General features: G+C 34.5%; 12 protein-coding genes across 20 annotated transcripts in view; 4 read left to right on the top strand and 8 right to left on the bottom strand.

Moving 5' to 3' along the window:
- Positions 1 to 2,166: 2,166 nt before the first annotated feature.
- On the bottom strand, positions 2,167 to 6,544 carry LOC107877415 (indole-3-acetate O-methyltransferase 1). Its single transcript, XM_016724065.2, has 4 exons — positions 6,316 to 6,544; positions 4,093 to 4,512; positions 3,480 to 3,755; positions 2,167 to 2,747 (listed from the first exon to the last, which is right to left on the bottom strand). The coding sequence occupies exons 1-4, from the start codon at positions 6,508 to 6,510 to the stop codon at positions 2,394 to 2,396; spliced, it is 1,245 nt and encodes a 414-aa protein (XP_016579551.2). The 5' UTR covers positions 6,511 to 6,544; the 3' UTR covers positions 2,167 to 2,393.
- A 13,786-nt stretch (positions 6,545 to 20,330) lies between these two features.
- LOC107878760 lies at positions 20,331 to 29,609 on the bottom strand. 3 transcript variants are annotated; one of them, XM_016725873.2, is made up of 7 exons: positions 29,453 to 29,609; positions 28,740 to 29,162; positions 26,132 to 26,501; positions 24,260 to 25,659; positions 23,350 to 23,463; positions 21,275 to 21,429; positions 20,331 to 20,826 (listed from the first exon to the last, which is right to left on the bottom strand). In XM_016725873.2, the coding sequence occupies exons 2-7, from the start codon at positions 29,133 to 29,135 to the stop codon at positions 20,772 to 20,774; spliced, it is 2,490 nt and encodes an 829-aa protein (XP_016581359.2). In that variant the 5' UTR covers positions 29,136 to 29,162; positions 29,453 to 29,609; the 3' UTR covers positions 20,331 to 20,771. The 3 variants fall into 3 exon arrangements, 2 of the variants coding, with proteins under 2 accessions (XP_016581359.2, XP_016581358.2); XM_016725872.2 differs by lacking the exon at positions 29,453 to 29,609 and having other exon boundaries at positions 28,740 to 29,341; XR_001676946.2 differs by lacking the exons at positions 20,331 to 20,826; positions 29,453 to 29,609 and adding an exon at positions 24,041 to 24,132 and having other exon boundaries at positions 21,403 to 21,429; positions 28,740 to 29,341.
- A 1,235-nt stretch (positions 29,610 to 30,844) lies between these two features.
- LOC107878761 (putative BPI/LBP family protein At1g04970) lies at positions 30,845 to 38,367 on the bottom strand. Its single transcript, XM_016725875.2, has 6 exons — positions 37,742 to 38,367; positions 35,123 to 35,262; positions 34,101 to 34,467; positions 33,582 to 33,830; positions 32,379 to 32,504; positions 30,845 to 31,324 (listed from the first exon to the last, which is right to left on the bottom strand). Exons 1-6 carry the CDS (start codon positions 38,162 to 38,164, stop codon positions 31,142 to 31,144), a joined length of 1,488 nt encoding a protein of 495 aa, XP_016581361.2. The 5' UTR covers positions 38,165 to 38,367; the 3' UTR covers positions 30,845 to 31,141.
- Positions 38,368 to 40,982: 2,615 nt separating this feature from the next.
- On the bottom strand, positions 40,983 to 50,802 carry LOC107878763 (serine/threonine-protein phosphatase PP-X isozyme 2). The gene is made up of 8 exons (XM_016725877.2): positions 50,333 to 50,802; positions 46,168 to 46,320; positions 45,158 to 45,220; positions 44,997 to 45,082; positions 43,811 to 43,886; positions 43,466 to 43,734; positions 43,255 to 43,333; positions 40,983 to 41,497 (listed from the first exon to the last, which is right to left on the bottom strand). The coding sequence occupies exons 1-8, from the start codon at positions 50,471 to 50,473 to the stop codon at positions 41,447 to 41,449; spliced, it is 918 nt and encodes a 305-aa protein (XP_016581363.1). The 5' UTR covers positions 50,474 to 50,802; the 3' UTR covers positions 40,983 to 41,446.
- A 1,865-nt stretch (positions 50,803 to 52,667) lies between these two features.
- LOC107878764 (syntaxin-51) lies at positions 52,668 to 58,542 on the top strand. 2 transcript variants are annotated; one of them, XM_016725879.2, is made up of 6 exons: positions 52,668 to 52,933; positions 54,752 to 54,972; positions 55,864 to 56,069; positions 56,494 to 56,594; positions 56,712 to 56,756; positions 58,069 to 58,542. In XM_016725879.2, exons 2-6 carry the CDS (start codon positions 54,755 to 54,757, stop codon positions 58,198 to 58,200), a joined length of 702 nt encoding a protein of 233 aa, XP_016581365.2. In that variant the 5' UTR covers positions 52,668 to 52,933; positions 54,752 to 54,754; the 3' UTR covers positions 58,201 to 58,542. The 2 variants fall into 2 exon arrangements, with proteins under 2 accessions (XP_016581365.2, XP_016581364.2); XM_016725878.2 differs by lacking the exon at positions 52,668 to 52,933 and having other exon boundaries at positions 54,734 to 54,972.
- Positions 58,543 to 58,677: 135 nt separating this feature from the next.
- Positions 58,678 to 64,784, top strand: LOC107878762 (transcription initiation factor TFIID subunit 6). Its single transcript, XM_016725876.2, has 12 exons — positions 58,678 to 59,231; positions 60,378 to 60,464; positions 61,187 to 61,288; positions 61,376 to 61,484; positions 61,785 to 61,888; positions 61,975 to 62,112; positions 62,197 to 62,292; positions 62,751 to 62,875; positions 63,111 to 63,243; positions 63,431 to 63,556; positions 63,711 to 63,822; positions 64,280 to 64,784. Exons 1-12 carry the CDS (start codon positions 59,106 to 59,108, stop codon positions 64,660 to 64,662), a joined length of 1,641 nt encoding a protein of 546 aa, XP_016581362.2. The 5' UTR covers positions 58,678 to 59,105; the 3' UTR covers positions 64,663 to 64,784.
- Positions 64,785 to 64,943: 159 nt separating this feature from the next.
- On the bottom strand, positions 64,944 to 70,181 carry LOC107878765 (cell division protein FtsZ homolog 1, chloroplastic). Its single transcript, XM_016725880.2, has 6 exons — positions 69,793 to 70,181; positions 67,411 to 67,510; positions 66,854 to 67,083; positions 66,080 to 66,247; positions 65,581 to 65,814; positions 64,944 to 65,447 (listed from the first exon to the last, which is right to left on the bottom strand). The coding sequence occupies exons 1-6, from the start codon at positions 70,045 to 70,047 to the stop codon at positions 65,181 to 65,183; spliced, it is 1,254 nt and encodes a 417-aa protein (XP_016581366.2). The 5' UTR covers positions 70,048 to 70,181; the 3' UTR covers positions 64,944 to 65,180.
- Positions 70,182 to 74,395: 4,214 nt separating this feature from the next.
- On the bottom strand, positions 74,396 to 75,623 carry LOC107877416 (probable long-chain-alcohol O-fatty-acyltransferase 3). The gene has a single exon (XM_016724066.2). It carries the CDS (start codon positions 75,518 to 75,520, stop codon positions 74,474 to 74,476), a length of 1,047 nt encoding a protein of 348 aa, XP_016579552.2. The 5' UTR covers positions 75,521 to 75,623; the 3' UTR covers positions 74,396 to 74,473.
- A 200-nt stretch (positions 75,624 to 75,823) lies between these two features.
- Positions 75,824 to 78,121, bottom strand: LOC107878767 (probable long-chain-alcohol O-fatty-acyltransferase 5). Its single transcript, XM_016725885.2, has one exon. It carries the CDS (start codon positions 77,538 to 77,540, stop codon positions 76,485 to 76,487), a length of 1,056 nt encoding a protein of 351 aa, XP_016581371.2. The 5' UTR covers positions 77,541 to 78,121; the 3' UTR covers positions 75,824 to 76,484.
- A 150-nt stretch (positions 78,122 to 78,271) lies between these two features.
- Positions 78,272 to 86,967, bottom strand: LOC107878766 (fimbrin-1). Of its 3 annotated transcripts, none has more exons than XM_016725882.2 (15): positions 86,747 to 86,967; positions 85,443 to 85,536; positions 85,154 to 85,324; positions 84,480 to 84,718; positions 84,207 to 84,378; positions 84,082 to 84,120; positions 83,827 to 83,895; positions 83,605 to 83,721; positions 82,539 to 82,750; positions 81,767 to 81,922; positions 81,417 to 81,616; positions 80,554 to 80,711; positions 80,370 to 80,466; positions 79,875 to 79,966; positions 78,272 to 79,331 (listed from the first exon to the last, which is right to left on the bottom strand). In XM_016725882.2, exons 2-15 carry the CDS (start codon positions 85,524 to 85,526, stop codon positions 78,612 to 78,614), a joined length of 2,526 nt encoding a protein of 841 aa, XP_016581368.1. In that variant the 5' UTR covers positions 85,527 to 85,536; positions 86,747 to 86,967; the 3' UTR covers positions 78,272 to 78,611. The 3 variants fall into 3 exon arrangements, with proteins under 3 accessions (XP_016581368.1, XP_016581369.1, XP_016581370.1); XM_016725883.2 differs by having other exon boundaries at positions 85,443 to 85,554; positions 86,747 to 86,900; XM_016725884.2 differs by having other exon boundaries at positions 85,443 to 85,551; positions 86,747 to 86,895.
- A 14,250-nt stretch (positions 86,968 to 101,217) lies between these two features.
- LOC107878768 overlaps positions 101,218 to 103,004 on the top strand; it is a 6,606-nt gene continuing 4,819 nt past the window's right edge. The window contains exon 1 of one of the 4 annotated variants that reach the window (XR_007042597.1): positions 101,218 to 101,645. Coding sequence is in view for 1 of the 4 variants with exons in the window: in XM_047393354.1 (XP_047249310.1) it covers positions 102,121 to 102,403 (283 nt within the window). In the remaining 3 variants the exon portion in view is untranslated. The other 3 variants (XR_007042595.1, XR_007042596.1, XM_047393354.1) reach the window with 3 other exon arrangements.
- The window catches only part of LOC124885313 (probable isocitrate dehydrogenase [NADP], mitochondrial), a gene marked incomplete in the record, with an annotated part of 4,284 nt that continues 3,947 nt past the window's right edge, over positions 102,668 to 103,004 (top strand). The window contains 1 exon segment of the mRNA XM_047393353.1: positions 102,668 to 103,004.

The following is a 103,004-nucleotide window of genomic DNA, read 5'->3' on the forward strand; positions in this document are numbered from 1 at the left end:
ATTTCCACCGAAAGGTTCGAATGAACCTCGGGCTCCAAGTTAGCTCCGCCCCTGATGTCACCCAACAGTACAATATTCATCATTAAACATTATTTATATTTGATTAATCTTTGTTCTTCTAGGAAAATTGATACAGACTCTATAAATACAAACTCCTTTAATTTTTTTAGTTTGGTAGCATCCAAAACGTAGTCATAAAGGCTTTGAGAATTTTGTTTAGGGGGAGAATTTGTGAGACACAAGTGTTACGGTATCAATTGTGAGAGCCTTTTTTTATTCTGAGTGAATTGTTTGAGGTTGTCTTTCTCGATATTTTATACTTTATTTTTATATAGTGGATTGCTATCTCCTTTTGTAGACGTAGGCAGTAATCAGAGGCGAAGTCAGTATTTTCACGAAGGGGTTTCAAAATTTGAAGAAAATTTAATCGAAGGGGGTTCGACATATATTATATATAATAAAATATAATTTTTGCGATGTATAAATAGTATAATTTTTCGTCAAAAGAGGTTCAGCGAACCACCGTCACAAAGAATGGCTCCGCCTTGGATCAGTTGACCAAACCATGTTAAATTGGTGTGTCTCTTTTTGTATATTTCTCATTTGTCTTCTTATTCACTATCTTTCGAATTTTGCTTTGTTAGCTTCCGCATGACATCTGGTTATTTCGATCCTAACACGTTGTTGATGTATTTTTACATCTCACAACTTATACAATTAACTTAAACCTTTTCATCTTCAACGCCAAAGCACTTTATCAATGGGCTATTGAAATGCAATTATCTCTTAGAATGAAAAGCTTTGTTATACTTAATTCCTTTATTTTGATTAATATTTATGTTAATTTCATCTTTTATTTGAGTAATTTTTTCTTCAATAAATTGCCTAAGGCATCCATACGTTGATTAATTAACTTCTCAAAAATTTCATAACGAGGTTTTATTTTTTCAATGAAAATACTATACAATAAATAGGAATTAGCGACAGCTAAATTATATTGCTAAACAACAAAATCCATTGCTAATCCAATTTAGTAAAAAATCATCACAAGATTTTATTAGCAATGAAGTTAGAATTTTGTAACTTTAACTCATGTTGAAATCATCATTTATTTATCATGCCTTACTGTAAATTAAATCATTCTCAAAGTAACAAACATTGTAGTGGGAGTTTTTTTCTTTTTTGGTTTCCACTCGATTTCCAGTGTCTGCATAGGAGTCTCAAATTAATCCGAATCGCGCGTTGCAGGGTACCGCTCTCAACAGGATTTTCTTCATATCCAAAGCTCAAACTCGAAATTAAACCTCTGATTAAGGATAAAGCAATCCCGCCCCATCACCACAATCCATATTGGTGTTGTAGTGGGAGTTGGGGAAGGTATTCATGTTTTTGATTTTGGATTTGTTAGGCAAAATGAAAGTATGGCCATGTTTTGTACTCTTATAAACCCTACAACTAATTAAAGCTAAGTGACCACTCTTGTTCATACCCAAATAGGAAATTATTTTGGTTCATAGACTATAAGTACTATATTGGTGTCTATCCTCTTATTGCACATGATGTTCACAAACTCCTATTTATCTCTCTCGATCTCAATTTATATGACACGGGTTAGATTTTGAGAGTCAAATCTTAATTTTGATTGTAAGTTAAGGAGATGGAATCAGAGGCGAAGTCAGAATTTCAGCTCAGGAGGTTCAATATTTGAAGAAAACCTAGTCGGGGGTTCAATACCTACTATAAATACATATAAAATAATTTTAATTATGTATAAATGATATATTTTTTCATCGAAAGAATGAACCCCTGCCAAAGGGTTGGCTTTGCGCATGGAATCTTTAAGTTTTCTGATATAAAATCTACATATTTAAAACCTACATAAAAAGAATATTATAAATCATAATAAAGGACAATCCAAAATATTTCAAAGATGTATAAAGAAAAGTAAGATAAAAAAAAAAGACTAGTTTAAATCTCGATATCTGAAAAATGTCATTTTTATCTAGAAACGTTTCCTCTTTTAATAGAAATTTTTGTTTCGAATTTTGAAAATAGAAAAATACTAAGGATTGTATTCGGACCTTTTCAATTATTCAAAGGCATATTTTGAAATTATTGAAAAAGGTATAAACCAATTTGATAATTTTGGTAGATGAGGAGCAAATATTTAACAAAATTAACAATGCAAGATTTTCATAGATCGAAAAATTAAATAAATTACAAATATCTAAGATTTGTTTAGATCACAAATTTAAACGTCTAATTTTTCGACCATATATTATCAATCAAACCAAACTACAAGTCAGTCTTAATTTCTCTAATAGAGACATAAACTTTCACTAGCCCCTTTGTCTCTCTTTTGAAAATTCTAATCAAACATTTTAATTTCATTTCTACAGAAGAGAAAGTGAAGCAACAATATGAAAAAATTGGAGATTCTGGAGAAGCTCTTTTGCATGACGCGTGGCACGATCCTCCACTCTGGTGAACAACTCATCGCTGAGCTGTTCACCAATGTGGGCATCCACGAGCACCCCGCTAACACTCCTGCAGCTATTAGCGAGTGCTCGTCCTATTTCAGCCGCGTCGTCCGGGTGGCTAACCACTAGGGGACTTCCTCCCCTAAAAACTTGAAGATTGTTAATTTTGAATGAGCCATTGGCTTCTACAACTTCTTTGAAATCTTGAATGCTTGGTGCATACACTGGGATGTTGAAATTGTCCCTTTTATCATTAGTAATTAGGCCCTGACATTCATACAACAAACAAATATTATTAGAGGTGACAAATGAACAGGTTAATTAGCGCGAGTCAAATCAATAAACGGATCATATAGTTCTATTCATTCAAATTTCGTTTGGGTCAAAATGAGTTGGATCAGGATGGATCAACATGCATGTCTAAATTACCTTGCATAGTAAATTTGTCAAGGTAATTTAGAGATGTTGAGCTAATTCAAGCTGAAAAGGTTCGTTATAAAAATAATAAATTACTAGATCTCCATCAAAAAGTTATTTTCTTCTCAAGCCTTAAAAAAAAAGTTTAGACTTCTGACTAAAAACGAAAAAATAACAACACACCCCATAACATGTGGATTAATGGCGGCTAGTGGTGTAATCACATGTAGTTTAGAGTGTGTACTAAAACTCTCGATATGCGTAGGGTTCGAGGAAGGGCCCATCACAAGGGTGTATTATACGCAGCCTTACCTTACATTTCTGCCAGAGACTGTTTTCAAGGCTTGAACTCATGACCTCCTGGTTCACACATTACAACAACTTTACCAGTTTTTTCAAAACTCTCCTTTGAACTTATACAAAGTATATAGATCAAAAATTATATTTCACGCATATAGTAAATCTTAAATACACTCCTAACGAAATTTCTGAATTCGCAACTGATGACGAGGACCAAAAGTTACATGTGGCATGGTGTTAGAATGGGAATCATGAGTAAAAATGATGTTTAATTTGAATTACCTCTTGGACAAGATCATCCCAAGCATCTTGAAAGTGGGTCCCAAAGAGCAGCCCTGCCCCACCTTGATCAGTAGGGTCCACAGAAGTCCTACCCAAACAAGCTAAGAACATAGAACCACCTCTCTTCATTTCTTTAGACCTTGATCCCAAGAAATAAGCCAAATCAGTTTGAAATTGTTTTCTGTATGCATTAGCTGTGCTCTCATTTGCTCCATGTATGTATATTTTCCCTTTGTTGTATGCTGTTGATCTCTTGTCCAGCACTATTTCTGGCACCTGTCTCCCACAAAATCACATAATATATGATTAATATTAGGATTATTTGCACACGAATTGTTATTAAACAATTAGGATTGAGTTAATATACACATGGATGAAGTTTGATATGGAACATAAATATTTATTAAAATTGTAGTAACAAATATATACTCATCGGAAACAGCATCTTTACTTCTTCGAAAATAGCGATATGAACTGCGTACATTTTTCCCTCCCAGACCTCACTTTGTGAGAATAAACTGGATCTGTTGTTGTTGTAACAAATATACTACTAAATATGAACTTGTAATTTTGATAATATAATAGGTTCGGCGTATACAACTTAAACTCATACCTGAGAGAGCCAATGCAGCGAAAACGCCGAGTAGAAAACATCAACGGATCTCGCCGGAAAAAGCCTCCGGTAAAACGAACCAGGAACGCCTGCGGCGAAATAATTCCGGTGACTATTAGAAGCCAGACATTCCTCCATACTTCCACAGCCATTATTCGCCAACGGCGGCAGCAATTGAAACAGTGTGTTGAAATCGTTCGACGGTAGATCGGAGAAAAACGCAGAAAATTCCGGCGGCTCTTGACCTTCAGCTTCGTAACGTTTGCTCATGTGTTCGACGATTACGTCGATGATGAAAATCGTGTTGCTGCCACATGAACAACCTAAATCGGCGATGACGAAAGGGATTTCAGGTGAGTTTAGTTGAACTTTATCGAGAGTATCTCTCAGTAAATGCAGCATTGATCTTGCATGTTGTGCCTGAAGTGAAAAATGACAATAACATAAGATTTAGTTTACGTAAAGGAAAATAAGCAGGAGTGGAACTACGTGGAGATATGAATTCAGAATTTAAAATTTGTGGATAAATATTATAACTAAAAGAATTTGAACTCACAACTAAGGCCTCGTTTGGCCATAAAAATCATAGGAGTTGAAGTTGTGAATTTGCTTTTTTTGCTACACTTAGACAGACGAATGGAATGGATCGGACAGAAGAGGAATGGAAAGCCAGGATCACTTGGTAAGCAAGCAGCACTAACTAGCTTGCAGTTTTTTCTCTCCTTTCTTTTTGATCAGAGATTTGAGATTCCGTAAGTAACTCAATGAGTGCTTTCTAAGAAGGGCTTGGAAAAAATGAAATAGGAACAACCGTGCTGATCGTAATTGATTAACTTTCATGCTAGTTCTTGCTCAGCATGAAAGTTCTATTAAGATTGGAGTTGGAGTTGTGCTTGTTAATGAATATAAATTAAAGTTATTTTTGAAATTTCATGAGAAAATTATGGGTGAAAAAAGTGAAAATTTTGAAATACAATTTCGGAATTATATTTGAAATTCTCATGGACAAACAAACACAACAGTTTTCACATTTTTCAGTAAAGTGAAATAATTTTTCGAAAAATAAAATAAAAAATTAATCATGGCCAAACAGCTACTAAACTTTTACAAACCCATCTATTCCACTAGACCATCAACACACTTTATTTATGGGTTTCAAATTTATAATTCTTATATATTTACTAGATTTCTCTGTATAAATATTAGTTCTGCACGAAAATTACTGGGTTTCGAGAACCTCCACCCGACACCCTGAATTCACCCCTGAAACTAGAATTCTAGCTATCTGTTCAAGAGAATTGTTGAAGTTTACTTTAATTACTGCACTAATTTTTTTTTAGTATAACAAGCTTCTAGTTTTAAGATAAACTTGAATTTAAAATTTCTATTAAATAGAGATTAGTTTGTTGAGATAATTTAGATTTTTGAATTATAGATCATGCAAATTTTTAATGGTATATTTGGCTATTTAAAGCCCTCTATAGAAGTTATTTCAATCCATTGACTGTCATTTAAACTTCTTTTTTACTGTTCCATCTTTCAAAAAAAAAAAATACAACAACAAAAATTCAGTAGCTTTTAAGTCAAAAATTTGTATTTGTGTAAAAATTTACTTAGTATATACAAATAATTTTAAACTTATTAGACTTATTTTTTTTAGAATCCACAACTCAAACAATGCCACGTGTCTATGTCAATTTTAAACCACTTTTGAATCTTGACCAGTTGTAGTGAAAATCTCAAAAACATAATCATTAATAATTATTTATTAATGACATTTGAAACCCTATTAGTATAGTAGTATTTGTTATGGTAAGTGACGGGGGGCGGAGCCACCTTTATTTAGGGTTCATCCGAACTCCCTTCGATAAAAAATTATACTGTTTAGATATGATTAAAATAATTTTATATATATATATAGTAGAGATTGAACCTCCTTCCGCTCGTTCATATATTCACTTTTTTAATTTTTGAACCTCTTAGTAGTAATCCTGCCTCCACCACTTATAGTGATATTTGTGAAAGTCTTCTCAACATAATATGTATGAGTTCGATTCTCATTATTCCTTTTTTTTTTCATTAGAAATGAAAATTCCTAAAAAAAAAATGAAAAGAAGATCTCGTGTTTTTTTCTTTTTCTAAATTTAGTTATACAAAATTAGGAAAAAATAAAAATACTTGAAAGTGGTAATTAAAGGCCAAAATAAATAAAATAAATTTTACCTGAGCTTGAGAATTATTGACATAGCTAGCTTCTCCTTTGCCACCCTTCATACTAAGCATTCTTTCAAGTTTCAAATTTGAAACAACAACATTGTTATCTTTGTTGTCTCCTAAAGGAGCCATATTTGTCTCTAATGTATGTTTTGTTTGTGAACAAAGAGAATTTATGGAATGTGTTGTGAATAAAAATGACATGAGATTGAGTGGGTATATATAGAGGTTGATGAGTTGTTGGGTTTGTGTTGTAATATTTTAGATACACAATAATGAAAGATTATGCCTTTTTATGCAATATTTTGAAACATAAAGGTTAAAGTATATAGATAAAATAATAAAATTAAAGGTGGTGAATTGAATTTGGATTGGAGTGGGTGGAGTGGGTGGGTGGGTGGGGTGAGGAGGTGGGTGAGTTGTTTTTCATTGACGCGAGCGTATATCGGAAATTAATCAGTCAATCTACCTTTAAGGTAGGGAAGTACGTACACTTTATCATTTCAAGATCCTATTTTATAGAATTATATCGAATTTGTTGTTGTGTTAAATCTTAAATTAATTGTTATGTGAACTTTTTGTGCCTGTGATTGTTAATCTTCACAAATTTAACGAATTATTACAAACTATAACAATATAATCATTATATTGATATATATGTATAATTTTGAAGTTATATTGTTAGTTCATATTTGAAGATAATAATATAATTTAAAGGTTAATTTAATCATTATATGTTTTTTATATAACTATAACATACCCCAGTGAAATTCCACAAGTGAGGTCTACCCAAATCTTCCCATTTCGAAAACCCTCGGCTCAAGCGCATGTTTTTTATATAACGGGGCCAAGAATTGTTAATTAGATATTAGGTGCTTAGTACGTAAAATATAAAAAATCTGAATTTATCAATAACTGAGGTACCAAAAGTATAATTTTTCCAAAAAAGGAAAATAATTTGGAGAAAAGATCACATGGAAACAAATATATAACTAACTATGTCCAAGATTGACGCCGGATTTACTTCTCTATATTCACGCTATAATCTTGTTCTTTGATTGAGTCAAAACTAAACTTTATATATATCCAAATAGAAAGAAAAAGAAAAAAGAAAAAAGATATGCTAAAAATTTAACTTTTAAATGTTCATTTATTACTTATTTATTGTCTTACAAATGTATGTGTCTTATTTTATATTAAAAAATAACAACATATAGAGTGGAATCTCAAAAATAGGATATAGAGAATGTAGAATACATCAGACTAACACTGTTTTGTATAAAGTAAAAGGTTGTTTCAAAATTTCAAAACCTTCTTTAATCTTTTTTTACCAAAATTTTTTAATTTTGTTCTTAAATTTCGTGATCAACCAAATTGTTGGAGTCCCACATTGGTGGGTTTTTGTCGTTGGTCTCCTATATGGTCTTGAGCAATCCTCCCCTCATGAGCTAGCTTTTGAGGTTGAGTTAGACCCAAAGTCCATTTCTTTATCATGGTATCACAGTCAGACCCACCCAATTCATTGTTTCCGATGTTGGGCCCCCCGTCTTATATTGTCCACGCTCCAGATGTTCAGTCCTGGACGTGCGGGGGGTGTTGAAGTCCCACATCGATGGGTTAAAGGGTCCTTGGTCTCCTTATATGGTCTTGAGCAATCCTCCCCTCGTGAGCTAGCTTTTGAGGTTGAGTTAGGCTTAATGTCCATTTCTTTATCAGGAAGGAACCATCGGGAAGATTCATCCTATATTATTTCTAGATAATTCCAGCAAATAGCAAAATCGTGGCTAGGGAACTATAATAGCGACCTACCCAATTTCTTGTAGAAATTTTCGCGATCAATGATTGGACCATGCAAATTAGAAATGCTTTTTCTTGGCTAAAGAAACAGATTACTCGATCTATTTCCGTATCGCTCATGATATATATCTTAACTTGGACACTCATTTCAAGTGCATATCCCATTTTTGCACAGCAAGGTTATGAAAATCCATGAGAAGCGACTGGGCGTATTGTATGTGCGAATTGCCATTTAGCTTGATTGCCTTTAAGATCAAGAATTTTCCTAATTGAAATGTACAAGAATAATTAATCACATGGATGGAGCCATCTCAGGCAAAGGGTGGTCCGTTGTATACCTTTAAAAATTATGTATATAGAGATTAAATGTTAGTTATTACGAGTGCATATTTTATTGTTGCACGTCCTTAATATAAATGAAAAGAATTTGTTTACATAATCAAATTCTTAGCTACGCCACTAATTAATCGGCTACTTGTAATTATATCCTTAATCGCATTAGGTATTACTACCACATTATCTTGATCATGATACAATATGCTAATAACAATTCTCAAATCAGATAGTTTCATTAAATATCATACTTAAGATAGTTTCATTAAATATCATACTTAAAATAGTTAAAACAAGAATAATATGTTTTTCAATAGAAAAATCTCAAAACCATAGAAAAATGGGAATAAAATCTCAAGATTATCTTTAGTAAGAATAAAAAATAATCCAATAATAACAAATGGAAATGTAGTGGCTAGCTAGTCTGTACGTGCATGGCAATAATTAAGGATAATTAATTACTTAAACTATAGTGAATACATGAGTGCAAGTATAATTAATATATTTAATTAGTTCCACGATCTCGTTAATCCCTCTATAATAGTAACCGTTTTATGGTCAACACTTAACAGAATGATTAGAGAAAAAATAAAAAAATAATAGGGATAATATCAATTTTAGACCCTTGAATATTGGTAAATTCTGCTTTTCGCCCTTATGAGTTATGATATATGATTTGCACATGATTTAACCTTTAATTAGTTAAAATGTGTGATTTTGATGTCTTTTGGTTAGGGCCGGAAATAAAATATCGAAAACCGAATTGCCGAATCGAACCAAAGATTTTGGTAATTGAAATTCGGTAATTCGGTATTTGGTATGGTATTTGAGAGTAAAATTTAGACATTTCGGTATTCGGGATTGAATTTGGTACAAGATATTAATACCGTTTGGTATTCGGTATTTACCGAATATTGAATATTATATATATATGTATATATATATGTGTGTGTGTGTCTAACCAACCCAATAGACAATAGTATTAGTCATCCCAAAGAATCTCTCGGACCTTAGTATATATTCGTAAAAAGCAACAAAAGGAATACTAATTAGGGTTTCTATTAAATATACTCTTTGAAGTTTAAACGTACATTTGCCATCTCCAACTTTAATATGGTATTACCAAAAAACGTACCAAACCGAAATTTAATTTACCGATTATCGAATTACCGAACCAATATTTATAAGTATGGTATGTGATATCTACGTTCAAATACCGATTATCAAATTAACGAATCCAAGCTTTGAAAATACCGAATCGAATACCGAACGTCCACTAGGTATGTTATATTTGAATTAGTTTAAATATGACGTAACAATGCTAATCTTGATATAACATATGGACACAATTATTTGGTGAATGGTTAATAATTAGTGATACATTTGTGAAGAACGAGTCCTAAATCGAAGAGAAAATAAAATGAAAAGAAAAATAGCTAAAGATTCAAAGAAAGATAATGAAAAGGCGAATAAAGGAAATAATTTATCGGCCATCGCTTTATTATATATAGTGAGCGATGGCGTTGAACATCAACTTAATTCATAAATAAAGGGATCAAAATGTACATTTCAATTAACTGAAAGTTAGATATTGTTAATCAGATAGTACAAGAATTAAAATTGAAATTTATAATAATCAGAGGATTAAAGTGCAATTAACCCAAAATAATAAAAAAAGAACAAACCTAACCCAAACAAATAGGAAGAAATTAAAAAAAAGGGCTTCTCTAAGCAACTACCAAAGTGCAAAGTATATATACTCAAAAACGACTATAGCCGTATTAATTAAAAAAAAGAAAAGAAAAAAAGTGGTATTTTTTTTAGGAAAAAAAAAATAATTGTATCAAACAATATATAGAACATGTGTCTGTTGTTAGTTGTGTAAGTTTATTGTTGCTTTAGAAAGGGGCAAATCATTGACTACTAATATTGATAATTAATTATAGGAGTAATATAATACTAATACTTCAACTATGTATGGACGACAAGAACCAATGATTCCTAAAAAATATCAACGAAAATAACAGTATAATTTCACGTGATAGGTCACCATTATAAAAATAAAGTGACTATTTTCGATGGATCGTCAACTTTAAAAAAATATTTTGACATATACAAAAGTTAAAATTATGATAAAATTATTGTACAAAAGAAAAATACTGACAATAGAATTTAAAAAAAAAAAAAAAAAAAAGCTAATCAAACGAAATAATAGTAGTTATACATTTAAAGAATAAAGTAATACTAAAATAATAATCATGATGTTGATAGTAATAGTAAGTAGAAATGAAAGCAGACAAGATGCTCTTAATGATTCCTAAAATTAAGACAAATTAATTATTGTATATACTTGCAGACCATTAACTTTTCATACACATAATAAACTATGGTTTAGTAACCAAGATGGGTTGTGGGATAGTAGTGGGACTGTTTCACCCTTAATTAGAGGTCTCGGATTCGAGTCTTAGATATGAAGAAAATCTTATTGGAAGCGCTATCCCTAGAATGGGTCTGCAACGCTCGATCCGAATTAGTCGGGGCTCCAATATAAACATCCGACACTGGATGGAAAAAAAAGAAGAAACTATGATTTGGTAGAACTCCAAATGAGATTCAACTCAAGCTTTGATTTCTTATATTATAATGTATGTGTTATTAATTTTTTCGTATCTAAAATGTATCTTTTGTGGTAAGAGTTAGTAGGGGTATCATAAAGTTATAGGTATAGGTTCATCGAATTTTGTAGAAAATTTATTAATTAGTAAGTTTAAATAATAGATTTTGAATCTTGTATAACAATAAATATATTTAATGTGATTTTATAGGTAAGTTCGAAGAGAATAGTTGTTTTCAATAAGATCTCAAAATAGATTTGAAAAATACAAAAGTAAATTAAATAAATTGAAATTGGATTTCGCCTCTTATCTTTTCTTAATTATGTAGATCGAATATATTGTCTATTTTCAGCAAAAATCGGGACGGTGCTGCGAGCACAACTACTTTCGTTGAAAAGAATGTATATTCGAGATTAAAATTATTTTATGTACATATAGTAAATGCTATCATGACTTATTTATATTTACTTTTTTATATTTTGTATCCTCTGAATAAAAATTCCGATTCTCCCTCGAATTTAGTGTAACTAATACTTATTCAGCTATTCATCAATAGTAAATTTAGCATTAGATCTCCATAAATCAAGCTTCATTTGTTCTATTAGGCTATTAGCACATGAATTAATAGGGTCTATGCATAGACTAATGGAAGTTAATTAGTGAAAATGACAATATTAAGATAAAAAATATATTCAAAATTTAAAATCATAAATTTTTACATCAATTTCACGTATACAATAATAACCGAATTTACAATCTAATATTTATAAATATTTAGTAGATTTCCTATATATATAATAAGATTCAGAGGAGGAGCTACTTTTTAGTTTTGAGTTCAGACAATAGAGTTATAAATTTTATATTTGTCTTAAGGAATTTATTTAACATATAATTATTGATTTAGAACCTAATAATTAAAAAAAAACACTAATTTACGGGCACATAATATAAACTTCAAATTCTAGTTCGATGGTTCCGCATCTAATTAGATCAAAAAAAAATTACTAAATTCACATTTATGTGAAAATTTATCTATGCAAGCAAATAATAGTGATCTCTCGCGCCTCAGAAAGATAAAATAAGTCTCCCTTTTAACTTTCTTTAATTTGAAAAAGAAAAAAAAAACAAGAGACATAAACCGTAAAAATAGCAAAAGCAAAGACAATTTTACATTTTTGACACCTTCATTTTTATTAGTCTTTATTGCTACCTTTTTCTTTTTTTTTTTTGTGGTGTTTAGGTTAAAAAAGATAACAATATAACTGTCTATATTATTTTTATTTTTTGGCTGGAGCATATATAGTATTATAGGCAATATAATTGATTACTGTACATGCATGCGAACTATATATGGTTTTTTTTTTTTTTTAAAAAAAAAGATTGTTATTGTATAGTGACGTGATCTTTATATCAATAAATTAGCAATTACAAAACTTAGGGGAGTATAATCTCGATCAGGGGCGGAGGAACCTTTTATCCAGGAGGTTTGTCCGAATCCTCTTCAATAAAAAATTATATTATTTATAAATGGGCAACAATATTCTTTTTGTATATATAGTAGATGTTAGAATCCCCTTCGACTAGTTCGTATGTTTATTTATGAACCCTTACAATGAAAATTCTGGCTCCGCCACCGATCTCGACCCTTTGTTCCGTTTGCAGCCAATGACTGCTCGCAAAAATATAAAGCATAGGCAAAACTATGAAATATTAGTTTAGTATCTCAACTGGATTAAGAATCAGTCTCCGGCAGAAATGTAAGATAAGGTTCCGTACAATAGACCCCTTGTGGTTGGGATCTTTCCCGAACCCGCGCATAGCGGGAGCTTTGATACACCGACCAACCCTTTGTATGAGATCATCAAGTTTTTAAGTTCGATGAGCATTGATGGGAGATTAGCAACTAATTTATCCTTTATTAAGCTTGTTACGTATCAAATTGTTTCACTAATTAGTACCTCTTCGGTTGATAATTGATCCTAGTTATATAATTATCATCGAATTAAGTTTCATATACTGACGTGAACCTATAATATTGCTACATTGCCAGGTTAAATTAACTGAAAATGATATGCACGCAGTGTAACACATTTAATATGATAATATGAAAATTATGTGGAAAGCATAAATTTATAAAACTTCCAAATTTTTTGTAACCTTCTATGTTAAAGGCAGGGACGGAACACTCACCGTTTTGGCCTGAATACGGTCTGTTCGCGCCGTTTGACCCGTTTAACCACCCAAACAGCCCCGCCAACCCATCAAGAGCCGATCCACAGCCCGTCTTAGGGCCGCCGATCAAATTTCGGCCCAAAACACGCCCGGACACACCCAGAAAAGCGTGGGCTAACACCCACCGATTTGGCCCGAAAATGGTCAGCTCGCGTTGTTTCGCTTGTTTGACCACCCAAATGACCCCGCGACCCCGTCAACCCTATTATGGGCCGATCCACAGCCTGCCTGGGGGATGTCGGTTGATTTTTTATCCGAAACACGCCCGGGTCACGGGAACACCCAGAAAACTGTGGGCTAACACCCACCGATTTGGCCCGAAAGTACTGGCCGTTGGTGTCGTTTCGCCCGTTTGACCACCCAAACGTCCCCTCCGGTCCACCTTAGGCCGATCCACAACGTTCCTAGGAGCCACCAATCAATTTTTGGCCCAAAACACGCTCATGCCCCGGCCACACCCAGAAAAACGTGGGCTAACACACACCGATTTGGCTCTAAAATGGCCCGTTATCGCCGTTTGACAACCCAAACGACCCCTCCGGCCCACCCTGAGCTGATCCACAGCCCGCCTGGGGGCCGCCGATAAATTTTCTGCGCAAAACACACTCGGGCCCCGAGCACACCCAGAAAACTGTGGGCTAACACTCACCAATTTGGCTTGAAAACGGCATGTTTGCGCTGTTTCGCTTGTTTGACCACTCAAATGGCCTTGCCGACCTACTATTGGTCGATCCACAGCCCGCCTGGGTCCGCCGATTAATTTTCGGCCCAAAACACGCCCGGGTCCCAACCACACCCAAAAAACCGTAGGCTAACACCCACTGATTTGGCCCAAAAACGACCCATTCATATTGTTTCACTCGTTTGACCAACCAAATAGCCTCGTCGACCCACCATGGGTCGATCCACAGCTCATCGGGCAATTTTTGGCCTAAAACACGCCCGAGCCCGAGGCACACCAAGAAAATCGTGGGCTAACACCCTTCGATTTGACCCGAAAATGGTCAGTTCGCACTATTTTGCCCATTTGACAACCCAAACGGTCCCGCCGTCTCACCCTGGGCCGATCCACAGCCCGCCTGGGGGTCGCCGATAAATTTTCTTCTCAAAATATGCCCGGGCCCCGAGCACACCCAAAAAACTGTGGGCTAACACTCATCAATTTGGCCTGAAAACGACATGTTTGCGCTGTTTCGCTTATTTGACCACTCAAATGGCCTTGCCGACCCACTATTGGTCGATCCACAGCCCGCCTGGGTCCCAGGCACACCCACAAAATCGTAGGCTAACACCTACTGATTTGGCCCAAAAATGACCCATTCGCATTGTTTCACTCGTTTGACCAGCCAAATAGCCTCGCCGACCCACCATGGGTCGATCCACAGCTCGCCAGACAATTTTTGGCCCAAAACACGCCCAAGCCCGGGGCACACCCAGAAAATCGTGGGCAAACACCCATCGATTTGACCCGAAAAAGGGTTCGCACTATTTCGCCCGTTTGACAACCCAAAAGGCCCAGCCAGCCCATCCTGGGCCGATCCACAGCCCGCTTGGGGGCCGCCAATAAATTTTCTACTCAAAACACGCCTGGGCCCCGAGCACACCCAGAAAACTGTGGGCTAACACTCACCAATTTGGCCCGAAAACGGCCTGTTTGCGCTGTTTTGCTTGTTTAACCACTCAAATGGCCTTGCCAACCCACCATTCGCTGATCCACAGCTCGTCTGGGGTTCGCCGATTAATTTTTGGCCCAAAACACGCCCGGGTCCTAGGCACACCCAAAAAACCGTGGGCTAACACCCACTGATTTGGCCCAAAAACGGCCCATTCGCATCGTTTCACTCGTTTGACCAACCAAATAGCCTCACCGACCCACCATGGGTCACTGCACATTCCACCGGGCAATTTTTGGCCCAAAACACACCCGAGCCCAGGGCACACCCAGAAAATCGTGGGCTAACACCCATTGATTTGACCCGAAAATGGTCTGTTCGCACTATTTCGCCCGTTTGACCACCCAAACGGTCCCACGGCCCACCATGGGCCGATCCACAACCTACGTGGGTGCCACCGGTTGATTTTCGGCCTAAAAAATGTCCGGGCCCAGGCCACACCCAGAAATCGTGGGCTAATACTCATTGATTTAACCCGAAAATGACCCGTTCATGCTGTTCGCCTGTTTGACAACCCAAACAGCTTTGTCGGGCCACCATGGATCGATCCATAACCCATCTAGGGGCTTCCGGTCGATTTTTGGCCCAAAACACGATTAGATCCTGGGCACACCCAGAAAATCATGGGCTAACACCCACCGATTTCGCCCGAAAATGGTCCTTTCACGTCGTTTCGCCCGTTTGACAATTCAAATGGCCCCGACGACCCACCGTAGGCCGATCCACAGTTCGCTTGGGGGGCTGTCGGTTGATTTTTGGCCCAAAACATGCCTAGTCCTCAGGCACACCCAGAAAACCTTGGACTATCACCCACCAATTTATGTTTTTAAACCTTTTATGACAGAAAATTACACTATCTATACATTAAATTTTTTTTTTTTTATATATGGTAGACGTCAAATCAGTTTCACCTAATTCGTATATTTTACTTCTTTATATTTTTAACCTCTTAATAAAAATTTCGTTGCTGGCACAACATTTGTCCTTTCTGCTGCAAAAGCAGGTCAAACAACAATAACGCCCCTTTTTTTAACATGACAATAATACTCCTTATTACTCTACACAATTATTGAACACACCATTACAGTTTTTTTTTTCTTGACTTTTTACAGTTGTAATAATTATGGTGAAGCTTTTTAATTTGACTGATCCATATCACTATTTCAAGTTGTATACTATATCTGATGGTACAATTTTTTTTAAGACAACAATACTATCATTTATTAATTAGTAGTTGCATTATATGTAAATCCATTTTTAAACAGTTAGAGATAACAACAATAACATCTCGAGTGAACTTTCATAAATGAGATTTAGTGTACGAGATCTTATACTACCTCATGAAAGTAGAAAAGTTGTTATGAAGAGGAAAATGCAGCAGTGAAGAGAACATGATAACTAATAAGAAACGTAATACAGAGCATTCAGAAAAGAAATAATAACAACAATAAAATACTGTGATAACTGAAACACAATAAACCAAATGGTAACATGCATGTATCATAACCTTCTTGACTTCTATCCTTATGATTCTGCGACCTCAATATATATCCTTCTATCTGAGTTTATATTTTTTAATTAAGCAGTCAAATATTTCTCATTCACACATGGTTTGAAGAAGGATCGCATATCGAGAAAGTGTAATACTTATAAAAGTAAAATTCACTGATATAAAAATAATCTTTTATATTGCTGGAAAAGGCATGAAAAATAATGTTAAGACATATGCATCCAGATTTCACTGTCAAGAAGAGGCAAAACAGTAGGGGTGGAAAAAGCTCTTATAACTGACAGAAAATAAAAACCAATATTATTATTGATGTTTGTAACTTTATACAGAAAAAAAATGACATATTCCTCAACTTTTACACCTCCCAATTCTCTTAACCTTTCCATATTATTGTCCTCCAATTATTACAAATTATGATTATAACATGGTTTGAGTCGAATATTTATGGAAAATAATTTATCTATACATAAAAATATGAGCAAGATTCAAATTTTACTTGTACAATTTCATCGAATATATTGCGTAATTATAAAACACTGTGTCTGCTCAATGCTCTCTAATCATCTAATCCAATTAATGGCCAAATCAGATAAAATAATTTGAAAAATATTTAATCATCTAATTCAATTCATTAGATATGGGTTGGATAATCAATCTTTTGAAAATGGATGATATATGAAGATTATTCATATTATTTATATATGCTCATTTATCTGCTTGTTATCTTTATGAATTACATTCTTGCTCACGAGTTTAAGCTTAATTATTTTGACTTTTAGCTTGTATTCTCATTATCTGACTATTCACGAAACCGTGGATAATATAAATGTCCATATATCCATTGATTATTTATTATTATTATTATCTATGTCAAATATATATATATATATATATATATATATATATATATATATATATGAAAGTAACAAATTTTTTGCATGCATATAAAATTTTACTATATTGTTAGATTGATTTATAACTAGAAACAATGATAGTGTCCCCATGCAACCTAATTTTGATGTCTAACTTTTGCAGCTAGCATAGATTTAATCATATTTGTATCTTCACGTTTAAACAGAACTATTACAATCTTTGTTCATCTTTCTTCTTCTTATCCAAAACAAAAATTAAAGAAACATTTTGGCTTTCCATGACTGACACCTTGTTTCAATTCAATGTATATATGACACCTTAGAGTAATATATAATAATTGCATTTTCAAGTTGAAGATAAAAGCAATGCATGGCTTCAACATAAAGATACAATATTTCCATATATATATATATATAGTCTTACGTCAACCTTTATAGGCTAGATTGTTTCTAATTGACCTTCGGCAACTCTCCACCTTTATCTTAACTTAGGATCGATATGTGAGCAAGATCACCTAGGCGAAATTCATTTTATAGAGGATAAAATATATGTAGTCTTGCATCTATATATCTTTATAGGATAGAGAGATTGTCTCCAATTGACTCTCGACAAAACTCTCCTCCTTAGCTTTATTTGAACTTAGGACCGATAACGTGAACAAGATCACCAGGGTGGAATTTATTTTATAGAGGATAAAATATATGTAGTCTTACGTCTACCTTTATAGGGTAGAGAGATTGTTTCTAATTGATCCTCGGCAACTCTCCTTCTTTATCTGGACTTAAGACCAATAAAGTGAGCAAGATAATCTGGGCGAAATTAATTTTATAGAGTATAAAATATACGTAGTCTTACGTTTACCTTTATAGGGTAGATAGATTATTTCCAATTGACCCTCGACAAAACTCTCCTCCTTTATTTGGATTTAGGATAGATATATTTGCATGGTCCAAGAAAAAGCACGTCTACTATTTTTTCACTTTCATGGCGTGTTGGAAACTTTGAAGAGTACTTTACAGTAATAATGGAAAACAAGTACTGTATTATTATTATTAGGTCACATAAAAGATAACTATAAATAGCGAAAGGCGGATTTCGAATTTTAAGAGATAGATATAATAATTCGTACGAACTCGATATTTTATTTCGAAAATGTCGAGATCAAGTGAATTCATTCATTGATTATCTACTATATTATTTCTTAAGAGGCGTGTAAATGTATTTTAAAAAAAAAAGAACAAGTAAAAGCGAACGAAACGGAGAAGTATAAGTCAAAAGAAAACTACTTTAATTTATTGAATCATTACTGCAAAGAGTAAACAGTACAGTAGGAATTGGGGAAGGTATTCATGGTTATGGTTTTGGATTTATCAGGCAAAATAAGAGGCATTGAAAATTCTTGTAGTCTTATATCCACTACAACTTTGTAATTAAAGTCACCACTAAAATTCTTGTTCTAGTCATATATAGATAGACCTCTATTGGTCTATATCATCTCATTGCACATGATGTTCACAAAAAGAAAAAAAAAATGACGTTACTTATAAATGAAGAATTTCAAGACTTTTTAGGTACTTTTATTAGCAGCCACTACTATATTGGGAGAACTTGGGATCTCCAACAGAAATTTGTGAGTCCCCATAGCATCATTATAATTGTGGTGATGCCATCCATGATGTGGCTAACTAATTTTTAATGAAATGTGTTGCGAATCATGAGGTTTCAGTTTTAAATTTAAGTGAAAATTATAAAATATTTGGTGATTTCTTTTTAATTATCTAAAGTTTGATGGATAAGTTAGCTATTGCTCTGTGAAATTAGTCGAAGGTGTGTAAATTGATGAGTAAAGCATCTAGTACCCTCCGGCCTCCTGAGCTATGACCAAATTTGCTATGACACACTTCAACTTCACGGGGATTCTATTACCCTCCTGAATTTAATTTTAGTATATTTTTGTCTTCCTTTTTAGTTGACGTGGCACCTTTTATCAACCTTTTTAGCTGACGTGGCATCTTTGATGTGAGCCATATTTTATGAAATAAAGGTGTCACATCAGCATAAAAGAGTGATAAAAATATGCTAAAATTGAGTTCAGGAGAAGAATTGGCCTCATGTGAAGTTGGAGTGTGTCGTAGCAACTTTGATCATAGTTCGAAGTTTACTAAATGTTTATCCATGACACCACAGTTATAGAAAAGTTGTGGTGATGACTTCAATGCAAGGCACAATCTTAATGCACATCCTCTTTTCTTTTCTATAATATCTTTTCACCTTTTAAGTCCAATTAAAATCTAATATATGAGTTATGATAAACGTGAATAGAGAACAAGATTCCAGTAAATGCGAAAACTTAGATTTTTTCTGCTACCCAAAAAGGAGACTGAAAAGTTTAACATTTGATGTTGTTAAAAGTCAATAGCATAGATCTCTGTGGTGGGTAAGGATGCAGCTCATTGGACCGCTCGTCGTGGGTTTGATAGGTAATAGTATCACACCCTTCTCAAAGAAACCACACATAATATTGTCAAGTCATATACCGCTCGTTGCTGGTTTGATAGGTAATAGTATCACACCCTTCTCAAAGAAACCACACATAATATCATATACCGCTCATCGCTGGTTTGATAGGTAATAGTATCACACCCTTCTCAAAGAAACTATACATAATACTCTCGAGTCATATACGGCTCCGTCTTGAAAGCAAGATCTCTTTCCTTCGACCAATGGGTTGTGCTTAAACTTACACTTTACACCAACAATATACTCAGTATAATCCCACAAGTGAAATTCGGAGAGGAGTAGTGCGTACACAACCTTACCCCTATCTTGGTGAATATAGTAACGAAAAGGCCATGTGGGAAACAATTAAGAATAGAACAAGTCACAGCAACAAATTTAAAAACTGAATTGTCATTGTATTATTTTAACCTTTGCGAAGGTCTATTGGTAGGTTGGTTAGCCTTTGCTTTGAAGTCCAAGGCTTTGGAAATAGAAAAAAGAGCATCAATTTCTGGGATATTTATTCAAACTGCAAATTAAGTAGCAGACATAATAGGCTTGTAGTTTTAAAAGTAACATGATCTTTAAACTTGAGCACAAAAAAAAAAAAAAAAAATACTATGAGGCAGCTTAGTCAAAATGCTAGCTACTTAATTAAGTTAAATATCTCGAGGACCAGCCGGCGCACAGTTCAAAACTCGATGGACAATGAGCCCACCACTCCATCTTCCATTTTTATACCAGGATTTTGTGAGCTCGAAACACGATGGAGAATGAGCCTGCTACTCTACCTTTACACTTCAATACTAAGATTTTGAAGTTGGCATGAAACTAGATGGATAATGAATCCGCGATTCTACCTTCTTCCACATAAAAACCAAGGATTTGCCTGGAATTTGAACAGTGGCAACATAGAGGAGTGACATCTGACCCTTAATCAACATATGATACATCACGGAATAGCCCTTTCGATTCATCATAAATCCATCTGCATTAAAAAAAGTTGACTAAATTCCTTATCAAGAAAAGAAAAAATAAAATAAAAAGGTCAGCGATGTCATCTGAAAAACTGGATCTCCGAGGCCACACCACACATTATAGGTTTTTCCACTGCATTTAAATAATTTCTACTGAAAAGATGATAAAAGAAGTAACACTTGAACTACAAAATCATGTTCCAGCATCTTAAGGGGATTTTTCTGCATCGTCACTAATCAGGCATTAAATGTTAATTCATAATGAACCAACACCAAGTGAAACCATGAAATAGCGTTAAATCCGTCCATGCCCCATTGAGACACTAAACAGCGTTCAGTTACTCATGTCAGATCAAAGTAAAAGCACAAAAAGGGAATCATCTACATCATGCACTATGCAATGAATTGTTCCATACCAACATTCAACAAGAGATGCACAAAGCAGATACATTGACATACTTGCATATGTAGAGAGGCTGTAATCCACCATTAGGCCTTGTTTCTAGGTGAGATCTCCTCTCTCTTTCTTCGTTAAACTTGCTCGGAGGAAGTACTTCACATGGACCTTGTATCTGGCCAGCCATTATCGTGCTACTACAATTAGACAAATAAACCTGTAGAAGAAGAAGCAGTTATGTAAAGAGAGTCTTATAGCATGCAGGTGGGTAAACAAATATGCAATTCATTCTCGAAAAGATCTTAAGGCTCCATCAACAAATTAACTGCAATCTCATGGAAGATCCTCTGCTTCAATCAAATAGCTGTTTCGAATAGTGTAACATGAAATATAGGAATAATTGTCTTTTTCCTTTCTAAGATGGAATGACAAACATAAAAGTAATCTTCTGTGTGATATTATAACTTTCTAACAAACATAAATTGTAACATTACCCTCAAAGAAGAATAAGATATATTCTCAATTTCAATATATACGACTCACGTTTTAAACCTCAATGATGCATTACTTGATACACATTCATAGCTATCAAGATATGAGATTCCTTTTACTAATCAAATTTTTAAACGTTGATGTGATATTTTCTCCCAAATAAGCTTAAGCGAAGTATCCAATCAAACATTGTCCTATTTAAATCAGTTAATTGAGGAATTGGGGTTTCCATTTCATGAGAAATTTATTTAATAATTCTATTCTTTTTCTTTTCAAGTTCTTTTGTAGACAATTGTATGATCAGGTGGGACTTCTATCATCCAAGTGTTACAAATTTGGAGACCGAAATGATAGTTCTAATCTATCCTTTTGCTTTATACAAAAACTAAAATTCAAACTAAAATTTTCGGGTCTGGAGCTCATGCAATAGAAACCCCAATTACTCAATTAAATACTTTAAATACTATCAAGCTTTATAAGTTTACCCCAAGTCCTTCATTAACTAACTCAAACACTATCAAGCAGCTAAGTTCGTAATGTATTATCAAAATAATCAATCCCCCAAAAAAGATTGAATCGCCTGTGGGCCACGTCCACCCCAATTGTGGTGAGAGTCAGAGACTGCTTTGGGGATTGACCTGTTGTTCATCTGAACCTCATATAGGATACTTCTTAGTAAACTTTTCTAGTGTGAATTCAATTCTCTTCTTCCTTTAATGAACTCTTGTAGTTGAATTGCTAATCAGTTAGCTCAAGATATATTTCTCTTGTGTTTACTAATTGCTTTTTCTATTTGAACCTATCATTTCTTTCTTATTCTAAATTTATCTTGGGTTGGTATATTTGGTAGTGTTAGCAAAGATTTCTTGTTTTTGTGTTAATCCTCATTCTTTCCTCCCTATCCTTTATGTTTATGTTCTTCATCTTAAGGATTGCTGGGTTTTCCATCAATGTGATTGAATTTCATGGGATTTCCCATGTAACTACCCGCCGTCCAAAGGCACCAATAGGGAGGCCAGACACAGCAAACTGACAAACTGGAGCACGGTGCAGATGGGTATAGATTCCCCACTGGAGGGGATATAAATGAGAGAACTTTTTGAGATGGAAGAAGGGAGAGACCTTAAGTAACACAAAAACAAATCTGCCTCTGCGATAGATAAATGGAAGTCTACAAAGTGTAGATAAAAGATTTTAACTCATCACATAGAACAAGAGTCAAAACATTCCTGAATCCTGGACAAAAATATCCACAAAAATTTTTTTTTTTATAGGTTAGGATCCACAAAATTATCTAAGGTCCAATTTGAAATTTCTACTTTATTTTATAAATTGAAACTTCTGCTATTTTATGAAGGTAAATGCAAAATTCACTCAAAGGAGAGCAACCCTTTTCAAGGGCCAAAATATTAGATATAAAAAGAGAAAGAAACCATTATAAATCCACTCACTTTCATAATTTGACCAAAAGAAGGAAACACCATATATGACCCAAAACAAAGAAAGTCCAAACAGATTGGCCTAAGCGCCTAGATCACCTACCTTTCTTCTTTTGAGCCATAAAAATGAAGCTGCACGTGTTCGTTTCTCTTATTACTTAAAAATAAGTTTAGTCGAAACGATAGCCTACAGCATATGTATTTACCTCATTGCTTTCCAAGCTACATGGACGGCCTACAGCATGTGGCAAGTCCCTTGAGAAGTAACACCGATTGACAGTAACCCATTTCATTCCTGTTTTTATATCCTCCCACATAGCCTGAAAAGAACAGGAAAAAGGTTTCTCCACGTGAACATCAAGGACACATATCAAAAGAGTATTTATATGCTAGCAAGACTACCAAAGACATGAATTTGGAAGCAAAAGCGGTCATAGACATCCACTTTTTTGCAAAGTGTAAACATTCACCCCCATTGCTCCTCTGAGAAAATAGTACTAAAAAAAAGAGTATAAAAACGTTGCTGGTCTAAAAAAAATTAACTTAGGAAAAGAAGATGACAAATTGGGACAACCAATGGTGTGCATGTATAAAAAGTGCTGTATCTTTTGGATAAGCATGTAGATGTATAAATTTACATCTGCTTAAGTGCACAGTGATAACTTGGAGACAAGAACAGGAAAATTTGCATTCACAAAGATAAATGTGCACATGCCTTCAAATCCCACAGGTAAAACATCATTGGTGAACCTAGTCCAAATACAATTTGGAGCAGTAACAACTCCAATAAATGCAAAGATGGAAACAATAATAAAGGGTAGGGTGCAATAAGTTTCCACTATCATGGGGGTTTTAGGAAGGGCCGGACCAAAGTGGGTCTATTGTACGCCACTTTACCTTGCATTACTGCAAGATGTTGTTTCCACGGCTTGATCAAGTGACCTTCCCCATCACATGTGGCAGTAACTCTAACCGTTGCACCAAGGCTCCTGTACTTGTATATTTGTTACTTGAGAAGGCCACAATATTGCAAATACAGTGACTTAGACAAGACTATGAATCAGACGACTTTCTTATGGCGAGATTGTTTAAAATATAATGAAATCAAATTCTTACCAGAAGCTTTGAAGGAATCAATCTCTCATCCTCAAAACGGATAACAGCATATTCTTGAACATTGTATATGAACCCATTGCAGCGACAGGATTGGTAATATTGCTTCTCATCCGCAACTTGAAGCACATTGCCAATCCAATCAACGCTATGAAAGTGATCTGATTTTGAGCTAACACATTCAGCATCACAATTTCTGGCAATAGGAGTTTCACCATGATTTGTCAGTCCGACACCTTGATTTTCTCTTTTACATTCATCACTTGAACTATTAGTCAAACCTGCTCCAGCACTAGATTGCTTAGAATCATTGACCATGGACAGACTAACAGGAAACTGCTGTGAAGGCATCTCTACACTATTCGCTACCTGTGCATGGCCATTGGCTTGCAGGGGATTGGCTTGCGAGTGATCAAATGAGATGAAAACTGTTTCGGATTTCGCAGGAGGCTGAGAGTTCACTTCAACTACCTTCTCTTCAAAAGACCTATCAATCATCGAGCGAGCAGGAGAGAAACCGTTATCATTGGAAGACACCGACAAATTATTTGAACATATTCCCGAAGTCAAATTACTTGCAGGAGAAACTTTACTCTCCACATTTCCCTTACCGGACACATTATCATTTCCTCCCATTCTTTGGTCATTTTCCATCTTCCGCCCAGACGGTAGTTGATTAAGGTTACTTTCCATGCCATTGGTAGTGGAATTCTGCAATGTGACATTTCGATTCCGCATTATCCTCGACTGTCCACCCTTCTCATCAGAACCAAAAGCTTTTCTATCCCCAGATGACTGAACTGCTGCTGCAATTGTAGGCATTTTAGAGGAATTGGTATTCCGCATTACACGACCATATTTAGGGGGCAGCGGCTTGCCATTGGTTATCAACAAGCACTTTCCACAATGCCATTCCCCACTAGGGCCACATTTTTTATTTGTTGTTTGGAGACATTTTAGGTGATAGCCTTTTTCACAAGCATCACACACAAGAACATTGTCAACCTCATTTATTGTTGACATGCACATTTGGCAAGTCAAAGCCTTATTGATGTAATCACGGGATTCTACAGTCGGCTCAGGCAGCAGGGGCTGTAAAAATTTCTGAACAATCTTGGCAATTTCAGAATGAGTATTGCTTATGCTCGGAGGAGCATGACTAAAGCTCGTGCCTCGTAAATGAGGGTATGTATTTGGTGAATTTCCAGATGTGCTCTGAGTAATAAATGGCCTAGATGTTGTTACTTGTGGTACCATAGTTGATCTGACATCAGCACGTCCCTCAACTTTAGTAGTTCCATGTGGTGTCACCTTGTTATCTGCCCCAAGTCTAGCTGCTGAAACTGATGCAGGTAGCACCGACCAAGTTGGAGTTTTGAGAGTTGAGTGGCTGCCAGTACTTGCTACAAATAAATAAGCTTCAGATGGTCAGAACAAAAAAATATTAAGAGCAAAATTCGAAGGAAAAAATTCGCGAATATAAAATTCCAAAGCCAACTTCCTTGATGGATGAGCAAACTAGGTCCATATATGTATTGCTGAAAATAAAAAGAGAGCAACTAGATGAATTAGAGTAGAATGAAAGATTACCGAAGCTACTTGCACAATGAGACTCAGGACAACTCCGAAACGATGCATGTGACCTAATAATCACCTAGAGACCCTTCCTTTCTTGTTTGAAGCTAAAAGATGTACTGGGCTAAGTGAAGAAATTGTACAACCTAGACAAGCTACCCTCCATATCTAAACTGAACGTCATTTAGACAAGTTCCCCCATTTTTCGGGCAAGTTGGTAAAGTTCCTCACATTAAGGGAATCACTTAACAAACAAAGATCCTGAAGCACCTTGGACAGTTTAGAGGAACACATATTTACCTTGTACTTGCAATGCATGGGAAGATCCACTTTGCCGTCCATCCATTTGAAAATGCTGTCTTCCAACTCTGGGAGGTGCTACTGAAGAAGAATCCCTTACAAGATTATCAGATAACACTCCACCAGTGATTACAGGCCTGACCTCACTGGTGGGTAGCTGATAAGGCAAAGATGCAGAACTTACTGGAGTCCCACGTCCCATAGGTGAAGCAGCTTGGAAGCTTCCTGAAGAATTTACTGCATGACTTGGTTGAGGAAACATTTTAATATGTGATGGATTATGTCTTTCAGTTGTTGTACCCATTGCAGTTTGAGACCGTTGAGATGAGTAGCTGGCGGAGGGTAGAGAAAATTCCTGCGTCTTGTCCATCTAAAAGAAGAAAGGGAAGGGATAAAAACGGATATTGGTTCAACATTTTAGATGCAACTCAACCGGCTAACTTGACTACAATTGATTATATTGAGACGCGGTGGACTCGCTTCTCATCAGATCCATTAACTCCTAGTCGACAACACTTTACAACCGAATAGCAACAAATTAACCAGAAAATTCAATTTTGTGATCTGCATGCACTTAATCTATCAACTACCCTTCAACACAAATGTTAAAGACCTCCCAAGCTTCTAATTAATCTTTTTCATAAGCAAAAATGAGCAATAGTTACCCTGAATGGCAATTCTACACTAATAGTTCCAAATAAAATTACAAGCTCCAAAGAAACCAAGATCCTAGTCCCAAAACAATTGGGCAGCCTAATTATCAACCCAACCCTCTAAAAGAAGTTCATATTAACAAACTATATCATGAAATCCAAAACAAGATGGACCTAATCTACTAATTCAACAAAAGAAGCATTCATCTACACATATACTTCCTACATTAAATTCTTTTAGACTCTCCCCCATTAGACAACCACCCTCAAACAATAAGTTGTATTCCGAACTCACACTTTATTTGGATGGTTGTTATATATCGTTTGATAATAATATATCGTACTGTATTGTGTTGTATTGCCCTATATTGTTTTAATGAATACTATGTCTTGGTAGATTTTGTATCAGTTTCCGTCGTTACATAATGTTACACATCAACGTTTGAAGGACAAACCTACAACACAAGGAGATTACAGGGTAGAGTTATTATAATAAGGAAGGGTAAGGATAAAAAAAGATTTATCACCAAACAATCAAAGATAAAATGAGAAGAAAAATAAGGTAACAGCACGATCACACCATACCGATCGTTACATAAAATGAGAGTTTTCGTCATTAGCTAAAGATGGATTTAACGATACAATCCAATAAAATTTAAGTAACAATCATAACAAATATTGTTTAAACTAACAACACAACAACATACCCAGTGTAAGTGGGGTCTAGGGAAGGTAGAGTGTACGCTAAACTTACCTCTACCCCAGAGGTGAGGTAGAGAAGTTGTTTCCGATAGAAAAAGACTTAAAGAAAGTACAATAGACAATAGATAGTGACAAGAACAAAGATAGTAGCGAACAGTACTACAACAAAAATAATACTACAATCAAACAACACAGAATAACGGATAGTAATAGAAATCGAGAAACAAGAAACTACAAGAGTAGTCCTATGACTACTAGTAAGGACAACAAGACAATGCACTCCTAAATATAATACAATAGGTAAGCAATCATCCAAACAAGCTATAAATGGCTAAAAATTGTATAGTAGCTCTACCATATCATACTTTTCTTGTAGGTTTATTCTTCAAACTATTGTTGTGCGACATTACGTAACTACACAAAATGATACAATCTATCCAAACGTTGTATTCATTAAAAGAATATAGTACAACACAATGCAATACAATATCACACATTATAAAACAATAAGTAACAACCATCCAAAAAGAGTGTTTAAGTAACAACCAATAAAAAATATTATATTTAAACTAACAATACAACACAATAGGTAAGAACCATCCAAACAATATGTAAAGAGTCCCACGTTAGAAAAGAGCTAGGCAATTGGTATTCTTGTATGGACTTAGCCAATCCTCCCCTCATGAGCTAGCTTTTGGGGTTGAGTTAGACCCAAGATCTATTTTTTACATGGTAGAGTCAGGCTCATCCCAATTCTTTGTTCGCCGATGTTGGGACCCCATATTATATTGTTCACACTCCAAACAACAAGGTCTAGGTGTGCAGGGGAGTGTTAAGAGTCCCACGTCAGAAAAGGGATAGGCAATAGATCTTCTTATATGGACTTGGGCAATCCTCCCCTCATGAGCTAGCTTTTGGGGTTGAATTAGGCCCAAGATCCATTCTTTACACAATATAATGACCTAACCTTGCTTATTATCTAATAATCTTATTTTATCATTTACCCAACCTTTTTATAATAGCTCTACCCCGTAATCTACTCTTCTTGTAGGTTTGTCCTTTTAAACATTAATGTGTGGCATTATGTAACCACAGAAAACGATACAAAATCTACCCACACACTTGCATCCACTAAAACAATACAGTTCAGTACAACACAACACAACATGATACAATACAATACTATATATTATGAAACTATATATAACAACCATCCAAAGAAAGTGTATAAATAGCAAATGAACCTTCCATACCTTTCTTTTAGTAGCCATTAGCTTCTCAGTAATAGACATTTTAGGAGGCTGCCAATCACCTCCTACAATACTCTTTTCCTTCACCTTATTAAGCCCAAGTTCCTCAATAACACCTCCAAATCCATCACATGGAAACACATCCTTCGGCGCAAACTTCATACACATCTCAGCCAATCTCTCTCTAGCTTCCTCCACCATCTCCTTCTCTACATCAGTTGGACTTCTCCCTCCTCTCATTTTCCCCATTGCAGACAATACAAGCAGCATCTCCGCAACTTCCACCACTCCTCCTTTCGCCTTCGTCTTCTTCGAAACCCGTAGCTCCAATCCCCCATCATCAACCGCCGGCAGTTTCCTCTTCTGTCCGGAAAGCGAATCGGATTCAACAACCACCATTGGATCACCGAAAATGACGCCGTATATCTGTGACATAGAGAGAAGTATGGAGCCATTGGAAAGAGGAGAGAAAGCTACAAACCCTAGAGAGAAATAAGATGTGGAAAGTATATATAATGGAGAAATTTGAAACAACAACAACATACAAGTTTATACAAATCACACAAGTGGAACGGGACGGGATGGGATGATAGAATGTATGCAAATCAAATAATATTAATAATGTAAAGATAAAAGGATTGTTTTGAATATTAATTAAATTAAAAATTAACATGCTACCATTAATTAAGATAATTTAAAAATTAAATATGGAGTACCTTATTGGCGGGTAATTGAGTATCCTATTAGGGGAATTATTATTTGTGTTTAAGAGTAAAGTATCAAAAACTTGAAGCAAACAGGCTTTTGTTTTTTTTGAGTTTTAGAGAGAGAGAAATGTAGTTATAGTTTAGAGAGAGAAGGTGAAAGAGGAGCCGGGTTTTTTTTCGACTAATAAGGACCGGTTTTTTATGGGCCCTAATCTCCGGTCCATTCTTTTCTTCTTTTTTACAACTATGCCCTTCTTTTTCTTTTTCAATAATAATTAAAAAAAGGTCATGGTAAAATTGAGGGTTTTTTTCCATAATTAATTATAATTCAAAATAGAGAGGTAATGTTGTGATTCTTGTTTTAAACATAAATTAAATGTCTAACCTGAAAATGTTCATGAATCGCTAGTTGAAATATTTTTTTGATAGAGTTGAAATATTTTTTTTGATAGAGTTGAGAAATAAAAAATATCATGCATGATTATTCCGTCACCATCTAATTTGCTACAAACGTTCATGACTCATAGAAAAACGACTTACAAGTCGCTAGTCCACCAGCAACTTCTAAATTGTTGGGCCAGGGGTGTTTTGTCTCATTTGATTTTTTTTTGCCAACATTCATTGTCTCATTTGGTATTTTTACTCCAAAAATTAACCCTTCCAGCTCCGGACTCACGACAAACTCCCCTCCACCCCCTTCCCATCCCACGATCAAAGAATGTCTATTTTTCGAACCATATAAGATAGTAATCTCCCCAGACCCCACTTGGTGGAAATTCACTGAGTTTATTGTTATTGCATATAAGATAGTAATCATGTATCATACGACTTTCACCCCTACACCAAAAGTTATCTTCCATATCAATTAAGGATATGAATGAGCCCAAAACATAATATAACAACATAGCCAGTGTTGTCTCATGAATAAAGTTCGAAGAAGATAGAACTTATGCAAATGTTACATCTACCAATGTGAAATAAAGAGGTCGTTCCTGATAAACCCTCAGCTCAAGGACCCCACATTATAATAGAGCTTAAAATTGACAACAACCAATCTCAAATTTCTTTGAAGCCTTGAAGTAATTGGTAAAGTTGATGTCATGTGACCAAAAAGTCACGGGTTCAAGCCTTGGAAACATCCTCTGACAGAAATGCAGAGATGCAAGGTAAGACTGCGTACAATACACCCTTGTGGTTGGACCCTTCCCCGGACACTGCACATAGCGGTAGCTTTAATGCACCGGCTGCCCTTTTAACCAATCTCAAATTTGTGCATCAATCTTAATTCATCTTTTATCTATTTTTACAATGATCAATTTTCACCTGAAAACTTCCACATAATTTTTGGAATATTCATGTTTTTCCATTGAAGAGCTATACAAGCATATGAAGGTCATGGTATAAAGAGAATCTACATGAATATAACAAGAGAGAAGGATTTACAATAGCTATATAAGCAACATGCATATAGCAAACACATTCTACACCTAGTTTACATTTTTGTCTATCAATGTGCAACTACATTTCAGTACAAGGTCTGGTACAGTGGGATTGAGGAACTAACAAATCCTTCCTAGCGCCGACTCTTCAAACATACGGATCCTCCAAAACCTATGCATTTTTTGAGTGTCTGACATGGGTGTAGCGGCATTTTTAGAGGGTCCAAACGACATAGGTCACAACCATACGATGTAGGAACTAACTTATACTTAATTGTTTGACAGCTGCAACGTCGCTGCAAATCTTAATCCATGAATCACTGCACAGGATTTTGGCATTTTGAAGCATGTAGCCGTGGAATGTGGGCAGCGGATATCCTCTAGCAAGTTTTATGTTTATGTATGGCAGGATCACGGTCCGCAGTGCAGTTGACATCAGTACCTGCAAGAGTTTTCAGAGTTCGGGTCAGTTTTATCATCACCTAAAGAAGGGAGGAACTGTGTTTTTTGTTGTCACAGAATCACATGGTAAAACAATCTCCAAAGCTGATATAAATCGTAATGGGATGAAATGAAATACGGAGATAGGCTGATGATTCAGCATGTACAGAGGCCACATGTTGCTCTTAGAATACGTACATGTCTTAACAAAATAGAAGGGAGAATACGAATTGACTCTGTATCCTCCTTCAATCATCCATAACTGGTAAACATACACATTGTTTTACTCACCTAAGTGTTTATCATGCTGACGCAGCAGCGCTTATGACAGTATGCACCCTTATTTTCATTCCACTAACCAGATACACAGCTAAAAAGCCTAGCGACTATTTGAGATAAATAAATGAATGAATAACAACATAACAACAAAAACAACATACAGTAAAATCCCACAAAGTGAGGTCTGCGGAAGGTAACGTGTACGCAGACCTTACCACCACCTCGGGGAGGTAGAGAGGCTGTTACCAAAGACCGAAATAACAACATAACAGAGGGGTCAAATTGATGCAACGTTTAAAGCAGTGCATATAGTACTATCCGTGACATCTGAGGTTGACATATGTCATGAATATAAAAAACAAAGAGTTACAGCAATAAGCAAGAAAGAGAGTTGTACAGAGCAAGCATCACTACTGATAGTTCGGGTCCACTACCAAGAAGAGTAAATGGCCATTTCTTAAATGCTTTTGTATCTTCGTACTATGATATTAAAAAAAACTTTTTAATGAACATCATGACCCAGAAAAGGTACCAGGTGACTCTATACTTATTCGTTTGGTTGGGAAACTTATCCCGGGATTAGCTATCCCGGGATAACTCGGGATTAGTTATCCCATCACTATGGTGTAAGGGGAAGGGGGGAACTAATTTTATCCCGGGATTATTTATCCCTTATACCTCACACCAAATGACCCATGTTTTAAGTGCATCAGAGTTGCATCCTCAACTAAACACACAGTGAACTGGAAAATAATATACATGAACTGAAGATATACCCGAACTAGATTCACATGAAAATTGCCAATTTTACTCCATTTCAAAGATAGATAAAATTCATCCAATCCAATGCTTCCTCCAAGACTATTTTTGGAAATCCATGGAGAAGCTGAACCACTGACTATCTGCAATCAAAAGGATGAGAAGTCATGTATAAGTCTTTGACAGAACTAGGACTTAAAAGAAGGCAACTGAGGTTCAATCCCTTCACGAAACATGTTAACTACGCAAGTGATTTAATCATTTAAGATCTGCGTTGACATCTTTTCCTGGTGCTTCTTCACGCGTTCCAAATTTATTCAAATGAAACTAAGAGATAACTTTATAATAACTGTTGTAGAATCAGCAAATTTAGTTGTCCTCTTTGTGGAGTTCTTCAACTACTAATACTGTTAGCACTCAAAAAGTAATGAGAAAAGGTCCAAAACTGTTGACGACAATCGTTTTTAGCATCTCCAAGAATAGTGAAATACCACCACCAACAACAACAACAACAAACCCAGTATATTCCCACATAGTGGGGATAGTGGGGTCTAGGGAGGGTAAAATGTATGCAGTCCATACCACTACCTCCGAAGAAGTAGAGAGGCTGTTTCCGATAGACCCCCAGCTCAAGACAAAGGACCATAGATAAAAGTCGCAAGCATCCAACATGATAAAAATACCAATCCAATTTTTTACAGGTAGCAACACAAACAAATTATTTTTTGCCTCTTTACAGCTGATCCATGACTAGTTTTCTCTTCTGTTGAATATGCAAAGTTCCAATTTTAATAAAGATACCGAACGGATTGTAAAGTAGGCCTCAGATATGTATTGCGCATTCTCAATACAGCCAATATCAAACACTGCATCATTTTCATGTCAAGGGTTATTAAGAACAAAGATAGATCCGAACGAATTTGACTTTGATTGATTAAGAGTTAAAACACAATAAATGAAGATATAGTTTTGATATAAACACATCCCTGTTATAAATAAAACTAAAATATTTGCACATGTTTCTTAATCAACCGACTTATTTTGTAAGAAGCTCATTTCACTTCTAATTTCAACCTTTAGTTTTAGTCTTGCAATTAAGCAAGGTTTCATCAGAGTGAGGTCCATTCCAGAAAGAGTGATAATGAATTACAAATAGCTAATAGCTGCAAGGAAATGGACAAATATTATGTAGGAAATGTTGATCCGTTTACGAAGCTTACCATTGAAAAGCATGCAACTGGTGTCACTTCACCTGAATTCAAAACATTAATCACGACATCTGCGTGAATCGTCAGATCAATCTGATCATCATCAATTTTCGGATGGGGTGGAGAATATATGGAAACATTCAGATTCATGTCATCATTTGGATATCGCCTGTAAAGTTGTGGGATAATAAACCTCCATCCAGCAGTGTTTAACAAGGACTGTTCAGGTATTTTGTCAACAATCCAGTGCATTTTATTGGCCTGAACAGATGGCAAATATTAGATACAAGTCGTGCAGTGTAATACCCCGAAATTCAACTTGCACAAGTCGAATTTGACGGGGGCTTAATGTTGAGAAAATCTGTTAAACTAATTTTCATAGAATATATTGGAACAAGGCATGTTAAATGATCAAATTCAGTCATAGAATAAATGTATCAATGTAAAGGCCAAGGGAATGATGCTAGAAAATAATCAATATTCTTCTAGTTCTGCATTGATTCACTTGGAAAGGGTAGCTGAAGGACTTACATCATAGTAAACAGATGATGCAGACGCTAAAACTTTTTCATGCAAGGAAATAGTAACCATGCTTGCCGGGTCCTTCAAAGGAATTGATGCTAATAAGTGTTCTAGAGATGCAAATAAGTGTGGGTAAGCAGGTGCTGCATGTGCTTCCTTGGCACTAATTAACCCATTAATTGAAAGAATAAGAGAAGAGTCTCGCAATTGTGGGTCGCCAACAAAGGTGACATTTAAAGCACCAATATTTCTTATTGGAATATCCTTTGGTAAGGACTGCAATAATGAATCGAGCTTCACAATTCCTTGTCTCAATTTCTTCGAAATAGCATTTTCTACAGCAGAAGTTAATCTACCTTCAAAAGCCTCAATCAACCTGAATGTAACAAAGAGAAATCACAATGATGCCAGTAAAAGTTATCGAGGAAGCAAACTCAGGGAACGTGATAAATTTTTCAAGTAAAATATCATAGCAGTCACATTGGATGGTGAGGATATCACATAGGCACGGGATAAATCTTGAACGAATACAACACCAAAACCAGAAGAGTAAATAAGAATATACACTAGTTTAAGGAATTTTTCATTTGAACTTTGAAAGATCTGTTCACCAACAGCTAATGACTCTGTATTCAGACGCCATTTACGTACAGCTCAGAAATTAGTGTTTTTTCCAAGAAGGAATATGCAGTGATAGATATGAAGAGTCTCAAACAAACAATGTTACAATGCAACCTAATGCCTTACAAAATACAGATTTTGAAGTATCTTAATATTTTTTTAATTAGGGAAATATATTGGTACGTTTTTGCCGCACGCTTGCAGAAAAGAACTGTTGCAAATTGAAATTAAAGTGACATTGAACGATCTCTTTCTTATGCTTTGACCATGGCACATCAAACTTGAAAAGATCACATTCATACAAGTATAATAGGGTTTCCACCATTCTTTAGCGGGCATGTGTGTGTGTTGAGAGAGTGCAACACTTGAGAGATAATTTTTCAAATAGAAACTATAGTTGAAAATGGTACCCTTGATATAGCCAGGATGCTCCACCATTCAACTTTATAAATATATCTTTCACTGAACATCCACAGTCCAGGGGAGTAAGCATAAGAGATCCTTGGTTATTCGTTAGATTGAAAGAAATTCCAACATCCATACCTTCAACCTATAGGAAAAGAAACATTTATGTATTTTCTGTAGCATTCACAAGCATTGAATAATGAAGAAAGTGGACGACCATAAATGACAAACAAAAATGAGAATGAATATGCCAGACTATCAAATTTAACTATGATGATACAAGGAGAAAAGATGCAAAGTAAAACTAGACATGGCAGTGTTGAGATTAAACAGGCAGGAAGTTAATGACTAATCGTGTTGCTACACTTACATAATGGTTGGTGTTTGTGAGGGGTCCTTTTAGTTGATTAAAGAATTTTATGTTAGTAAAAATCATAGATAACCTTCAGTCTTTAAGAATCCATAGTTTGTCTTAGAAAGACAAATTATTGAGTACTCTTAACAAATCGGTCCCAATAAAGTGAAATGGATATTGAAGAAACTATCCACAGTCGCAAAAGCTTGCACAGCATGCACTACCTATGACTGTGTTCCTCATGTGCCTACTACAAACAAGATAGAATTGCATTTATATAGTTCAAGGTTTGGCTTCTATAGAAGTCTCTTTTCTTGCAGCTCGAAAGTAATTGGATACTTATTCGTGCCACACCCAAACACATAAAATACTTTTATGTTTCTTTTTGAGCTTGCACACCTCGACTGGTTCCACAAGGTACCTGCTAACTCAACACAGATACCGAGTAACTTTGTCCACCAATGCTTGAACATATGGAAAAAATCACTTAGTGTTTTTTGCACATTACTTAGGCTGAGCTCTAGCTTCTAAAGTTACTGAACTTGTCATTCATTTATAACAGCTGCACCATAAAACATAAGCCAACAACATAACCCATGTAACCCCACAAAGTGGGATCTGGGTAGGAGAGAGTGTACATAGACCTCACCCCTACCACAGAGGTAGAGAGGTTGTTTCCACAGACCCTCGACTCAAGGAAAAATAGTCCAAAGTGGTCCCAAAAAAGAAGTAACACAAGTAAAAGAAACAACAATAATAACAAAAAAAACAGATAGTAGCAAAATCCAAACTCCAACAAAACAATACAATAATCAAGGTACGAGAAACAACTTGTAGTAACAGAAATCGAAGTACAAGAAACTACTAGAGCAACACTACGACTACTAATATAAACGAACTGCAGGACAACTACTACCTACTAATCTTCTACCCTAACCCGAATCCTACACGCACCCCTATCTAAATCCTAAGCTGGCTCAGACATCACGATTATCAAAAAAAACAAAAAATAAAGAATTAATGTAAATATATATAACCATAAAGACACCATTTTTAATCAATCGTAAGCTAATTACACCAACAATTTCACATAAATTTTCAAGAATTTATTGAATAGAAGCTACTCCATTATCCATAACAGGAACAGGAAGCCACCAATTGGAAAACTCATTTTCCTGATCTATAGTCATGTTAGCATAAGCACCGGAAACTCTACAATACCATTATCACCAGCTTTAACAGTAGCAGAAACTACATGAATTTTATTAATACTAATATTAGAAAGAACCATATTAACTGTACCAATAATAGAAATATGTATGGATTTTTTAATATTGGGTAAGTTACGTGGAACTAATGATGTTTCAGCCATTTGTACTAGAAATTCAAATTCTTCGAGCTAGAGAGAATTTTTGAGATTTACAAAGCTCTCCTCCAAATATCCCATAAATAAAGGTTGGTCGGATTTGGTGAAAGAAGGACTTTAGACTTCCGAAATAAGGGCAATGAAATTTTGTGGCTTTTTTTACTTTAATGACCCTTGAGGGGGTCAAGGGCTCAGCAACACTCCCAGGCCTTATCATAAAAAGAAATCAAAAAAGAAATACAAGGAGGGGGCCATAAACCTTACCTCCGATCCTATGGTGGTTCATAAGTTCGCTAGCCTACTAAGGCCGGTCAACTCATCCCCAATACCAGAAAGATAAACCTAGGACTATAGCATGCACCTAATTGTTTCACAAAATCAAGGCCTTTGTTTGATATATCTAGTGATATGTACCCTTATTCATTGGATTCAACAAAGGTAATACAACAAAACAATACGGTCATCGAGGAATAAGAAACAACATATAGTAACAGAAATCGAAGGAAAAAAAACTACTTGAGCAATACTACGACTACTAACCTTCTACCCTAATCCGTGTCCTCCACACACCCCTTTCTAAATCCTAAGATGACCCAGACACCACAATTATCAAAAAAAAAAAACTAAATAATCAAAGCTCATATATGACCATAAAGACAACTACTACCTATTAACCTTCTAACCTGATCCGTATCCTCCACACACCCCTATCTAAACCCTAAGCTGGCCCAGACACCACGATTATAAGAAAACAAAAAACTAAATAGTCAAAGCTCAAATATGACCATAAAGACACCATTTTTAATCAATACCAAGCTATTCATCAAGAATTTCTCAATTTTCAAGATTTCACCTTTATCTCAAAAAGAACAAAAAAAAAGAGATTCAAATTCAAGATTTTACCTGAATAGAAGCTACCCCACTATCCATAACAGGAACAGGAAGCCACCAATTGGAATACTCATATCCCCAATTCATAGTCATATTAGCATAAGCACCAGAGACACTAATAACAATACCAGTATCACCAGCTTTAACAGTAGAAGAAATTACATGAATTTTATTAATACTAAGATTTGAAATAAGAATATTAACTGTACCAATAAGAGCAATATGCTTTGATTTCTCAATTTTAGGTAAGTCAAGTGGAACTAATGAAGTTTCAGCCATTTGTACTAGAAATTGTTTGATAAAATCAAGGCCTTTATTTGATATATCAAATGAAATGTAGCCTTGTTCATTGGAATTAACATGTGTAGTTGAAAAATTAAGGAGTAGAGATAGAAAAAGGTAAAAAGAAACTGAGCCTGAGCCTGAGCCTGCCATGGACTATTTTTTTTTTTTTTTATTTTTTTTTGGGCAGACTCAGTAGATTTGATGAATTTTTGAGATAGGTTAGGGTAGAGGTGAAGATTATAGAGTGAATTTTGTGATTTTGAAGAAATGTTTTGGAATGTCAATGTCAACGTGGGAGATTATATATTTGGGTTTTTTTCTTTTCTTTTTTTTTAGGGGAATTTCGATTTAAAGCGATTGTTCAATTAAGTGAGGTTACGTTTTTAAAATTAGATGGAAGGATTAATTTTTTCTTTTTAGTTTTTTCGTTTCAATAACTTCTTTTAATTTGTCGAATAACTTTTGATAGTTGTTCGATAATTTTGTGAAGTTGTTCAATAACTATGAAAATTGTTCGATAACTGTCTTAAGTTGTTTGATAACTATCAAAATTGTTCGACAACTGAGCGAAGTTATTGAGATAACTAATGCAGTTGCAGTTGTTCAGGGCCTTAATTTTTGTAAAAGGGATAAGTTGTAGACCCACTTTTCCCTTTTTAGAATTGCAAACTCGGAGGGTTTTCTGCCTCATTTTTCTCTTTTTTTTTTTTTTTATGATTGGAAATTGAAAGTAAAAGGTTAGTTGTAGTAATTAATTGTGTTACCGCCAAAGCATGTGGTGCTCGATGAATTCGAGTCCTGGATATAGAAAAAGTATTTTTCTCAAATGATATCTTACGTGGTACGAATTCAGATTAGTCGGGATTCGAATTTTGAGTATGAAAAAATTCTTGGTAAATCGAATTTCAATACAGGTACCGGACATCGAATGGAACCAAACAAAAAAATTGTGTTTGTTTAGCTATGGAGTCGTATCTTTGGGAAAGTTTAGCATAAGGTAAGGTCTAATTATCAAATTCCATCTCCGTTTCATTTTAATTGGGATAATCGAACAATATCTTTAAAGAAAATATTTAGTAACAGTTTATTTTATTAAATTAATTTTATTAATTGTATTTTAAAAATATAAATTTGAGTGTTATATATTTTTTACACTATTGTGGTGAGACTCTTTCACGGGCACTATGCATAGCAGGCGGACTGCCTTTTAAATTTTATATGTACATTGGCTGTCCTTTACGCTTTATATAGTCACTTAATGAAATTAGGAAAGAGGGACGACTCTTTTTAATGACAAATATAGTGATACTTGAATAATTGTTGCTCCACCGTTTTAATTTGTTGGACCTATTTTAATTTGAATGGAGTCTAAAATAGTAACGAACTTTTGAATCTTGTATTCTTAAATTAAATATATATATCATAATATTTTTTAATCTGGTGGTTTTAGACATATAAAGAGACATTCGTTTTTACATGAATTGAAAAATTAAGTAGGTCAAACAATTTAAAATATTGAAAGTAATAGTTTTTGAAATTAACTTTGCATTACCGATACAATAAAAATTGGCTCTGTATATTTGAAAAGAAGGAATTGTAGTATTTCCTCCGTCCCAAATTTTCTAATTTGATTTCTCATTTTCCTTGCTTTTTTCATTAATCAATAAGAGACAATATTTTTTTTTCAAGTTTTACCCTTTGTATTAATTACTTTTTCTTCAAATTAAAATGTATACATCATTTGATAGGGGTACTATTGTAAACTAGCCATGTTATTAATTATTTTTCTTAATTAATGTATCATCTCAATTTGGGACGGATAATTTGATGGAGGAAGTGTATAATAAATTTCCTTAATCTGGAGCGAATTTCAGAAACTCTATTATGAATAACTTTTATTGCTACTTACGCACGATTAAGCTTGTCACGTTGCAAAGTAAGTGTAATATACTAATCTTTTAATGAATAATAAGTCTTAATAACTTGTAAGCTATATCCAATCAGTGGTGGAGCTACCTTTTGCTCCAGGTTATCTGAACCCCTTTCGACGGAAAATTATTTTGTTTTATACTATTTTTATATGGTAAAAATTATTTTTTATGCATATATAATAGATGTTGAACCGCCTTCGATTTGTTCGTATATTTACTTCTGAAGCCCTTTCAATGAAAATCCTATCCAATAGCTAGATTTAGAATTGGTTGTTAGAAATATAACCAACATTTATACTTTTTCTTATTTGTTTTTTTTTGAAACTTTTAACGTGTGAAACTCAAGAATTTTAACTCAGCTTTAGCTATAAAGGTTCAATTAAGCTCAGCAGCAGTTCCTGTTTTAACAACTGTTTGTTTTCGTAATCATAACTGTGAGTTAATAGTCTGCAAGGGAAGTAATCAGGTGTTTCATTTTAGGACAGTAATTGACAAAACTCTTTCGTGTATTAATGGCTACGTGTACGACTTCTTTTCAGTCTCTTACCTTTGTTTCATTTTCTAAGAATAGTATATTCCGAGCGTCAAGGACATAATACTACATAGAAAGAAGCGAAGGATGTTGGTGATGTGCAGTATTTCATTATGATAATCTTGTTTGTTTCTTGTTCCTACACTAAGACTTTTCTAGACTGTTTTTGTCTTAAGCCGGAGGCCTACTGAGAACAGCCTCTCTCTCACCACTCGGGTAGTGATTTGGACTGCGTACACTACCCGAGAGGTGTAGTGTATTCCGAGAGAGAAGATTCCTTGGCTTCTTACCGTTTGAATAGAAAAAAAATAATCTTTTCATATCTCTAATGTGTAAAAATAAAGATCTTGTCAAAAGATCGTAAAACAAAAACGAAAAAATGTTAAAAGTCAGAAAACTATTTCTTCCAATTCAAGCCAACATATCACCATTCTTCATCTAACCTACCTAATGGTGCACAGATACAGCCTGTGGAAATGGTAAAAGAAACTTGGCCTACAAACAATTTACACCAAATTGAACATTATAACCATACAAAATGTGCACGTTTTTATGCAACACAGCCCGAAATACATTTAATGCAACATCGAACCAAGAAAAATTTACTGTTGCACCAAAGTCCAGACGTAACAAGACGATGAAAATAGAGTCCTCGACTTCAGTTGTACAACTCCTTTACAGGAGAGTGAAGCTGCCTCATAATTTGCAACTCTCACTTCAATGTCCCATTCTATTACACACACCACCATTACAAGGAAAAAAAACAATATGGGATTTCAAAATCGGCTACATGTATTTAGATCCTCGGTAATCTTAGAAACCCCAACAATGGTACCATTCTTTCTGTAAACAAAGAAACCTTTCTACCAAAACGAATCATGCGAGAGCATCTCCTGTGTGCGCTCTTCACAACCATATTGTCAACAATATGGGTATATTGATGGCAAAAATTGAATCGTTTACGTGGTCCTACAGGAAGTAATCTGGTGGAGGCTTTTTAGCAGGTGCTCCTCTTGAATCCTGCATTGCACAAAAATTATACAAATGTAAAACTGTGGGGAAGAGTCTCACGCGGACATAATGGTATACAAGTAACAGAACGCCTGTCTCAGCCCATACTGGTAAAGAACAATGTATATATTAAAAAGTAGGTAAAGAACAACATATATTTTTCTCCACTGGCATGCCTATCACCAGATCATTAACTTCATTCTTCTTTTGATAAGAAAGAAAGACAACAACAACATCATACCCAATGTATTTCTACAAAATGGGGTCCGGGGAGGGTAAAGTGTACGCAGTCCATACCACTACCTCAGATGAAGTAGAGGTTGTTTCCGATAGACCCCCGACTCAGGCCAAATATTAGTATAACAAACAAAAAACATAAAAATAAACAACAAAATGGGATAACACACAGCTAGATAATAAAAGAAACAAGATATCTACAGAGTAATACTATAAACTATCTTATTCGAAATCACAAATATCATCGGAACACTAAGAACAAGAAACTACAAGCATAGAATCAAACAAAGCACTCCTCACTACTATTACGGACACACTCCTACCCAGTAGCCCTCTACCCTAATTCGCGTTCTCCACACCTTCCTATCAAGGGGAATGCCCTCCCTAAGCTGTAACCGCTCCATGTCATGCCTAATCACCTCCCTCCAATATTTCTTCAGCCTATCTCTACTCCGCCCAAAACCATCCATAGCCAGCCTCTCACCCTCACCCCCTATAGTGGAGCATCCGTGCATTTCCTCATCACGTGCCCATAACTTCGTTCTCTATCTATAACTTCATATAAATAGCCTTTTTCCTTAGGTTATAGGTTATAGGTTATATGCACAACTGAAGATCTTGCCAGAGATGATTTTCTGCAAACCCAGCGTATGTACTTGACTGAATCTTTTCTTTGATGAAAATGTATTTGGTTGAATCTTGAAGAAGTTGAAATGATTGTTCTCGCAGAAATTTTCGAGAAGTATCAGCTATTCATGCTTCAAGATTAATTATAGTGCTAAATGTGTCTGAAGACTTGAGGTGTTTAAGATTGAGGTTAAAATGCGTTCTACGGTGCTTACTTAAGGTGGATATGTCAACACTCGTAGCTATTTCATAGTTGAGATTTTGAGTAATGCAATCCCGGTATCCCACATTAACTGACTAAAACTTAAGTGGGCTCAGTGACATGGGTATTAAATAGGAAATGAAGTTTTCCATTTTCTGTGATAGGAAATAAAGTTTCTCATACATAAGAGACAGGTTGACAATGAAGTTAGGTTTTTGATGGTCTAAGCTATCTAAAGCTAGAACCTAAGGCCGACCCTATTGGGGAATTTGAACTTTCATTAATAATAAGAGTTGGTTCAATGTAACATTTTCGGTAATGTGATATTCAGAAGGTATTGCTAGAGGGTTAAAAAGGTCCTTTCATGAAATGGGGGACACATTTGTTGGACATCCTGGATGGACATTGGAATAGCGTGTCATGAGGTTTTCTGTGTTCTTCCAATAGTTCCAATTTCCTAATTAGTAGATTCTATTTAGTCAGTCGCAGTATTTCGATGCCCTGTACATTGCCACTTCTAGGTGCACTGCATTTTGTTGTGTTAATAAATGCCTCACTAATGAAAGAAATATATGGGATGAAAAGGTGTGTAATTTCTCTTTAACAATTGCAAGAGAAAATAGCATATTGGTAAATTAATAACATATTCCTCATTCACCAACATGACAAACTAGAAAGAAGTCGGTTTATATGTACATACCTGAGGAGCAGCTTCAAACACACGGAACTGCTTAGTAAGATTCTCGTCTAGCTCAAGAATCGCTGCAACATTACCACATCTGCAATGTATTGGAATGAACACATTATTTCACTCCAAAATACTTGAAACAAAGATACCTCTGATAAAAGAAAGAGGAAGATCGACAGTTAAGAAAGAACAAACCGCAAACTAATCCTGTAACTTAACCGACCTGTAACAGTAATTCGGAGCAGACCAGACTGTAACTATCTGATTATTGAACATCCATTTATATCCTTCCATTACCAACTGATGTGCACGGCATATGTAGTCTATGCTATTAGTATGGTTAAATGAAGTGACAACACTGCCACCAAAAAGGAAACCTGCACCACGAGGACTCAATCCCCATCCATCAACGATATCCTCTGGATCTGACCATAGTAGGTCACACATGGCACCCTCATGAGGAACTTCTTGCTTCCGATCAATAGTTCGAATCTGAGATAGACATGATGATGTCAATGCATTCTACATGTAAAAGTTCAAGCAATGGAGTCGGAGACTAGTTCCGAACCTGGTCTAATGTAGATATTGTAGGAGAGAGACCACCATGAACAGAGAATATCTTATTCTCAATGAGAGCAGATAAGCTGTATTATGATCAAAACAAGTAATACAAGTTTAGTGGGTTCAAGTCACCAAGGAAACAAAAGGCAGAGCTCTGAAGAGAAAAGAAGTTTAGTACTACCGATTGTAAATGTACCACAACTAGTTCACCCAGTTGCACATGGACACTGCTGGAACGAGAAAAGAGGACATGCAGGATACCAATATCAGAAGTTTCTCAAGTATGTCATGCAAGCGGAGGGGTCTCCGTGGCAGACAAGATGACGGAATCAAGGCTGAGATGGTTCGGGCATATGAAGAGGAAGTGTGAGAATGCGCCGGTAAGGAGGTATAAGAGGTTGGATGTAGCAGGAGTTAGGAGAGGTAGACATTGGCCAAAGAAGAACTGGGGAAGGTGATTAGACAGGACGTGGCAAGACTTCAGTTGACTGAGAACATGACCTTAGATAGGAAGGTATCAAGATCGAGGAGTAGGTAGGATTAGAAGGCAGCTGAGTGTTATTGCTCGTCGTTAGGGAGGGCTAGGAGGTTAGCCTCCTCTTCTCCTTCTAGTAGTATTATTTAGAAGGCAGCTGAGTGTTATTGCTCGTCGTTAGGGAGAGCTAGGAGGTTAACCTCCTCTTCTCCTCTTGAGCCGGAGGTCTATCGGAAACAGCCTCTCTACTTCTTCGGAGGTAGCGGTATGGACTGCGTACATTTTACCCTCCCCAGACCCCACCCCACTTTGTGGGAATACACTGGGTTTGTTGTTGTTGTTGTTGTATAGTTTCTTATCCGACAGTATGTATCACTATTTGTTGCTTCAGTTGTTTTGCATCTTGTTATTTTACTGTCTTATTTTCTTACAATCCCACATCATATACTTCTATTTTGAGCCGAGAGTCAACCAAAAACAGCCTCTTTACCCCATAAAGGTAGGGGTAAGGTCTACGTACATCCTACTGTACTCTTTCCAGACCCCACTTGTGGGATTACACTGGGTATGTTGTTGTTGACATGCAAGCGGACAGTGCAATGATGACACATAGGAACCATTTTGTGCCAAACTAGAGAGCAGTGGATCTAATATAAACGCATCAGACATATCAAGTTGATTCCCCAATTTTAGACGTCACTAGAATAAAGTAGCAAACCTTAAGTAGTCAAATATATCCGTGCAATATCTCCAAACATTTACTGAACCATACTTCCGTAGGCACTCATCATAGAATCCATATACCTGGAAATTTTGAAGAGAAAATAAGATTATAAAATAAATTATAAGCTGTAGAGGTAGAGAAAATGAAGGACCAACCTGTGTGATCTGGCGGCTCTCATGGTTACCTCTGATAAGAGTTATCCGATCTGGATATCTCACCTGATTATGCATTGACAATTATTTTCTTCTTTTGGATAATGACGCATCACCAATTAATTAGAAGGAAAAAGGCAACATACTGAGTAACAAACATGAATATGGAAATAAACTCTAGGATATGCAACTCAACAAAGAAAGGCACAAAGAATATTAGCACATTGTCGCAGAGTATTTTAACAAAAAATGGACGAGCCAGTTATTTTCCAAAGCAACAACAATTTAGGACAAAGCACAGACAAGTGGACATCTGCAACAAAAGGCAAAGATGAAGAAATGGGGGAACCATGCACAAAACCAACAAGCTAGGTAATGAACAACATGTGTCGGAGAAGGTACTGATGCAACTTTATTACAAATTCAAGAAGCAAGCTGACAGATCACATCTTCATGTGTCGGGGTTTCTTAAAGTTGATAACGATCTAACAAGTTGTAATGTCAATTTTTCCTTCAAAAAGCAACTGAGATATTTTTTGCTTACTGGTTGAAAAAATCAAAGGCAATATCGCTATATAGCTTATTCTCCTTGTGACCAAGAATTCAAAGGTCTCAATGTGGCGAAGATGTACAACAAAAGCAAGCACATTTAGTTACCCTAACGTGAAAGTTCAAATGAGTCCAATTCAACTATTTTGTATCCAACCAAAATAAATTCCACTTCTATTCCATTACAATTTAGAAAAAAACATGAAGCAAACACAGGCTGGAATGTTTAATCTCCGATTACACAGTCTACGCAGCAGTAGTGTACTGAGATGCTACTTGTTTCGGAACATATCTTTTATGGAGGAAACAAAAAACTTGAGGGCGTAGAAATATCTATATTACCAACTTTCAACAGTAATGCTATAGCATGTGGGTTCAAGAATAATGTCTAAACAATAAGACAAAAGTTGCAAGAATATGTATATCAACCTGATATCACGGGAAATGACAGAAACATAAAATACCTTAAGAGCTAGTAGAAGAAGAAATGTCTCAACGGAGTAAAATCCTCTATCAACAAAATCTCCGAGAAACAAGTAATTTGTCTTCGGACAATCACCTCCCACTTTGAATAGCTCTTTCATGTCATAAAATTGGCCATGGATATCACCACATATCTACAAGCACAAGAAAATAAGAGCTGAACCAGATTTCAAGCAATATCAGAACGTAGATAAGTGGAACTCGCCCAAAAAAATACCAAGCAGACATAGCACATAAGAATATCATCTGCAAATGATAAGGCCAAATAGCGAATTAAATGGATAAGAGTTTAGGCATAATCCGTTCCCTCCCGTAGCTTTTGCAATTTCACAAGTCCATATTACACATTTCAATATATCTTCCAAGAGACTCCACAATCTAATGCAATCTATTGGTGATTGTCATTCATCCGGAGAAAATTCTCTACACTCATATTATGCTTCTTTCTTTCTAGACATTCTGGACCCTCACCAAAATCATGAGCCTGCTAACTCCAACAGGTGTGATGTAATATTTTCAGCCATAAACCCAGGATGCACCCTAGTAACCAGCAACAACGATAACAACTAAGCCTCAAATCAGAGCCAATGATACTTTCTTAATTTTCAAGACCGTCTATGCACAAATGACCGTATTAATAAGTTTAGGCTATACTTCATCCCCCAAAAAAGTAGTGTTTAGACTATGAAACAACGAAACCTTCATAATTTTGTGTTAATGAAACGACTAAGAATATTCTATTAATATTCTATACAATACCTGTAACATATCTTGGTCAAGCTAACACAATCTTGGTCCTATTAATAAAAATCTTGATTTATCAAAAAGATAACATTTACACAACAATCCTAAAAACATAAAATGACTCTTAACTATCACCTTCAATATGATGAAGCAACTCATGTTTGCAAATCAAGATTGGAAAGCCAAGTCAAATACATCAAGAAAGTTGCTGTTGCCACAGCATTCATTTGATACTGTCACCAAATTTGTGAAGGTGAAATGAAACTGAATTCACATTACCCGGCCTGAAATAATATTGACTGGATCATGATGCCACCATGAATACAAGAGTCGTGGCTAAACTTGAAATATCATGCAGCCAGTTTAATCAAATCGCTGACAAAACAAATACGACTAATTGGACCATATCATTGCAATCCACAGTGCTAACTAGGCAATAATAACACGGGCTGCTTGGGCAATGACACGTTGTAGCATTGACTTGGCGAGATGGAGTCCTGGCTCTACAAGTTCAGCTGACATGGACTAATAATATCAGCCCTCAACAGATAGGTTTAACTGACGAGTGTCACCAATCCTAGATAATGGATGACACATGAGACGTGTGCTACAGATGCACCAATGAAATGAACTTTCTGTTTTCACATCTGATTGCACCCAAAATAGTTTTAAGGCTGAGATGGTCTTTGTTGTCTTCATCTCAATGACACAAACTCCTGATTTCATAGTTAGGTAGACTGAGGAAACACCAACGATAAATACAAAAACGATGTGATGTCAATGAAACAGTAACCTAAAAGAAGGTATGGTGCCAAAACAGTAATGACAAATAGACAGGAATATTAACACTGTGGAGAAAACTTCGGCCAACTGTGTAGCATGACGTAGGCAGAAGTTATATCCCTACCTCTTTTGAGGAATTTCTTTTTTAGGAAAAGAAGTTATATCTCTACTATAGAGATAATAATAGATGGTAGGTAGAATTCGTATTGAATCGAGAGCAGAACAACTTATAATGGAGCTCCTTATATAGAGTTTTGCCACTGAAAAATTAAGGTACCTTCCTAATAAACATGATTCCTTGTTATGACACATAACTAAAAATATATTATGCAATTAACCTTGACATATGAAATTAATCTAGATGTGTTCTAATATTTATTTGCATTGATTCTCTTAACTTTTTGAGTTTCGACGAATACAACAAATATGTCCAGCCCAAGAGGGACCTCTGACACATTTTATACCCCTCGACTCAAGCCTACCATGCCATAAGTTGAAGACTCTAGATTTCAGCAAGAATCATCAAATAAGCATGAGTTTAGAGGCATCTTAGACAGGAGAAGGGAAATAATGGATACAACCAAAAAAAAATGCATCTTCTGAGTAAAGAATACTTGTATATATCCCTTGTTTATTTGGATCTTATAATTCTTATACCAGAACTCCGATTATATTTAAATTAAGGCTCGCAAAACACCATTCATCTTGAGCAACTAGCACCATTGTCTTCGTGTTTGCCAGCATATTTTAACAACATTTAGTTAACCCAGTGGACATTGAGATTTACTAAACACATGCAAACTAAATTTGAGACAGTAACAAATAAATCTACATGAATACAACTTCCAATCAAACATAACCAGCAAAGCATCAAGGGAACATTCATACAATGAGCATCCAAATTTCCAAACTACTTTTCTTAATTCTTTGTAGTATTGCTGCTCGGAGAGACAAAAAGAACAACCAGAAGCCAAAATCCGGTATAAACAAGTGACAAATCTAATTAACAAGTTGTTTGTCAAGAAATCACTTTCACAACAGAATTGAGAAGTTCAAAAAAGGTGGAAAACCGCCCGATAAAAACCCTACCTCACTAACACTTAATCTAGACTGAATCCAGCAAAACAATTGAGAGCATAAATACATCAGTTCACCATTCGACAAGTAACTCACATTTCAGCTCAGTATTTGCGTTACAATGTATCAAACCAAGTCAAAATCCCGGTTCCTCCCTCCTATATCAGTCCAACCGTAGGGTTTTCGTTTGACTTACAGTGACAGGTGCGTTCTCTCTACATTTAACCTAGACCGAATCCAGCAAAACAATTTAGAAAATAACTACATCAACTCCCTCATTTGACAAGTAAACTCACACTTCACATTCAACATTTACGCTACATATACTCAAGCAAGTGAAAATCCCAGTTCATCCCTCCTGTATCACTCCAACTGTAGGGTTTTAATTCAACTTACAGTGACAAATGCATCGACTCTCTAGACTTAACCTAGACTAAATCCAGCTAAAGAAAAATAAGAGAACCAATACATCAATTCTCTCATTAGGCAAGTAAACTGACAGTTCAGCTCAGTATATTGAACCAAGTCAAAATCTATCTTCACCTCCTATATCACTCCAAGGTAGGATTTTGATTCGAGTTACAGTAACATGCACCTCAAAACTCAACACTTAACCTAGACTGAATCCACCAAAACAATTTAGAAAATAACTACATTAATTCTCTCATTTGACAAGTAAACTCACACTTAAGCTCAGTATACTGAACCAAGTCGAAATCCCGATTCCTCCCTCCTATTTCACACCAACAGTAGGGTTTTATACAGCGCGTCGACACTCTGCATTTAACCTAGACTGAATCCAGCAAAACAATTATGTGAATAAATACATCAATTCTCTCCTTTTACAAGTAAAACACAAACTTGAGCTGCAGTGCAGTGCACTAAAGCTCCTGCTATGCACGGGATCCGAGCAAGCCCCTAACCACAAGTACCACTATTCACGCTACAATATACTGAACCAAGTCAAAATTCCGATTCCTCCTTCGTATCACTCCAACTGTAGGGTTTTCATTCAACTTACAGTGACAAGCTTATCAACTATCAGCACTTAACCTAGACTGAATCCAACAAAACAATTAAGCAAATAAACATCAATCCCCTCATTTGACAATTAAACACACACTTTAGCTCAGTATATAAGAAACTCAGCCCGGTGCACCAGTGCACTAAAGCTCCTGCTATGCACAGGATCCGAGGAAATATCGAACCACAAGAGTCGGTATTTACATACTTGGCTACAAGATATTGAACCAAGTCAAAATCCCGATTCCTCCTTCCTATATAACTCCAACTGTAGGATTTTCATTCCACTTACAGTAACAGGCACGTCGACTATCAGCACTTAACCTAAACTGAATCCAGCAAAACAACTAAGAGAATAAACACATCATTTCCCTCATTTGACAAGTAAACACACGCTTCAGCTCAGTATACAAAAGCTCCTGCTATGCACAACGACCAGTATTTATGCTAAAATAAACTGAACGCCTCTCCTATATCACCTCCAACAGTAGGGTTTCAATTTTCAAATTCGGCACTTACAGTAACAGGCGCATCAACTCTCTGGACATTACTTTCTTCAACAAGGATTTCCATAGCTTTAAGACAAAGTGCCTTTACTTCCGATTCCTTTAACGGCTCACATCTCTTCAGCTGCTCAATTTGCTTGTCTAGGTCTGACATTTTTTCAACTTTCTCTCTTACCGACGGCGAGCGGGGAACGGCGAACGGCGAGCTCCGTTTAACCAAAATCTACTACTAGAAGTGCATGTGAATAGTAGTAGTAGCTGAAGAGAATTTGCTTTCTTCTCTACTGCTGCGCCGTCGTGTTTCCCGATTTTCGCTGTTGCCGACTTGCCGTTTTTCTCTACTTTTATGTTTTTATTTGTTTTTTTTTTCATTTTTATTTATTACATATTCGCCCCAATTTATATAACGCGAAGATTATGATTCAGAAAATTTTTGAGTTAATAATTTTTATATATTTAATGAATACAGACTTTAAATTAAAGAGATTGAGCTTATTTCAATATATAAATTATTCTTTAACTCATGATAAGGTCTGAAAATTATTATTTTTTCAGATGTCACTTATAAAATATATAGAATATACTATTTTTATTATTATTATTATTGTATTTGAAATTATAAATATTTTAATAATATTTCTTAAATTCTGTACCTAGTCGAATATGACTAAATAAAAATCCATCTTTTCCCCATTTTAAAATGAATGGTTTGAAAAATGGAGATCACATTGCTTTTGATTGAAAAAAATGAATGGTTGGAATAGGAAGAAAATAAAGTGGTTTATAATTTGAAAACAAGTGAAATGAGATATAGAAACATGTGTCTGTGTCTTGCTTTTTGTAATTTTGTTATTGTATTTTTCAATAACAGGGATGGGATAAAATAATTTAGTGTTTATAGTAGAGGAAAGAAAATCCTAAAATTTAGATAGGGGACATATTATTATAGAGTTTTTTGAGGACTTCTTTACTTTTCTTTAAAAAGGGAATTAATGAAATTTTGAAGCATTTCTAATTAAAAAATACATGACTTAAAACTTTGTGGTTCTATTTTTTTTTGAAATTTATGCATAGCAAAAATTTTTTATACACTAAATTTTATTTTTTTTTATGATTAAATATTATTAAACCTGGTAAATATAAATTTATGACAAACATCAATTTTTTTCATCCGAACATTACTTTACCACATGCACTGATGATGAGTACAACATGAGAGATAAGATTGGGAATGAGGATATTCTTGATAAGGTAAAAGCGGTCTCTGTGATGGATGAGACGACGGAAGCGAATTTAAGCGAGGCATGTGAAGAGAAGATAAGCATATGCCTTACCGGAAAAATGTGAGATGTTGGATCAAATGGATATAAGGAAAGGCAAGATTGGGTCGGAAAAGGAGTATTAGGGAGCAAAGTTAGGTCGGAAGAACAGTATTAGGGAAAAGTAAATTTCACCTTATCGAGGACATGACATTAGATAGGGTAGTATGAAAATTGCATAGCAAGGTAGAAGATTAATATGTAGTTAAGCACTATCTTATTTTTCGACAAAATTAAGCTTGTTGATAGTCTAGAGTATCTTATAAGTCATATTATTTGTCTTGTTCTCGCAGTTTCTTGCTTTAGATATATGTTTTATATGGTTTTTATTGTATCTCGATATCATCATACTATCTTGTTATGTTAAAGTACCGCTTTAAAGTTTCCAAAAAACTATTTGAAATACATTTTTATTACCTAATTATTATATGTGTGATAGTAAGTTAGGATCATTTTTATTTAAGCTCGAGATGTAATATTCGCATTAAAAATAAATATTTACTAATTCCGTTTAAATTGGTTGCTAAACTTTTTAGCACAAAATAATTAATTATTGATAACAATTTGAAGCCGTTGATTAAAGATAGCTGATAAACATCAAGCGCTAAAATTATTAATAACAAAGAAAACATTAATTTGTAAATATTTTAAATATTTATTAGAATTCCCAAATAGTAAATCCAAAATACTTCAGTATAAGCTAATGAGTGGTCCACCTTAGCCAAATACTTCCTCCATCCCAATATTAGTTAGTTATCTTATAAAAATAATTATATCATATTAATTGATCATCTTATTAAATTAAAAAAATATCAATTAGTTTTTCTATACTATTCTTAAAATTAATTCTCTGTGGAAGTATTTATACTTATTTATAAAATTTTAGTAATTATGGTGGACCCATCTTGAAACGATGAATACAATTAGTCGGGTTCGCAAAAGGACACTCAGAAACCACGGAAAAAAAAAGTTTTAGCAAATTTTTTAAAAGATAAATTACTAATAAAACTATCTTTTTAATATTATTTCTTAATATGCGCAAAATGACAAATTAATATGAAATGGTGTTAGTAATTTTCTTAATTAGTATTCAGAGAAAAAGATAAAAGTGGTTTCCACAATAATGATAAAAAATGATAGCGCATTATTGTGTGCAGACAAAATCTAAGACGACAATGGAGGTGGACAAATTTTGCCGGTAAAGTTAGTCGCAAATCCCCTTTACAATTATTCACACTCCCCCTTTCTCTCACAATTCTCCACCAAAAATTCCAATTCATTCAGATCAAAAAGAGGTAATTACGATAAGATTATCTCAATTTTTTATTTTTTTTGAAATTTTTTCAAGTGATCAACTCGAATTTGAATTCGATTAATAGTAATTCATCAGCAATTGTGGTGTTCATTTAACTATAATCGTGTAGTATATTGGTTTTTTCTCGTTTTTTCTTTTGCAATTGAAGAATTTTAGGGTTGAATTGCGTAAGCTTTGGGATTTGTTGCTGTTTCTTTTCTAATTCTCCGAGTTACTCACTTGACGTATGTACGATCTTCTCAATGCAGCGATTATGGCGTTTTTGATTATAATTGTGTAGTATATTGAGTTTTGCTGTTTTGTGATTTTGTTAAATGAAGAATTAGGGCTGTAGATTGCGTGAGTTTTGGGATTTTTTTTACTGTTTTGTGTAATTGTAGCTGCCTTTACTTTGTTTGGATGCTATTTGAGTTAATTTTTGTAGCTGAGTTTGATACTTTATGTAAAATTGAGTTTCTAGCTGTTTCATAGATTGTATCCACGTTTTCTTAGTATTGTGTACGATCATCTCAATATTTTCTTTTTGAAATTTTGTCAAGTGATCAACTCAAATTTGAATTCGATTAACAGTAATTCAGCAGCAATCGTGGTGTTCTTTTAACTATAATTGTGTAGTATATTAATTTTGCTCTTTTTTTTCTTTTGCAACTAAAGAATTTAGGGTTGGATTGTGTGAGCTTTGGGTTTTGTTGCTGTTTCGTATAACTGTAGCTGCTTCTTTTCTAATTCTCCAAGTTACTCACTTGACGTATGTAGGATTGTCTCAATGTTATTTTTTTTCTTCAAGTGATCAACTCGTATAGTTATGGAGTTTTTTAATTATAATTGTATAGTATATTGATTTTTGATCTTTTGGCATTTTGTTAAATGAAGAATTAGGGCTGTAGATTGCATGAGCTTTGGGATTTTTTTTACTGTTTTGTGTAATTGTAGCTACCTTTACTTTGTTTGGATGCTATTTGAGTTAACTTTTAGTAGCTGAGTTTGATACTTTATGTAAATTGAGTTTCTATTCTAGCTGTTTCATATATATTGTATCCACGTTTTCTTAGAATTTTGTCCATATATGGTTGCAATTCAGCTTATTTGGTTGTTGAATTTCACATTTCATGTTGGAATTTGATTATCTAGGGAAGAAATTTACAGTGTTTCGTCGGAATAAGTTACTTGCTACTAATTCTTGTTCCAATAATTGATTCACATCTAAAAATGTTATTAGAATGAATTACAATGTACTAGTATCCATCGATAAAGGGCCAAGATTTTGGTTATCGAAAAAACGATGTACTAGTATCCTATAGGATATACTAGTATATAGTTGTTTAGGAAGGAACAAATGCATTGCGAACTTCAAGATGATATTCCCAGTTTTTATTTTTTTCTCCTTTTTTGTTCTTTGTGGTGCTTCTGATTCTTTTCTTTTGTGGATGATGGGGTGGAGGAGGTACAGTTCTGCTTAGTTGGAAGATCAAGGATAATTTGATCTTACATCAAACGGAATTGTGATGTTCCTCTAATTTTTCTTTATATTTGAACTAAGTTATTGGATGTAGATGGTGTTGCACATCGCATGAGAAAATGAACTAGATTCTGAATTTTGAGAATATAGTCTCATCACCCTTCGATTTTTCCGTGGTTTTCTTTTGATCCATATGTTTTTTGGTGGATCGTCCACCATAGCTCCAAGCACTTTGATGATGAAAAAGAAGCTTAAGTTATAAGTATTATTCTTCTTTTTATTGATCGACTTGTAGTCAATGCGCAGAAATTTATGTATTTCTTTCTAATGTTTCTTCAGGTAATGGCGTCTTCTGGAGACTCATGGATCCGGGAGTATAACGAAGGATTGAAACTCGCTGATGATATCACTAACATGATTTCTGAAAGGAGTTCATTGCCTCCTTCGGGTACAGAGGCACAACGTCATGCATCCGCTATAAGGAGGAAGATCACAATATTAGGAACTAGACTTGATAACTTACAGTCTATCCTGTCAAAGCTTCCTGGAAAGCAGCCTTTGTGAGTGTTCTTAATCTGATTCTCTCATTGTATGGCTACGGTGGTAATGCATAACTCCAATGATTAATTGAATGTTTTATATCATGTTTGTAAATGTATTGTATAAGAGTAGAGTCAAGAGTGCAGATGTAAAGAAACCTGTTCAATTGAAGGAAATGGCTGGATTCATTCTTCCATCGTACATCGTACAGCCCGTTGACATGCATTTTTGTAAATTTTGTATCTGTTCCTAAAACAACTACTGATTGTTATGCTTCATTTGTCTTGCTATGTACTTCTTTCATGATGCTGAATGTGTTTCTGATTTTATTTTGTTTAGAAATGGCATTTCAATTTGATCTCTGTTTGCCGGGATATTTCCACGCCCAATGGACAAAATATCTTTCAATCAAAATTTCCAAGGGCCTTATATTTTGTTACTCTAACCCTAAGGGTTTTATATTTAATTACTCCAACCTAAGTAATTCAAACATGGATTTTATACTGCAATTCTGGCCTCATGGTTAGGGCACACCTTAAGTGCCAACAATTAAACTGCAAAATATATCATTTTTATTTTTTTCTTGAAAATCTTATTAAGTTCTAGAACACATTTAGTTTGGAATGAGAGAATTCCGTTGAACTGAACAGGTGAAATAAAGGTTTACGTCAGTTGTTGCAATAAGTTGTATGTGAATTGTCCATATGGTAGTTCAGAATGTTGAGACTCTTCTGTTATCTGACTTAGCAATCTGATTTAACACTGTGAACAGTTCTCTTTCAAATGTCTATATAAAGTTTGTGCGCATGCTGCACCATCCATATCTGGAATTGAATAAACTGGTTATATTCTGTTACTACTGCTATGCTGCCTTCTGTATGTATTTGTTGAGCATTCTCTCCTCTATGTAGGACCGAGAAAGAGACGAACCGTCGCAAGGATATGCTTGCAAATTTGAAATCAAAAGTAACCCAAATGGCCTCCACATTGAACATGTCAAACTTCGCCAATAGGGACAGTTTGCTTGGACCAGAAATAAAGCCAGCTGATGCTATGAGCAGAGCAACAGGTCTCAACAATGACGGTGTTGTCGGTCTTCAACGACAAATTATGAAAGGCAAGTTTTATTCTGCTCTTCTACTCCCAGTTTGTATGGCATTCTTTCCTTTATTGGCTGATCAAATACTTTGATGACTTGATATGAAAAAATATTTTGAACTATTTTCACAGCTTACAAGAATTCAAATTTATGTAAACGACAATTATGCCTCAGTTTGAAACAGCTCAATTCAAATTTATGTAGCTAGTCAAATTTAAATTTTGATATGATTCCCTGTCTAACTAGTTTTTGCTATTATTACTTAGTAGTTTCTTCGTCCTTTACTAATATTATATACAAGTCATAATAGCATCTTAAACTCCACACACACAGTGTTACATTAATTTTGAGACACGGGGTATTTAGTTTGAAATGTTTTCTAGTTTCTTGGCTTTTATTCTTCTGTTATTTTGCTTATTTGTTTGCTTTGATCTCAAATCAGAGCAAGATGTGGGCCTTGAGAGTTTAGAGGAGACAGTGATGAGCACTAAACATATAGCACTGGCAGTTAATGAAGAACTTGGCTTGCAAACAAGACTTATTGTATGAGCTCCATTTTTCTCGTTTATATTGTACTATATTCACTCTCGATTTTCTTATGGAAGCAAAATCTTTCTTCTATTAAAGTAGATACCAATTTCATTGTCTTACCCTATGCAGGATGACCTGGACGAACATGTCGATGTTACAGACTCAAGACTTCAGGTGAGAACTTGTTACTTGTAGGACCACTTGCATGGACCTGATTTGGCTCTATTTTTCGTGAGCTTTGGACTTTATATATTTGCTTAGCGTCTGTGGACATCTTCCAGCACCACAGAAACTGTGTGGAAGGCTCTGCAATTTGGATGGACTAATTATGTCATTTTTGAAGGGGAGCGTTGGAGTAACCGGTAAAGTTGCTGCCATGGGGAGGTCATGGGTTCAAGCCTTGGAAATAGCCTCTGGCAGAAATGCAAGGTAAGGCTGCGTACGATACACCCTTGTGGGTGGGGCCCTTCCCCGGACACCGCGCATAGCGGTAGCTTTAGTGCACCGGGTTGCCCTTTTTTTTTTTTAATTATGTCATTTTTAATTTAAGAAGAAACTTTAAAGCTATCAGGTGTTTAGGCTCAGTATGTAAAGTTAAAGCATTGGAACCCTAGGGCTTCTTTGTTATTGGGATGGTACATAGAGTATGTGTTCAAAAAATGGTGTGTGGCTAGAACATTAAGGATATAAGTGAAGGGAAAGTATTTCTGTCCTTCGGATGACGCAGGTAATTGACATTCATGTACTCACATTTTCTTTTAATAGTGAAGGAAAAGTGCTTCGGTCTTTCTTATGATACAAGAAATTGACATTCATGTGGTCACATTCTCGTTTGTGTTATTTGAATGACTTTTGGTGGGAGAGTGGGCCGGAGGAGTTAGATGAACTGTCAGGAGACGGATTATTTTTGTAAATTCCATAATCCTGATATGTTGGATCACCAAAGAGGTTAAGTAGGAAGGGGAACATTTGTGTGTGTGTGTGTGTGTGTGTGTATATATATATATATTATTTCTTTTTGGGAGGAGAGACATTTACAGAAAGCCAACTAACCGTTTTTACTGGACAAAGTGTTTTGCTCACAAAGGGGTGGCCTAGCTGTTGAAATAACTGGAGTGACAACCTCGGACAAATGTTTGAATCTAGAGAGGCGAAACTAGGTGATGAAATTCTTTCATCTACCTAAGCATTGTTAAGTAGCGTGACCTGGTACATGTGTTGCTAGGTAGGATATAACAGATACCTGGTGGATAAGTCGATGCGAGTCAAGTTTGCTGAGAGGCCACCATTATCCAAAGAAGAAGGAAAAAGAAAAAGAAAAAAAAACTAAACGAAGTGTCTGTTAGTATTGATACTTCTGATACAAAGTCTTGCTTTGTTAATAAGATAATTCTATCTGTTTCCTTTTCTTCAATTTTTGTTTTCTTGGTGAGAGTTCTTCTTCGTCACTTAATTGTTCTTCTTCCTCTTTTTTCCCCCCAAACAGCGGGTGCAGAGAAAGCTTGGAATTTTGAACAAACGCACAAAGGGTGGTTGCTCTTGCATGTGTCTGCTTCTAGCGGTGCTTGGAATTGTCATTCTTATTGTGGCAATATACATGTTGATTAAGTATCTGTAAATGCAAACGAACAAGTGCTTTGGAGTGCGTATGAGATCTTGAACCTCTCCTTCTGTCCCGTGTAATCTGTAATCTATGTTTCGGTGATTGTGATCCACATCAGTTTGTTGATGCATCTTTGAACTCGTTTCCCCACTTGATATGTTTTCATATGTAGAGAAGAAGACATCGAAAGGATTTTCCACAGTAGATCAATACTAAGTTTGAGTGAAATTAGTGTGAGTTGCATTTGTCATGGATCGAAAAAGATTGAGGTGAAAAGGTGTTTTACTATCAAAACTTGCACTATGCTATGCTTTTGTGATTTTGGAAATTGTATTATTGAACAAACACTATGGTTTTTGTTGGGTCTGTTCTATCATATACTCCTTAATATTTCAACTTATTTATTTTTTGTTGCACTCACAACAAGCGGAAGATGCACTAGGAAAATCGAATTGAAATTATGAATGACGGAGGAGGTTGAGGTAGAACTTGTTCTCTTGCCTCTGTGTCCTTTGATGTACACTATAAAGACGTGCATCTTATCGATAAAAAGTTTTGCCGCAGTTTGCAACACACTCTTGATGCAAAAGAAATCTCTCACTATAGAAAAGAGATCAAAAATTGAGTCCCTCGATCACCTTCCCTCGAGCTTACACCCTCTCAAACTTTTAGAATTTAATTTTTCAAACATCAAACTCTGTATTTCATGTTTAAAGTAAAAATAGTTTGTCAATTTATAAAAGAAGTAGTACTACTTATTTAAAATAATCTCCAAATATATTATTTTAAACATTTCAAATAGCCAAAATTAACTAGTAAATTTTTTCCACCACTCTCTTCTCCTACAATAATCCCCTCCACCCTTCATCTCAAATTATCACTGTAACATCCTTAACGAAAGCTACAAAAAGAAAAAGAAAATGAGCATAGTGCCGGAAGAGGCTATAGAAGTAATTTCACAGAGCATCGGAATTAGCAATTTATCACCGGACGTTTTGCCAGCTCTCGCCGCCGATGTCGAATACCGTATTCGTGAAATAATGCAGGTACCTCTTTTCTTTTTTTTTTCTTTTTATAATCGTGGTGTCTGGGCCAGGTCTGTACTAATTCAGGCATACCTGCCACCTTAAAGCCAGTAACAAATATTAACATAGGAATAGGCATTAATGTGTCAATTTTGCTGATTGAGATAAGAAAAATGTAGTGAAATACGCCAGTAACAAATATTAACATAGGGATAGGCATTAGTGTGTAAATTTTGCTGTAGTGAAATACGCTAGTACAAATATTAACATAGGAATAGGCATTAATGTGTAAATTTTGCTGTTTGAGATAAGAAAAATGTAGGGAAATTCTTAAGTTTACGTGATAATTATGTTCTCTTTTTTTCGCATTCATATCTAATTTATCAAGTTGGTTAGGTAACCGTGGTGTTCGGCCAGTTTGACTGCACCTAGCGTAATTCCACTTGATAAATGTCACCTCTCACCAACAACAAATTTCACGTTTATAATTTTTTTTTAATAACCGTAGTATCTGAGCACCTAGTCTAGCTTGCGTACACCTAGACTAATTTCACGGTATACTTGTCAGTCCCACTAGAGAAGGGGAGCCTTGGAGTAACCGTTAAAGTTGCTGCCGTGTGACTAGGAGGTCACGGGTTCTAGCCTTGAAAACAACCTTTGGCAAAAATGCAAACTAAGGCTGCGTGCGATGTACCCTTGTGGTGGGGACCTTTCCCGGATGATGAGAATAGCGGGAGTTCTAGTGCACCGGGCTGCCCTTTTTACTTGTCAGTCCCACTAGCAACAAGAATCAGTTTATCAATATTAACATTAGAATAGGCATTAATGTGTAAATTTTGTTGTTTGAGATAAGAAAAATGTAGTGAAATTCTTAAGTTTAGGTGATTATTGTGCCCCTCCTTTTTTTCGTATTCGTATCCAATTTATCAGTTTTTCTTAAATAATCGTGGTGTCTAGGCCAGTTTGACCGCACCTAGACTAATTTCACGGAACACTTGACATCTTCCACTAGTAACAAGTATCATGTTTGTCAATATTAATATCTGAATAGGCATTTATGTATTAAATTTTGTTGTTTGAGATGATAAAAATGTTGTGAAATTCTAAATTTAGGTGATTATTGTGACTGACGTGAATTTATATGTTTTCTTTTGATTGACAATGTAGGAGGCTATAAAATGTATGCGACATTCAAAGAGAACTACTTTATCTACTGACGATGTGGATTCTGCACTTACCTTAAGAAATGTGGAGGTACCTCTTCTGTTCGTTGTTACTCCTTCAGTTCACTTTCACTTGTCATGTTTGCTTTTCGAAAGTCAAACTGTATGAACTTTAACCAATATTTTGAGATGTATTTTTTTTTAATCATTTTAATATAAGAATGATTGCAACTTATGGTGTTTCTTTGAATGTCTAAATTTAAATTTAAAATATTAAAATGCCCTAGTTCATTTTAGCTTCAATGACTTGTTAAATTGGTTCTCGTGAAGCAAAACATGACAAGTAAAAGTGAATGGAGGGAGTACTCTTTTTGCTAATTGGCAGCAGGGATAGCTAAGGGTTCCAAAACCCACTAAGTTTGGCTCAAACACTGTATTTGTGTTAAAAGAATTCATTAATATGTAAAAATAATCTGCGTGGAACCCACACACAAACTAGAAATCTTCGCTTTGCCGGTCAATCAAAGGCATATCCAAGATTGTAAGTAACGTGTGGATTTATCACTAGACCCACTTTCTTCAGTGTAGACTTTGTACAGGTATAGATTTTCAAAAAGTTGAGCTATATATAAGTAGTGTGAGTTGAAGGCTGTGGTGAGGCCACAGCCACTGGCCCTAATGGACATCCATCCTTGCTCATTGCTTGGTTGTTTGAATGTTTATCATTGCTATTGACCCTAATCATTTTGCGTAAACTATCTGTTCTTTTGGTTGTCTTTTGTTTGATGGGTTATATCTGTGTGCCTTGTGCAGCCAATATATGGTTTTGCTTCGGGAGATCCCTTACGGTTCAGAAGAGCTCTTGGGCATAAGGATTTGTTCTATATTGAAGAGAAGGATGTAGAATTCAAAGATGTAAGAAATTTTGGATATCTTGGTTGCCTACCAACTTTTTTCTTTGGATTAGTTCAAGTATAGTAAGTTTCTCTTTCTGCGTTTTAGGTGATCGAAGCGCCTCTGCCGAAAGCACCACTAGATACTACTCTTTTTGCTCACTGGTTAGCTATAGAAGGGGTACAGCCTGCTATTCCTGAAAATCCTCCACTCGAAGGTTCATATTTTACAATAACTTCAGCAGAAATTACTTGTGTAGCATGTTAACGTACATCGATGATGGTTTCTCCAATTATCTGTTGTTTGTTATCCATTGTTTTATCTACATGATATTGATTCTTATTCTCTTAGTTGTTCTGGTTTGAAGTTTGTTTTCTCTGCCCTGTGTCTGCAAATAATGGACGAGGATACTGATGAAACAGAACCAATTAAAATTCATAATGGATGATATTTTATATCTGACACTTGTCAAAAAAATATTTTTATACTTGCGACTGACAGCTCAATTTCATGGCAGCACTTGTTCCGCTTCCTGATTACCGAAAGGCAGAGTATAAGGAGGATGGAGTTCCTGTTGATCTCAAAGTTCCCGTTAAGCATGTCTTATCCCGTGAGCTTCAGGTACACCTATACCAATATGGTTGCGTCCTCTTTGCCCATCCCATATGATTAGATTATATCCTTATGCATCTTTGATTGTTTTGCAGCTTTATTATGACAAGATTACAGAGCTTACCGTTAATAAATCTAACTCCCCTCTCTATAAAGAAGCTCTAGCAAGCTTAGCAACAGACCCTGGGCTCCATCCTTTAGTTCCTTATTTCACATATTTTGTTGCTGATGAGGTATGTATAAGTCAATTCAAGTTCAGTAATGTAACATTTGTAGGTGAGAGATAAATGATGTAATGATATTCTGTTTTATGTCAGGTTGCACGGAATTTGAATAATTTTGATCTCCTTTTTGCTTTGATGAGGCTGGTCTGGAGCCTTCTTCAGAATTCTCATTTACATATTGAACCATACGTGAGTCCAGATGCTGATACCTCCGTGCCATTTGTTTCAGTATATTTATCCTTTTAGTTTCAAGGGATGCAGGATAAATTTTTATAACTTCTATCTTTATGAAGCTGGTTATCCTTGATGACTGTGTTAAAATATTTGATGTTATTTATTTATTTTTATTAAGGGGTTCTGGATTAAACATTAATAAAAGATAACTCTATTAAGCTAATTACTAATATGTATCTGGAGAATCATGGTAGACAACTAAGTAGATGTCCGTTAAGAAAAGAGATGGAGTTAGCATCCATGCACAACATTAATTTTTCTTTTCTCTAAATAAGTTCTTAAATTACTATGTTCAGTAAGTGTCTTATGCACAATTGGAGAGTTGGTTTGGGGTTAATCCTGCAACTTTGGCTTTGGCTCTGCATGCTGTTGCTATAGTTGCATCTGATGATTTTCTTGTTAACCTCTCCCAGCTGCACCAGTCGATGCCGTCTGTGATGACATGCCTTGTGGCGAAAAGGTTGGGGAATAAATTCTCTGACAACCATTGGGAACTAAGGGACTTCACAGCAAAGTTGGTTGCTTTAATATGCAGGCGGTAGGGATCTCTTTATTCAGTTATTGTTTAGAAACCATGCATCTCGTTTCCTGCCTACTAGTTTTATGGAGTCTCAGGGGGAGGGTGTGGTTATGTATCTGTAAAATTGTTGACACGTGCAAAGCATTTCTGAATCTGCTTGAACGATAGTAGCAATTGGTCTTTCACTTCCATGATCTTGGTTAAATTTCTATAGTCAATTTAGATGTGTCGTTAACAAGTTATAGCTGCCCAGATATGGTCAGGTCTATCACAGTCTTCAGCCACGTGTCACGAAGACTTTGCGGCATGCTTATCTTGATACAGCCAAGGCACTGCCTCAGCATTATGGAGCAATTCAAGGGCTAGCAGCTCTTGGACCTGGTGTGGTATCTCCTAGATATCCCTGTATCTTCTTTCAGCTTTTCATTATTTCTAAAACCTAAGATAATTAGCTATCTGTAATGTTGAAATGGGGAACATGGTCAATGTGGATTCGTCTAGCTGTGCCAAAATTGTTTGTGACGGAGGCACAATTTTGCTGTAGCAATCTGTGATGCTTGTAATTTTGTGTAGGTTCGCTTGCTTGTGCTTCCAAATCTTGAAGCTTATTTGCGATTATTGGAGCCTGAAATGCAGCTTGAGAAACAAAAAAATGAAGTGAAGAGACATGAAGCTTGGCGTGTTTACGGGGCCTTAATGGTAACTTGCTTGCATGATCCAACAGTTCTTCTTTATCATTTCGTCAACTTATTTCTTGTTTAGATGTTTTATGTAACCTAAGAATGAATTGTCTTTTATGATTAATATTCTACATCACTGATGAAAACTCTTCCAATTGTGTATTCCTTTACAGTGCGCTGCCGGTCTATGCTTGTATGAGCATTTTAAGATGCTTCCTGCATTTCTATCTCCATCAAATCGAACATTCCTGAAGAGTAAATCGAAAGTCTCAACTACATTGTCGAGTACGTCTTAAAATTTACTTATTCTACCCTTGCTAAACTCAGGTTCTTGAAATCCTTGTGAACAGTTGTCCTCTAAGTATGTCTCAATGCAAAATAGATTCTGAGAATGATATGTTCTGTAGGATAGATCTCGATAGTTATTTAAATCTTATTGCTGGGTCGCATTTGCATCTCTTTCCATGATAACATGTGGAAATTGTATGCCAAATTTTAGAAAGCAAGCATTTTCCTGTCTGAAACACCTTATTAGTGCTCTCATATAGTAGTATCTAGATACTATTAGGCAAGCCTGTACAGTGAAGAAACATAACTGTGTATGTCTGTATATCCCTGTAAGCTTTTGCATTATCGATCTGTGTGTTTCCATGGATGTCTTATGGCAAATGCTAGTTCATGCTACATGTTACTATCGTTGTTATCAATACACTTTTCTCAATGCCGCTTCATAATTGTCTAGACAAACGCAAAACAAGCATGGACAACATGATCTCAGAGCCACCAACCAAGAAATTAGAGACAGATGGTTCCACACCAATGCCATCAGATTCTTCGCCAGTAGGCATAGAAGGAGCTACTGATATGTCTGCCACAACGCTGGGTGTTAAGGATGAGGATTTATCGTCGACGCCACAAGATTTGCAAAATAAGAACGTGACCAATGTGACGAGAACCAACCGAAGGGAGAATACTGGTGGGCAAAACCAAAAAGCACCAGCTCCTCTTGGTCAGGCCTGGAAGAAAGATATGGATGCTGCGAATTCGCTGCCACCTCTATTTGAATATTTTGGTGAAAGTATGTTGTCCTTTGCACCTTCTCCAGAGTTGTCATTCTTTTTGTGATCCTCTTTTAATAGCTGTAATGGAATGGTGATTTGCACAAATGAGAGGCAACTATATTGTTTACATTCATATGGGCAATATTTAACATTTTACTATATACAACATTTTCTAATTTCACCCGATATCTTAAAACTAATTCCTTCAGAAATGATGTTCAAGATTCAATAACTTTAGATAATTTTGTGGCTTTGGCCCAAACCCAGTATTGTGTTACGAACTTCACTTGGAATGTATGAATAATTTGTCAAGAACCTAGTAAGTAAAAAGTGGTGCACAAAAACTTAAAATCTTAAATCCGCATCCATTTGGATTAAGTCGTAATCGTCGTAAAACATGCTGTACAGACATATCACAATAGACCTCAGCAGAGTGAGAGTACATCTGATAAAGAATAATCACTATCTCTACAGCCAAATGCAAACGCCAATCAGTTCCCCTTCAAGGAAACATGTAAATACAAAGGAAGAAACTAAGGAGAGACAGAGAGAGACGAAGCTGTAAAAAACCAATAGAATGAGCTAAAAGAACAGCCTCCGATTAGGTGTTCTTGATGCTGTCGACGGTGAGTTTGCTGATCTCTGGGTAACAGGTGATGCCATGCTTTCTTGAATCCCTGAGCCTTTCTCGACTAGCTTTGCTCCTCGTGGGTCAGATAGAAGAGTCTTCTGAAACGACTGGGTGAAACCAGTTGCAATTATTGTCACGTGTATTTCGCCATTGTAGCGCTCATCAACAACAGCACCAAATATGATGTTAGCAGAAGGATCAGCCAGACTGGTAACAACCTGTGAGAAACATTGCCAACATTTTAGATATCTTTTGTCATTTTCCAAAGAGAGGTAAGGTTTATTACTTTATCATTCTTGGGATATGAACAAGAAGAAAGAACCAAAGAAAGAAAAGAACAATATTCGTCACCTGAGACACCCTATTCACTTCTTGCAAAGTTATGTCTTTTCCTCCTGTGATGTTATATACTACCCCAGTTGCAGACTGAATTGACGACCCAATTAGAGGGGCCAGAGTAGCTTGTTCGGCTGCTTCTTCAGCTCGGTTCTTGCTTGATGAAACCCCAACTCCGAGCATAGCTGTTCCAGAGTTTTTCATCACTGCCTTAACATCAGCAAAATCCACATTCACAAGCCCAGGAATCTACAAACAGAAGGAGCAGTTCATTTTATATCTAGATTAACAGTGCATACTACCATAACGCTATTAGCATGGTACAATGCAAATACATACATTAGCAATCTTTTTTAATGGGAAAACTCTTTTGATATGATATTAAACAGATGCAACTTCTGCAAATATGCAGTACAAAAAAATCCATCATAGAAGAAATATGCATCTTTTTGTGTCGGCGAGTGTCTACATCATTAAAAGGCAAGACATACTGACTTTTGACAAAGGAACTCACAGTGATTATATCAGATATTCCTTGGACACCTTGACGTAATACATCATCCGCAAGAAGAAAAGCATCTTGAAGTGGTGTCTGCTCATCGGCAATATCTAGTAGACGATCATTGGGAATTACTATAAGAGTGTCAACATTTTTCTGAAGCTTTTCAATTGCTTCCAAAGCCTGTAGGTTTATAATCTCAAATTAGAAACATGAAAGACTATCGATGACGGAAGAATATCACATTGCCATGAACAAAAACATTGGCACAGAAAAGAAAATCAGCCAGTTAGAACAGTCAGAATCCTGTTCAGGCTTGAGCATGTGAACACTTTTGCCTTAGAAAGCACTTGATACCACTAGATTCATCAAAGAACAATATAAGTTTCTTGTGCGTCTCAACAGTTCATCTATAAACTCGCCATCATACAACTCAATACTATCTTCATTCCCTTCATCCTCACCTCCTCATTCCCTCTTCCACATCAATCATGTTTTCGGTAATCAATAGAAATGAAATGCATCCTCCTAAAAGGTTAAAAGTTCCCTTTTTCGGACACGGGTGCAGTTAGTGAAGCCAGAACCCAAAGAAAAAAAGACCTTTCCAATTGCTTGTTTTTATTTTCTTGCAACTTCTCAATTGCCTTGGATATCCTCCTTCCTTTTTTAAATCATGGAATAATCTAACATGCTTCAACCGTTTCTAATTGACATTGAGCAAAAAAAATCCCAAAAGACCAAGAAGAGAAGTAAATCACTATTTCCCAAGGAGCTGAAAATGGCACCTGCCTGCATGGATCTTTTACGTCCTTCAAAGCTGAATGGATATGTAACAACACCAACAGTCAAATAACCCGCTTCTTTTGCTATTTGAGCCACAACAGGAGCAGCACCAGATCCTGTGCCTCCACCCATTCCTGCTGTTATGAAAACCATATCTGAACCTTTTAGAGAATCTGCAATGGCTTCCTTTGACTCCTCGGCTGCCTGTTCCCCTAAAAGAGGATTGCCACCAGTACCTGAAGAAATCATTACCAATAAAGAAAAGAGTTAACTAGCTTATCAAGAAGCATAAAGATGCCGAGCCTGTTACGACCGTTAAACAGAAGCCTCGAAATCAATAGCAAAACAAAACACATCTACATCTAGAGCAACATATGACTACAAATGATGCCATATAGGTAAAGTAATACTTTGCCATTTTCAAAAGTTTTGTATAAGAGTATAACTGTCTTAATGTTAGCTTCGGCCAAAGTTATTTTAACATGGCTGAGATCTGAGTAATGAAAGGCAGGTATAATATAGTCTGAAAGAGTAATTTGTTTATAAAGCAGAAGAGTGCTAACCAAGCCCACGAGTCAGAAGTTCTCCAATTTGAAGTGGGTTCTCGGCAGCAGACTGTAGCAGTGCTTGAGCATCCGTGTTTATAGCATAGAAGTCAACACCCTATATTTGGACATGCAGCATTTAGATTCATCATATGAAATGAAAGGATGGGATCACGACATAAACATGTCCATGCTCAATTAATTTTCAAAAAACATAATAATAAAAAGCTAACTGAAGAAAAATCATAGAGACCATAATAAATTTCTAGCTTTCGGCTTTCCTTTCTTTTTTGTGAGGGATATTTCTAGCTTCTATTCATGGACAAATTCGTAAACCAGCACTAAAATTACACATGAACCTTGTGATGGCATTATATTCCAACATACCCTTTTCTGGAAAATAAAGAATTAGAAAGCCACATCAAGAGAATTAGGCAATCAACAAATTGCCCAAAAATCAATAATTTGATGGTTACGGAGAATCCAAGTGTAACTACTCATTTGCTCGGATAAAATAAAATCTCAAGTCAAATAAAGGAAAAGGATTGATTTTGAGATACTTTGTTCCAAAGAAAAGGCAGGAACAGCACAGAGCATAGTCCCTAGTCTAGTTCCCGCCGAGGCTAAATAACAAAGCCTACAAAACATCCCTCTGTTATTGTTTCTCCATTATATCTTGAGATACAGATACGAACTTTGACTCAAAAATCGACAAAATAGAAGTAAATTGTGCACAAAAACAAGTTAACACCTCACTTAAAGGCAGAATGGCTCCACAAACCAAGTAAAGAAACCAGAAGCAGGTTTATCAAATGGAAAAAGAGTAACAACAACAACAACAACAAACCCAGTGTATTCCCACCTAGTGGGGTCTGGCGGGGGTAAGATGTACGCAGTCCATACCTCTACCTCCAAAGAAGTAGAAAGGTTGTTTCCGATAGACCCCCGGCTCAAGTCACGAGATACCACACAAATGGAAAAAGAGTACTAGGCTATAATAAGTGAAAATTCGAGGCACAAACAAACTAACACAAACACAATTCTACAAATTTAAAAGCTTCAGCAATCAATTAGTCACAAAAATGTGTTGAGAGAGTGGAAGTTCTTATGGTGAAGATTACACGTAGATGGCCTTGTCGCTCCTCAAATAGACATACAAAACTGCAGCCCTGTTCAATTTGGATCTTCTTGGATTATTATTATTACCTATTAGGTCTATGCTCTGGGTTTGAAGTTACGGATTCAATTAAATCTCAACCTATAATGCTAGATACTCATCCAGTTTGGATGGTTGTTACATATGTTTGACATAACACATAGATAGACACTTTAACTTGCCTTCACTGACAATTGAACACCCCAACTGTCATCATAACCATCTAGACACTTCAACTAGCGTCTTACACAAAGGGAAGATGCTCGCTGCCACATTGTTTACTAAGTCCACACTACAATTAAAATCCTTCCAAATCTTTAGTGAAACATATTCTTTTTTTGTACTTTCATTACTATCCTCAAATTCTTTAGGGGTCTCAAGGGAGCAAATTTGAAAATATTTGCTTACATATCTATATACAAGATGAACAAATACAACAACATACCAAGTGTAATCCCGCAAGTGGGGTCTGAGGAGTGTAGAGTAGTGTAGAGTGTACTCAATCCATACTACAATTAAAAATCCAAACTTTTGGTAAAACATATTCCTTTTTCTTTGTACTTACATTTCTATCCTCAAATGCTTTAGGGGTTTCAATGGCTAGCAAATTTAGAAACATTTGCTTATATATGCATATACAGTATGTACAAAAAACAAACCAAAAAAAATAAAAAATCCAAGAATATACCTTTTTTTTTTACTTGAAGTAGCATATACAAAGTACAAACACTGAGAAACCAACAAATTTTGTAATAGTAGATAAGTGTACCACTACAAAACTCAATTTTCTTTTTTGTAGGGTAAACACACAATGACAGCCGATGTACTAAAGCTCCCGCTATGCACAGGTCAGGAACCTTAAGAGTCGTTTGGTTGGGAAAGAGTTATTCCGTAATAATTAATCCCGGGATTAGTTATCCCACCATATATATGAGATAACTTATCACATCATATATATAGATAACTTATCTCATCACTATGGTGTAAATGGTGGAATAAATAATCTCGGTACTAACTAATACCTCACACCAAAAATGGGAGAAAATAGTACTACATTTTATCCCGGAACTATTTATCCCTTATACCTCACACCAAACTACCCCTTAAAAAGTCTATTGAACTCCTGGTCACACAAACACACAAAAAACGCAATTAAATTCCAAAAAAAAATACAAAAATTGACAAAAATAAATAAATAAATAAATAAATAAAAGAAGAAAAAAGCAAAAGAGATAAATAAACACCTGTAAACCACTACCAATCATACGATTAACAGCATTGTTACCACCGCCACCAACACCGATAACTTTAATTTTAGCAGAATCCATTGGAGTAAATGAACTCGAAACGGTGAAACATTGCCGCCGGGAAGTACATTTCCGGCGAGCTCCGGTGAAGAAGCAGTGTTTCCGGCGAGCTCCGGAAGTGTGGGGCCTACTACTATAGGAAAATGCTAAGGAAGAAGATGAAGCTAATTCTGCTGAACCTAAAATCGCCATTGTCGTTTTTTTTTTTTCTCTGAAAATGAAAATATATGGCAAACAAATTCTCTAGGGTTTTAATTAAAGAACAAATAAATACTTTTTGTTTTATACTCCTTTTACTTTTTACTCACTCCGTTCCATTTTAATTGGTACCATTGCAATCCATTTCATTTTATGCATCCTCATTTCTTTTTTGTTCGTCCCAAAAAAAAATATCACATTTCTTTATTTGATAATTATTTAATAGTATCATTTCCATTTTATATTTAATTGATCCCACTTATTAAGAAAAAACACCTAAAAAGCAAATATTAAGAGGGATAATTTTATTAACTTTACAAAGTCATCACTTAATTATTAAATTTCGTGAGGCGACACATAAAACGAAACGAAGGTAGTATACATTAAGGGCCCGTTTGGCCATGAAATTTTTTTCCTTTTTCCAGAAAATTTTTTCGGAGTTGGAAATTGTGATGTTTGGTCATGAAAATTCAGAAAATTTTCTGAAAAGGGAAAACAGGTTTTTGATGTTTTCACAATTTTTCAACTCCAATTTCAACTTTTATTATTATTACATATAACCTCAATCTTTTAAATTTTTACATAAAACTCTCCTTATAATTATAACTAACTACCAACAGACAAATAAAAACACTTTCTCATTCATTTGCACTTGTATTCTATTCTCATTCATTTGCAGTGTACATACTGATGATTATGTATATTATGGGTAAGTGGTTTGCCTTCATAATTTGTAAACTACTTTTTTTTCTTTTTTGAAACTTAAAAATGACTACACATTTATATTAATCTCTCATTCTTTTTAATAGAAACATTCATTGCTTACACTTGTTCACATTTCTGGCCAATGTATGACTGCTTCTACCTAGGAAATGAATTGCTATACCTAAAACTACTTCTTATTAATTTTATGTAAAAATGGTCAGATGATAAAAGTATTATAAAGGTATCGTTTTCACCCTAAACTATACCTGAAAAGTCGAAGTCACACCTAAACTATACTAGTAACCTATTACACATCTAAACTATAAAAAAGTGAAACTATTTACACCCTATCAGGTCACCACCACTTGCATGTGGTGTAGTGTTTTACACGCGCTGCTACGTCAGCATCATGTCAGTAAAAAGTATCACTTTTTTATAGTTAAGGTGTGTAATAGGTCACTTATATAGTTTAGGTGTGGATTCGACTTTTCGACTATAGTTTGGGGTGGAAACGATGCATTTTCCCTTAATGTTTTTAGCCGTTTATTTTTTTTATTTAATAGGTTGGACGCGCCTAAAATAAGTGTAACACACGCGCCTTAGAATGGGGGTCGAAGGGAGGTAATAATATCACTTTTATATAGTTAAGGTGTGTAATAGGTCACTTATATAATTTAGGTGTGGCTTGGACTTTTCTTGTATAGTATGAGGTGAAAATGATGTCTTTTCCCATTAATAATTAATGGACTACAAATTCATCTCTTCCATTTATGCATATATTTTATAGGTTGATTTGCTGCCTCCAATCTTAATTAATCAGTTTACTCAATCTTCTTTTGTAGCTATTAATAGTTGAGATACTTTAAAAGCAAATCAGTTTGAATTGCATAAGTTGACACTCTTTGTAATTTTCTCACTTCGCTGAAAGATTTTAGGATAGTTATGCTGCTGTTTGTTGCATGCCTTTTGCATAATTTGTAAAAGTTGGGTGATTTTGATAGTTTGTAAAAGTTGGGGCATAAAATCATATTTTAAAACGTTTTTCAAAAGTCAAAAAAAAGTTTCAAAAAACACATGTCCAAACACAACTCCAACTCTAATTTCAACTCCAACTTCAATTCTAACCCCAAAAAATTTTAGTTTTCATGGTCAAACGGCTACTAAATATGAGCAATTACCATTCCAATATCCATCATATTCTTTTCCCAATGAATATAGTTGATATGGATGAAGTGTAAAACAGTAAAATTTACCGTTCAATTTATGATATGTTAATTACCATGTAAAATGAAATATGCTCAATTAAAATGAAACAACGGAAGTATACAATAGATATAAGGAAATACTTCTTTTCCTTCCTCTTTCGAGCAAAAAGGGAATCGGTATTTGAAATCTATGAGTTTTGAATTATATGTGTTTTTGAGTTATTGAGTTTAAAGTTAGTAATTTGTTGGTGTTTAGTAGTCTATTTTAGAAATGTACTATGTTTGAAATAATAGATAGTGGCTATCGGGTTCGATTGAAGTTGATGCTCTAGCTCTATTCCTGAAAGATGCACGTAACTTGTATTAGAGTCGAAATTGAACTTTGAAGCTTATGAGTTTGTGATTCGAGTTTGTTGGAAGTTACTATATTGAGTTAATAATTATTGTACATTAACACTGAATTAATTAAGATAAATAGAGAGTTTGAACTAGCTACTAAGTTTGACTATATCTATAGGTCATATTCGAGCACTACTCGTGTAATTTTACCAACCATGCCTGGTAGATGAATAATGGTTCGCGTCGTTTAAAATGTTTGTCTGTTAAATATGTTGGATAACTTAATAAATATTTGTATTTGCATCGTTTAGTTTTTCTAATATCTTACTTTACGAATTACGGTCGGACATCTCAACTTGTTTCAAACTAGTATTTTAAATACCGCTAATAGTTAATCGAATTGAAAAGAATTTATGAGAAATAGAAATAGAGGAAGTATTTAAATAGATAAATGGATGAATTTGTTCTGTACAATTTCACTTGGATTACATTCTCTTTTTGGTGGATCATTAGTTTTCTTCTTGTGTTAACATTATTTTTTAATTTATTTTCAAACAATTGGAGTGAATTTAAAATGTTAAATAGATAAAAGAAAAGGAAAGTCTAGAAAGCAAAAAATAAAAGAAAGCTAGAAATAGACAAGAGATGGTGGGTTGAAAAGGAAGGGACATTGGAGTGAGTTACAAGGCTTATGGAAAAAAAAAAAGTATTATAAATATATTTTTAGTATAGAAAAAAAGATTTAAGTTGAACAATATGGAAATTAAAGCAGGGTATAAATGTAAAGTTTTAGTTGATTATCCCTATTACTATCTAAATCTATTTAAATGTCATATGATAGTTTAATATTTTATCCGTAAAGTTAAATACTATATGGGCAAACATTAAAACACAATCTAATGTTACGAATCTATCTTTTAAAATTTAATTTAAATGATGAATGTAAAATTAGACGCTTGGGCCTAAATTACATTGACGTATTTCTTAAGATTGATTTACTAAACTAAGAAAAAAATCATTAGATAATATTGTTTTAAGGGAAGTTTTGACGTAATTGGTAACCGTGTGATTAGGAGGTTACAAGTTTGACCTACGGAACCAACCTCTCTTACATAAATGTAGGGTAAAATTACATACAATGGACTTTTATAATCCGACTCTTTATGGAACTATGTATAATAGAAGCTTAGTGCATCAAATTATTTTTTTTAATATATGATGTTTATTAGTAGAATGTCTAAAGGCACATGTTATAATCCATTGCAAAAAGTCCGGCATTGGTACTACAAAATATTTTATAGCCTTGACCTCTCCCATCTTAATAGTTAACTTTTGGGGTATGGTTCTCCCAAGGTTGTAACAGTGGTATCAGAATCACTCATCACCCTCTGTACCCACCGTGCCTGGGATGGTGACATCGGTATGACAGTGTTCGGCTGGGGCTAGTAATATCTAGCGCACAGCCGTCGAGTCACCTGGACACATGACTCGAAAAGGGCTACCTGCGAAAGAGCTATCTACAAAAGTAGATTGGAAGCTATTCAGAGTGGAGTCGTCAAGGACGACAGATACAGAGCGTGGTGATTTTTTATGATCCATTGTAAAAAGTTTCACATTCATACTACAAAATATTGGTGTGGGATATTTATAGCCTTGAGCTCTCCCACCTTAATAACTAGTTTTTAGGGTGTGATTCTCCTAAAATTGTAACAATGGTATCGAAGCAACCCATCATCCTTCCTACCCATCGTGGCTGGGATAGTAACGCCGGTATGACAGTGTTCGGTCGGAGCTAGTAATGTCTAGCGGTAGTGTTAGTAATGACTAGCGCACTGTTGTCGAGACACTTGAACACCTTACTCGAAAAGAGCTACCTACAAAAATAGAATGAAAGTTATTCAGTGTGCAGCCGTCGAGGACGACAGATAAGAAGCGTGATGGTTTTTCATGATCCATTACAAAAAGTCCCACATTCATACTACAAAGTATTGATGTGGGGTATATATAGCCTTGGACTCTCACACTTATTTAGCTAGCTTTTGAGATGCGATTCTCCAAAATTGTAACAACACATAACACTATAACACCAAAAGTCAAAAATACCACTCTGAAATTGCACAAATCTTTACAAATTTCACATTGCAAAGAAAAAAAAAGAAAAGGTATACATTTTATCCAAAATATTCCACAAATTGAAGCATTTTGTCTTTGAACAAGTCAAAACAAAACCCAACTTCTTCAAGCACCCTTTCATCTGCACCATTCCTAATTATTGGGGGGAAAAAAAGCCCAAATGCAGTAACCACCACAAACCCCACCGTTAACGGGCCCGAAACAAAGCCTGGTAACTGCCACGTGTCCTTCAAACCCTTCTTCACACCAATCTCCCCCATCACACAAAGCCCGTGAAGCACAAAAAAGCCCGTCATTTCCCACGAAGGTCTCACACCATTTACGTAATAAAATAACAACTCATGCATTAACCCTGAAACGACAAAAGTTGCCAGCATGGCGACACGTCGGGCCCACTCTTTACCAACCACGTGGCACAATGCTGACGTCATGGGGTCGTATACCGTTAGTCGTAGTATATTGGTTACCGTGAGATTCCACCTGTGACCCCAGAAATCTTGTAACGAAGTTGATAAATAAGGTTCATTTGATGGTAACTCTAGCTCTAAGTCCAACCCCACCATAATATTTTTAACAATAAAGCTAGATAATGCTACAAGAATATCAACTACAAGAAATATCAATAAACTATAACAAATCAAGATCAATATTGGATGTATTTGACTTTTGTAATGAAAAGTCAACTCCAAGATAATTGCAAATAGAACAAATTCAACACCTAAATTTAAAGGGATTTTCTTGATTTGTTTTTTTTCCATATTATTTTGTTTGGATCTAAGAGGAAGGGAAGCCATAAAAATAAAAATAGGAAGATTTTTTATTGTTAAATTATTTTTTGTTAAGGAAGAAAGAGGACCTTGATTAAAAGCAAATAAAAGGAGTTTAAAATTGGCTAACCAAGTAATGAAAAAAGTTGTAAGTCCTATAAGAAATGCAGAAGAAAAATAAAGTGGGAGAATTGTAAAGAAATAAATAATTGGAAGAAGAGAAATTAACCTTGGAATTCCTTTTGGGATTTTGGATGAAAAGAAATAGCAATAACAAAGAGAGAAAATTATATAGAGAAAAATATGAATTGATGACATTTTTTTTTTTTTTGGACTATGGTTGTTCTTGGATTTTGCTTTCTATCTTTAATGGTCTATAGCAATTGGAAAATGATAAGTGTGTGTGTGTTTTTATTGACTTGAAATTGATTAGTTTTACCTACCACACGAGAGAACTTAAAAATGAATTAAATAAAGCACACAAAAGGGACATACATGTGCCACAAAAAAGAAAACACAACTAGAAGTAATAAATGTAAATTAGTTAAAGAAACTAAAAGAATATTTTGCATATATTTAGTTTGAGATCACATGGTTCAACAATTTTTTTAAGAATCACATGGTTCAACAATTTTTTTAATTCTCTTAAATTTTATGTAAATTAGATTAGACAAACGAATTGAAATGGACCAATAATGATAATACCAAAAGTGAAAAGTACAATCATCCAAAATGCATACTTCTCTATTAGTAACGAGAATTACATATTCTTCGTTGCGACAAAATATAATGAATTTTGGTTCTCACCACGAACAACAATAACACCACCAAAGGATGTGATGCAGTGGATGGGGCTGCTCCTCCCTTAGCTAGAGGTCTCGGATTCGAGCCCTAAGTATGGAAAAATCCTTGGTAGGGAGCGTTACCCCCGAATGAATCCCTACCCAGCGCGAATCCGAGTTAGTCGGACTCCAATGCGGATAGTGGACACTGGAAGGGAAACCACCAAAAAAAAAAGGAACAGCAACAATAACATTAATATTACACCTTTCTGTTGAAATGATTAATGAATAAATTATTTTTTTCTTGTTCGCTAATAGATTCTGATTGAATATTGATAGTTTGCTAAATATCAATATTTAGGAAAATAGCTTATTGTAGGACAAAAATAACTAATTAAGAGAAAGGGTTTATATGTTTTGATCATAGTCCACAGATAATACTTTTATGTCTAATTTATTTAATATTAACCGCGCATCGCACAAATAGTATACTACTAATTTTATCCAAAATGACTCACAAACTGAAGCATTTTGAGTTTGAAGAAGTCACAGCAAAACACAAATTCTTCAAGTACCTTTACATCTGCACCATTTCTAATCAATGGTGGAAAAAAAAGCCCAAAAGAAGTTACCATCACAAACCCAATGGTCAACGGGCCCGAAATAAGCCCGGAAAGCCGCCACGTGTCCTTCAAAGCCCGCTTAACATCAGTCTCCACCACCACACAAAGCCCGTGAAGTGCAAAAAAGCCTGTCATTTCCCAGGAAGGCCTCACATTATTAACGTAGTAAAATATCAGCTCATGCATTAATCCCGAAACAAGAAAAGTTGCCAGCATGGCAACACGTTGAGCCCATCGGGCCCGCTCTTTACCCACCACCACCACCACCACCCACCTCACTGGGTTATACACACTCAGGCGCAACATATTCGTTACAGTGAGATTCCATCTCCTTCCCCAGAAATCTTGCAGCGAAGTTGAGAAATAAGGTTCGTTCGATGGCGGATCTAACTCGACCTCTAAACCAACAAAATACTTAATGATAAAGCTCGAAAACGCGACGAGAATATCAATCACAAGGAAAATCATCAGACAATACACAATCAAAACCAACTTGTGATGCATTTCACTTGTTGCACGTAAAATCATCTCCATGCATGCAGCAAGTATGACACATTCTGCAGGCAAATTCAATGGGATTTTCCTGTTGAAATTCGACGTAAAGCCGTGTTGTTTGGCTCTGAGAGGGAGAGTGGCTATGCAAATGAAGACCAGTAGAGATAATTTCTTCGCGTTGGCCGCGGGCGCGTTGATAACAAGTGGTCCTTGATCAAATGCAAAGAGAGTGAGCTTGAAGTTGGCAAGCCAAGTAATGAAGAAAGTGGTGAGTGCTATAAGAAATGCAGAAGAAAAGTAAAGTGGGAGGATTGTGAAGAGATGAATAATGGGTAAAAGAGAAATTAGCCTTGGTATACCTTTTGGTAATTTGGATGAGAAGAAGTAGCAGTAACAAAGAGAGGGAATTATAGAGACAGGAACATAAATTGATGTCATTTCTTGTAATTGTACCACAAGTTTATAGTATAAGTTATAAATAGTAGTAATATAATATAGATTTATGTTAATGTCTTGATCTTGAGAAATGAGGTAGAAGGGTGTATTTTAAGTAAGTTACATGTGCAAAGTTTGTTTAATCATTTAGATAGTGTGACCTTGAAATCTTGTTTTTCTTAGGAAAGGTAGTCTTTTTTTCTTTTTGCTTTCCCACCGGTCTCCGATGCCCATTGAAGTCTCGGATTTTCTCCGGGACTCGAATCCGAGACCTCTGATTAATGGCGTCCAATGCCCATTGAAATCCGACTAATCCAGATCGCACGTTGCAAAGCCCATTGTGGGAGGTAGTGCTACCCCCAACAGGATTTCTCCATATCCAGGGTTCGAACCCGAGACCTCTGATTAAGGGTGGAACAGTCCCACCACTACACCACAACTCTTGTTGGTTAGGAATGGTAGTCACACAAGTGCGCAAAACTAGTAAAAATTGGTTAGATGCAATCATATCAACACTAACACATCGAATCTCATCAAAATTTCAAAGTTAAAACACATTGGATCTCATCAAAATTTTGAAGTTGAGCACATTGGATATCATCAGAATCTCGAGGTTAAAATGATCTTGAATAAATCAAATGAATAAATGCACAAAAGTTTTATTATTCTACCCCTTCATTATATGTGTAAGTGCAGCTACCTCAGAAAAAAAAAAGTATGAATCGTTGGGAATATTTTCGAAATCTAATCATACATCTAATGAACCAAATTCTAATTACATTCAGAAGGGAAAACACTACTACATATAAAGTAGTCAGGAAACAAAATTGGAAAAAGTACAGTTGATTCTTCCAGAGGTGTGTACTATCGCGCTGAGTTGATAACATTGTGTTTCTATATTTGTATCTAAACGCATTTTGCACTTTACTATCATTCACATAAAACACGTGTTCTCTTCGTTTATGTTTGTTCTTCTTGCTTTCTTCCCTTGCTTATTATTTGTCCCTTCTAGCTATAAAAACAAAAACGATGAACTATTGTTCATTATCTGGTTCTGTACCTTCGTATTCAACTTCATGAGAAGAGGCTGTACTGGTGTTGTGTATCCTCAAGTAATGAGGATGATGGCACGTTTGGTGGTTTCTCTGCACCTTCAACCTGCACTGGGGATGCTAATGGATCCGATGGTGCACTGTCAGCAGCCAGCTCCGACCTCGAGAGTTCAGTAGTGTTGGATGGTGTATCGTCAGAAGCCAGCTCCAACTTTGAGACTCCAGTAGTGTCGGATGGTGTAGAGTCAGCAGCCAATTCCAACATTGACCTTTCAGTAGTATCAGCCGGTCCATCAGCAGCAGCCAACTCCAACTTTGACACTTCAGTAGTATCAGATGGCCCGTCTTCAGCAGCTAACTCCAACTTTGACACTTCAGTAGTATCAGATGGTCCATCGTCAGCAGCCAACTCCAACTTTGACACTTCAGTAGTATCAGATGACGCATCATCAGGAGCCAACTCTAACTTTGACACTTCAGCAATAAGTGGGGTTTCATCATCTCCATTTACTGATGGTGCTGGGGATGCATCGGGAGTAGCCGATGATGCTCCACTAATTGAGGGTGCAGGGGATGCATCAGGCGAAACAGCAAGCAAGGGGGACATAGAGCCATTCGTAGATCTTGCTGGTGATGCATCAGATGCAACAGTACTTGCGGGAGACTCTGCATCGTCAGCTGTCTGCTGAAGGCTCCAGTACATTATGCTGGCAGTGAGAGTGAGGATCATCTTTTGGTTAACCTGTCCAAACATGAGCCCAAGAAGGTTTGTGTCACAATCAGGTCCCAGGACTACATCTTTGCACAGAAAAGAATATAGGAAGAAGCAGTAGAGGACATACTTCTCTCTGTATTGTAACTGGACAGAGAATCATCTGTTCCTGTTTCATCCCTCCCCCAGCGTGACTCGAACTTTCAACTTACCAGTTGATGGTGGAGATGCTCAACCTCTATAACTAGCCTCACTTGTCAAATAGTCTCTGTTTTAAACATGTCTTAAAAACTCCTAGAAAGTTTTTATTTTCTTCTACCTTGTAAAGTTTAAATTGTATTTATCTGGTCTTTGTTACGACATGTAAAACCACCACACTAACCTCCACCCCCCACCCACAGACACACATCAAAAGAGCAAGAGATAGGTGAAAATCAGTAAGGTACTCTAGGATATGGTTCTTTAGTGGGAGCAAAAGAAGTTTGCCTCTTAATGGATTCCATGGACATGAACTACTAAATGCAATTCACCATGATGGCAAGAACATAACAAGCAATATGACAGCATACTCACCTCCATGATATCCTCAGGCAATAGAAAGATAGAACACCCAAGTTTCCGTGCGACACTGATGATATAAGTAGCATTCAACTTCTTCTCCTCATCTGTCACGGAACAAAAGCAAGTTCAGTTTGGAGCACTGCATCCACTAGATGACAATAAGTAGAATGAAAAATCAACACCCGTCGTACTATTGACACTTTTGAGAAACTCGATATTCTTTTGAGTGATGTTAGAAAACTGCAAGCATTGAAAGCCAATAAAGGAACCCTATAGAAAGTCAAATTCCTCAAATTCTTATTTAACACTAAGGAAGAGTTTACAGCTAGTTGTTCATGAGAACTGAATTCAACATTGCAAGTGCAGGACGACATTCTTGATTATGAAAGTGAGAGAAGTCTGTGGCAGATCAGTATACGGAGAGTGATTGGGAAATGACCTTCCTACATGCCCAAAGAAGAGAAAAAAATACATAAAGTTAATTTTTTGCAAGAATCCACTCCATACCACTTTCACCCTTGGTGACAAGATTCCAATTAACAACCCTTGGCTCCACAGCAGTGAGAAGCTCGAGAAAGAATAATCCACTTGAGAGGCTCTTATCCTAAACAAAAGCCACTAATTGTAAGTTAAAATCATGGTAGTCAAAGATGAAATTATGCCAATTGAACAGGAAATGGTGATACTTCACCTTAAAACTCTCCATTTTAGATTTTCTTCCAGTGTTTTTCACTTTTTTGTTTGCCCACATGAGAATATCGGCATCAGTAATCTCCTTCCCTCGGAAACGCGATCTCAAGTTCTTCAAAAGCTGAAGCATATTAAACCTCATCAACTGCCACAGGAAAGCTGGAAAAGAATGTATATATGAATATATAAGTGATGTGCTAAGAAGCACTAATTCACAAGATTTACATATGTCGTAGTAGCACATCATTCGAAGAAGCAAAACTAAGATATCTAGTTGCATGAACAACATAATCACATGAAAACACACACACAAGATTAAAAAGTTCACTGCTGAGGATACATAATAACAGATCATGAGTAGAGACTGGTTCAGGTTATACGTAAGACTGCTTAACCATGAATTATGATGATTTAATATGTGCAACCACATCACAAGCTTCAAGAAAAAATACAACTAAAATTCTGAAGCTGTTAAAATTAAAAATCTAATAGCCCAGACTACTCATTACTCATTTACAGGGTCCTAGAAGATTTCTTTGCTTTTAGCACCATAATAACAAAACACATCTTACGATGTACGATCAATGACTATATGTCACAAATAGTAAGTCTTAGCTTGCTGGCTTATTGAAGATGAATCATTATACACATCATACAGAGGATGATTACAGTGGGATAACAACCCAAAAGCTCCTTGAGTGGAATAGTTTATAATACCATCATTAAGCTTGAATAAATAGCCCAAATGTATTACTTGGAAGTTCATAAAGCTTGAAAGCAATTAGGTGTGACAGAGAGGCAAGAAGGAAAAATAAGCCTCACTTTTCACATGCGAAACAAACAAAATAGATTCTAAGACATTACCAAGTATAAGCTTCTTATTCCCTTGGACAAAGTCGTTTCCTCCCACATTTACAAGGGAAAGCTTCAACTGCTTCCCGATCCTGACAACTTGGTTGCAGTTCTCAACTTTTCTGAACGGCATTTTTATTGGAGGTTTTGTTGCGTGCTTCCAATTAACAGATCCCGTAGAAACCTTGTCCAACACCTCCAGAAGTATCCATCTGCAAAAATGAATGGTAAGGTTGAGGCGTCAAAGATACTAGCAACCAGAGGACAGCTAAACTCGACCTACAAATTCCAGTAACAACTTTTACTAGCAGATGTCCTTTTTAATATCTGGAATGAGCCATGCTACAAAAACTGTCACTTACCCATTTCTTACATCTTCAAACAAATTATTGACATAAGAGGCTATCCCAAGACTATTAATCCATAATCGGAAGCATCTCTCCTCTCTAGAAATTAGCTCGTCATCTGTCATCATCTCTGCAAAGGATACCTTCTTGCTGTCGGTAGACAACCCACTCCTGAAAAAGAAACCCATTTATCAAAAAAGGCAATATGCTTCAATTAGAAAACTAGCATCACCCTCTCCTTTCGCGACTCAAAACCAAAAACCAAAATGATATATCAAGAAAACTGAAAATGCAGTGATCAGCCTCATTCAGACTTAGAATGGCAACAGAAGGCTCCAGAACTTCATTCAATGATTAGGGGCAGATGACAATTTTTGTAGGTACATTGCTTTTCTTTTAGAATCTAAGTGGAGCATCAAAAAGAAACAAAATAGATATCTCAAGCAATGAAACAAAAGAGGAAAATGAAGCCATACATGCACAACAAATACATGATTGGTTCATATAGCAGTTAAATGTTCCTTGAAAAAAAATGTGATCTACTCCTCTTGTGCGTCTATGATTATGTTGTCAAGTATCATATGGAGCACAACAACAAAAGGAGGTATAAAAGATTAAAGAGAAAGAGTGTATCTGCATTAGGGTCCTATCTCTGCTGGAATATTTGTGCAATAAAAGCAAGATATAAATTGGCTGAACCTTCAACTATGTCCTAAATATCATACTGTGGACAACCACAAAAGGAGTCACAAAAGATAAAAATAGTGAAGCCATGTTAGCTTCCTACCTCTGGTGGAATATTTGTGCAACAAAAGCAAGATTTAAATTGGATGAGCCTTCAACTATGTCCTTTGGATCTAGGTATCGTTTGCAATCCATTTTCTCTGCATGCTCAAGAACTAAGTTAGCTCTCTCAGCGGGATCCTTGACATCCAAGGTTTCTGGGTTGCAATGCTCTGGTGCAAGTACATTAAGTAGGTAAGCATAGGCCTCCCCATCCTGCAGGAAAGAGCATAACTATGTAACTGCCAATAGGCCAATATGCAGCTATAGATGTCATTTTTAAAATCCAAATGGGTCAACATTAGTCAAGGTGTAGCTTAGATATTACGTCACACTATTCGTCATATTATATCCTGAGCTGGATTGGAATGTGTATTTGCACCTTCATTTCTATTAACTTTCAAAGGAACTTAATAAACCTTTCAGAACCCAGGCTTTTCATGATTTTAAACCAAGAAAATTGATTCTTGAATGCTAGAACATGCCAACTACATCAAAGGACTTATTGGTCCCCATCCTCTCCTAAATTAAAGATACAGCAGCATTTCCATGCCTCAAATGATAATCCTGAAAATAAGTACCCAATTTCTTCTGATAAGTTGAAGTTATGTATTCCATATTTCCTTCCTTCCAAATTAGATAGTCCCTTTTGACTAGCATGGAAATTGAGAGAGATCGTTAAATGGAAGTCATATTACAGCTTCACAGATATATTTGAATTAATATTAGAAGTGAATTTGGATATGGAGTAACTTGTTGCATTGACGGCAAATGGTATTACATATTACCTTTAAGATGCAGAAAACTGTCATATAAAAAATTAAAAGGTCAAACCAATTAGGTGAAAGTAGGTCTGGTAAAATTTAAAAGACGGAGTGTTACAAATAAGCATGCATCTAACCTTGTCAAACTATTTGAATTACCATCTCTAATCTGTAAAAGCAAGAATTCCTTGACAGAAACTTCTATTTTATTTTGGACAAGGTGAATAAAGCAAAAATTCCTTTACAGGAAACTTTTTAACTAATTGATATTGGATGGATAGGGGAAGACAAAGATAATACATATACCTTCAAGTCAGAAGAAAAATTTCCCACGGTTTTCTTGTAGCCAGCTTTCTTGAGATGAAAATTCATCCATTTTAGTAATAACTTTTCTGGTGCTAACCCCATGAGCTCCTCAACATCCTGAACAAGTTACGAACAATCAGATATGTGCTTGTATAGTTTGTAGACATGCACATGGGTTGGAAATAAAACTAGAGCCACATTGGACAAGAGAGATTAAATTACATTGCTGTCTTCCACAAGTTCCACGAGCTGAGGGGTCTTCCGGAGGTTGAGATCTGCCAATAGTTGGATCTTAAGATGCCACAATTGGCAAGAACCAGGACAGGATAGAGCCAGAGAAAAGAGTCAGTATAATCAACCCAAATCTCACGTGGTATGCTATTAACACCAAACATAATCTGCCATAAATGTCGTGCCCTTTTATCCCTCCGTAAAAGCTAGGCAGAAAACACAAAGAAACATAAATCAGGAGCTAACCTTTATGATTTGAGAAATCAGCCCAAGTACTAGGTGAGGCTGCAAAGATGTAGAATAAAAAGAATTACACACAACTCAGAGGTACATTCAGGTAGTGCAAATGAAGAGAGCGAGATTCCACTTACTCGTCCTTCAACCAAGTCCTGAGTGCCAATATTGACAACAGTACAGCCAATAGCCTTTGCAGAATTGAGGCAAAGGGTGTGATTCTCATTTCTCTCCCATGGGTTGATTACTCGTTTCATGTTAATAGCCCGCTCGTCTATTGTTCCAGGTACAGCTACATTGATTAGCTTACTAACGAACCACATAAAAGAAAAGTATAATGAGCCAACAGAAACTTTCGTCACAGATCCACGCATAATTTGGAGCATCACAAAGCAGATTAAGTTTAATACCATAAAAGAACCCCATCTTTTGCCAAGTCAAACAAAGCATTCGAAGCTGGATCTATTGGAAGAAATTGCTTCAAGAACGGATCATCTCTTAGATAGCTGTTTATATGAGCAACATATGATGCTTTCTCTGATTCACTGATTGTGTGAAGAAGTGTTGTTGTGGAGGCTTTCAGGAACGAGGAAGAATTTTTAGAACTGCCTACTTTTGGAGCAGCTCGAGCTTGTAGATTCAAGTATGTCTGTTCATCACAAGCAATTGACCATAATGTCACTAAACTGAAATTCAGAACAATGAGGTAAGAGTTTAGTAAACTCCACTTTCTAGTTAATCGGCTAGAATTCCAGGAAACTTTTCTTTAATTACTAGACTAATTTACTTTGTTCATTTCCATTTAGTCAATAGCAAAGACACTAAAGGAAATACAAATGACTTAATTATATACTCACTGTAAAAAAAGCTTTCAAAATAATCTCATCATTTGCGTGAAATTCAGAATAATGAGTTGAAAGTACAGTAAATTCCACTTTCTAGTTAATCACCTAGACCCCCAGAAATAATTGTTCAACTACTAGACTAATCTACATTGTTCATTTCCATTCTATCAATTAGCAAAAAGTAAACAAACCAGATGGACTCACTAATGGAATTACAAATAACTTGATTAAATACTCACTTTAAGGAAGTTTTCGAAATCAATCTCATCATTTGCGTCAGAACCTGATTCGCCCAAGATATTCCAGATCTCTTCCTCATTAAACATCTCATTGAAAGCCTTTAATTTCACCATCAAAGGCGGTAAGTCTCCAACTGTAACCTTACCATTCTGGCTCTTAACTGCAATGAACTAAAGAGCAAGCAAAAAAATAAAATAATTAAACAGTCAATCATTAACTCTAACAACAGATTATCAACATCCGCATTCAAAAACAATGCATTAATTAGATAAAAGGGTCGAATCGTACTTTGGTTTTGAGGCTTCTGAGCTCCACCTGAGTGAATTGACTTTGAAGCCATTGATCAGAAACAATAACACCAACGAAAGACATCTCTTTCCCCCTGCGATTCCCAATACTACTGCATCAGTAACACAAAAGATAAAAACCCATGTAAAAAATTTCCACTTAAATTCTACAAAACTCAAGGAAAATCAAAGCAAAGCAACAACGATGGGTGAATCCAAAACGAGCAAGCAAATAAAAACTGTTTTATAGTCAATGCAAAGCAGTAAGCCAATGAATCTCCAATTACCCATTACTGAAATACCAGAAACATCCCAAACAATATACTTGTGGGATGATTCAGGAACTAATTATCATCAAACCCCATCTAACAACTCCCAATCAGATTCAGCAGAAAGCTATAAAACTATAGAAAATTCAGAACTCAGCAACACCGCCCAATCAAAGCAAAGCAACACTGATGAGCAAATCCAAAATGAGCAAGCAAATAAAAAATGTCTAATAGTCAATGCAAAGCGATATTAGTCAATGAATCTCCAATTACCATTACTAGAATAGCAGAAATATACTTGTGGGGTGATTCAAGAACTAATTATAATCAAACCCCATCTAACAAACTCCCAATAAAATTCAGCAGAAAGCTACAAAACTCAATGAAAATCCAGAATTCAGCAACCCCACCCAATCAAAGCAAAGCAACAATGATGGGCAAAACCAAAATGAGCAAGCAAGTAAAAATTGCTTATACTCGATTCAAAGAAGTAAGTCAATGAATCTCCAATCACCCATCACTCAAACACCGGAAATGTAAACATCTCAAAAAAAATATATATATATATACTTGTGGGGTGATTCAAGAACTAGTTATCATCAAACCCCATCTAACAAACTTCCAATCAAATTCAGCAGAAAGCTACAAAACTCAATGAATATCCAGAATTCAGCAACAGTAAACCCAAACGAAAGCTAAACACTAATGAGCAAATCCAGAATGAGCAAGCAAAATCAAGAAAACCCATAATTCAACAACCCCAAAAGAAGCTAAAAACACCCAATCAAACCCAAACAAAAGAGCCACTAATGAGTAAATCCAAAATGGACAAGCAAATAAACACTGTTCTATTACTCATGCAAAAACAGTTAGTCAATCAAACACACACACATCAAGTCAGTAAATCTCCAATCACCCATCACTAACAACATCCAGCAAAATCACCATTACTCCAAAGTCCAAAGTAAACAATCATAGAACTACAACCAACCATCAACGATTAAACTAAGTTAAACTTAAAGCTTTTTTCACTAACCGAACTTGTCTTTTTTGACTGTATAACAAAGAGACTACGGAGATGTTTGCTTTGATTTGGAGCAAAATCAGAGAGAGTGAAGAGAGAGAAAGAGGAGACAGAGAGAGAGAGAGAGAAGGAAAGAGAAGATTTGGGCAGTGGACACGCAAAGACTATGAGGAGGGTGATGGAGGCCCACTTTGATAATGTGGGGTTAACCATTCAATGCTATGTGAGCCTCCTTCTACATTCAACAACTCATCCCTTTAAGTTTACACCTAAGCATTTATTTTTTTACGAAAAAAATAAATAAAGCAATATGCTTAACTATTAAATTACAAAAAAAAATAGCAACACTTTTATCAAATTATATTTTATAGCATATATATTTATATTTTTGTAGCAATAATTTATAAAAATACAAAATACATATCGATTATAAGGACAGTAAAAATCATATATATTTGTACTTTTGTAGCAACAATTTACAAAAATACAAAATACATCTTGCTATATTATGTAATTATGAAACTATTGTTATCAAACTCATAGTTAAGGGGATAAATATGTTTTCTGAATTTTGCCCTTTTTTTACTACTATATTTGATATGAGTAGTTATTTTTTCTTTTTTCTCTTTTGATGTATATCACTTCTATAGTTCTATATATACTAGCCAGCTTATGCCGTGCTACGCAGTGTTTAATGTTGATCCTTAAAAATTTTACGTTATATATAATTCTATCATTTAATTAAAAATTTTATTTATTTGGTTGATAAATTCTAAGTTAGATATATAATATTATATTCAGATTGATGAAATTTGTATAATGATATTTTAAGTTGTTCAAACTTTTGGGACATTGATAGTCAATTATATTTTTAAAATAATTTAAGTTCTTAATTATTATGATTTATAATAATTTTTTTCTATTCTACTAATAAGAAGTGACATAGTAAAATTATTATAAAAAATAATTGTGAATTTTTTTTTAAGTGGCTCCATATAAGACGTCATGTTAATTTAAAACATCAAAAATTAATTTATCATTCTACGTCTATTTTACTTTATTTTATTAAATATTATTAATTTTTTAATACTTAAATGACTTATAATAATTAAGTATGAGTAATTTAGTAAAACTATGATTGAAATAGTTGAAACAGTCATGTTATAAATATCTATTTTAATTTTTATTAAATATTATTAATTTTTTAATACATAAATGACTTATAATAATTACTTAGGAGTAATATCATAAAATCGCAATTGAAACAACTGAGTCAGGCATGTCGAACATGAGCAGCCTGCTTCAGCTACTTATTGTGACTTCTTATAGAGGATACTAATAATAGAATTTTCTTTAATGATTAAATAACCATAATAAATAATTAGGGATGATATAGTAAAATCATGATTGGAGTCGCGAAGCTGACATGTATTAAAAGTGATATAGCATAATAACTATAAATAATTACTTGTGAAAATAATTTAAGTGAGTCTCATATAAGAAGTCAAGCTAATTTAAAATATCAAGAGTTAATTTATTATTTTATGTCTATTTCATTTTTTTTATTAAATATTATTAATTTTTTAATACTCAAATGACTTATAATAATTAATTAGGGGTGATATGGTAAAATTATGGCTGAAGCAATTGAAGCAGACATGTTAGAAGTGTTTATTTTACTTATTTGTATTAAATATTATTAATTTTCTAATACGTAAATAACTTATAATAATTAATTAAGGGTGATATAGTAAAAACACGGTTGTAGCAGCTGAAGTAGGCATGCCGACCTGCTGCCTGCTTAAGCATAAACTCCCTCTTATATATAATTATTCAATTTAAGTGGCATAATGCTTAGATGACCATAATAATTAATAAGGGGTGATATAATAAAATTGTGATTGAAGCAGCGAAGTAGACATGTATTGAATGAATTATAATAACTAATTAGAAATAATATAACAAAATTGATATAAGAAAATACTTTTGAAAAAAATTAAGTGGATCTCATATAAGACATCAAGTTAATTTAATATTAAATATTATTAATTTTTTAAAACTTAGATGACTTTATAATATTTTTTTAATATTAATTTTTAATACTTAGATGTCTCATAATAATTAATTAGGGGTGATATAGTAAAATTACGTCGAACCAACCAAAGCAGACATATCAAAAATGTTTGTCTTTTTTATTAAATATTATTAATTTTTAATACGTAAATAACTTATAATAATTAATTAGAGGTGATATATTAAAATTACGATTGGAGCAGTTAATTTTTTTTTTGCGAATAATAATAAGTGAAATTTTAAGGAACTTAGTAGTCATTTTGAAAACTACCCTTTTTTTAAATATTATTAATATTATAATGTTTAAATGAAATAATTTATAATAATTAATTAGGGGTGACATAGTAAGACTACGTTTGAAGCAGCTGAAGCAGACGGGATGACCCTAAGCTGCTCAACATTGCCATTTCTATTATAGAGTAATATGACCACACAAAAAGATGTACTGATGTGTGTTGGATCTTCGATTCGATTTTGATAATTCTATAATTAGTATTTGAGAGTAATTGGTCAAATAATCACTTTTTTTTTTAACTTCAAGATTGTGAGTTTAAACTGACAATAAGAAAACAAATGAATGCTGAGTTTTTTTTGTATGTTTGACAACTCATTTTTTAAATTTACACATAGCATTTAATATATTGTTTTTTTATATATGTATATATATATGTATGACTTTGTAAGTTTGGTATTTGATTCGATTTTGATAATTCGATAATTGATAATAAAAACAGTGAAATATTGATTTTTTAAATTTGATAGATAATAGAAAATTGTTTGAATGGTAAGTATTTTTTACCTTCAACTTTAAAATGAGTTCAAATTAATAATGGGGTTAAATGAATGCAACCACTATGAGGTTCTTGTATGTTCAATTACTCATCCTTTCAAGTTTACACCTATGCATTTATTACTATGTCAAAGGAGTGTTTATATATATATATATATATATATATATATATATATATATATATATATATATATCACTTTAGCAAAGAAAATATATAATAAATATTTTGATATTTAATTCGATTTTGATAATTGATGTTAAAAATAGTTGGATACTGAATTTCGAAGTTTGATTTGATTTAATAGATAATAGATAGTTGCTCTGATAGTAAGTAGTTTTTATTTTTAACTTTAAAATATGAGTTCAAATTAATAATATGGAGTAAAATGAATGAGATTCTTGTATGTTTAACAACTCATCCTTTTATTTACACCTATCACTTACTACTATGCCATAGTTTTTTTTTTTTCAATATATATTACTTTGTCAAAAAAAATATATGGTGAGTGTTTTGATATTTGGTTTGATTTTAATAATTGATATTAAAAATAATTGAATATTAAATTTTAAAATTTAATCTGATTTAATAGATGATAAAAAGTTGCTCAGATGACAAATATTTTTTATTTTCAACTTTAAGATCGGGAATTTAAGTTGATATTCATCATGACTATAAGCTTCTTGTATGTTCAACGACTAATTCTTTTAAGTTTATACCTAAGCATTTACTACTGTGTCATATGAGTACTTTTTTTTTTTTTTGGTGTATATCACTTTGTCAAATAAAATATATAGTGAGTATTTTGGGATTAAATAGTTAAATATTGAAAGTTTAAAGTTTGATCCTATTTGGATAAATAATAAACAGTTGTTGGAATGGTAAGTATGTTTTACTTTCAACTTTAAGATCATAAATTCAAGTTGATAATATGGAAAAAATGAATATCATATTATTGAAATTTTAAAGTTTGACCTGATTTGAATAGATAATAAACAATCGTTTGAATGATAAATATTTTTTACTTTCAATTTTAAAATCACGAATTCAAGTTGATAATATGGATAAAATGAATATCATGACTATGAGCTTCTTGTATGTTCAACAACTCATCCTTGGTATATTATCACTCTGTCAAAGAAAATATATGGTGAGTTTTTTTATCTTTAGTTTGATTTTGATAATTCAATATTTGGTAATAGATAATAGTTGGTCAAAGTTTTTAAAATTTAATTCGATTTGATAAATCCGTGCTTGATGTTCAGATGGTAAGTATTTTCTACTTCATCATTTCTTATGTTACATATCGCTATGTCAAAGAAAAATAGGAGTGAGTGTTTGGTCATTGTTTTGATTTTGATAATTAGATAATTAGTAATGGAAAGTATTTTGTCAAATTTTGCGAAATTTGATTCAATTCGGTAAATCTATTTATGGTATATATAAGCGAATTTTTAGATAGTAAGCATTTTTCATTTTTAATCCTAAGATATTATATTATTGAATTATCGAATCGAATCAAAATGTATTATATTAAAGTTCTTTTTTACTTTTGTCTTAGGATCTCTCAAGTTTTTTTTGTGATGCGAACCTACGATCTCAGGATTTAAAGTAGAAAATACTTACTATCTAGGCAATTGCCTATTATTTATAAAAACTAATTTACCGAATTGAATTAAATTTTTTAAAAATTTACAAACGTTTTTTATTATCAATTATCGAATTATAGGTTATTGATCGTGAAAGTGAATCAAGTAATTTTGAACTATCATATTTATAAAAGTTGCAGTATTAAATATACATCTTAATGATATAAAGTCTTTGTCATAAATTTTAATCTTTCAAAATTATTCAGATTCATTAAATGATTGTGAAATACAAACACAAATGCACTTGATAGTTACTATTAAAATGATTATTGTAACACCCTAGTATGAAAATCTCACGTCAACAAAATACATGAAAAAAATGTTGAGTATATAAATAAATAAAATAATATATTATATTGACATGCATATTTAAAATCGGGCGAATCTAGATCCAAAATAAACAATATAACTAGCAGGCCTTGTCAAAACAATTATGATTTAGATCTAAAAATTTCATTAGACAAAAACAAATAAGACCAAAAAGTATTTAATTTTAATCAACATAAAACAAAATAAAAATTATTCAGAATTGATTCAAAAGACTATTTTTCTTGTCCTCACAATTATCACCAAGGTCTTTTCTTAATTTTACAAATATATTTTATGGTTGCAGAAATTATTACAAAATTAAATTTATCACAGTATAAATTGCATCTTTTACCAAATTTATAATGATCATGATGTACCTTTTTTCCTAATATAGATAATACGTTAACGTATACGTAAATTTTGGAAAAGTTAAATTCTTTTCATTTTTATATTATTTTTGGAAATGATTACGGCCGACAAATCATATCATTTCCCCCCACATATTTTGTATTTCTCTTTCAAAAATAATTAAATTAAAGTGAACAGATAATAATTTTATTACTATATTAAATGTGATTAAACTTTAGGTATTCTTTGAAAAATAAGTAATAAATATTTTTTGAAATTAATTGAGATATACGTATTTAAATATCGTGATTAGGGGTGTACATAGGTCGGGTTGGTTCGATTTTTCATTAAAATATAACCAAACCAATAATGTCGGTTTTCTAAATCTATAAACCAAATCAAACCAATATACAATCGGTTTTTTAATTTCGGTTTTAGTTGGTTTTTTCGATTTTCTCGATTTTTTACAATTATAATATGATTGAAGAAAAAAATTAAATGTTTTCACTAAAAAGATAGAAAAATAAAAATAATGGTCATAGAGTAGTTTCAATTAAAATTAAGTTGGCAAATTACTAAGACGTCTAAACTACTATCTTTCAAAGTAATATTATGTGGATACTCAGTGGTTCAATTTTTTAGTCACTAGTCACAGTAGCTTGTCTGAAAGTTCCCTTCACATAAAATGTGAGCATACAAAAGAATGAAGAATTGGAGACAAATTATTAAAAACTTAATTCCATAAAGTAATTAACTATAACATAATTCCATAAAAAAAAAAAAAAAACTAATTACAACTTGACGAACGAATGAACAAAATGTAAAGTGAAGCAATGAAGAGTTTTAGGTTTTTATATGACAAAAATTCAGATATAAATAACTTTTAGTCCATAATTACAAGACATGGTTAATGTTTGCGTAATTACAAAACATAGATATACGTTAAATTCCTCTCTTTCTCTCATTCTTTCTCGCCTCTCTCCTCCTTCTCTCTCCCCTCCTCCATTCCTGACCCTCTATTAATCCCTCCCCCCTCCCCCTACTTTCTCATTCTTTTATTTTTTATAATTTCAAGAATTGTATATTTGTATATAAACTATGCAAAATGTATATGTACACACTCAATATAAATTTTGCAAACTGTATATATACAGATATATAGTTATTTAATATACACTATAATAATATACAAACATTCAGATATACAATTTGAAAAAAAAATACATGTACATATACAATTAACAACTTATACATAAATGACTTATATAATTGACATATATGACTTATACAAATACGACTTATTCAATTGACTTATACATATACGACTTATACAATTATATCATATATACAATTAATATACAATTTATACATATGCGCATATATACACATACACAATTAACAACTTATACATATATGACTTATATAATTGACATATACAATTGACATATATGACTTATACAATTGACTTACACATATACTACTTATACAATTACATCATATACACAATTAATATACAACTTATACATATACGCATATATAATTGACACATAATATATAATTGATAACAATTTAGTTGAATTGAGAAAATAATGATTGAACTAAGTTATCTCAATCAAAATTTATGATAGAAAGGATTGCAAAATATAAAAAATCGAAGAAAAAAATTAAATCTAATATCAAAATACTGAAAATTACTTCAAATCTTCAATAAATATTCTAAACGGATTTTATGTGGTGATAAATCCACAAAAAAGGTTCTCCAAAATATAATCAAGGATGATATCTTGTGATATTAAAGTGATTTTGAGAGAAAAATAAGGAGAAAAAAAGTTGAAGAAGGTCTCTTAAAGAACACTATTATGATGTTGCCAATGTTGTTTCTTCAATGTAAAATTAAGGATATTAGAGTGATTTTGAGAGAAAAATAAGAAGAAGAAAAAAGTTGAAGAAGATATCTTCAATAATCGTGCGTTTTGATGTTTCCATTGTTGTCTTTTTTTCGCCAATAGAACAAAAAAAATAATTAAAATACCAAATAACTATGAATTGTAATTTTTTTAAAACATTAACCATACCATTAATTAATATAGTATTCTGTCTATAATATATGATTTTTCCTTTTTATATTAATATTGGGCTTTATATTAATTTGTTACTAATGGACAAATATTATAATTAAAGGCCCAAGAATATATATCTATTTTCTAATATAAAAAAAAATAAAAATAATTATAAAGTAGATTATAAGTAAATTTTTTTACGTATAAGAAGTTAAAATTATATATATATATATATATATATATATATATATATTATGTCGGTTCGGTTTGATTTTATTTTTGCTAATACCAAACCAAACCAAGAATGATCAATTTTTTTTGCCAACACCAAACCAATCAAACCAAACCATAAGTCGATTTTTTCGTCGATTTGGTTTGATTCATCGATTCGGTTTGATTCATCGATTCGGTTTGACTTAACGATTCGATTTGTACACCCCTAATCGTGATTATGAAAAGAATAAAGTAAATTAAACCACTTATATGCTTTTGGGGATTTAGTGTTGATGGCACGTTTTAATATTGTGAATTAAAATTAATAGACTATAGTCCACTATATATAGGTTATTCTAATTCTATTTTTTTTCTAGCAATAAAGTTGTGGAGGGCAACTACAAAGAGCTGGCTCCTCTAAAGTTGGAAATTGACAAAAAAAAAAAATGGAAAAAAATATAACAAAAAGGCAAAAAGAGGAGAATCATAATTATTTAATTATTATATACAGTTATATTATAATAAAGAATTAAAAGTGTCGTTTTCCTTGACCATCGGCCACCGACCACCAACCTCTAGCCCGCATTTTGCTCTAAATTTTATGAAAAATAAATAGTATTTTTTTTCCTTGATGGTTGGTAATACAGTTAAAAATATTATTTTAAAAAATATTTATATAACTAGCAAACACTATGAGTGAAATATTTATGAAAAATAAATATATTTTTCTCCTTGATGGTTGGTATATAGTTAAAAATATTATTTTAAAAAATATTTATATAACTCAGGTAAACACTATGAGTGAAATATTTATGAAAAATACATATTTTTTTCCTTGATGGTTGGTATATAGTTAAAAATATTATTTTAAAAAATATTTATATAACTCAAGCAAACACTATGAGTGAAATATTTATGAAAAATAAATATTTTTTTTTCCTTGATGGTTGGTATATAGTTAAAAATATTATTTTAAAAAATATTTATATAACTCAAGTAAACACTATGAGTGAAATATTTATGAAAATATATTTTTTTCTTGATGGTTGATATATAGTTAAAAATATTATTTTAAAAAATATTTATATAACTCGAGCAAACACTATGGGTGAAAGTAGGGTGAGTGAAGAGGGGATGATGGAGTGTAGCAGGTGAGGTTGCTCCATCCTTAATCAAAGGTTGAGGGTTCGACCCTGGACATGGAGACTCTGTTGGGAGCGCTACCCCCGAATGGGACCCTATCCAGCGTGAATCCGGATTAATTGGGCTCAAATGCAGATTTCGAATACCGGATTGGAAAAAAAAAAGAGGGGATGATGAGGCAATGGGAGTTTGTGGGGTAGTTTTGGGGTGATGGTGGGGATGATTTTGTAAAAAAAATTTGGACGAAATTTTTCGAGTGATTTTCTGACGGCCTATTAAATGGATCGTGCTGCTTTGGAGGAAATGAGAGAGCCATTTTTTAAGTCAAACAGGTGAAACGATAAAAAGTTATGAATTTTTTGCTATTTTCGATGAGTGTGATGGAGAGAGATAATGAATACTATCACTTATACAAAAATAAGACCGCATATTTATTACCCTTCCTAAATCTTACTCGTAAGATGTGGAGCTTTGAGTGGAATCGAAAATAAATATTTTTTATGAAATTTGTTCTCTCTATTTCTAAAAAAAAAGGATAATTTTGTTCTTCTTTTCTTTTTGAAAAAAAATTACTTTCTAAATAAAATGTTTTACAAACTAGACATCATCAATAATAAATACTCATATTGGATGTAAAAACAGCTATAGGTAAGTAATTGTGAAAATACTATGAGGTGAAATTTTTATTTTTAAAAAAGATTCTTGTTGATTTAATTGTTTAATGTTAATAGTAGCAATAGAATTAAATTAACTCTGGAGAAAAACCAAATTAAGTACGCACTTTGTCTCATTTTCTATAACATATTTCTCTTTTAATATATTTAAAAACGAATGTCACATTTTTTTTTTTTTTTGATAATAGCTATTTAAAAGTGTTTTGTGGCTGCAGCTGCGCCATTTTTACGTACAAAACTTTTATTTTTCTATAATATAATTGCTACCAAAAACTCACCTAACTTAGGATAACTAGGCTATAATTTCAAAAGGGTCATTTACATAAATGGTGTAATATATAGCTTTATTTATTAATTATAGGACAACTTTAACTCTTATAACCTAATTTTATGTTATAAATAAAAGTTATATATATATATATATATATATATATATACATTTTAACACAATTTTAATACAGTACACGCATAAATTAATTTGAGTAGTATTTAAACATTTGAGATTCGAGTATACTATGTTTGCCATATCACTGATAAGAGAAAAAATAATCAACAATTGTAATACATTTTGAATGCAATATATTATATATATTATAGACGTATTTTAATGCACGTGGTAAATATATATATGACTAAATTTTTTCTAACACAAATATATTATAAGTACATGTGAATTTCAATTTTTTAATTACAATTTAAATTAGTTTACGTTGTTAGAAGTGTATTATAATTGTTATGAAATACCGATTATCAAATTGATATAATTTGTATAATGTTGAATTCGAATTATATTACAACATCATTTATATTTAATATGATTTTAATACAATCAATATACAATCCGATATTTTCATCCGAAGATAGATCTTAGTATTTTCTATTGCTTTGATCTCCGACAAACTGGGATTTACAGTGTTATATGTATCTTTTATGTTCTTTATGAAATTATTATGGCTATGTAAGATAAGCATTTGGATCTGTTTTATGTTTGATTACTTGGTCCTGTAAAGAACCCATGGATCTTGATCAAGGACCCTTTAACCCATCGATATGGATTTCAACGTCCCCCACACGCCTAGGGTCTGGAACGTGGATAATATAAGATGGGGGGCCCAGCATCGGAAACAATGAACTGGGATCTTGACCAAGCACCCTTTAGCCCACCGATATGGACTCCAACACCCCCCATGGATCTTGACCAAGAACCCTTTAACCCACCGATATGGACTCCAACGCCCCCCGCACGGGGATAATATAAGATGAGGGGCCCAACATCGGAAACAATGAACTGGGATCTTGACCAAGGACCCTTTAAACCCACTGATATGGACTCTAACGCCCTCTGCACGCCCAGGGTATGGAGCATGGATAATATAAGATGGGGGGCTCAACATCGAATACAATGAATTGGGTGGGTCTGACTCTGCTACCATGATAAAGAAATGGATTTTAGGCCTAACTCAACTAGCTCATGAGGAGAGGATTGTCCAAGACAATATAAGGAGACCAAGGACCTTTAACCCACCGATGTGGGACTCCAACAGGTCCTCAGAGGAATGCCTCTACTTATTATTGACTGTTTGACATATGGCTATGTTGGCTTGAGCTATTAGTGTACGTTAGACATTTGATTGTGTTTTGGGATGTACTCTAGGTGCCGAACACTTTGAACCTTGCTTTTCATGATAGATATATCGTGAAGCACATTACTCATTTTGTTCGGTGGGTTGGACCGATCCCAGATTGTTTCTTGAAAATTTACTATCGGGTTCGAAATTGGATCGGCCCGTTGAATCAGGCCCGGACCCGGACTAGTCAAACTTAGTAGATCCCTCTTGGTTTTCGGGATACGATAGGAAAATGCATGTGTAATGTAAAAAGGTGGTGGTGTTTGTTGTATGTAATGTACCTATAATAGTGCTGTGTTACATAGTTTCAACTGATAGGAATCGTTTCACCAATTGTCCAATGGTTCAAAATTTATGTGACTTCTGTGTTCGGAACCGATTCATCCTATCTTCGAATTTCATTAAGAAAAAACGATTGCTTTTTTTTTCTTTTCTTACTCTTAGTCATAGATATCAACATGATCTTGCATACTGATCCACCCGAGGCTGAGTCTTCGGCTGCTTTTATTATAGGTACGATCTTGGTGTACCGTCAGTCAGCTTTTACTTTATTTGATCCGGGCCGGGCTCGGGTCCACTTATTCTTATGTGTCATGCCTTGTGCTCAAGATCCACCGGCAAATTCATACCTTGACGAAGACCAACTGATATGGTGACATTTGAATGGGAGTTTTGTATGAAATATCATATCTCAGTCAAATTTCTAAATCATCATTATTAATCTCGGAGGCTCATAAGTTATTTATTAAGATGGTACGATTCTCATCTGTTGGCTTAATACAAGTGTTGGATTCAAGATTCATCCAACAAAGGTACATTTCCTATTCTATAAAACTTCCATTCCATATATTGTCAATTAGTGTAGTAAATTGTATGCTGTCAATCTTATTCCATTCATTTATCTTTGGCAAGGCCATATTTCAGATATTGAAAATCATATACTGATGTGTAGGGGTGTGGAAGGTATCAATTTTTTTGGTTTGAAAAATTTGGAATGTGCATTTATTTGGATAGGGTGGGATTGTCTTCTCTGACATGTAGCTCTCTCCCCTACTTGTGGACCATTTTTTTCTCTCTATTTTGTACAAACACTTCTTTTTCACTCAAATACATAAGATTGTAAAGATGCCATGTAGACTCCTTCCCTAGCCATATATTAGCCATGGAATTGTTGTGGACCCCATAATTGCTTTCACAACACTCATGTTCATGTTTATGTTCAAATCAATTTGTGTGCATCTCAAATATTTCAATGAGTATATGTTGTGTTTCACCTCGTCCTTTGCCCAACCAGGCAGATAGGATGAAATCACCTAACAAAATCATTTTATACACATCTCCCAAAAATCTTAAAATTTTCATACGCCAACATGTCCGCTTTGGTACTTAAATACAGTAATCATCGTATGTTATATCTAATAACAAAGTTGATATATCTTTTTAGCGTATATATGTGTGATTAAGAAACACCACTTCTCATATCTAATGAAGTATATGTTATCCTAAACCATAATGAGATTATAGACTCAAACATTTCCAAATCTCAAATAATACAAACAACTGGGAAGGTAGCAAAAGTCTTTCCATGCACCCTCACAGCCACCAGAAAATGTATAAGTGCTTTACAAAACAAAAAAGAGATAATATCCAATTACCTCCTAGGTACAACACACTGAAGTGTTTACGTAGCCATACGTGTGTGCTACGTAAGGGTGTTAAAATTATATTTTTAATTAGTTCAGGGGTTATAGGATCCCTTTTAAATTGAGGTGTGCCATAGCCTTTTTGGGTATAGTTCAGAGGTAATTGAGTATTTTCTCAACAAAAAATGATAAAGAACAGACCATGCATAACTTGGAAGTTAGTATTTTTGGTAAAGATCTTTATTATTGTAATAAAGGAATGTAAAAGGTCTTATACGATTGTTATAGATCAGATGATAGTCATAAGGACATGAGAATTTATTACCTTGAATGCGATTCAACAACACAAGTAAATACACTGTGAGAAGCTAAGTTGCTCGGATTCTTCAAAAACGTTGCCACACCGTTGAAGGATTCGACACGCACCCGTAGACATTTTTGAAGAGTCCGAGCAACTTAGGTGAGAAGTGAACTCTTAGCATTTATGCTAGTAGCACCAGTTCTCCTGTTTGACAAGCCCTGTAATAATAATGAAGATTATGAAATACATTTTAAAAAATTATCTAAAAAAAAAGAGAAAAAAATATCTCATTTTTACAAGAAATATTTTAGAATTTTGAACTAAACAACTCAAACTTTACATTAATAAATAAATTTTAACAATAACATCCAAGTTAATGCATCGCAAATAAATAGCTAATATCTTATTGACTAAAATTAATCCTTACTTTTATTAATAATTATATTAATCTGTGAAGTTAAAGGTTATATGTATTTTAAAAATACTACAACTATGCAAGAACAAATAAGACAACTCTAAATTATTATAGTAGTATTTTTGTAATTATATTTGGCCTTTTATTAAAACTTGAATTTATGCCACTAATTTTATTGAGATGCCATTGGAATACAAAAAAAAGTTCTAAGGTTGGTATATTGTTCCAAAATAGAAGATCGGATAAAAGTTCCATTCATTCAAATACGTGGATGTTTAATATATTAAAGACAGTGACGAATGATTAATAAATGCAATATTCTTGTGCCTCATACAATGTAATAAGAAAAAGTTGCAGTTTGAACTTATTACATTCTTCATGCCAGAAACATGACGAGATATTCGATGATATCAATGTAATTTAAAGACACCAGTTCTCACATCCTGATCTGAAAAGTGAAGTCAATAAAAAATTATTATTATAGAATTATCAAATATTCGATGATAAATCAATGTAATTTTCTTCTACCTGGAGTTTCACTGACTAGTATCAACATGTCAAATGTAAAACTGTGTCCGGATATTGACAAAGAATCATATCTGGGCAACAATTTCACCTTCTACCTCGTCTTGGTTGGTGGCCTTATCCTCACTATAACCTAAATAATCATTGCAGGATGATAAGGTCACAAATTATACTACTTTGCATTATAGACTGTTTGCAGGATCATAAGGTCACAAATTATACTACTTTGCACAAACAGAATAGGTTATAGATTGAAAAACACTGTAGTGAACGACAAAAAAAATCATGAATCCAGAAGATATGTATGTCAATAAAAACAACTATCAATCGTGAAATAAATCTTCCATTTTGTTAATCTATCTTATCTTTGTTGCACATTCGAAGTAAACTGATCTTACAGGTCAAATGAGTTATTTCCTTTTGCACTTCCATCATCATTCAAAAAATTAAATTTAGTGATAAAATGCAACAACAATAAACCCATTATAGCCCCACGAGCAGGGTCCGGGGAGAGTAGAGTGTACGCCGATCTTGATATTCCCTTAATTAGCTCAAAGAAAGAAAAAATGCAACATTTTTTTATGACCGTGGTATTCTGGCCAGCTTCCGTGCACCTCGGCTAATTCCATGGGATATGTACCACTTCCCACCAACAATAATTCAACGGGATACTTGTCACCTCACACCAGCAACTTAGCGATGGCTCTCCACCAAGGCTACGAACGATGGGAAGAAATCTTCCAGTGTTTTTTTTGCCTTTGCTGGGATTCGAACCTAAGACCTACCAGCCTTGATCGAACTAGGCATCAAACAACTGTTAAATCTTGCGAAAAACCACCGCAACTTTTGATAAAATGCGAAATAAAACACCCACCCCGCTCACTTCTTTTCTCCTTGTTTTTTCGGCGAAAGATAGTAAGACTACAAGAAGGATTTTATGGAGAAGGACCACATGAAAGCACACCATGAGTTTGAAATCTGACCAAGCACACAAAAAACTTGGTAGTTAAGTGGAGAAGGATAAAGGGGCGGAGCCATTATTATTCACCTAGTTTCGAACCTTGCTTCATTGGCCTTTGGTAGTAACTTATTGATTGTCTTTGCCCTGTGGTCTGGATGCGCCTTGTAAGCTCTATATTCAGGTCTTCTGATTCCTTATTATGCTAAAATAGTCTAGGGGTAGTGCAATGATACATTATAGTTTCTCAAATATCACATCGCCAAGACTCTAGATGTTTATGTTTTTAGCATTATTTAAGTATTGCAAGTTACAACTGTGTTACACGAAAATGAATCAACTGGACAAGTTAATTAGCTTTGCCATATCAGCAGTTAGTTACGGGCTGTTGAATTAGTTAGAAGCAATTAGCGAATTATATTCACTCTCATTACTTATAAAAGAAATTGTATCTACAAATTCAATCATCAATTGAACAATAATACAGTTTTCCTAATTGAATTCTATTTTCATCTTCTTCTCGAATCCACCCCCATAGCTGATTACTCGAGTTTTCTCCGTAAAGACTCCTGTCCAGCTACTAAAAACTCGGATTCCTCGGTGAATGCCTGCATTTTGGCTATCATTGGTATCAAAGACATCCTTTCCTTGGATTTACGATGACAAAGACAACAAGATCTTCAGAGAATTCTGCTTCTGAAGTGGTTGAATTAAGAGAAATGATGCAGAAATTGATTTCAGAAATTGGTGTTCTTAATGGTGCAGTGGAGAAATTGAAGAAATTGAATCAAATGGTGATGGAATTAAAGGAGCAACTAGAAGGGAATCAAAAGGATATTACTCCTACAACAGATGAGATTGAAACTTCAGGGGAAAGACTGTCGAGAGAGAGACAATTGGTGGAAGAGCCCAGAAACAAGAATCCTCTGGGTTACCAACAAGGTATAGCTCGTTACTCTAAACTAGATTTTCCAAGATTTTCTTGAGAGGATGTGAGTTCTTGGTTATTTAGAGTGGAGCAGTTTTTCGAGTTTGAGGAAATTGCCGTGGATCAAAAAGTAGGACTAACAGCAATACACTTGGAAGGTGAAGCTATTCAGTGGCATCAATCCTTCATGAAGTATAGACAATACATTCAACCTCCATCTTGGAATGAATATGCGGTAGCTTTGGTGGAAAGATTTGGGGCAGGTTCCCCAAAGAAGCAAGTTAGTTTTCAACCCTATAATCCTTCTCATTTCTATCCATAAGAAACTTCTATTAAGAAGACCTCATATACTTGCAAGGTTCTCGATGAAATGCCTAAAAGAGATTTACATGTAGATTCTCTGGATAGTAGTACTGTTGACATAAACAATGAAATAGAAAAAATTGAAGACTTGTTTCTTGATGTGTTCTATAGAGATACTGAGAGTGATGTAGATTCTTTGGAAGATTGGTTTCTCAATAAGGCACCTTCTATGGAAGATAAGAGCAATAAAGGGGATTTTGGAGGCTTTGTTCTCGATGTTCTTTTCATAGAAAATGAGAACAAAGTGTTTGC

This window comes from Capsicum annuum, chromosome 7, assembly GCF_002878395.1.
Source record: "Capsicum annuum cultivar UCD-10X-F1 chromosome 7, UCD10Xv1.1, whole genome shotgun sequence".
In the NCBI taxonomy this organism is placed as follows: Eukaryota; Viridiplantae; Streptophyta; class Magnoliopsida; order Solanales; family Solanaceae; genus Capsicum; species Capsicum annuum.

Bases quoted from the DNA above. Each gene is read 5' to 3' on its own strand.
- LOC107877415 (XM_016724065.2), bottom strand. From the start codon at position 6,510: ATGTCATTTTTATTCACAACACATTCCATAAATTCTCTTTGTTCACAA. The intron at 4,513-6,315 runs GTAAAATTTATT...TTTTCACTTCAG, and splicing joins TCAATAATTCTCAAGCTCAG to GCACAACATGCAAGATCAAT. The intron at 3,756-4,092 runs GTATGAGTTTAA...TGTGGGAGACAG, and splicing joins CGCTGCATTGGCTCTCTCAG to GTGCCAGAAATAGTGCTGGA.
- LOC107878760 (XM_016725872.2), bottom strand. From the start codon at position 29,279: ATGTTGTTGTTGTTTCAAATTTCTCCATTATATATACTTTCCACATCT. The intron at 26,502-28,739 runs GTATGGAAGGTT...TTCTTCTTTTAG, and splicing joins TAATGGCTACTAAAAGAAAG to ATGGACAAGACGCAGGAATT. The intron at 23,464-24,259 runs GTAAGAATTTGA...TGTTCTTTTCAG, and splicing joins TGATTCCTTCAAAGCTTCTG to GCTATGTGGGAGGATATAAA.
- LOC107878761 (XM_016725875.2), bottom strand. From the start codon at position 38,164: ATGGCAGGCTCAGGCTCAGGCTCAGTTTCTTTTTACCTTTTTCTATCT. The intron at 35,263-37,741 runs GTAAAATCTTGA...CTTTTCCTATAG, and splicing joins GTGGGGTAGCTTCTATTCAG to GTTGAAGGTATGGATGTTGG. The intron at 31,325-32,378 runs GTATATCTTCAG...AAACTCTTGCAG, and splicing joins TTCATGTGAATCTAGTTCGG to GTACTGATGTCAACTGCACT.
- LOC107878763 (XM_016725877.2), bottom strand. From the start codon at position 50,473: ATGTCAGACCTAGACAAGCAAATTGAGCAGCTGAAGAGATGTGAGCCG. The intron at 45,083-45,157 runs GTTGGTCCTTCA...CAAAATTTCCAG, and splicing joins AGAGCCGCCAGATCACACAG to GTATATGGATTCTATGATGA. The intron at 43,887-44,996 runs GTTTGCTACTTT...ATCATAATACAG, and splicing joins GATATATTTGACTACTTAAG to CTTATCTGCTCTCATTGAGA.
- LOC107878764 (XM_016725878.2), top strand. From the start codon at position 54,740: ATGTTTCTTCAGGTAATGGCGTCTTCTGGAGACTCATGGATCCGGGAG. The intron at 56,070-56,493 runs GCAAGTTTTATT...ATCTCAAATCAG, and splicing joins TCAACGACAAATTATGAAAG to AGCAAGATGTGGGCCTTGAG. The intron at 56,757-58,068 runs GTGAGAACTTGT...CCCCCCAAACAG, and splicing joins TTACAGACTCAAGACTTCAG to CGGGTGCAGAGAAAGCTTGG.
- LOC107878762 (XM_016725876.2), top strand. From the start codon at position 59,106: ATGAGCATAGTGCCGGAAGAGGCTATAGAAGTAATTTCACAGAGCATC. The intron at 59,232-60,377 runs GTACCTCTTTTC...TTGACAATGTAG, and splicing joins GTATTCGTGAAATAATGCAG to GAGGCTATAAAATGTATGCG. The intron at 62,293-62,750 runs GTGAGTCCAGAT...AACCTCTCCCAG, and splicing joins ATTTACATATTGAACCATAC to CTGCACCAGTCGATGCCGTC.
- LOC107878765 (XM_016725880.2), bottom strand. From the start codon at position 70,047: ATGGCGATTTTAGGTTCAGCAGAATTAGCTTCATCTTCTTCCTTAGCA. The intron at 67,511-69,792 runs GTGTTTATTTAT...GTCCAAATATAG, and splicing joins TGATTGGTAGTGGTTTACAG to GGTGTTGACTTCTATGCTAT. The intron at 65,815-66,079 runs GTGAGTTCCTTT...TTCTGTTTGTAG, and splicing joins GAATATCTGATATAATCACT to ATTCCTGGGCTTGTGAATGT.
- LOC107877416 (XM_016724066.2), bottom strand. From the start codon at position 75,520: ATGTCATCAATTCATATTTTTCTCTATATAATTTTCTCTCTTTGTTAT.
- LOC107878767 (XM_016725885.2), bottom strand. From the start codon at position 77,540: ATGACATCAATTTATGTTCCTGTCTCTATAATTCCCTCTCTTTGTTAC.
- LOC107878766 (XM_016725882.2), bottom strand. From the start codon at position 85,526: ATGTCTTTCGTTGGTGTTATTGTTTCTGATCAATGGCTTCAAAGTCAA. The intron at 82,751-83,604 runs GTATATGTATTA...TCTTTCCTGCAG, and splicing joins ATTTTTCTTCTGACTTGAAG to GATGGGGAGGCCTATGCTTA. The intron at 80,712-81,416 runs GTAATGTCTTAG...ATTCTTTTCCAG, and splicing joins GAATAAGAAGCTTATACTTG to CTTTCCTGTGGCAGTTGATG.